A 130,722-nucleotide genomic window follows, 5' to 3' on the forward strand; every position below is an offset into this window, starting at 1 on the left:
AGAAGATCTCATATAATAAGTGATACAGTACATAAGGAGTGGGATTGATAATCATAACAATCAATATTCTTGCGAGTGTCAATGACTTAGCTCGGGTGAAAAATGACACTGAGAGCCTTTCTATTTCTCACTTGGAAAAACAATCACTATAAGCGCTCTTTCACTTGGCCACTCATAATAGCAGACTCCAGACTGCACTCGGCTAAAGCAGCAGGTGAGTGAGTGAGTGCATGAAGAGTGAATTGCCAATATTTATGATTGATTTGACCACATCGACTGCACCCATAATCCATAATAATAGAGAGGATTATAATCAGAAACCTGATAGAGAAAGCGATTCTCCTACTCCTACACGCTCATAAATTTGATACTCAACAGCCAATGTATCAATGCAGATGATAATTCATCTTATTTTATTGAAATTAGTGTCAAGCCACACAACGCGTTTCTCAGACGAGTCGGCAGGGCAGAAAGCTCTCCGATTGGCTGATTATCAGCTGACTTTTTTGGGTTAAATGGAAGAGGGGGCTCTTATTGCCTCAACTTCGCCCAAAACATTTTAAAAAGTGATGAATAAAAACAATAATCTATCTTTATTTAACGACAGAAAATTTTTTGAAGTGAAGAACTACAAGACTTAACCTAATTCGAACTATGTGTAACCCTATAATGTAACCCTAACCCTATGTGTAACCCTACATTTGGGAGAGATATAGCACAAGGTTACCTTATTTTTTCTCTCACTATCATTTTGATGGTGTATTGTATGAATACTGATGAATAAGTTGAATAAAGAATGAATAAATAAAGAATTGAATATGATTCCCGAACGCTAACCCAATCAGCCAATCAGAAAGCTTCCCGCCCTGCCGACTCGTCTGAAAACGCTTCGTGTGTTTTGAACCTTTTTGTTCGTAGTTGGATCAATAGTGGTGTTGATTCTATATATCATATCTTATATCTTCCACATATAATTATTATTAAGAGGTTATTTGCCTGGAATTAATAAAAAAGTCCAAATCAAGAATGCATTTTAGAGCTGGCGATTGGTCTGTTGAATGGGATCAGACCCTTTTTATTGTTTCAGTTTTAATGATTTTTAAATTGCTAACGGAATCAGCAATAAATTCATTTTATTTATTTATTTATTTATTCATTCATATGCAAATACAATTTAGGTAAAAACAACAGGCATTCGCCCAAAACTGCTTCAAACCTTAATTTGGAATACACAGTCTAAAGGTTATGCTACTTACGTAACTTAAATGATAATTCGTACACAATTTTGAATCCAAAAAATGTATCTACTACAATTTTGAATTTATTAGATTGATCAATTTCCAAATACGAATCCAAACAAAACTCTTCCTTCACAATTGCCAAAAAATATTGAAAATTTGTCATGAAAGTCTTGAATCCTATTAAGCCTGAACCTAGAATTTAAAAATGATGGGTGTATCCTACGTCAATCTCCATGTACTATGTGAATTCCATAGATAACTTTTCCCTCACGTAACCTTGATCATAGTACCACAGACCCCTCTCATAAGAGGTCTGTTCATAGCTTGCTCCACTAGACTGAATTCAAACACAGATCCAGAATCATGTCAGTCTTAGTGCCGGTTGCAAATACGTCGGTTAAATTTTAATCGTGATTAATTCCATCTTTTCAAAAAAGCCTTCTCTGATTGGCTTTCGTGAAATGAATCACGCCGGTTAAGATTTAACCGGCTTTTGTGCAACCGGGTCTGAGTGTGGAAAGTGGTATAGTATCCTCCTGGTAAGTGGTATAGATACTATCAATTATTTCAATATGATAGCGGAAAAATATCCTCGATAAGTATCACACTATTTTTATACCTATTTTTACCCTATTATTAACCTATTATTGCCCTATTATTACCCTATTATTAACCCATATAAACCTATTATTAACCTATTATTACCCTATTATTACCCTATTATTACCCTATTATTACCCTATTATTACCCTATTATCATCATCTGCTCACATTGTGAATGAGAACGTTTACAGACTTCAAGGTTGTAAGGAGTAGCTTACAGTCTCATAGTATATCAATTCAAGCAATCTATATTCAATATTTATAGTTTCCATGTTTTTTTCGACTAAAATTGTATAGAAATTATACACGTGAAAAACCAACTTTATCTTGGACATCACCTATAAATTTGGAAGAAAAAAGCACAAGGACTGCCTTATTATTTTATCTACCAATGTTATTACATCAGTGTCATTTGTATCGTGGATAAAATATGAATTAGAAAGACTTGGCAAGAATTGAATCTTGTATGAAACCTTATCTTACTCAGAACTCCTCTGTCAGTTGGATAAATGCAATATTGGAATCTATTTGTTCTTTCTGCAGAGTACTTGATGGAGAATTACGAGCATACCGTGTATGATTCTTAGTGCTGGTTGCACAAAAGCCTGTTAAATTTTAACCGTGATCAATTCCACGAGAACCAATCAGAGAAGCCGTCTTTTCAAAAACGTCTTCTCTGATTGGTTCTCGTAAAGTTGATCCGGGTTAAATTTTAACCGGTTGCACAAAAGCCGGTTAAAATTTAACCGGGATCAACTTTAAGAGAACCAATCAGAGAAGACGTTTTTGAAAAAGACGGCTTCTCTGATTGGTTCTCGTAAAGTTGATCCCGGTTAAATTTTAACCGGCTTTTGTGCAACCGGGTCTTATAGTTCAATAAATATCAAAGGTTGTCCATGCTTTGTTCATAAAATTAAAGGAAGCGTTCGGCAATTAAGTTTCGTGCTCATAAATACATCGTGAGTTTCCGGTAGTTTTATCTGCATCACGACCTCAGCCGGCTCTGAGACCGTCAATCGAATCTTAGATTACAGATATTCCTTGCATAGAGCGGAGAAATTGCACTGAGTGCAGAGCTCATGTGCTGCAGGAAATTCAGCCGATCTTCCGCCATAAACTGAAAGGTTGAAGGGCCCAGCTGCTTGCACTCAGCTGTTTCACCATCACGACAACCAGCTTTCCTTTTCGCAGAACCACGAATCTGAATGCAAAAGCAGCGGACCAAATTTTTGTCATCGCTTGCGAAATTATTATATTGTCTCTTCAGCCAAAGTGAAATCGTGCCGCTATGAAAGTTTTCAGCCTGTCGATTAAATCGTTGTTTAATTATCATCTTTCCAATAATATTTTTAGTGCTATCTCTCAATTTATTTGCAGTTGGTGAAAGTGTCTAATGGATCTAAACTGTGTTTTAGAAGATACGGTATCATTTTCATAGGCTGTTGGAGACAAGCAATAATTTAACTGTTTAATTGAATCATGAATCACTTTTGATTGTTAGACCTGTTAGTAAAAATTCAAATTAATTTATTTTGCCATAGAATGATACAGATTGATAAAATGAATATTCCAACTTACAAAAAGTCACTACCGGCAAAGAACAACTTGTGCGCCGGCAGTGAGTTCAAACAATTACAGAAATCTGAATTGTCTCCTGTTTGAATTAAAATCCATTGAATGAGTTTGGAGTTTGAAAACTGCTTTGCTGATAATATTATTATTGTTTTTAAGATTTCATATCTTGGTAGCGGATGAAATGAACAATACATATACTTGTATATATCGTTTAATCAACAACTTGTATATACATCGTTCAATAGACAATACTATAAATCATTCGAAGATGAAAATGGAGTTACTACCTGAGCTGATTAACTGTAACAGTTATTACATCACCAAAGATCAAATATAGCATGATAACTATAGCTTGATAGCTTATGTTATCTTTTCTCTATGTTATCACATTTAAGCGCAGCTGTAATTGTCCAATTTTCAATAGGCTAAATATTATTTTGTTAATAATTCATTTGCTCTCAAACATTTGTTTATCAAATTATTGCTCAATTATTCTCTTGTTACTGCATACCTGTTATATGCATGTGACGATAATAATTATTACAAGCATTAAGCCGATTTTCCACATATCAGTGACGGTTAACAGTGAAAATATCACTTCCATGATTTCTAATTAATGCAATATCCATATGATTATGTGTGGCTTATTATGGCTGTACATCCTAAACGGTTAGGTTTATCAAAAAAATTAAAAGAGTAAAAATGTCTTTGAATTTTACGTAGAATCCAAAAATGTCATTAAAAAATGGGGGTTGCCATTCAAATAAATAAAGTTGCCCTCCATTTTGGAAGATGGCGGCCAAATTTTCAATTCAAAATGGCATGTCGTAGAATTTCACAAAAAAATAAGGGAAGTTGCCCATTTAAAGTTCTCTGTAAAATGAACAGTTAACAAGATAAGTATTGTTACACCTTATGTGAATCACTCTGTACAGTTAAAATCTTTTGGCTTCTTCAAATATCATTTTTATTCTTTGACCATCTCCCTATTCTGGTAACAATCCTATATTTCATGAAACAATAGAAGCCAGAGTCATTCATCATTATCTTATCCTTTTGGAAATCAGTGATGTCTTTAGAACATTGGATAGGCCCACTGCTAAGACCACACACACAACCAAATGTCAAGCGAAATAATAAGCGGTAGTTCGGAACGAATCCTTATAAGTACTGTATCAGTTATGTAATCTGAATCCTCAAATACATGACCACCATGGAGCACTACCTTCCGTAAACAAAGCCGTAGTGCATTCGTGTGACGTCAGCACAGGTAGGGCTTCTACACCAATAAAAATTCGTTGACTTCAGCTGATCTACATCAGCTAGTGTTTTCATTGACGTAGGAGCCCTACGTGTGCTGACGTCTCACGAATGCACTACGGCTTTGTTTACGGAGGTAGTGCATTGAGTATGTGAACTGAACCCGAATGACTCAAACCAATGTACACCTAAAATGTATTCTAAGTACCTTGACTCAAACGTTTTAGTGCTTCCAGAAGTTTCATTATTTGGATATTCGAGGTATAGCAGATAATAGCAGATGGCTTCGATAATAGCAGATGATCTAAAATCGGTAAAAATGTTCTCCCCAATAAATCCAAGGTTTTCTCAGGACCTCCTATCTATATATATAAAAGCGAAATGGCACTCACTCACTGACTGACTGACTCACTCACTCGGAGAACTAAAAATCTACCGGACCAAAAACGTTCAAATTTGGTAGGTATGTTCAGTTGGCCATTTGGAGGCGCACTAAGAAATCTTTTGGCGATATTTCAACTCTAAGGGTGGTTTTTGAGGGTTTAAAGTTCTTTTAGCATGTATATTCTTCTTATTCCAATATCTTAAAACTATAATATTGAAATGTCCATACCATATGTTAATATAGAACTATAATCTAGAGAGAGTACCTCTTCGAAACAGTTGCTCTGGTAACTAAATTAAAAATTTTGTCAGGTTGGCATTAAGTTGAGTTGACTTTGTTAGGTTGGCACCAAGTTGAAGATTGAAATGCATTTATCCAGGACCTCCTAAATACCAATTTATCCAATTAGCCAAAATGAGCGTTTTCTCAGCTTTTCTGCGTTTCCTCACCTTTTTCAATAATTGATGGAAATATATTAAAAAAATTCTGTACACAGGTTCAGCTGAGGTGGAAGAATTTTGTTCGCCAAAGATACGCCGATATAGTAAAAAATTATAAATTATAGTAAAAAATTATAAAAAATTATAGTAAAAAATTATAAAAAATTATACAGGTGTTTTCGTGATCAAATTGACATAATACATTCAAATTCGGTACAGAGGTTCCGCTGAGGTCTACATGCAGGCGAGCGAAGCGAGTCCGCTGATCTCATTTTTGGACGATCCAGTCGGGGGTCCAGGGGGCGGAGCTCCCTGGCTAGACGGATATGGCGAACGAAGCGAGCCTGACGGCAAGTAATAATATAATACCGGACCTGAGCCTAGAAAAAAATGGCCGCCGTATGTGGTGGTCTTATAGATCTTCCTAATGAGAAAAAAATCACTAATCAGCTGTTAGAAATTGTATCAGTTTTTCGAAATCTCAGTATATGATTATGGTCTATCATATTATAAAGTTTTGATTGTATAATAGGAGTAACTGGAAGAGAGGGACGGCTGCACCTTATTTTGCCATGCAAGGAAAAATAAAATCAGGTAATATCACATAGGTGCTTCGTGATGTTATTCTTCTAGTTAATGGTTAGAGATTTGAATGTGTACGGTACTTTTGACATGAAAAATTTTGAATTGATCTACGTGTTATGTTCATAAATAGTGCATGAAGTTTTCGGTTCAAAATTTTCCAGTTTTATTCGAAATTCAAATTTTGGACAATTGTTTCTAATTCTATGAGATTTAGCTATTGATATCTATTTTGATTGAAGATATGTTAGTCTTTTGAAGTATAAATTGTTATTTCAATAAGTGATAGTAGCTTAACCTAGAATTTAATTTGAACTGAAGTAAAAATTTGAGAAGGGACTGTTTTGGGCATAAGCCTTCTCACATAACTGTAATAATTGTACATGACTGAATAAATAAATAAATTATAAAGTATTGTTTCTTGTTGGATTATTAATATATTACTTATAGAGTAAAGAAGTAATCTGTACTATAATAAAGTAAAGAACTGGCTTTTACACGTATGGGATAGAAAAATTATGTTTGACGCATCATCACGTCTTAACTACTGGACTAATTAACTTGAAAATTAACATATCGATTCTTAATTTACCGAGGATGGTTATAGGCAAGGATAGTGTATATACTATAGTAAGACTGATAGTCTTAAAGTAATAGTCTATATACTATTCTTGGGTTATAGGTATAGGCCCATTTTAATTTCTTCAAGATTCCAGTAGGTCAAGTTTTCAGTTTGTCCAGTTTTCAATTAGACGGATTACCTGCTAGTGAGTGAATAAAAATGAACTCTTAAGTGTTTTTTCAGACATAAACACTTTCACTTTGTCCGCGTGGGTGCATGTGCGTACCTGTGTTTCGAATTTCCAGCGGCGCGCTTTCTTGATTGCAAACTCCTCCCCCCCGCATCGTCACCTCATGGTTAGTAAGCAGCCTTCCATGACTATGGACTGCCATAAACGGTCATAAGCATAGAGCACCAGTATGCATCAACTCCCAACTCAATTACTGCTCATGGTCTCCTGTGGAGAGTTACGACCAACCATCTAATCATGTGCATTTCAAAGTTCATTTCACATGAGGTGGAGTTTATGATTACGGTTTTACTGGTCGACGGATCGACGGCTGCTTTGAACTCACTAGTCATGCTAAATTACTAGCCAACAGTAATCGATTCCATTAGATATTAGAAATAGAGTTTCACATTGTTGTAAGAGTTGAAACTCATGTTATGAATGTGAGGAATAATATTATCATTAGATGAATGATAACCAAATCCTTTCAAAATGTAGGTGTTTGTTTACCAAAAACACATCAGCTGTTCTTAGTGAGAATGTGTGTGTATTTTTGGCTTCAAAATTCATATTTTAATTTTTCTAAATTTAAAATTTGCATCTCATATTTATTTTTGGACGAAAGTTGAGCTTGAACTTCTTACAGAAGAAACATAACCTATTTTTTGGACATGTAATCAAAATTTAGGAATGGAATAGTTTTGGGCCAAGCCTGTTGTTCCTTCCCAATCATATTTATATGATTTGTTATTGTATCCACGTATAAATAAAAAAATAAATGAATAAAAAATGTTGGTAATGTTATTATTAAGACAAGGGTTGTAAAGACCTGTAGAGCAATAAAATGTGAGTTTTTCAGAGCCGACTGTGTTGCCGACCATAGTTCTAAACCTGTGCCTTAATACTTGAAGAGGTCATGATGATAATTACATGTGTCGGAAGAAGAGAAGTTAGAGCTGGATTTCCAATAACCTGGCTTTTCTATAAATCCAAACCTGGCTTCTCCCCATTCAAATATCAATATAAATTATATCATCAGAGCTTGAGTACATATACACTGTACAAATTAACTTCTGACTTGGGAGGGACAAGCTCAGCAGAGAAGGCATATAAAGGTAGGGATATGACGGCTGTGAAGTTGCCGTTCTAACCGGCCAGCATTCCTCTAACTTCTCGTGAGTATTCAAGCGCTCATGCTAAACTTACGGAGTTTCCTGTCTGGAATCCTTCAGTCGACTGACTTTAATCGACAAATTGGCAACTGCGCTTCTACCTATCACACTAATTGGCTGATCTCCCTCCATTTATACGTGCATGTCGCTGGCCCGGCCACATTCGAATTTCAACAAACAATCTATGCCAAGATTTACTACCTTTTTTCTACTATTTTCTACCTCCAATAACCGATTTTCTACCTCAAATATAACAGAGATATTGAATAAACTAAAGTGCCGGGCCAGGGACATGTTAGCCCGGCCATCTCTGAATTCCACCAAACAAACTATGCCAAGATTTACTACCTATTTTCTACTATTTTCTACCTCCAATAACAGATTTTCTACCTCAAGGATAACAGAGATATGAGCAAAAATATAGAAAGGTCAATGACCTCTCAGCCCGGCCATCTTTGAATTTGACCAAACCAAATATGCCAAGATTTACTACCTATTTTCTACTATTTTCTACCTCAAACCAAACTGAAATCTAACCACGCATAACGGAGATATTGGCGAAAATATGTATAGGTCACGTGCATGTCGCTGGCCCGGCCACATTCGAATTTAACCAAACAAACTATACCAAGATTTACTGCCTATTTTCTACTATTTTCTACCTCAAACCAAACTAAAATCGAATCACGCATAATGGAGATATTGGCGAAAATATATGGCTAGAGACATGCACGTTCCATTTATCTACACCGCATATTCCTCCAAGTCTGAAGTTGATTTGTACAGAGTATAGGGGCCGCACGACTACAGAAAGAAAAATTCACTAGGAGTAATAATGAATGGCTATAACACAACATATTTTGGGATTGACTGAAAAATCAGGCTAATAAGATATTCTGATTTTGAAGTTTATTGGACCGAGTAGTTTTTGAGAAACTATTTTTCAACATCACAAATAGGAATAGTTTATTATGTTTTGCACAACTCATGATTTGCAATCAATGTTGGCCAGTGTGAGTAACTCTTGAGTAGAACTCTCAAAAGTTTGAAACATCCGAAAACCTCCTCTTCCTTTCAACTCAAATAGGAATTACTAATTTCACTGTTTTACTCATGAATTTCATCTGCTCAACCACAGAAAACGCCCACCTTCTTTACAGGTTATTTTCTTTCAACTCTCAATTCCCAATAAAATCTTGACCATTAAAAAACAATCGAAAGAAGGAGAAGCGGTTTAGCTCTCCAATAAGCACTGATACGGAATAAACGGCGGTTATGTGTTACGTGTAGAGCGTATTTGATGCGTGAACTCAGTTGCCAGTGAATTTTGAACGTGCAAAGCGTAACATAGTAATTTTAACATTAGCGTGAAACATTATTATTACAAATCGTGATGGACCTATTATGAAGTTTCGATTTGCGTGTCGCTCTGTCAGTTCGAAGGTTGACATGCGTACTTGCTGACTGAATTACAGTGATTAACGATCAGTCCGTTTTAAATGATGAGCTATGGCTGATGATGAAGAATTAAACTGAAACAATAATTATTTATTGCAATCTTAAACAAACATCAAGGCTCAACTCTCTCCAATTTGTATATTTGTATTTCTTCTATTCATAGACCTACTAACTTTTTCAACTCCCACGTTAAATAGTTTAGGACGGAGAGCCTGCCAGGACTACTTCTTTTGAAGGAATAAATTATTGGCCAATTATTAGTGATCATCAATGACTGAACTTCATCCATACAATCCTCAGACTAAAAATAGTGCTACTTGATTAGAATATGATTATGAAGCATGAAAGCTTTTATGGAATGAATCACAAAATATGGGAAAACTTAAATTTCCCACTTAAAAATTGCATAGCATATTTTATGTATCCTGCAATGGCCGGATTTCAATTCATTTCTTTTAAGAGTTTCATAATGAAAATTATCATAACATAACATTTGAGACTGTTCAATGTATTGCAAAGTTCTTATATAATATGCTAAAATAGTAAAGATCAAGACATTTTTATTCTGTTGTTTATATAGTATATTTATAAAGAATTCACCTTCTCAGGAGTGAAATGCCTTAAAAATGAAACGTCATGAATTTATGAATCATCTGAATCATGATATATTCACACTGAAATGAAGTTCGTAGTATTTTATAGGATTTTTTATTGTAGAATATTATTATCTTGTATAATCATGCACGAATGTAAAACTCTATTTACAACTTTTATTCAGCTTACATGTATTTAAAGGTCACATTTACATAGGCCTACCATCCACAATTATCTTGACGATAATAGAACGTGTGAAAAGCATCTTCCCATCTTTCTCTTCCAGCTAATCTGAGGGGATAGTCAAGGTTGTCAAAAAATACTCTTTCACAATGACTCTACCAATAGAAACTGTCAAATCCATACAAAGAATCCAGCTCATGAATAATTTTATACATACATGCATGGCTGTGTCAAAAAACAAGATTTCAACAATAGCTTATTGAAGACAAGGTTTTCTGTTTCAAGGAAAGGAATGATATCATTGTTGTTTCAGGGAAGACCGCATTCGGCATAACAATAGTGGAAATGAGGAGAAATATGTCGTTCACTTTTGAAAATAGTGTCTTGGAATAATAAGATACTCCTATATGTCCTGAAAATTCAATTAATAATAAATTAACATTAGATCTATTTCTAAAGTGCCTGGAAAAGTAAGAGATTTTTCATCATAGTTAAGGTAGGCGCACACAGATCGTCATCGGACGGACGGCACGCATCGGACGGATCGGATGATTAGATTTGATGTATTGTTATCAATTGGACTGCGCATACCTATCCGCATCGTATAAGAATGCGCACTCCAATTGAAAACAATGCATCAAATCAATTCGTCCGATCCGTCCGATGCGTGCCGTTCGTCGGATGACGATCTGTGTGCGCCTATCTTTATGCACCAACATGAGCTGATCAAGCAAATCGGATATGTATTGGTTCATAGTGATCAATATTAGAATAACTCACTATCTGTCTAGAGTAATATCATATCAAGCAGTAAAAAACTATAAATCGCTCGGCTATTGAGTTGAGAGAAATCTGCAGTAAACTGTACTTCAAATTTCAAATGGTAGCAGTTCTCACTGAACTAGAGTGTAAGTAGAAGGAGGGAGTAAGTACAGAGTGAGTCATATGTATGAGAACCCTTCAATAAGTTGAAGACTGTTGTAGATATAATACTGTAACTAACTTCCAGGATAAGTTATTGGTACCTTTTGATGTACAACTGAATTTCAACACCTCATAAAAGGGTGACTTAGGGGGGGTTGTAACTCGAATATTTCAAATGAAAACACCCATTGTGTGGTACATCATTTTAAAGGTCTTTTTGAAACAAGAAATATTACATCAATAGAAAAATTCTATGATGCTTCTATCTAAAATGGCGGCTGATTGAAGTTTTAAGTATCTACAAAATTCTCCAACTTATTGAAGGGTTCCCATACATATGACTCACTCTGTATATGAAATGAATATTGGTTGAAATTAAACTTACTGAAACAGTCTTTTTTCCTGCAGTATTTTCTATAGAGTTTGATCTCTAGGTAGGTTTCGTTAATAATTTTCCGAGGACATTAAACTGTGATGTTTAGGACTACCACTCCATTCAAAATTATTCAACAATATAAAACATGATGCTGGATCTATATGGAAATAACTTACAATTAATAATAATAATATTTGTATGGCTTTTATTGGTGGGGAGTTCCTGACGGAACTTTCACCTCGCCTGAATATATCAATTAAGCCGTCAAGGCTTAGGACTGTCATACTTCAGCCGGGACCACAATTACAAAATAAAACAAACGAAATAGCTTACAATTGGAAATTCAATATTGTTCAACACATGATGGAGCTGAAGAAAAATAACTTCAAATTCGATGTAGGTCTATACAATTCATTTTTTCAAAATTCTACACATAATATGATGATCCCGAAGAGGGAAATAACTTGGAATAACAAATCCCAACAAGGTGATGAAGAAAAAGGAAATGTTTTTCGCGAGTGAGGCCAAGAACAAAGGTAATTGAGAAAGAAAACACACGTTGAGACTGCGGAAGCTCGAGTGGTGGGCGGCAGAGAAAGCTGTATTGTCCATTATGTAATTTGGCCGATTGTGCCAGTGCTCACTGCTCACTGCCTCAACATCGCAAATGTGCCATATCAATGGTCCTCGGCTTCCAACTTTTGTTTCTTATCAGCTGAGAGCTATCTATCTCAGCCGGTTACTGTGGTAGCTGTATCTCTTATCAGAGGTTAGCTCTCTTTCTTCCTCTCACCAGAGAGAAGATTATATCTCTGCTCTCACTCTGGTAGCTTCTTCTCTATATCTCTGTCTCTCAATATCAGTACAAGCAACTGCATTGTCTGCACTTCCTCTGGGCTGTCATGAATCAGCATGTTGCAACAGACCAATCAATCAACGGTGACAGATGAAACCGATTGATACTGGATGATTGTGTGGATCTATGAGAGCCATATGTGCATGCGGTTAAATCGTGTTATGAGCTTCTAGCTTCTGACTGACTTTCGAATCTGGGAGACGCTTGTTGGGAACTGATCAGTAATTGTTATCTAATACGAAGTCGCACATTTTGTTTTAAAGCAAAGTGGGCTAATCGTAAAGGTCCATGTTTTTTTAAAACTAGTAGTTCTGTGAACAGTAGACCTCACGCAGTTATCTCATCCACAAATATCTGGTGTCACCTGTTCACCGGCTTCTCCAGACATCTGTGCATGCAATGAATAATCCACTTGTCAGCTTATTGATTATAAATAATATTCTATAGTCTAATTAATCCTATCTTCAGATTAGATGATAATTATACTATATAGTGATATCGGAGTATGGAAGAAATTCCTTTCCATTCATATTTTCCTTAAAATGAAACATTTCAAAGAACCTTGTGTATACATCGACGCGGAGAAAAAAAGGAATAGTCCTGCCAAATCTCATAGAATTCTAACAACGCGTTTGGCCGTAAATGACATACATACAAACATACAGACACGAAAGAAGATCTGAGTTAAAATATAGACCTCACTGCGTTCGGTCAAATATTTTGTGCCCCATTTCATCAGATTGGGTCAATTTTCCATGAATTAGTCATAACTTATTCTATCTGATAATTAGAGAATCGATTAATAATTGATCCATGATAGATCTCATGGTTGATTATGGATCTCAAAAACTATTCTCATTCAGTTGTAAACCAGTCAGAATAGAATTTTATTGGTCATAAAATATTTATGGACTTCGTCGATTTTTCACTAAAGTAAGTCAAAACAATAAGATCAGTATCAGTAGAATACAATAAAATATGAATCACATAAAACGATTCTAATCTATTATAAAAAAGTCATGTACAAACATTCATCAATTAACAATGCTTACAATATTTTTTTACATTGTGTGCATGTGAGTACTTTCAAGTGGTCAGGTGTGGAGAAATATAATTTTATAGAAGTGCCAGTTTCTTTGTGATTTACTATGGCTGTACAACGGAATTCTAAGTTGTACCTATTTCTTGTATTCAAACTATGAAAGCTATTAGAATCATACTTTTTCAAATTGCCTTGTACATAACATAATATTTTTAAAACATATAACGATGGCAACGTCAAGATACCTAGGTGAATGAAATAAGGTTTACAATCTGCATTATATGGTATCTTGCATATTATTCTTATTGCCTTCTTTTGGAGGACAAAAATTGATTTGGCGTTCACACTGTTTGCCCAAAGCATTATTCCATAAGAAAGGAGACTTTTTTGATTAGTCAACAAATATAAAGTGGGTACTACTTTATAGAGTGGATAAGATACACTGAAAATATTCTCCATATTCTGCACAGGTAGAGAGGAAACAAGTAGTTGATGATGCCGTAAACTAGAATACTTGACAATATTCCATACTCTCATTATTCTCAAGAAATAATATGAATGAAACAAATAATAGTTGATGGTGCCATATATTAGAATACTTTACAATGTACTGTACATTATACTCTCATTATTATACCTTTTGAGGTGAAATTTACTCACTCCTTCGTCCTCTTTCCAGGATAACATTGAAGGTGCATGGAAAATTGCAGTGCCTCTCATTTGTGTTTTGGGAGTTATCCTTTATGTCTTTTAGACCTCTACAGGTGATTTCAGCTGCCTGTCTTGAATTTTGATTCTGACTTATTATTTATACTCATGCGTGAGAACGAGGTAGCGATCGGAAGTTAGTCTCAGAAGTTTTATGGAGTGTATACAACCAAGTAGCTGGTTCCACCTACCAGTAGAGTTGAGAACTACACCAGTAGGCCAGTCTACCAATCAGAAGAGAGTATGGGGAGCTTGGAGGCGTGGCTTGCTGCCATTGGTCCGTTCTGTTATTACCGCTCTCTTCTACACGCTATCACTCTCGATTCCTCACTCACTCTCTCTCTCTCTCTCTCTCTCTCTCTCTCTCTTTCTCTCTGCTGATTCAATTAATTCATACATATCACCATTATTTTTATTTTAAGCATGAATTTTCACAAATATGTTTTATTATGTATTATTATTGTAATTATTTTTCATCACAGAGATGTTATTATTTTGTTTATTATTACTAGTGTTTTCCATACGTCTTGTCAGACCTGGCAATGTAAGAAGTATTAAATAAATATCTCACTCTCTCTCTCTCTCTTGTGTTAATGGGAAATATATTATCTTACATCCTTTTCAGAGAGTTGACAATTATTTCTTGAAACACCGCCGATTGATAAGTATTTACATCACAATATTATATTATCGTTATTCAAATTATTGCATTCAATCCTCAATCTAAATGATGATTTTACATACTTTGTTAATTCTTTGAATGATCAGCAATACTGTCATTTAATGTTAATTAGTGTATAAGCCATTTTATAACATACATGACAAAAAACTTCAATTATATCTAATCTAATCCTCACTCACTCTCTCTCTTTCTCTCTCTCCCTCTCTCTCAATCTCTCTTTTCTCTTATGAGAGACCTGGCAATCGTAAGACCTGGCTTCATTGCCAGACCTGGCAATGTAAGATGTATCAAATAAATATCAAATATTTCTCTTTGAGTAGAGTGTTTATGAGAAGGATATTCTTGAGTTTATCATTTACCAATACGTAGTAACCTATAAAGTTATATTTTTGTTTCACATAATATAATTATTACAAGTAGTGGATTCCAAAATAATTTCGTTAGTTGTTCATAAGCGAGCGAGTTCTCCAGCTCAGGGTCTCACCAGTTATCGCCCCCATTATATTAATAAAGTATCATATTGTATATGATTCAGATTATTAGGGTACATTTATATGGAAACGAGTCAGGGAAGCAGCTTTCTTTCAGAATCGAATCTATAAATAGATAGCTTGGCCTAGGATAATGTAAGATGCAAGAGGAAGGAGGAAACACCTTGAGAAGAGCCATAAATTGAGTCCCATTCGCCTCCTGATCAAGCGCTGGAAACAGCAGTCTGATCTCATGTTTAATGGAGTAAAACTAAAGCTATTGGCATAGGACAACGAGCGTTATTCTATATAAATTTCTCGCGACTTGCTTCAGTAACTAGACATTCAAGATTGCTCTTCCTGTAATCGACCTGAATGCAGATCTAATCGACAACTGGATTGGTTTTGTGGAGCTGTGAGAAATATCTTCTGCTGAAGGTGTGTGACGATTTGTGCTCTTGCTGTATTGTGATTGTAAGGATAATATCCACTCCATCGAGATCTCAGTTGATCAAAAATCAACCCGAGTAGGCAATTTCAGTTCGTCCAGTTTTCACGATGTGTGCTCTTGCTGTATTGTGATACTCTTGTAAAGATAATATCCACTCCATCGAGATCTCAGTTGATCAAAAATCAACCCGAGCAGGCAATCTCAGTACGTCCAGTTTTCAGTTTGTCAAGTTGCTTTCAGGAAGTCCAGTAGATACAGTATCATAGTATGATATTTGAGTTATGTGAGAGAACAAAATTGAAACATGTGGAATATAACACATAAATAAAGTGGAATATAAAGTCACATAGGAGATATTTAACGGGTAACGTCGATATATTAATGCTGGATTTATCGAATACAAGCATATTGCAATTATAAAGCAAAACCCCACCCCCTTACTTTTCCATATCTAATGCTATTCGGAGGAATCAGTTTTTATGCCTCCTGATTAAAATTATTTTTGTCACATAGGAGATATTTAACGGGTTGCGTCGATATATTAATGCTAGATTTAACGAATACTAGCATATTGCAATTTAAAAGCAAAACCCCACCCCCTTACTTTTCCATAATCTAATGCTATTTGGAGGAATCAGTTTTTATGCCTCCTGATTAAAATCATTTTTGTCACATAGGAGATATTTTCGGAAAACGTCGATATATATAGTATTCATCGAATACTAGCACAATGCCATTTAAAATCAAAAACCCACCCCCTTACTTTTCTATAACCTAACCTTCAACCTTTAACTAACTTCTCCCTAACCCATCCTCACTAATCCCCAACTATTGTGCAACGGTGTAACTGATTATGTATCAGTCTGCAATGAAAAACTATTGTAACTTGATGCCGTGAGGTTTGACGAACTAAACCGCTCAACTTCCCACTTGTCTCAGTGTTTGAAGAAGTGGTCAAAATAGGCACTTGATGAGCTGTGATCTGGATGAACTGAGACTCTCCCTCTTGTGCATAGAAGTGGTGCTCATGATCATCGATTTGTCAAAATCAGTCCCTGATGAGACATCTCATATTGAGTTACTCAAAAGAGTTTATTAAACAAAAATCCAAATTAAATGCTGCAAATCACCCCGAAGACTCCTGCAACTGCAAATATTGACAACAGGGTAAACAGCTAGATGGAAATTCGATGAGCGCTACTATTCAAAAATTATTTGTCAGCCCGGGAATCGAACAAGGTACCTCTTAATTGCCGGTCAGGAATGCTTACCCTTACACCAAAATAACAATCTCTGGATAGCAGCGTTCATTTTATACGAAGTCGTAGCGGCCAGCCAGTCTACAGATGGAAATTACTGAGATATTGCATTTATTCAAATGCTAATGAATTAATAATTATTATTTAACGAAAAACCAAATTAAATGCTGCAAATCACCCCGAAGACTTCCGCAACTGCAATTATTGACAACAGGGTAAACAGCTAGATGGAAATTCGATGAGCGCTTCTATTCAAAAATTATATCCATCTGTCCCCAAGGACTTATTTTAATAAATATGGGTGAATAAATATTATTTAATATTTAATAAATATTATTTATAACGTTTCTTATGGACGTTCTCAGCCAAGCTGAATTGATATACTAGTATTCAATGACAGGAAAACATCAGATCCATTCTAATGGCTGATTGGTTCCCATTCAATTCTGATTGGTTCCCATTCAATTCTGATTGGTTCCCATTCAATTCTGATTGGTTCCCAAAGCGTGCTTTACTCTTACATCCTCATTCACGTGTACGCAGTAGTTACGGCGTATTATACAGTAATTTGTAGTATAATAGAAAGTATTAATTCGTTTTTCGATTAGGATTGAGTTTATTTTGGGGTTTGAGATTTCCAAAACATCAGAGACTTTAGAACATCAAGAACACAATTATAGTATTATCCTAATCTCTCAATCTTGTTAATTTCATAATCTAGTCGTTCCCGACTACCTAAAAAGTAGTCGTCATCTCTCAACATAATTCCTCTCACTCATTATCCACGCACAAGCCAAGAGCTTACGTGGGTGGGCATCGCCCTCAGTATCATTATTATTATTATTGTTCTTCATCAGTAGCGTTGCGTGGTCATCTCCCGGTCTTCATCAAGTCACTCAAGGTGATCTGAGTTATTTTAGAGAAAATGTTTAGAATTAAAAAATAGGTGACTCCTCAATGTTATATTTTAGTCTCTAGTGTAGCCTAATCGTATTGTAATAGTAGAGTGATTTCATTTTAATCCGCAGTTTGAATCCCTCTTGTGTTCTAGAAATCCTAGAAAGTTGCAAGGAAATTGGAACAGTCACTGCAATAATAAATTAATAAAAACTTGGAAGTTGGTTGAAATCGGAAACTTGATAGTGAGAGGCTGTGGAAAGTTCGTTCCTGATTGCATGAAAGTAAGAGTGCAATCACCTTTTCATGTGTTCATGCAATCGTTGTCATGTGTAGTGGCTTCGAGTTTATATGATAATTATTATTTGTAACAGTGTATTATAACGATTGACTTCCGTTGCTAATGGATCCGTATGACCAATTGCACAAAGCAACGACAATTATTAGACTTGAAGATGGTAACTATTTTTATTGCGGCAAGACTTTCACAATGCACAATGCACCGCTGATGCATAGAGACTCCAGTTGCATTTGCACACTATTTTCGTTGATGATACTTTATAGAGTCAAATAAATCAGCGGAAGCCGTCTCAATTCTAAATAGGATTTGCTGTGTCATTTGTACAATTATTCACAATATTACCAAATACGACCTCAGTGATGGTCATTAGTTTTGTAAATTTTTTCATATGTAAAGACAAAGTGGATTATATTCATTGTCCAGGCGATATACAGATTATTTACTATAAAAAAATCATCGGATTTTAATAATTAATAAAGTACACATCCAAAATAAATCATTTTTTATATCAATGGGAAGAGAAAATTCCCTAGTTTCCCACAACGAATACCTTACATCAATTGATCACTTTGATTGCACTCATCTAGGACTCAAGGACTCAATTTGTCCCAGTTTCGTGCATTCGTCCTGTATTTAAACTAAAACATTCATTTTGGGATTCAAAAATTGTTATTTTTGGGTGAAACAGAGATGTCCCATAATTTAGGGCCGGTTACAGAGCTCGGGATTCAGCTAAGTTCTAGACTTTAAACAGCTGGAGTCAGAAAATTGGCTTTCCTAAACGGGGCGTAATCGAAGTTTCTATGATAATCTTCATCTTCTCATTTCTATGATTCGAAACGTTTTTCCTTGACGAAATGAAGCATTCCTAAATAAATCAATAGCTGAGACTTTACACTATTTTCTCTCTATTTTATTTTGTGTTCAATTTTCCAGTTTCTTGAAACCTAATATAAACGTGGACTGCGACTATGCCCCGTTTCGGAAAGCCAATTTTCTGACTCCAGCTGTTTAAAAACTGGAACTTAGCTAAATCCCGAGCTCGGAAACCGGCCCTTTAAACTAAAGAGATAGAGTTGACTATTCAATAAAGCTTTTCAAAGTTGAATTCATAGAGAAAAGATTATCTGTTCTTTATAATTAATAATTTATAATTTTTACAAAGAAGCACTGATCGGGAGAGAAAAACTAAGGATACTCCTTGTACTATTTCTCTAGATAACATTTAAACATTTTCTTAACATTTTCTTTAGACAGAACTTTTCTATAGATAGCTATTTGTGCTATCTTTTCTCTATGGTAATAGGCTATCTCATGTAATACCTTGAGGTAGTGGCAAATAAAATTCTGGCTGAATTTTCAAATCATATTTCCATGACCAGTTGGTTTCAATTCCAACAAAGATTGATCACGTTGTAGTCTGATTAGCCAATCTCTTATGGAAACTGCATATCAAGTAACTCTAGTAGCTATAGAACTAAACGTGGTTAATCTTTAATTATACTGTCACATGATAGGTATGAGAATATTAGTTGGAATTCTTGAAATTCTGTACTGTAATTTTTTGGAGGTTGTATTGAATTAAAAACAGTAAATTCCAATCCAGGCAGAATAATAGAATCATCAAGTAATAGTACCTCTGCTAGGTCATGTCAGAGGCCCTTAAATTGATCAGGTGCGACCTGAAAATTCTGACACCAGACCTGATCCGGCCAGGTCACTCATTAGTACCTCTGTATCGAGAGATTTCTAGATTGAATTTGATGTTATTTCTGTTTATATATGAGGCACTTATCAAGAGCAATTCTACAAATGCATGTCCTAAACTATTTATAACAAAAATATTTCAAAGTTTTATATTTACTGTCATTCTTCGAGATCAGATATCTGTTTAATATAAAATGTCCTGCAATACAGAAGAGATACTACAGAAATATAAGGAATATTGTAATGTATTGCTCCTATTGTATTGCTCTTTATATATATCATCTTTATTCAAATATACATAAAAAATGCGTCAATTAAAAACATTCTTAACAATATATTGTATTGCTCCTGCAATTGAAGCAGGAAAATTAACGGAATTATAGAAGGATGAAGGGTTGAACACCTCAATAACATCCAGATTCCTGAATCAGATTTAAAAAAATGATAATTTAATTAATGTTGTTGAGATTCATGCTCTGTAATCCATAAAAGGCAACTAAGGTGCGAGGTTCGATTCGGAGCGATTTTTTCCATGAGCAGAAGAAAAATGCTCACAGTTGATCTTCTGAAATCTTATAATGTTCCAATTTGAAGGCCTTGAAGACAATACGTTGCTATTCCATTCAATGAAAAGTTAAAAAGACTCGAATGCGCCATTGTTTTCATCTCAAGGAAATATTAAACAATGAATATAGTTACATAAATATATTGCACTCCCACGTTGCAGATTTTGAGTGGAATAATGATGAAAGGCAGATTAAATTTTTTAAATCTAGTTATGGACGATGCAGGCGATTGGCGTTGAAGAATGTGAAGAAAAGGAAGACGCGGAAGAAGCAATGGAGCACGAAACTTGCTCGTAGGAGCTTGAAAGATAATGAAAATGAAAAGAAAGGAGACTCATTAGTAACGCAGCGCATGTTCTGATAGTGCGACACTTTAATCGTAATAATCGAAATTATTACGTAGGCGCTGGATTGTGAAGGCTTCTTGTGTGAAAATTAATTACAATTGATGATTTCTCCTGTTTAATATTCTTCTGGTTGGAATAATTGGAGCTGTTAGCTGAGGATGTTCAGCGTTAGAATAGGCAGCGGAATGTTTAACACATCGGCGCCTATTTCATTATGAGATTGTAGTAGAGTCTAAAATCATAGAGTATAAAATGTAACAATCATACAGTCTATTCTATATTCTTTGTTTGAAATGCGAATAACACCCTCGAAAGAACATAATATGTTTTTATATTATGAATTATTCTCTTAGTGGTATCTATGATGCATCTAATAGATTACCTTCGGTAATTTCCGTATCCCTTATCATCGAGCATGTCATCGTTCTTGAAGATTTGGAACGCTTCAACGCTTCAGTATTCAATTGGATCACTATTATGAAATTATGAAGCTAAGAAGCTCAGAATCAGATCATTTCTGATATAGTATATTTCGCACATAGAGCAGAAAATGAGATTTTTCCGGCTCGAAATCGGTTTTCAAAGATTGAGAGCCGGAAAAACACTTTTGCCCGTGGTTCGAACGCTATTTTTCGCCACACACAAAAATAAACAATATATATATATGAGAATAGTTGTTTACTAAGCACTTCCGGAAGCAGAAGTGGAAGGTGATAGCTCTAGCAAATCTGAGGTAATCTGAATGTCAGGAAATTGCCCAAGTATTTTTATTTTTTATTCTGATTTGTCTAAATAACCTAAAAGATGATGTTCAATTATGTGGGAGGTTGAGTTTATACTTTTTTATTCTTTCAAATGACAATAAGATAATATTATTATAATTTTTTTTAATTAAATGTTTTAATAATGAACACAAATAATGAAAAGTTTTTTGATCAGCTGTTTTTTGATCACCTTTCTTAGTTCCATGTTAGCGGCTGGAAAGGGTACTCTTTCCAGCCTAGGCCGGAAAGAAACCTGTTCTGACGTCAGACGAGAGTCGTCTGTAAACAATGTCTTTCAGATCTACGTAGGGACTGGAAAACAGCTGCTTTCTGTGCAGTGTGGCGAAAATATATTTTTCCTCCACCTACTGTCTAAAGTACTTACTTTACTCCCTGAAACATAATACTAAAGTGTCACTTTTTCGCTCTAGGTAGTAAAAAACAGAAAAACTCCCTAGGGAGTAAAAGTGACTCCATTTAAATAACATGGGAAGCATCTCTATTTAAAAAACTTACATGGTAATAGGTTAGAAGGTCTAAGCTCAGATGAGAAAGCGTAATAGAGGTGTCTGTCATTGAGTCAACTGAATTCAATACCACAACCAGAAATTTGATCAACTCATGAAATATATGTTTGCATGATATTATATTCTTAATATTGGTAGACAATAAAAATTTATACAATTTTTAAAATATTTCATTCTATTCAAAATACCAGCCAACAAATATTTTTGATCTGCATTCTGCAATTCAAATCTGAACCGCGTGATCTGGAGTCAGCCATTTTTGGTAGCTCAGCTGATATGATTGTTACAACTTTGGCCGATAGATAGCGCAATCAGCAGTGCCTATCAGACGACCGGTTTTTAGGTTTTAGTTTTTAGGTTATGTTGTTAGGAAACATTGTCACCAATACGTAAGTTATTAGAATGATTTAATTTGCAGTTTCTATAAAAAAATGTAGATGGAGGAAAAATATTGTGTACATCACGAGCGAAAAATACTTTTTCTCCCTCAGGAAAATTGTTGCCCTCGGCTTCGCCTCGGGCTTCAAACTTTTTCCCTCAGGGAGAAAAAGTAGTACTTTTCACTCTAGATATACAAATAACTATTTTTCCACATCCTGCATTCTTAATTCCATAGGAGACAGCTATATTCATGATAAGGCACTTCTGCTACCAATGAAAGTTATTTTGGAGAGAACTATAATATGGATAAAAATAATAAATACAAACTTTTAGTACCCTTTTTTTAAAAAAATTTGAAATATTTTGATAATACATAATATAATAATATTATATTATTTTAATAATATTGAATGTAATATTTTAATGATATTTCAATGTAAAGACCTGACCTAATGTAATTTTAAAACCTGACGTTATTCAACTGTATAAATATTATAAAGTGTACTGTGTTGAATATTATCTTATCTTAAACATTTTAACTTGAAAATGACCTATGGTTGAAACTAGTCATTAAAATATTTTAAAGTTTTTAATAAAAGGGTACTAAAAGTTTGTATATTGTTTTTATTTGAATCAGTAGTCCATATAAGCGAAGTAATTCTATAATATGGATTATTTTTTTAGGCCCTTATGCACCACCTCAGTTCAAAGTAGGCAAAATATCGCATTCCCGAAAATCATACGGAAACGTATAACCAAACTATATAACACAAACATGTTCTGACATGCAAGCTTTCTGATCCTGCTTTACAATTATCAAAGCATTTGAATAATACACGCATTTTGCCATTTAATAGCAAAAACCTAACCCCCTAAGCCCTAACCTACCCTTTCACCTTTTAAACGCTTAAGACTTCTTCATCTTTTAGGTCGTGTTTATACTTTACAGTTTCACTATACTTCAGCTCATGATCTACGGGGATGAGATATTTTGATTTTATCAGTTCAAACCAAGGTACCTAGAATACAAATGTATTGGAGAATACAATGTATTCTAGGTACATTGGTTCAAACTGAGATGAATCAGCTGATCGTTTAAAACCCGGAATGCGATCAAATAGACAAGTACAAGGTCTATAAATACAGGTCATGACACTCGTGTTCCTTATGGAGCGGCCATTATGTGGGGTCTCTATGGCGGTACATTTGAAATTCCAAATCTGCTCATAACAAAATCAAGCATTATGCTTTTAAAAAAGAATATTCTGGTTCAGATAATATGTAAATTCAGGTTTTCGATTTTTTAATAATGAAATTTCAATAATAAATGGTTCAATATCTCATTACTAAAAATTATTGTTCCTATTCTTGTAACTTGATTCATAAGGCATTGGGACAAAAGGCTAACCTCAAAAACATTTTAAAGTTCCCAATCAATTTAATCCAAGAATCAACAATTCAGTTCCTAGTTGGAATCTAAATAATATTATTATTCTGTCGGAAGAATTTAATTTACAATTCAAAGCCAAGCAATATTCCTTGAACAATATAACAAAATAACACATCATGTTGTTCAATCTATAATGATAACAGCTGATAAATTTGAAAATTGGTGAACTAGAACCCCATGAAATGGCGATTTTGCAATGCATCATGGGACTGTGTCATGATTTTATATACCTTGGAAAAGTAATCATGGTTTAGCTTAACGTAGATGGTGCCACAGAGATGAAAGAGAAAAGTCGAAGTAGAAAATTAGAAGTAAAAAGTAGCTAAGTAGAAGTAGAAAGGAAAAGTAGAAGAAAATTCCTTCTACTTTGTGATGATGCATGAATGGCCCTGAGAACGATTCTTCAAACTTTGAGAAGAATATCACCGTATTTCTTTAACAAGGCATTGAATGTCTTGATGAAGGAAGTATTTTGGTTTTGTATATCCTCTTGTAGAAATTGATCCAATGTGTGAAGTGATTCATGAGGATTTGTGAATATAAAATACAACATTCTAATCTGATCCGTGAAGTAATTCATAAAGATTTTTAAATATGAAATGAAGCATTTTGATTTATTATACTCACTACCTACGTAAGGGCCAAAGGGTCAACTCCCTTTCTCAACATTTCAAATCTCTACAATTAGTAAGTCACATTCTTCGAAATATTTTTTTTTTCAAAAGCTTCTGTTCTCCGAGCAAGCCAACGGTACCTTGAAGACATGGTCCAACACTGTTACAGCATGGAAAACAATAATTTCAATGAAGGAAGTCGTTGATAGCTTGAGAGGACGTGGATTGAAGCTTTGTACGGGTGGCAGGTGATTGTCATTCATATAAGGTTCGACTCTTTGTCATTCAACTATTTCTTTTCTGGCTCTATAATGAACATCTCGCGGTGGTTGATGAGGAACACAATAGGCTGTAGCTGTCGAGTGAAAGTGTCATCTCTCCCATCCACCTTCACTTATGCTTCTCTATTTCTTCGTGTCGTTTTCCTCCTAATTTTTTTTACGTTCTCCACATCCTCACACTAACGACTCCTGAGGAATGACTCAGCATTTATAACGAAATGTCAGGCTCCAAAGTGTACTCTACTGACGACGCTCAAAGTATAGCGGCTATAAATAAAGTACAGTTTCTACAGTCACTGTAGCTCAAAGAGAGCATATGACTGCTGTGAAATTGTAGTTTTCTTTTTCCAATAAGGTCGATACCAAGGTACCTAGAATACTAGGTTGGTCGATACTAAAGTTAACGACCTGTTCTGAATCAGATACGTACACTCATGGTTCAACATACAGTAAATTGTGAGTGGTAGATTTAGCACCGTCAGCGTTTTCATTTTTCTCTGAGTGGATTGCTTTTTTTAACTAATTTTTACTTTCCTTGCCCTATTACCATAGGTAAGGAAAGTATTGCTTTCCGAAAAAAATTAAGGTACCCCAATTTCTAAATTTCTATAAGTTTCAAGGTCCCCTGAGTCCAAAAAACTGGTTTGGTATTGGTCTGTATGTGTGTGTGTGTGTGTGTGTGTATATGAGTGTATGTGCGTCTGTGTACACGATATCTCATCTTCCAATTAACGGAATGACTTGAAATTTGGAACTCAAGGTCCTTTCACTATAAGGATCCGACACGAACAATTTCGATCAAATGCAATTCAAGATGGCGGCTAAAATGGCGAGAATGTTGTCAAAAACAGGGTTTTTCGTGATTTTCTCGGAAACGGCTCCAACGATTTTGATCAAATTCTTACCTAAAATAGTCATCGATAAGCTCTATCAACTGCCACAAGTCCCATATCTGTAAAAATTTCAGGAGCTTCGCCTCATCAATGCAGAAAGATTCCCAATTATCATGCTTCAGATACAATTGAAACGAAGAACATCAAGTGGAGTAGATTGAGCATGAAAATCTCTACAATTAATGTTCAGTAACATTTTCACCTAAAATTTAAAATAAGCTTTAAATTCGAGAAAATGTGATTATTCAATTGCAAATTATTGTTGATTCTATTAAATCATTCACTATGAAGATTTATCAGACCTCATGTGTGTCTCCAGCGTTATTGCCCTGTCACCAGCTGGCTCAAATCTTTGAATAGTGGACTTAAGATGCGCGGGAACACTAGCGTCAGGTGATCAATTTTCATAACGGCAAGGAAAGTTGTGTGAGTGCGCCACACCAGATTTTTAAAACACATTATTAGTTCATGGGAGACATGATGATTAGCGATAATTATTCGTAGACGTTCATTTTCAGGTGAGTTTTGAACCAAAAAAGGGATTTTGAAGCTAATAACTGTCAGTTGATGGAGCCGATATCAAGCGGTCACTCTTCCGAGTGAGGTTGTTCACCCTTTCTGCAGAAATAGTGAATGTACGTTAGTTTTTCAATAAGACTGATAGAATAATAAGAATATCAATAAAAATTGGTATAAAATCATAAAAAGTTTCTGAAACTCTCAGGAATGAATTCGCATTTGAAAATGTTTTATTTTTGTCATCTGAGAGGGGAGAGAAAATTTTAGTACGAGTGGATAACTCACTCTGTATTGTAGCTAAAAAAGTTTATTTCGCAAAAAATCTAAAACTACTACATCAATTACAGAAAATATTAGATAGTTCACAATATTACATACATGCGTTAGTTTACAATATCACATACAATATTTGGTTTCAGAAATTTCTTATTATATATGTGTCTTTTAAATGTTAAGTGTTTTCTGTGTGGAAATTGATCCACTCCACTATGGCGTATCATGTTTTAGAGTAGGTTTTGTTTGTTTGTTCTTTTTTTGTCTGCGGATTAATAATTAGTAAGTGTTCAGTAAGTGCTCTAGTAAATGTAGGTCCTAGTATCAGCTTTGTTGAAATATGCATTACATCTGTAAACAATAAATATAATTGTGTGCATGTAATCTTTGATGCAGTAAAGTCTCATAATATTATGGGTTTATGGGTTTAATCCCATAATATTATGGGTTTATGGGTTTAATCCCATAATATTATGGGTTTATGGGTTTAATCCCATAATATTATGGGTTTATGGCACAACACTTTTTCAGGCCAAGCTTTATCCATAGCCCAAATATCAAACAAATCTGAGAGATTTACATTTTTCTGCCACTAAAACGCATGAATAAAACTGAACATCATGAAAATTGGCATAACATGATGAAAAATCAAAATCGCTCAAACTCTCAGGAAAGGTACCGGTAGTCTTTGACGAAGGAACATTGATAAGTCATATAATTTGGTTAACAACACCAGAGTTAATCAGGTGCTGACTATGTAACATGAATTTCACTATAAGCTAACTACTAAAAAAAATATCAAAATTTGGGAATGGAATAGTTTCGGGCCAAGCCTGTTGTTCCTTCCCAATCATATTCATATGATTTGTGATTGTACCCACAATTAGATAAATAGGTAATTGTGATATTTGAGTTAGAGGAGGTTAAGGTTTTTGGCAATTCGCTCCAATTCCAGAGATTGTTTTGAAGCATTTGAAAATGTTTGATTTTTGTGACCTGAGAGAGGAGAGAGAATTTTTGTTCAAGTGAATAACTCACCCTGTATTGTTTATTTCAATCATTAAAGCTTATGCACTTTAGAAATTGCAGAAAGGGGAAGGTGAGAGAACTCTGCAAAGTACCGTAGCATTATGACGAACAGCAATGCATCGACTATTCTTCCTGTAGCATCAATCACATTGATTCAAGTCTAGGTATTCCTGGTGCGATACAGCGTTTCAGCAAGTAGCCTCAACACTTTTCCCGTGAGCCATCAGTCTTGTTGTTTTTAAATTTGAGCTCACGCAGACACCATATCGTGTCTTGTTGAGCACTCTCTAGCGAGCTGAAAATTTAGGAATTACCTGAGGCTATTGCAGCCGATCAAGTCAGGTTTCCATTACGCAACAGAGAGAGAGATAGATAGAGTGTGTGTGTGTGTGTGTGTGAGAAAGAGATAGAGTGAGAGAGTGTGTAAGAGGTCACTGAGTGCAGCGAACAAACTACTGAGTACTCCATGATGGAGTGCATGCTTACTACTACAAAGGATAGTGTCAAGAATATCGTCAGGAAGACTTGAATACTCGTATGACGAGACTCGCATACTAATTTATTTTGGATAAGAAGAGCCGGCCTGAAAAACATGAACTGATTATGGAGAGATGACCAGACTTTTGAGGGTTATTTATTTAGCGTATGGCAGATACACAACAAATATACAGCTCATGAGTCTCAAATGCCTAGATATGCACTTTATATTTCCAAGTTCTTTGAGATGTTGTGTAGTTTTCGGTCAGGAGAACATAAGTCTGTCTGACCGCCATTATTTGCTAGTCCATTTAGCGTTACCCAATGTGCACCATGGAGGCGAACTAGCGTTACACATAATTAAGTTAAAAATTTGTTTGCTCGAACAATTTTGAGGTTGAAGAAGGTACAAAACTCAATTTTCAATTTCCACAGAAAAAAAAAACATTTTCAAAATCATCTTCACCATTACAAATGACCAAAATTGCTTCAAATTGTAATTTATCACATAAAAACAATCCAAATATAGAATCTTTGTGTGGGTAAAATTAAATGTATATTTTTTGACAGTTCCAACAAATAATATTTCTTATCTATCTTATAATTTATGTGAATCTAGCTTGATATGAAATTATTCAAATTAGAAGGAACGAAATGGATGGCCCTGGAGTTTTTTGGAATCACTAACATTATTTGGTAGTAATTGTTGATCGGTAGTGAACTCATAACCGTTAATTCACGAAGCTGTCCTCAAGCGGTCACCCATCTTCTGATGGGTAAACCAAATTAATGTTTTCTTGAGAAATCAGATCCCTTCTCGAAATCCGTGGATCCCAAATAAAACTAGAATAAATTTTGTACACTGGCATCCATTCGCAGACAGTTCGTTCATTGTGAAAGCCCTGAAAAATCAAAACAAATGCACGGTGAATCATTATTTCGAAATTGATTTACAACCATTATTTTCACTTTACAGAAGTAGCAACCAGTTCTATAATAGCTGGCCTGCAAGCGAGTCTAGCATCAGCTATACTCGAAAAACGTCACACATTTTAACATGCAGCTTATACAAACTCATGTCACTTCTCATGCTAAGGTAAGATACAAACTGTTCAAACTGTTTTATATTACTAATTTGATTGTATGGTGAGAGATGTTATGGTATTTCTCCATAATTGAAAGAATATGACGTTGAAGTTGTCAATACCACTATATTTAGGACAATAGTCCTGAGTGGTATTGTGGTGTATATATTCCATTTTGTGGTATAGTCCTAAGTATTGACAACAGCAACATCTTATTCTTCCAATTTCAGTTTACATTAGTGCAGGCAGTTTATAGTGAATCTTTTAAATAAAATCAATTTACTTGTATGGGCTACTGTACTAAAATTAATAAAAAACAATATCAAACATGTAGTACGCTTTTTATATAAAACATTTCAAAACTTTAGAGCTGCGTTTACACCAAAGTTATTAACAAAATGTTAATAGCTTAATCCTTATAGATTCTATTAGATTGAACATAACTTATCACACACATGATGAACATATGTGTTTGCTAAGTTCCGTTTAATCTAAAAGGATTAAGTTATTATCATTTTGTTAATAACTTGATGGTGTAAACGCAGCTCATTTCAACGACTAGTTTCTGCTTTCTTTGGCCATTTTCAAGTTAAAATTCAAAAGTGAACAAGTTGATATCCTGGAGTTAATTTGGGAGAGGAATAGTACAAGGTTACCTTATTCTTCCTCTCCCTATCATTTTGATAATGTACTTATTGTATATATGAATAAATGATACTAAATAATATAATGTTCATATGAAAATAAGCATATGTCAATATGTAGCCTAGTATCAACTTGTTTATTTTTGAATTTTAACTTGAAAATGTTTAAAGTAGGCCGAAACTAGTCGTTGAAATGTTTTAAAGTTTTAAAATGTTCTAAATAAAGAGGGTACTACATGTTTTATATTGTTTTTATTGATTTGAATATTCTTATAAATTACATCAATGCTTTCCATATACAGCCATGCAGGCAGTCTGAAGTGAATCTCAAACCTCAGTGTAGCAGCAAACTGTATACTCTTCAACGGTAGAGGTAATGCAAGCTTGTGATTGGAGTGGGGGGGAGGTGTTGATAAGGAAGGGTGGGGTGAGAGAGAGAGGAGGTAAACATCAAGAGGTAGAGAGACAGTCGAGGCCAGACCAGACTAGACTAGCTCCATTCAGCAGGCCAGTTCAGTGATCATTCCTTCCAGGACAGTCGTCATGGAGAAACAGCAAGAGGCCGCTCAGGATTCCATCTCCAGCATCGGCAAGCCGGAGTATCCTCCGTCGGAGGTCTACGTGCCTGAAGCTCCTCCGGTAAGCACGCCTCCATCTAGAAAAATAGTCAATAAATTGTGCTTCTGCAAAGTGAACGAAAAACTTCGAAAACATCGATCTGTGGATAATGCATTCGTTGCCGTTCGCATCTGCCCGTTCATCAGTCATATCCTTGGCCCACTTCACAACACTGTTTCGCAACCAAATATCCGTGTTTCGCTTTCCAATGAGTACACAAAATATTCCAAAACCCGTGTGATTTTTTATCAATATTCCAAAACCCGTGTGAATTTATAGTGATCATCAATTTCAACAATTCGCACCCTGTTCATTGTGAAAGTAAATTAGAGTAAAATATTGTGGCATCCGCACATCAATTTTATATATTTGGTGTAAAGAACTAGAAACTATCATTCACCAAGTTTCTAATTCTTGTGTATATTGTATTGCGTTATTAATTGGATTGTATAATGATCATCGTGAATCCCGCGAACTCCTACTATTTTCACTATGAGAGTCGATTAAATGAATGCATTAAAGTCCATAAAATGCAGATAAGTGCATTAATTAATTAATGTGGCAAATTCTCCTCCATTCTCACTTTCTATGTTCGTATTTATATTTACAATCGAATCAGAATCTATTTTCTTTTCTGCTTGCAAAATAATCAATATTTGTCGTCAGTTCTTAATATCGTAAATCTCGTGAACTCCTACTATTTTCACTATGAGAGTGGATTTAAATAATGTGGCAAACTCTCCTCCATTCTCGCTTTCTATGTTCGTATTTATATTTACAATCGAATCAGAATCTATTTTCTTCTCTGCTTGCAAAATACTCAATATTTTCATCAGTTCCTCGTCAATTTCATACTGAATAGTGGAAATCAATTTTTTTTTATTAAACCGCAACACAAAGCTAAATATCCATAATCGAACCGCGGTTTCGAATATTTTCATGAGACTGAAAGGTCTCTCTCTCTTACTTAAATCACTGAAGTTCCTATTTCTTATCTCCCTCATCTAGAGGGAGATGAACTCTATGAGTTTATACTATTAGAATCTCTTCCACTTAGAATATTGGATGAACAGTATTATTTAGACTGAAATATGTGTTATTCCTGTTAAGTGCTATTGAAAAAGTTTAATAATTGTAACGGTGGTAGTCTTTATACTGAATTTCTTAAACGTGGATCAAGTTGAGTATCATCATTTTTCACAGTAAACAAATTAATAGCTGGCAGAATTGCTCGGTGAAACGATTAATTCTATAATCATCATCTTTTTATATAAACTGATCACTAAATACGAAAATAGACCAGGCACAGACTTCTTTCAAGTTGTTAACTTGTAACTTCTCAATTCAACTACAGTATACCTCCTTTGGTCTCACTTAATTTTTTTCTTTTCGCCTCCTTTTTCTATTATTTCCATTTTCCTCATTTTTCATACCTTTCTTATCTTCAGTTCCTGCTCCTCCATTAATATTCTAATCCTCCGAATAACTCGTATTCCTCTTAAAAAAGAAACTACTGTTTCTGTTCCAGATGATTTTGCTCAATCGTCTCGTATATTACAATATGAGGTGAAAACAATCAATTTTTTCACCCTCCTTATAAAAAAACACGGCTATAGGAAATACTCTGAAATGAGTATGTTTTTCTAATAAACAAAAATATTTTACTGTCATGAGCTAGGTACTATATTATTAAGTTATGATGTGGATTCTGGATTCAATCAATATTGATAAATAGGTAAGGAAATATAACAATTAATATAGCTCAATCTCCGAAATAATAATTTATTTACACATAATCCTACCGGATTATCATCCATTTCAATCTCGTACATTATATTTAAAGCTGTCTGGAAACTTGTAAGTGATATACTGATATCCGATAGTTTTCGACACAAATCCTATTAAGACTTGTTTTTGTGTCGTGAGAATAAATTAGACTAGATCTAGATCATGTCCACTCCTCTCTCTCCTAACAGGCTCAAGAAATTGAATTAATTTGAAATTGATAGATAGCATCAATCAATTTGGTAGATCCATCCTCAAAATGCGACACGCTTTCATTGGGTTAATCTTTCCATCCAATATCTTCTGCTGTTTCTTGAGTGTTTAGTGAAAGACGCCTAATAACATCACAACCGAGCTCAACTCAGATTAGCTCCTAATCGCAGGCATTATGAATGGATACTAGGATACTAGTTTCTCCAGGAACCTGAAATAAACAGGCTGTAAAAGCTCTTAGCCAAGAAGATTGGGAAAGAATTGGCTACTCGATAGCGGCTATCAAGATGAAAATAAACTAGTGATCAATGATTTTAGTTATAGCATCCATCAGCGCATCACCGCATCACTAGTGTTTTCAATTCCCAATATTTGGGTAATTTCCATCAATTACTAGTTAGTTGGTTATACGTGGAATGAAGATACAAATCTCGCATTTGTTGTTTTGGCTCCATTAGGCTGATATTTTCGTAGACAAAACTTTCAATTTATGAGTTAATTCATTGATCATCTCAACTAAAATGTTTATACATATCTCACTCAATCATCTCTATAGCTTTATTCTGAAAATAGTGTACCATAAATGAGAAATCCCCCATTTACAGGATCTACATCCTTGTCGAATACAATCTATTTCTAGAAACGTTCAAGGTTACACTTTCCATTTCAATCGACAAATAGATTTTGATTCATAGGCATAGTAATAGTAATTTCGATTTCGGAGATTCAGCAGTAGATTACGTAAATAATAAACAATCGTCATGAACTTTTGAGTGATTGTTATTGTACTTCTGTTCATGAATATCATGTTTTCATGTTCTCATTGACCTAACGTGATTGTTGTTTTGACAATGAAACTCGTGACACAATTTGACACAATCATTATAATTTAACTAAAAGAGTCAAATTATATAGTAGTAATTAATAAGTAATTTCACAACTTAAAATTAGGATAAAATTAAGTTGAGGCTTTACTTAACTTAAGTGATACTCAAGTATTAAGTATTATTAATCCTTCTTCTCTAATTTAATAATTACTCACTAGTAATTTTATTTGAACTATACTTTCTTCAAACAGTATTGTCAAATTTTTTTTGACAATGAAACTCGTTACACAGTTTGGCACAATCATTATTTTAATTTTTATTCATTGACAGTTTATAAGAAGGTTTTGTGGATTATTTGTACTCTATTATGTAGTTTCGATATCCATGCAATTTCTGCAATCATTGTCTTGTGTAACTAACATCTTGAAAATTGTTATCCAAAAACATTATTCGTGTCTTGGTATTATGGTTTTCTGATATGGAAACATTCATCAACAAAACTCTATTTTTATAATAATATTGCAGTCCGTTGTAACTCAATTTAATTTTCCAATGTTGACAACGATTTCCTTGAAGTCACAGGGTTTTCCACACCATTTTCTGTAGAGCATTCAGTTTGGTAGATAAGTTTTGTTAGATAGATAAAGAGAATAGACTGAAGTTGGTTACAGAGAGGTAGAGCAGTTGGTAGTTGAGTTGTTCAAAAGCTGTGTATGTAACTATTTTCATCACTTTGCAAAATTTATTGACCTCGAGTCACTTCAAACAAACAATATTTACACATTATAGGCCTACATAAATTCAAATGTAACTGTGAAATTAGAAGGAATACGAGTCTGGAAAGAATACCTACAGGAGAAACATTTCACCAATATTCTACTCAGTGGAGGAATATGGAGATTTTAACAAACCTCAAGATGGAGGTTTAAGAAGATATATAACATTTTACTGTTTGATTAATGACAAATCCTTATACCCCTTTTACAGGTGGTAAGTGGATGTAATAATAATAATAATAGTATTTAATCTTTGAACGTCCTTTGAGAGTTTGAATCGACCGTCCCCAGAGTAGGTCCATACTATGTAACATTCTGTACACTCTGTCCTTAACGTCGCAATTTATTCCCCATCAGGGAATTCAATTTCAGATTATGTGATTGCAAAAGATCCTTCCTACTCGAACATTCGAATTTCTCATCTGTAGCTTGTATTCGTCGTTACGATCATCTTCGAATTTATAGGCTAAAATTATTATCATTATTCGAGCGATGCGTAGCGCATCACGATTTCTGTCGAAATGTGTCCAAAAGAGTCCCGTAAACAATATTTGACCCACCTTTCTTATTCCTAACGGATTTCTATCCAACTGACTATTGCTTTGTTTGATCTCGCCGCAAATTTGTGAGTGTCGAATTGTCCTCCTTTACTGCGTAATAACGGTGATGAGGAAAATTTTGCTTTCTGGTGTGGAAATTACTTTTGTCATAAAAAACAATAATAATAGTGATAAAAAATCTGTCGTATTTTCCACGACTGGAATCTAGAAGACACACTCCTGTTTGACATACTTGCGAACAATGATAGTTTTTGGAGTCAACTATAGCTTTAGCTTGAAATTTGGAATTATTCCTTATGAGAATTGTGTGAGAATTATCAGAGACAACTGAAAGAAGTGAAATACTTGAGCAGTATCTTTACTCTATGGTATTATCATGAAGAAAATATAGCATATAAGTTAGTATGCAATATTCTTTCTCTATGGTAGCCTATTATTAGGTTAGCACAAGCAATACAATGATCGGAAAAGAAAAAACAGGCTATTGCCCAAAACTTCTTCAATTTCCTAATTTAGTTTCAAATTGTCCAAATATTATACATAGGTTATGTCCATTCTAATTTTCTACACCAAATCACAATCTGAGAATATAGATAATATTATTCAATATCGATGGAATCATTCAAGGTTATTCTCATTGTCCTCTTCTGCCGATAACACAGTTCACAATTCCATTAACCTTCTCCGAATTCGAAGTTTCCCTTATCAAATATTCTAAATTTTATAAAGCAATGAGGATTTTCCCAATGCAAAGGAGGCAACTACTGTTGATTGGTAATGAAACATCTCTGCTATCTTCGCCCATATTACTTTTATTTTAAAATGTAAATAAAAGACATTTATCTATTTATCTAATTATATGTTTTCTTCATTCCTTCTCATTTTTGCTATAAATTTTCCAATTTCTTTCAAAAAACGTTATAATTTTTTCTCATGAGACTCTTTCGAAAGTAAGGGAAGGATTCCACAATGGAAAAATAGTTTGCTTTTGAGCGTAGGCCTAAATTATCACTATAATCACTATAAATAATCAAATATTTATAAGATAATCAATAATTATCACTACAAAATAATCACTATAGTAATCTCATAAACATTTAGTATTGTACACGACAATAATTATCACACGATCATATCAAGGGATGTCGGTGATACGTTTTTACCACAAACTTGGAAAATGCATTGTCCAGTTGATAAGCTACTTCCTAGTTTGTTTGAGAGTCCGCAAAAGTGATAAAACAGGTTTCAGATGATAATTTAGAACTCCATACAGGTACAAATTGCACTATAATTCACGTCCACTGGGTTTACTCGAACATGCGATAAATATAATTATTGTCAACCTTTCTATCTTTTTTTTGTTTGATAACAATTTCTAAAAGTTCGATGTCCTGTGTATCATTGACGTTGTTCATTGTCATGGTCTGGACAATGCCATGAAGGTAAATTTGTCACGTACTAATAATAATAATATCGAGTGACCTGGCTGGCTCAGGTCTGGTGTCAGAGTTTTCAGGTCGCAACTGATCAATTTCAGGGCCTCTGACATGACCTAACGACTGCTTTTTAGGCAGCCGGGACCGACGGTAACGTGTCCATCCACCACGTACTAAACCTCCACCACGTTCCTTTTAACTCTACATATCTACAGTGATCTATGTCGGATTTTATTCATGAGAAGCCATGTTTAAGTTACTGGATTGAATTTCAGTTACTGAATTCAGTTAATTTGCTTCGAAGTTATTGGATTGAAGTAGCTCAAAGCCTCATCTATGGTTCAACTCAGAATGTCTGTTTAGAATTTCTCTCTGTCCGGGATAATTCAGCCATATTTACTTATGAGATCACTGAACTATAAGATCGATGTATAGAATATACAATCGATATATAATTCATAGACATAATTTTACGTTCTATATTCATTCATTTATACATTGATAGATACAATAGCATTCTCAACTAATTATGAATAATCGAAGAATATTTGATTGAATGAGATCAGCTCCTATGAGTTGAATTGTATTGTATGTTTGTATTGTTGTATTCTGTAGATGTTTTATTTGTTATGTATTTTATTTTTAATTGTATCTAATCAAAGATATATATTTATGACACTATTCTGTAGTATGTATTTATTCTGTAGTTGTTGTATTCTGTAGATGTTTTATTTGTTATGTATTTTATTTTTAATTGTATCTAATCAAAGATATATATTTATGACACTATTCATTGTATACACTGTACAAATTTATGAATAAAGAAATTATGAAATGAAATGAAATTCAATGATTGGGAAAGGAACAACAGGTTTAAAGTCCAAAACTGTTACTTTCCCAAATTTTGATAGAAATTGTCCAAAAATAGGTTATGTTTATTACTTTAATATTCATTAGGAATGGGAATTAATCTTCAGGGCAATAGCTTTCTACTTTACATTTTGTTTTCAAATAAGTCAATAATTAAAGCATAAATTACTTCAAGTTTTAAAATGTTTCAACATTTTTGAGAGAAACATTTCAAGTTCAAGAAAGTCATTGCCTCGCTACATTGAATACTTCATCCAATATCATTTTCTTAAAATAATCATAGGCCTATATGTAATTGAAGACTTGATGTGTTTCACAAAGAATCAAATCCATAATTTGACTGTATTTTCATCGATCTGTTTCAACTGAATAATTTATGTCAAGACTCCTGTGGCCGACTGCTTTAATCAATCCAGATGATCATACCAATCAATCATAATATATTGAACATTCAAAGACAAAAATGTACCATTTTATTATTATAATAACATCAACAGGAAAACATAAACTGTGGACGTGTTGTGTTCCAAAATATGCATGATTTGACTGTTCTACATTGATATTATGGAATATCAATTCAATATGGCTGACTACTACTGAGCATTCTTGATCTCTGTTATCAGTTTTCTATCATCCATTTCCAACAAAAATTCACAAAGATTTTCCTATCGAGAAGCAAGAAGCATTGACATTACAGTATTGCTGCGGTACTCGAACATCTTTTGGAGCCCAAAGTAGCTTTTCTCACACGCACACATTCGCTCTCTCTTTCTCGTTTACTATCTCTTTTACTTACACCCACTCATTACCCCCACTCACTCACTCTCTCAATCTGTATAATATCTCTGTTTGTGATCAAAAATGGGCTGTGTCTGTTGGTCCTTCTTCAATAATTTCAATCAATTGTGTTTTGTGTATCATTGAATAAATGAATGAAGATATAAATTGAAGGAGTGAATCATTGTTGAACAGTTTGTCACTCGGCACAATGGGAAATGTGCATTGCAGTGCATCCAGCTGTGCTGTACGTTCACTACCCTTCACTAGCTGGAAACGGTCATGTGGAAAGTGCACTGTCATCTCTGCAAGAAATACCGTTGCAATGAACTGATAGATATCTCTGCCATAAAAAGGACAACGGATATCACAATAGGGTGCCACATCGAGATGACAGATTAATAATAAACTGTAGTACTTTATTACTCGCACATTAGAAATCTAGGTCTTGTTCGGGTTCCCCATCAGAATAACGAGACTTTCTATGATGTTGTGAAGGTGGTGTTGCGGTAAATATCTGTATGAATACGACTTCTCATTGTCAAACCACTGGTTCATTGGATCAAAATGAGACACTAGTTTCGGTTGTTAGACCATTATCAATCTCTGAGTCCTAACTCCGCCCAATAAAGATTTTTTAAATTTAATTTCAATATCTAATAAATTGAAGATTATCCGTTATATGAATTTATTATAGATAATGTAGATAATATAAAACTATAAATATGAATAATATATTCTTATATTATAATATATATATATATATATAATATATATATATATATATATATATATATAATATATTATATGAATTTATTATAGATTTATTTATATTGAGATTGACCATTATAGATCTCGGAGTCCTAAATCCGCCTAATAAAGAATTTTCTCATTTCATTTCAATCTCTAACAAACTGGAGATCTCAATCCCCAGTCTATCAATATCTTCTTCTTTAGCGCAATCGTTTGATTGTTTGGCAGCCTTCCATCCAAATCTGTCCATTGCTACTCTCTTCCATTGTTCATAGCTCATAGCACCCAGATCCTTCGTCATTTGTCCCAGTTACTGTAGCCGGGGCTTTCCACGACCCTTTTGTCCATCAACTGTACCTTCCAGAATACTTAACGTGAATGTGTTATCAATATCTATTAAACTCATTATCAATCTCTAGAAAAACTTGTACTAATCGTTTTCAATCGAGAAGATCAAGTCAGTTTTTGACCTCGAGAATAACGATGATATTTATTAAACATCATTATACGATACAGTTTGTAATAGAAGAATAGAAACTCTATTAATATTATACGATATTGCGTTCAATCATTGTACTGTCTTGTATTGCTAGTATATTGAATTGAAAAAAATCTTTATTCATAAAACATGTAAAAATACATATGAGTAGTGTCACAGAATACTAATGAATATAGCCTAAAAATACTTTTATACTGTTTTATATTACTTCTGGAGGGTATTGTAATGGCACATTATATCTCTCTTTAGCTGACTGCATTACTTCAGAAGTGCTTCTGCGGAATTATAACGTTTTATAGAGTAATAAAAAAAACTATAATTATTCTTTACAGTTGTGTTGTGAGTGATGTTGTGGTACTTTTCCATAATGAAAACACAAATTTGAAATAAAAAGTGGTTGACAATTTCAAATTTGTGTTTTCATTAACTATAATTCTTGTGTAACTTACATCAGTGATCATTTATAGTTTCATATTCCAAGCAGCTTACTGTGGGTGGGAAGAGAAAACTCTGAGTGCCGGTCGCACAAAAGCCGGTTAAATTTTAATCGTGATTAATTCCACGAGAAACCAATCAGAGAAGTCGTCTTATAAAAAAGGTCTTCTCTGATTGGTTCTCTTGAAATTGATCACGATTAAAATTTAACCGGCTTTTGTGCAAATGGCCTGATTGTTGAAAATGAGCCTATTCTACTTAACCCCATTCTACTAAATTGAGAAACATCTCCGCACTTGAATCAAACGTAGAGAAAAAATCTCTGTTGTAAACTTGTAGCTCTAACTAACGTGGTTGGGATAATTAATTTCAAGTAAAGTACGAACACTCTTGTTCATGATGAAATGTGAGTGCACGACCTGTTATGCAATAAATTGTTTCTATGAATTATCTTGGAATCAGGATTAAATTGGCATTAAATGCTGTTAGCAAATAATAATAGTTGTAGTTATCTTCAAGATCCGGACAATCGTGATTTGTCTTGTTGAAGCAAGAGTTCTGTGACAGGACGGCTAGAGAGGTGGTAGAAGTGAGAGAATGTCGTTGAGAGAAGGAAGAGAGAGAGAGAGATTCATTTTCAGATAGAGAGAGATAGATTGAGAGAGAGAGAGTAAAGAAGGACAGCAACTAGACCGGTAAAGTTCAGGTACTGTACAGCATGTCGCAACGTTACAACTACTAAGATAAGGTAGCGTTGTCGACAAGAAAGCAAGACAGACTGTACAGAACGGACAAAGAAACAGAAATATCAGTTGAACGGTAACCGTACAGTCACTAGCTTTCATCCAGAGTACAGTTGATGAGGAAGAGGATAGAAAGACAGGAAACACTTTGTCAGCTCCCAAAGACGAGGAGGACAACAAAAAGAAAATAGAAAAAATGAAAGACTCTTGACAAAGAGGTTCTCACTTATCATTACGTATTCTACGTTCAAACGAAACAGCTTATCCAGAAAGGTTAATTGTTGCTCGACGATTTATCGGGCGTAGAACTCTGTTCCCGAAAGTCCCTCGGACCAAAGCTCTCCAGTAAAACAGAAACTATAGTATATCATTGGGGAACCGAGAAAGACAGTTACTGAATAGTAAGTGAAGATATAAATCAATGACAGTAAGTCACTCTAGGACTCTAGACTTAATATAGCCACAGAAAGCCAGTTCATAGGCGCCCAAACAATGAATATACGAGTATATACAACGAATGAATATACGAGTATAAACAACGAATATACTCGTACTACACATTAGGTATGAAAAGACTACTATATCTGTTTTACCTTCATGGTGTGCATTTTTACTTGTACATAAATATTCTATTGAGAATGATTGAGCATGAATTGAATTGTTGAAAAAATTCAATTCTATTCTTCCTATTGGGCCGTTACCGTCGGTTCCGGCTGCCTAAAAAGCAGTCGTTAGATCATGTCAGAGACCCTGAAATTGATCAGTTGCGACTGAAAACTCTGACACCAGACCTGAGCCAGCCAGGTCACTCAATATTATTTTCCATCCGATTGGGCAGCACGAGCTTACAATGATGCATTTTTAATTGGAAAAAATCCCTCATTAGAGATTTTTACTGTTTTAGCATTTTCTGCGCTTTATAGAGAGAAACGTTGACCCCGAACTTCCTTATTTCGTCGTTTCATGATTTCTAACCAAATGATTCATTTCATACATTATGAGTCACACACGAGTTCTCATAACTCTTCTTTTAATGCCAATCAAACCATGCGTTCAGCCAGCCATTCTAATTTTCTCTCCACCAAGCGTGCGAAATTTTCAAATAATCTGTTCCCAGTTCAATGAGAATTTCATAGTCGATTTCACTGGATTAAAGCCTGGCCACTTTCTTCGTTTATAATGAAGCTCATCGATAACAGTCTGCTGCACTAATAGAACCTAGTGAAACCCACATAAAACCTAAAACAAAGCCTCTGGTGAATAAAACGACCACAGTAGCTGGTTAAATGCTTCTTCTTTGTTTATTTTTGTTTCTTCTGGATGTTTGCTTCTTTGTTTACTTTCACCAGTCGAGTGCCGATCCGTGAAACGTGTCTGGTTTCAAGTCATGTTTTAGAATCATTTATGATTTCAAGGTTATTTGACGATTTTAGCACAACTTGAATCCTTTAAACGATATGCCATTGTTCAGGTATTTTTAAGTTACTACTCCAGGTATTCCATAGCTTCTACTTCAGATATTCCACTGTTTTTCATTTATTTATTTATCAATACAATTACAAATCATATAACTATGAAAGACTGGGATGGAGCAACAGGCTTAGCCCAAAACTGCTCTTCTCCCAAATATTTTGAAACCGTAACATTTCCAAAAGATATGGGTTACATTCCACTTCCTACAATTTTTAAGCTCAATCTTCTGTCCAGAAACTTAGAACTGAAAATTCTGAATTTAGACCGATGGAATACTTAATTAGAATTCAATATTGAACTTACCAATCACTGAAAACTTGAGAAAAGAAGAGCTTGTGGAAAACAACTAGTTGGGATGCTGTACTTTCTTTTTATGAAAATGCTTACAAATTTACAGACATTTATTCATTAGAGTTTTTGTAACAAAATCGACAATGTGATTATGGGATAATATTCGCATAAAAAATCACTGCTCCATGCTGAAAAGTCTATATTATAAATATTTTCATATACCTTATGATTTAAATATAAAGAAAATGAAAATCTTAGTACACTTTTTTTTAAATATTTTATCACAACATGTTTCGGTCATTTATGCCATTTTCAAGCTCAAAATGAAAATGACATAAATGACCGAAACATGTTGTGATAAAATATTTTAAAAAAAGGGTACTGGGATTTTTATTTTCTTCATATTTATATTACAAGTAGCCCTATACAGGAAAGAGACCTTATGATTTACCTTGATATATTGATATACCCAAGGAAATTAGAATTTATTCTAGGTACATTTGATATACCTTATGATTTGAAATTAAATGTTAGATCTCACTGTGAAGACAAATTCTTGGGTGAGGTAATAATAATATTCATTTATTGAATAATAGAAACGACGGGATAGTTGCTCTGCATAGCAAGAATGAAACCTTCGAAAAAGTTACACTTCAACAACAGAAAACCCAGAAGTACCTACCAAAGAACTGAGCAACCAATGATCAGCTTTAGGAGAGTTGAACTCAGGCACACTTTACATTCGAACGGACAAGAGAAAGTCTAAATATTTATGATAGAGTTTGCATAAAACCAGTTCATGTTTTTTGCAATAAATTACAATTATCTGATAAGAAATTGAACTTTCTATTGATAAATACAAGTTTTTTATACGATTTATGACGAGAGTCTTGCCATTTTGCGCTCTGATTTCAATTTCTTATTTCTTGAATCAGCTAGAGTCACTGTAGACTGTGAATAAATTCAATGCCCCCCATCCACCAATGCTTTTGAATGAATCTCGGAGTTTCAACTATAGAGAATCAACCAATGCTTTGGAATAGATACCAGAGTTAAATATTATGGAATGATATTGTATGTATCAATGTATAAATAAGTAAAAAGTAAAAGTAAATTTGTAAGGCTTTTGTTGGTGGGAAGTCCCTTGCGGGAAGGTCCCACCGCCTGAATATGTAATTTAAGCCGTTAATGGGCCTTACGACTGTCATACTTCAGCCGGGACCGACAATTTAACGTGCCCATCCGATAACAAAGTTATCTGGTTAAAAAACTTTTGGTAATTTAGTAACCCTCTGGAGAGGGTAAAAATGTATAAATAAATAAATAAACATAGAGTTTGAAGTGGATCTCAGTTTAGGAACGTTTGACTAAATCCACGTCCTCCACCTCCCTCCTTCCCTTTTCTTCCCTCTCCACTTCCTTCTCATACACCTCAGAGGATTGACTGAGAATCCTCAACTCATACAAGATCTCATCTGTAATGAAAAGTCAAATTACACTTTTAACATTTATCTGGATCTTGTTCACTCACAGTTCAAAATGACTTGGAAGTTAGAAACATGTTGTTTGGAAATAAAATTGAATGTGAAATTATTTATGTTTATATAATTATATACATTTTTATATATTTCTATATACATATCAAATTAATATTTATTTTTATATACACTTTAGTAACTCTGAACAAGAAGTGAACACCTTATCCTACTTCTGTCCTTTGTGTATTTAATGTACTACAGTCATGTATATTCAAGACTTCGAAAACAATCTAGTTTGTGAAATTTGTGGTCTCGATTTTGAGTAATTTTCAGTCAATTTTGTTTACAAGCCCTGCTATATTGATAACTCGAGAAAGTTTGTTGAATTTCGAATAATTTACAGAGGTACACCGTAGAAGTAGCTACACAGATGAACCACAGAAGCTAAACCGTACATTCATTCCGAATAAATAATACTTGCCAGTAACCAAAATTGAGAAGTTGTTGACTTTTCAAGTGAAAGCTTCACTGTCAGATTCTTATTTGCGGAGAATCGCTTATGTACAAAGTTTGAAGCCGAAAGTGAAAATTTCTCTTGTTAATTGGCTAAAGTGTCAGTTGAAGCTTTAAAGACGCTCCAAGTGCCTCAAAATTAGCGTTATACTGAGTAATACTGAAATATGTAAACTCAAGATACACGTAATAAACTGCGTAAACTATGAGGGAGCTAAGATAATAATTGTTGTGTATTCAGTTGTGTTTATGGAGGATTATAACAGTGATCATTGTTTTAAAACTTTCTCAAGTAAAAGTTGAGAATGGGATTTCATTCTTGCTAAAGGGGTAAAGTAATTCGCATTACAGCATATGGAAAATTCTAGAACACTTATTTCGACTGAATTTTAGTGGCACCTAGGATAAACATCTTCTTCTCACAAAGGATTTGGCTATAACATTTTCCGACTCACATCTAACCAATTATTCAAATAATCATAAAAAATTTCATTATTGTCACCGCTTGCGTGGTCTGCCAACATCTCTTTTGCCTACTGGCTGATATTAGGAAGGAATTGAATAACTGCAGCATAAATTAAAGAGTTACGGAGAATCGGCATCAATGGAGTGAGCCTGTTCAAAGCATTTCAGCTGAGAGAATACTCTTGAAAGTCGGATAAAGATTGAAAAGAAAATAAATTCCTAGATGAAACCCCATCCCCTTGGATGAACTTATTCCTATTACCAGTTATTTTTATATAGTGGTAATCTAACTTTAAGTGGAGATCTTACTAGGATCAGGAAGGTGAAGTGTAGCCTATCTCTTCATTCCTAGATAAAATTAAGAGTGAAAACAGATCATAGAAACAAATACGGTTTTTTTTGCAAATCTGATAACAGATGCATTGCCAATTTTATACTATATACTAGCCGTCAGGCTCGCTTCGCTCGCCATATCCGTCTAGCCAGGACCCCCGACTGGATCGTCCAAGAATGAGATCAGCGGGCTCGCTTCGCTCGCCTGCATGTAGACCTCAGCGGAACCTCTGGACCGAATATGAACGTATCATGTCAATTTGATCTCGAAAAACACCTGTTACTATATCGGCGTATCTTTGGCGAACAAAATTCTTCCACCTCAGCTAAACCTATGTACTGAATTTTTTTAAACACATTTCCTTCAATTATTGGAAAAGGTGAGGAAACGCAGAAAATCTGAGAAAACGCTAATTTTGGCTAACTGAATAAATTGGTATTTAGGAGGTCCTGGATAAATGCATTTCAATCTTCAACTTGGTGCCAACCTAACAAAGTCAACTCAACTTAATGCCAACCTGACAAAATTTTTAATTTAGTTACCAGAACAACTGTTTCGAAGAGGTACTCTCTCTAGATTATAGTTCTATATTAACATATGGTATGGCCTTTTTTCAATTATAATTAAGACAATAAGAAGAATATACATGCTAAAAGAACTTTAAACCCTTAAAAACCACCCTTAGAGTAAAAATATCGCCAAAAGATTTCTTAGTGCGCCTCTAAAGGGCCAACTAAACATACCTACCAAATTTGAACGTTTTTGGTCCGGTAGATTTTTAGTTCTGCGAGTGAGTGAGTCAGTCAGTGAGTGAGTGCCATTTCGCTTTTATATATATAGATATGCAGGAAGAAAATCTGATACCAATAAATATTCATGCAGGAACCTTTTCCAGCAATGATTGGAGTTCGGAGATATTTTATGACCGAGCAGGTACCCTTGCCTGCAAGATTCACCACAATTTTCAGGTCACTGCACAACAATAAGGCTAAGAAACGGTACAGGAAATTCAGTCATTCTCAACTTCTAACAAAGGAGTTCAATTCTCTTCGAATATTCTCACTCGTAAACTGAAAATAGTTGAATTCATGAATCATTTTACTTTTGAATAAGCAGTTCGCAATGGAAACAAACAATGAAGAGAAATATTTTACAATGACACTCATCATTTAGAAGAATACTACCTGCTCAGAGCCTGTTCAGGAACGTGCTAAGACTTGATTAAGCGTATTTTCATCAATGAATTCTTAAATAGAAAAATTAATTAATAGACGAATAAGTTTCATTGACTACGGTATTTAAATGCCATGAATCAATAATGGATTTCAATATTTTTTATGTTTCAATAACGATCTTATCATTTTCCATAAATTCAAAATAGGCATCGTCTTCCCGAAATTACTGTTGAAATCAATTTGATATCCAAAACTATGATGTTTACTACTTTTTCAGTAAAAGCTCGCATACAGCCCTTGCGGGTTTCAACGGAATATTTGACAAAATTGCCATAATTAGTAATAAGACGAGTCTCCTGAATTCAATTATTTGATTGAATGAAAAAGACTAAGAAATTGTCAAAAAACCACTGATTTATTGATAAATAGAAAGACCGGCTTCGGTTATTACACCATTGTCAATCTCTGATAAACTCTTATTTATCAGAGATTGACAATGGTGTAATAACCGAAACCGGTCTTTCTATTTATCAATAAATCAGTGGTTTTTTTGACAATTTCTTAGTCTTTTTCATTCAATATGAATAATTACCACAATATCAACTTCTCAACTACACAAAAAGTCAATTATTTGAGATATTTATTTCGAATGATGGTTTCGGAAAAGAGAAAATTTCCAAATGCTTCATCATAGATGAACATGATTCAATCTTGATTGGAGGATAATAAAAGTTCCTCAAATAACAGTGAGAACAAATTGCACTTCTAAATGGAGGGCAAATGCAAAATACAATTGGATTTTCGAGCTGTAAACTTCAAGTTAGTGGAGAGTCGAGTCATCATTCAAATTATAATGAGTAGACATTAATTACACGTCATTTGAACAGTTGTTTACAACGCGTTCTCACAAATATTCATTAGTTTCTGCTTGTTGGACGTATTAGCTGGCGGAAAGTGTTGAGTAGAAGAAGATAGCAGATAGTAGATAGTAGAAGTGGCAAAATCCAAAACAGATGAAAATTTCAACTTTTGAAGGTCACATTAATCATAGACATTCCGTGCCTGGTGCATCCTTGTACCAGCTATTATGTCACTGAAAACAAGAAACTCTCCCACTGTACTCTATAATTATTGGAGTTAGTCTATTTGGATTGCATTATATCCTTCTACAAAACTTGTGTAAACACTTAAAACAGTCTTGTTCATAGATTTGGAATTTCAGTTGACTTTTTAAAAGACTGCTCAAAGAGGAAAATCAGATGAAAAATTGTAATGGAAAGCTTTGTAATCAACAAAAAGCCCATCACTTCCAGCTTTCTCCTGTATATAGGAAGCAGTGCAGGTATTGCAAATGTAGTTCACTCACTATATTATGTAGGAAGTATATAGTAGGCAGTGACAAGTATTACTGGATACTGGCACTCACCTCTTATCTCTGTAAAAAATATACTCGTTACACCGGTAGCTTAATGAGTTGAAAAAACTTATGTTATTCAGATCAATTAAATGAGAAAGTACTGCAACTTTATTGAAAAAATAAAAGGTTACCAAGTTGGTATTCAACAGATGAGGAAAAATAGGGTCTAAGAAAGAACTTTTCATCTCTTTTTTGAATTTGCTTTATTCAAAACCATTATTTGATTTCATAACCAATAAAGATTGAATAAGTTGATTTGGTTTGAAACAACACTGATATCTCAAATCGGAGCTTAGATTAAACTCAAAGCCTTTAGAGCCTATTTCACCTAGTTTCTTCCTTTGGCCTTCTTGATCCATTTATTTCAAAATCACTCTTGTTTTATCGATTCTTGTGTTTCTAACATTTAGTAAATCATATAATCTATCATATAATGGAGGAAATAATTGGCTTATACACGTACGGGATAGGAAATCGACGATAACGCATCATCACGTCTGAACTACTGGACTGATTAACTTGGAATTTTGCGTATAGATTCTTAATTTATCGAGGATGGTTACAGGCCTATTTTGAATTTTACACGATTCCATTAGGTCAAGTTTTCAGTTTGTCAAGTTTTTAATAAGATCCTCGCGGAGCACGTGTTACCTGCTAGTAACAAATTCAGTGGAGAGGATAGTAACATAATATTTTTTATTTATATTTTTTACAAAGAAGCACTGATTGGGAGAGAAAAACTAAGGATACTCCTTGTACTATTTCTCTCCCAAATTTGGATAGGTAACATTTTAAAAGTCCAAAATAAGGTTATGATTTCACTTTACTAAAATTTAGTCCATTTTCACTCAAAAACAACCAAAACTAAGATTTTTGAATTTTTTAAATATAGCAGAGCATACTTTACTTTTTATATATTTTTGCGAAATCTGAAAATTCATTACAACCTCAAAACCATTATTTACAGACAAATTCTTCATGTTTGTAGACATCAATAATCTCTCGAATAGTAGTTTCATTCTCCACATTCACATTCTAATAACTTTTTTTGTAACTCTTGAGGAAAGTTTTTTTTATTCTGTAAAGAATAATTACACATCATTCTAAGTTGAAAGAAGGCGTTCCGACTGTTAAAATACAGTCATCGGAGATTGTTTATTTTATTCATTATTTATTGTACAAAACACTATAGAACTGAGTTTTTAGAGTTTAAAGAACAAGAGTTGAAGTGGTGAAGTGGAACTTTACTTGAACAGGTTGATACTAATATACTGTAATACTGAAGTGAAAGAGAATGGCATAACCTCTAATTCAAGGCTATTTCTATCCTTCCATCCAACAATATCTCTTTCCTTTCCACACGATTCAAGCGGAAACAAACTACGGAGATTTATAGATATGAATATTTATCACATTTCAGAATTTGCCATTGTTAGCTCAGCTTCTGGTTCTCATCTTGTCTTAATTGAAAGGAAAGCCCAACCTTGATTATCTCTCAACACGAAGCATCATATTTATTTGATAGCTTCCTTCATTAGTAATTCAGCATCTTATTTTTATTCTATTGTACATTCGAGTGAGTCGAGTCTCGTCGGAACCATCTGAAAATGTACATGATTCCATATTAATGAACAGGTTATGAAGGTAAAATTTTCCATAATCAGGTAAAGAAGGCTAACATGATCATTTTATCTTCCTCACAGCAATAAAGTTACGGGAGTAGTTTCATTTTTAAATAATATTCATGCTGAAACTCAGAAACAGTGGATGACACAAATTTGTTGATATCGATTCTGACATTTGATTAAACTTCGTTCCATCAATAGAAAAAATCCTGTTGAAAAAGTTTAATTCTCCTCATTTATTATACAATATGATTGTGGTCGTATCATAACAATAGAAAGTAACTCTGTCACGAGTCACGACAGATAACATGATTTCAGTGAAATCTATTGCGAATTCAATTATTAAATTTAGTGATCATGCCTACTTCATTATTTGAACTCTTGAGTTCTTCTCCTCATCATCCTCATTGTGTTTAACCTCCCTCTTCGTCAATACCCTCTTCTCCTCCTCCTCCACCTCTTCCTTCTCCACCTGCTCCTCCTCCTACTTCAACACCTCCTCCACCTCTTCTCCCTCCTCCTCTTGCTCTTCTCTCTCTTTTTCAACGTTGGAAAAATGTGAAATTGAAAATTTTATTGAAATATTTTTCCTAGCTCCTTTACTTCTTTACAGTACTTCCGCAGAAATATCAACCTTTAGCGGTATATAATATTAGCATACTTTCAGTTGATTCCCTTAATTCAAAGTTTTTGTTCAAGCACAAAATAATATATTCGGCATCTTCATACCAATGCTTTTCCGAAGAATTTAATTGTTCCTCTTCAAATTTTCAATTTGATTATTTTATGTCTTTGTCTTTGCTACACAACCATCAACCGGTTAACCCTTTGTTATTATTTGTAAAGCTTTTTTCAAATACAGTAGTATAATTTCAAGTCTTCACTGCTGTCATACTAAACGATGAGTCTTCCAAGTTGAATCTTGACTATCACAACACTGTTGTAATGTCAGTTGATTGTCGGTTAGAATTATTAAATTTGTTGTTTGTAGTGACGACGACAGTGTTGTCAATGCAATGAAAGTGAAAGCTTCTCTACATCGATGAATGCGTCTCATCATAACAACATAAACTACATCACATAAGATTTAATTACTCAGCAACACAGCATATCCGAAGAATTTTCAGTTGGGTTTTTTTACTAGATCCTGGTTGAGTAGGCTACCCACTTGAGAATAATATTTGATAGTTTTCAAGTTTTCTCAATTCTAAATTCCTAGTTTATATTATATTATGGACTCAAAATTGGACAAAAATCATGAAGAGTAAACATAACCTATTCTTGGACAATTTCTATCTAAATTTGGGAAAGGAACAGTTTTGGGCTTTAAGCCTGTTGTTCCTTTCCCAATCATTCATAGTTGAGAATTATATTGGATGTAACAATGTATAAATAAATAAATAATAGCCTACAAATCTGAAGGAAAATAGAGGAAAATTAATTCGATTCCTTAATACCTTATTGGAATAATTCCATACCAATGTGAATACAATTCAATGATAAAGAATATGATAATATTAAAACATTGACAAAACATAATCATGCTAATATTAAAACATTGACAAAACTAAAACACATGATTGTGCACTATTTCCGAAACCACTTTGAATTATTCAGTAATATCATAGAGAAACGATAGCATATAAGTAAATATCCCTTGGTATAGGGCGTTTATGTCGCAACTTTTACTGTTATCCCAAGCCGATAGTTCACATAGTTCTTTCCTATGCAGCTGTGTGACGCTGGTAGTCTCTCAAATTGTGCCGTTCATACACTATCACTCCAACAAAACAGTGAAAATTGACAATAATCGACAGTAATCGGCTTGAGATAACAGTAAAAGTTGCGACATTAAATTCCCTATACCATGGGATATCTACTTACGTTATTGTTTCTCTATGGTAATATTTCCTCATGAAACCATCCGCTGGCAGACCTGTGATTGTGGCCAAAAAGGATAATTATTTCGATGGCTGGATACTACAAACTTAATTGTATTTGCAAGCTTTATATCATTACATCCTTCAAGGTTAATCATGGCCTCGCTTTAGGCTCCGACAGCCAAGAAGCAGTTCAAGGTTGATTCTAGAATAATCCCAAAGAAGTGAACTACATTACAACCGAATGCAGCAGAAGATACAATAATAATTATTTGTATCTTATTAATTATTAGTCATTCATCATCCAATAAACTCTACAGCAATACTATAATCTGTAATCAATTACTCCGAAGATGTTTTGTATCTTGTAATTATTATATTATTGTCCATGACAGACTGGTATTGACAGCCTGCATTTAGTTGTTCATTGATAAATGTTGAATTATTGTTTAGAGATAAATGTCAAACTATTAGAATCTCATCACGGATTTGCTCATCTTTTGATTGTTTGTGAATGATTGGCAAATTTATTTATCACCCAATAAACTCTACAGCAATTCTATAATCCGCAATCGATTACGCCGAAGATGTTTTGAAGGCTGATTGTAGAATTTTGTGTTGTAAATTATCTACTCTCAAGGGCAAATTGGATATGCTCATGCTCAGATGGAGAAAAAATCAAAAATGATTTTTGGACATGACACTCAACAATCTTATCCAAATTTTGAAATTCTTAGGGTACGAACAGAGTGGTCAGGTTGATATTATCATAGAGAAACAATAGCGTAAGTAATTAGATATCCCATGGTATAGGGAATTTATGTCGCAGCTTTTACTATTATCTCAAGCCGATTACTGTCGATTATTGTCAATTTTTACTGTTTTGTTGGGGTGAGAGTGTATGAACGGCACAATTTGAGAGACTACAAGCGTCACACAGCTGCATGGGAAAGAACTACGTGAACTATCGGCTTGGGATAACAGTAAAGGTTGCGACATAAACGCCCTATACCATGGGATATCTACTTATGCTATCGTTTCTCTATGATACGATTTCTCGTATTATGAAGATTTGAGCTCGCTAGGGTTCTTCTAGTTCTGTATCAACGACTCCAAATATGTTTTTCCCCCATAATGATTCCATCATTGACCAGCTATTTAGTGGCATATATCTTCACCGCGACTTAGACCCGGTTGCACAAAAGCCGGTTAATTTTTAACCGTGATTAATTTCACGCGAACCAATCAGAGAAGCCGTCTTATCAAAAAGGGCTTCTCTGATTGATTCTCCTTGAATTAATCAGGATTTGAATTTAACAGTATTTGGTGCAACCGGCACTAAGTACCTGATTGAATTATTGCAATAGTTCAACAGCTGAGACACAATTATGTTTCAGTCCCACACTCATTCACTCGCTTACTCACTTCCATTAAAGACAGACGACGAAATGACCAGCTGTTTCTCCAAAGATGAATAATTATTATCCTTTTTTGTACTTCAGCGAGTTTTTCCAGGGATGAGACCTAGTGCAATCGAATTTTAATATCATAAAACTACTATGTTCCAAATTTCGTGACAATCGTTAGAGCCGTTTTCGAGATATGTTGGATATACATGAATACAAAAATAAATAAATAAATACAGAAATTGCTCGCTTAATATAATAGGATGTTCCCGTAACTCCCGTTATGTGCGCATCACCGCCAGTAAAAAAAAAACAATATAATCATTATCTATTTTCTACAGATTTAGCAGTTTGTCTCTCTTCATTTCGTTTTGCTATATACATTCTACCTTGATTTATTGTTGGACGTTGGAACTCGGTTGGAAATGAATTCATACACTTTGTCCTATCCAAGACACCCAAATTCACGTCTCAATCTACCCTTGCTACTTCGAGAAAATGAATCAAGTAGGGAGTAGCGAAATGATGGCATGTCGAAAAGCCATTCAAAGTGAGCCTGTTCACACACTAAACGTGTTCAATTCTTTCTTATTAATAATCCACTTCCCGCTGTATAAGATGCATCTTTGCTTAATCTCCATCTCTATCAGGAGAAAAAGAAAGCTGTAGGTCTAGGTCCAGCTTAATCTTGATTATAAGTCAAGAAACAGTCTCTCATGTGATGATTAATCAGGGGATCTGAGTTAAAGAACAAAAGAGGCTCCTTGAACAATCGGCCTTAATTCTATAGTATTATTGAATCTTGTTGTAATTAAGTTGACGTTTCAATTTCCAGCCAGTATGCATTGTTGTGTAGTTGGCATCACGCATAGACCCAAATCCGTATATCGGTTCAAGGTGAAAACTAGCACTGACAAGGCTAAAACAACACAACATACGAAAGCCCACTCTTGCTGCTAAGTAATTATCAAGCTACTCTGTGCTTGCTGCACTAGGATCGACCTGTTCACCACAACTGATCAAATTGTGATCATTGCTAAGCTTACTCCACTCGTCTCGACCTGTTCCACCATAACGAAAGTCAGTCCACACTCCTTGTCGCTGTTTTAATTATAGCACCACCAATATACACTATAACAACAAAACAATTTTCTTTGTTCCTGAACAAGAAATCAGCTCTGTTCTGATTTTTAGGGAAAAATTTGTTAATAATGTTGAGACTGCTATCATGAAAAGGGATGGGAAATATGTGTCTCAATATAGTTAGGTCCACGTTTGGCAGTGTTTGATATTGCTATCCTTGTCTATCATCCAACAAAGCGGATAGCGCTATCTCTTTCTCGCTTTGATCTGTTGCAATAGTTAACTAACAAAATATTTCATCTTAGTTATGAAGATTCGTAATGAAATTATAACAATATATAAATAGTAAAAACAATTTTCTTTGTTCCTGAACAAGAAATCTCTGTTTTGATTTTTAGGGAAAAATTTGTTCATAATGTTGAGACTGCTATCATGAAAAGGGAAGGGAAATATGTGTCTCAATATAGTGAGGTCCACGTTATAATGGCAGTGTTTGATATTGCTATCTTTGTCTATCATTCAACAAAGCGGATAGCGCTATCTCTTTCTCGCTTTGCTCTGTTGCCAGATGGCCTTTCAACAATGTAGAATTAATAAAATAACAAAATATTTCATCTTAGTTATGAAAATTCGTAATGAAATTATTGAAAAGTATAATTTCTTGCTTAATAAAATATAATTGATTATTTTAAACGATAATGAACCGTTAATATTACATCAATAAACCTGTATCAGCTACCGTATATAGAAGGCAATGACAAGACAGACTATCGGTAACGATTTCTCCTATTTTTCTCCACTGCCTTTATAAAGTGGAGCTCACTATAGTTTCTTTCTTTATCTAAATAGTAAATTGTAGTATTAACCGAATATTTGCTTTCTTTCACAAATATATGATTTCTCAGGAAGATTATCACCATCTAAAGTGTCCTTCCCCCACTCTTCTATTCCCCATTGTTTCCCACTAGCATCCATTCAACTAGAGTAATTACTTTGAATAGTCTTTTAAAAAAGTCAGCTGAATTTCCAAATCTATGTGCCGGTTGCACAAAAGCCAGTTAAATTTTAACCGTAATTAATTCCACGAAAACCAATCAGAGGAGCCATCTTTTCGAAAAGGCCTTCTCCGATTGGTTCTTGTGAAATCAATCACGGTTAAAATTAAACCGGCTTTTGTGCAACCGGGCCTATGAGCAAGAAGACTCTTTTGAATGTTTACACAAGTTTTGGAGAGGGAAATATGCAGTGCAAATGGACCAACTCCAATAATTATAACTTTACATAATTTCCATTTCTATAAGTTCATTGAAAATTAATTTAATTCATTGAAATTAATTGAATATTCTTCCACCGTCTAAATTTTTCTCTTCTCAGTGAGGATTAAGTGTAAGAGAGGGCCGGCTGCGCCCTAACTTCACCCTCCTAGGTTTTAAATAAAGGCAGCTAATCAATCAATCAATCAGTGTGCCATTACAGCTTTGAGGTAGCCTCAGTAATAGTGAAACACAATTTTACTCATTATATTACCTATTTCGGACTATGTGTAACCTTATCCAAATTTGGGAGAGGAATAGCACTCATTTTTCCTCTCCCTATCATTTTGATGATGCACTTATTGTATCAATGAATAGAGAATAAATAATTCAGGACTACTTTCTTGTACATATAAAATAGAATAATTATAGTACCTTTGAGATTAATGAAATAATAGAATGAAAATACAAATGTTATACAAATAAAGCTAGAGACAGGAGAAGATGGGCAAAAATTATTGACAGACTCTGAATTGAAAAGTGAAAAACTTTATAATTTAAATAATTGTGAAATTGTATTTGTTGCCAACCACATATATACCTCATAATAGAGGCTTTTATTCTTTCAAGAATGTGAATAAAGCTATTATTATACAACTAAAAATTAGTATTTTTATTATACTATTTTATTAATTTCAAAGGGTACTATAATTTCTATTTTATGAATAAAGAATAAAGAATATAATATGCACTTGAGTTTATAGGTAACATTGATACAACATTTTGTGACTGCTCTCTCTGATAGTGAACATTGTTGTGTTGACAGGCATACAGGCGAGAGAGAGGCACCGCCGTTCAGGTAGCCAGGATCGCCGGTCTAACTGTGATAGCGGTCAGCGTTATCATCAGCTTCTCGATGTTGGCTTCCGCCTACATAACAGCCACTATGTCCTGCACTCCAGGTCAACAGACGATCATCTCGCAAGAGCACCTGCCATTGGCCCAGGCACAGCGTCAGACGCAAGAGCAGCAGAAACAGGTGAGCGCTTTCCTTATTTGGCATAGTAGTCCACCATAGACAGTGAATAGCATAGAGAGGTGCATAGAGAGGTACATGACTCAACCTGTCATGTTGAGTAAAGAGCATAGAGAACCAAGGATCATAGAGTGTAAACAGCATAGATCTCAGCATAGAGAGTTACTAATCATAGAGAGTAAAGAGGATAGAAAGCTAGCAACCATAGAGTGTAAAAGAGCTTGAAGAGCAAGGAGGATCAGGGGTGCCCATAGCATGTTTTGATGTCACAAGTTGCGACATGAGGCTGAATTTTGGGGGGGATTTTTGGAAAAAACTAGGGAAAATGGGGGGATTTTTCAATATACAGTTTTTAAGTACCTAAATGGATACCAAATTTTGAAAATTTTTTGGGGGGGGGGGAGTTTTGCGACATGAACCTTTGGGGGGATGGGCACCCCTGAGGAGGATATAGATGGTGATAGAGAGCTACCAACCATAGAGAATAAAAATTATAGAAAAACTACCAACTATAGAGAGTAAAGCAAAGACCTTAAAGAGATATACACCCACAATGCCTATGCCTTCTCAATGATAGCTCTTACTTGAAATTGAAGGTCGCCATTGGGGTATTTTAGCACGAGATATTTTATATATATATATATATATATATATATATATATATATATATATTTGTAATATTATAGATTACAAAGGCATTGGTATGTAATAATCTTATAGGTTGCCCCCTCAATGGCCGATTTCAATTCCAAGTACGACACTAGCGCTGCTTGTGAGTCTATGCATCTTTAAGGTCTTTGGAGTAAAGAGGATAGAGAGCTACCAACCATAGAGAGTAGGGAGCATAGAGAGCTACCAACCATAGAGAGTAATGAGGATAGACAGCTAGCAACCATAGAGTGTAAAGAGAATAAAGAGCAAGGAGGATATAGATAATGATAGAGAGCTACCAACCATAGAGAGTAAAAAATTATAGAGAACTACCAACTATAGAGAGTAAAGAGGATAGAGAGCTATCGTGAGATCCACGTTATAATGGCAGTATTTAATTTACATTGGTGTTGTTATCCCTTTCTATCTCTCGACAATGCAGGTAGCACTATCCTTCTCTAGCTCCGCAACTCTGCCAAATCAATGTAGAACTATAATTTAATTAATCAACAGAATATGTAATCTCAATTATGAAAATATTTTAATAATTATAGATAAATATAATTTCTCGACGAATAGAAAGTAATTGTTGATTTTTAATAAGAATGAACAGTTAAAATTACATCACATATACTGGTATCAGTTGCTATTCTCTATGGCAAGGCAAAGAAGTTGGTAATTTTAACAGCAAAGCTGCTCTCCTATCTTTCTCCATTGCGATTATAACGTGGCTCTCACTGTACCAACCATAGATAGTAAAGAGCATAGAGAGCTGACAACCATAGAGAGTAAACAGCATAGAGAGCTATTAACCATAGAGAGTAAAGAGTATAGAGTGCTACCAAAAAACTACAGACCTACTGGGGTCCACTGTGGTGTGCCGTAATGCCCGTTCAAGCCCAATTGGCCCAATCAACCTGGTCTTATCTAACTCGCATTGTCCATTCTGCAACTGCAAAACACTGAGCTGTTTTTTCTCCCATAGTACACAATACTGGCGAATCATAGGCGGTATAGTTCACTCTTGACGAATTACGGTAGTAAAGCGATGGATAAGGCGATTCAATTGAATTGTTTACAAGAAAAAAGTGAAGAATCAGGCCACACCGTATAATTTCATTGACGGAGAATACTGTGCAATCATGATCGATAAATTCCAAATTATTGATAACATGAGTTACCAAATATGAGTTGAAAAAGTGGGTTGTGAATTAATACTATAGTGAGGTCCACGTTATAACGGCAGTGGAGAAAGATAGAAGAACAATGTTGCCGATTCTCTATCTTGTTAATGCCTTCTATAGATGGTAGCTGATACAGGTTTATTGATGTAATATTAACTGTTCATACTCGTTTAAAATAATCAATTATATTTTATTAAGCAAGAGACTATATTTTTCAATAGTTTTGTAAGGAATTTTCATAATTAAGATGAAAAACTTTGTTGATTAATTATCCATTCTTCATTGTTGGAAGACGATCTGGCAACAGAGCAAAGCAAGAATGAGATAGTGCTATCCGCTTTGTTGAATTGTAGACAAGAATAGCAACACCATTGCTAATCAAACCACTGACATTATAACGGAGACCTCACTATAGTCTCAATTGATTGGCTTTTTATCACCAAAGATAAAATTTTATCCACTTACCTAGATAACTGCCATTATAACGTGGACCTCACTACAGAAGCCTAATTTTAAGAAGTTAGAAAACGTAAAATTATACATGTAACGCATTATGAACCCTACCCTACACCATCATAACAGGGTTCTATCATGTACTATCGTCAACCGCACGAAAATAGTATGATGAGAACATACAACGTTGCCAAAAAAAATTGATCATTGTTGTCCACAGCTGATCATAAATGGGAATTCATTTCTATAATACACTAGACGAATTGGCAACGTCTAATGGGTGCAAGGGGGTTGAGGAAGCTCAGCTCTTCCAATTTCTATAGGACTATTTCCGTGCGATTGGTTTTAGTCATGATTGGTGAATTGAAATTTTAGCTATCAGTTCAATTACTAGCGTTTGACAATGTAATCAAATTTTATTAAATCTCAATTCGAAATAAGGAAATCAATGCTGATTATATCGAAAAGTAGCCTATATCACAAAAAAACAATAGCATAAAAGTAGATATCCCATGGTATAGGGCGTTTATGTCGCAACTTTTACTGTTATCTCAGTTTACTGTGTGATACAGGAAGCCTCTCATATTGTGCCGTTCACACACTCTCACCCCAACAAAACAGTAAAATTCGACAACAATCAACAGTAATCGGCTTGAGATAACAGTAAAAGTTGCAACATAAACGCCCTATACCATGGAATATCTACTTATATAGGCTACTTTTCGATAAAATCAGCATTGATTTGCTAAATGTAACAATGTTTCGAAAAATACAGCCGACATGAAAATACTAGTAGGTAGTCTAGTATTCCTACATTAAAGGGAGAAGGAAGAAAAATATCAGTAGAGAAAAATAAAAGAAGAAGGAGATCGGACCAGTGAAGGAGGAATAGTGTTAGGAGATCGTAGGAGGAGAAACGAGAAGTGAAGCTTCTAAATTTGAAAATCTACTATGTGAACATATTAAAGGACTGAAAATTTTGGGAAGTGATAACTACAAGACTCAACCTATTTCGGACCATGTGTAACCATGTGTAACCCTATCTAAATTTGGGAGAGAAATATCACAAGGTTAACTTATTTTTTCTCTCCCTATCATTCTGAAGATGTACTTATTGTATGAATGAATGGAGAATGAAAGAATGAAAGTAGAATAATAAAGAAGTAGAATGGAGGAAGGAAACCGAAGAAAGAAGAAAACCAAGAACAAAAATCCATTTGTGGGGGTGAGGATGATGTTGGCTCATCTTACCACAACATTTATAAGGTGTCCACTATTGAACTCATCTGAAATAACAAACATCTAGTTCTCAGCGTAGTGGTTTATTTACTTTCGATCCAGTGATTTCTCTGATCGTCACGCTTCTAAAAACGATGTTTCCCGATTAACGATTTATTACTGCAAGGAATATCGATGAAGAACAGCTACATCTGAAAGTCTCGTACCGTGAAAGGTGGAAATGGCGTTTTTCTGCGGTCAGACTTCGACCATCTCAGTGTCATCTGGCAGCTCAGGTTGGATGGGAAGCATCGATATCATTCTATAAGGGAATGCTGCCGGTTTTAAGTGATTCTCACTACAGAAAATAAATGTAGTGAACAGTTTGCGTTTCGATTCAGACGCAAAACCGTCGATCACCGGAGCCTGCAATCACCAGACACCTGAATTGATTCACAGCCGAGCTAAGTCACTTGATTGGAACAAATCAAACTCATCCTGCCACTTCCTGAACACAATAATTCGTCTCCTATCGAGTTATGAGATAGAATTGTAAAATTTGTAGCTCATTTCAATTTTCCTTACAAAATTTGGCATCAATTTGGATGTCTCTGAATGACATAGCAATAAAACCATGGGATGGAGAAATCAAATTTAGTGATGTTTAGACATAATATACTCAAGTGAGTTGATGAAAAAATATGAAAGATGAATTCATTACTTCACTTTTATACTTTCTAGATCATGCAATCTTCCAATCTTTAATCTTCCATGCAATCTTCTGATCTTTCTTGGACCATGCAATGTTTTAATCTGATTACTGAATTTATCACTAGTTGCTTCTCATTGAGTGAAAATGTAAATTATGTAAACATGAATATGGATACAGATTGATTTTGATCATTTTTACGAGTCTAAAATGTGCACACACACATCGATTTTTGTTTGTACGATATGTTGCAGTCCTTATGAATTCTATCAGATTGAACGGAACTTGACAAACATATCATCTGTTTGAAATCATCTGTTTAATAGAATTTATAAGGACGGCAAAAAACGTACGAACAAAAATCGATTTGTGTGTTTAAGCCCTTATAATAAGTCTTATATTTATAAGAATTTATAAGGACGGCAAAAAACGTACGGCAAAAATCGATTTGTGTGCTTAAGCCCTTATAATAAGTCTTATATTTATAATAAGTCTTACAAGTGTCAAAGTCAATAAATCCTTTTAATTTTGTACTTGTTTGCAATTTATTATAAGAAAAAACACTCGTAGGTAGAGATATGTAGGCTAGAAAGGGTGAATAATTGGAATGAACAGTATAGCTATGATCTATTCCATAATATTCTAATTCAATCTAGAACCAATTAATCTATTTGCTTGAGAATTTCGTGAAAAAGTCTCATAACTCTTCCAACATAGATAGTTAACTATCTGATTTCATTCCCCAACTAGATTAATGATAATTGCTTTTCTTTTTCATTTTGTGATAAATAGAACACAATAAGATATCCATAAAAAGTCGGCATCTCATGCCACTAAACTTTCAATAGTGAACTCAACAAAGTCCTTGGTCTGTCTATGGTTTGCAGGCAGATAAAATAGAGTTCAGATGCTAGTATGAGAACTCGGCGTTCAGATGCTAGAATTGTATGTGAACTCAGCTGCCTTTCCATTCACGTTCACAAGGACAACCCAGTCAGACTCGCCCATACAGTTTAGCGTTAGAATACCTAATTTGCATTGCATGACAAAGAAATTGGACTTCAATGACTGTTGGGTTTCCTTATTTGTGATTGGTGTTCACGTTCAATTTAGTATACTCACGACGTGTTAGAAACTAGAGAATCGGTTTAATAGCATAACAAACTTCTCCTATAATTAGCATTTGAGAGTATCGCTGTTTTCTAATTGTGTTCTTAGGATGTAACCACAGTACAATGTTAATTTCACTTCAATTTTTTCAGTCATTGCAACAATTAGAAATTAATTGATTTCTTAATCTTTCGAAATGATTAAATTTGATTTTTGGAACCATAACTCCTATTTATAATTAGCATTTGAGAATATTGTAATTCTTTCATTGTGTTCGTAGGTTGTACCCACAATTCTTACTGTTTCAACTTCTTATGTCAACTTCTGATCCTTCTGTCAACTCTTCATCAGTTATTTATAAAGATGAGTTGAAGAAGAAGTATGAAGGAGTTGATTCTTTATTGAATTAAATTTTGAGTTCCATAAACTTTGTTTAGTTTACTTACTTATTAGATACTTTCAAGAAAAACAAAACATTGACGTGAGTAAAAATGTTGGACATTTGAAGAAAATTTTAGAGATAATCTCTCAACATTAAATTACAAAAAATTCACATCTCAATATTCTTTATTTATTTATTTATAAGGTTAGCAAAAAATACAAGAATCGGAAAAGAAAAAACAGGCTATTGCCTAAAACTTCTTCAATTTCCTAATTTAGTTTTAAATTGTCCAAATATTATAGGTTATGTCCATTCAAATTTCTACACCAAATCACAATCTAAAATATAAATTAGAATAAAACAATTTTAAATTAGGATGGATTAATAATAAAAGTTTCTTAAAAACATGAAAGAAACTATAAATTCACAAAATAAAGAATAAAAACACTTAAATTTTGAGCTCGAAAATATCACATTCACCATAGCTATATAACAGCTGTAGTCTCAACATTATTTGTCTAATTTCTGTCAGAAGAAGAATAAAACTATATTTGGCGTTCATTACTTCAAGCTACTTCTCAACGCAAGACTCTTGAAATCAGTAGCTGAATGATCAATCAAATATAGAATAATAAAATACTTTTCGAATTTTCTTTTTCTCTATGATCAAACCCACATTAGGCATTGGATTCTCGAAAATATTGAAGGTACATTTCGAATTCCCAAATCGGCTCTATCCCAACCAGTAGTATCAACATCTGTTTTTCCACTCAGTTCGATTCAAGTGGATGAATGTTTTGACATTTCCATGCATTCATTAATAATGTGAGTTACAGTGTCTGTTAATTAGCTGCTACATCATGTTACTGCTATTATCCTGTGCAGAAAGACAGATACGCTCTGTTTCTATTACAACTGGTTTGGTATGATGTTACACAGTTACACAACAGATATAATTGAGAAAAAACTATGCAGGGCTAGTCTGCATTAATTGGACGCACTTCCGTATTATATGGTCTCGGACCATTGCATTTGCTCAGACCAGTACAGAGGAAAAGTTTACATAATAGACACGGTTTACGGCATAGCCTTCGACTTTTTAGTTTTATGTAGGCCTATATAGAAATGAAGAACAATATATAGAAAATATATAGAACAATATATAGAATATATATTGAGAAAGACTGAAATCATGCCCACAATAATATAAGTCTAAGTTATGCTGTGAAAAATGATGTCTGCATTAGAGGGTGTTGAATGTGAACCTGTCGATAATTATTATTGATAATCATTGATCAATATCAGAACAATATATAGAATATATATTGAGAAAGACTGAAACCATGCCCACAATAATATAAGTCTAAGTTATGATGTGAAAAATGATGTCTGCATTAGAGGGTGTTGAATGTGAACCTGTCGATAATTATTATTGGTAATTATTGATCAATATCATTTAGGCGGGATGCACACCGGAGAAACGAGTTTCGTGAAAAAAGTTTCAGGTTTCAGGTTATTACTTCTCGACATGCTATTCTTCTGCACCTATGTTTTTAATCAATAATTATTGGTATTTCCTTTTTGCAATTAGCATGTAATTTCAATAGATTTATCATTATTTTCATGTAGGAAATGATTATTTGATATCATCATGAAACGAAAGTTGCTCGCAATCGACTGATAAGATTAAGCAGGGAACGTTTATTTTGTATGCATGCGCGAGTGAAACGGATTGCATGAAACAAGTTTCATGAAAGAGGGCTTCACGAAATGCGTTTCTCCGGTGTGCATCCCGCCTAAGTTTTCACATGCTGGTGAAATGTTCTTTAAATACCGTATTAGTATTCACGATCAGCAATGCAATGTTAGTTATACTGTTTATAATGTGAGACAGTGAGTGCTCATTTCACAGTTCATGAACTGAAACTGGAATCTTGAAGATTATGACATAATTTTCTATAGGACATAATGTAATATATCTATATGACAAAATAATATATAGGACACAATTTCCACAGATTGTAATGCATCAAAAGAACCTATTCGAATCAGTTTCATTCTTAGCAGGCAAGATTGTTTATTACTTCTCTACATGCTATTCTTCTGCACCTATGTTTCTAATCAATAATTGCGATTTCCTTTTCGCAGTTAGCATGAAATTTCAATAGATTTATCATTATTGCTTTGTAGGAAATGATTATTTGATATCATTATGATTTGAGAGGGAAAAGGAGGTGATGATGAAATGATGAAGGCTATTAAATTATGATTGTATTGATATTGAATATTTTTTGAAAACGATCCAGAGTGATAATTCATCATGTTTTAAAAGTTTATATAGGCCTGGAAACGTTTGGAAATGTGACATGAATATTGATTGACATAATAATTATATAGAGTGAGCTAACATGAGCATACATGACGCGTTGAATGTATTTTCCCTTCCATTTTAATGAGAACTGGGTAATGTGAGAAGTGAGTAAAAATAATTATTAAAGCAACCACTTTTAATAATGTAGATTGAATTCATTACCCTTTTGATGTTGGTGATTTTTATTTCCAATATGGTAAATGTTCATGTTTATTATTTCATATCATGTTACAGACTATATTTTATGGAAATGAAACAATACATTCGTTTGATTTGATCTCTTCCAAATAAACTCTGAATAATGAAATAAAAACACACATTTATCGTCAAATTCTACAGTTTTATTTGGTACAGGACCATGGTTTCGTGACCTTACAGGTCACATTTTCAAGCTGACTAAAGGGCCCCATACACTAGGGAACTTGGATCGGTCAACTTGGTTCGGGGAACCAAGTTAGTGTATGATTTGTCCACCACACACTGTAGTGGGGAGAGCGAACAACCGTTCGTTACTTCAGTGTCTTTTGAGGTCTAGAGATGAGTGTGTCAAAGTTTGCAGCTGCTGTGGGAAAAGAATAGATAGAATATATCGCCCTGGCGGACGAACCGAACAAATTTTTTAGTCCAGATTGAAGACCAAGTTCGTCACGAATTTTGGTTCGCGGTTCGCTAATTTTCCACATACACTGGGGAACTTGGTCCACAATTTGTTTGCCGATCCAAGTTCCCTAGTTATTGTTATTGTTATTGTTATTTCATCGTATAAAACCGCATATGATGAGCAAAGCTCAAACGGTGTACGACATGTCAAAATATATCAATTATATGGTTTCCCTAGTGTATGAGGCCCTTTATATACATAATATGTGAATTATAAATATATACTTATATACATGTATATGTGTGTGTTTTTATTTCATTATGGAACGGTTCTACATCGACAGTAAAATTCTGAAATACATTGAAATTCTGAATCCTCTAAGATCCCATTACATCCTTGGATAGTGTAAGATAGTGCTTAATTATTGATAAGAAGCAATCCTATCGTTGAAATAAGACCCAGGAGAAAGTGTTCAAGTAGGTTATCTCTGTGGCTGTTCTAGTTGTGAGAAAGTCGTTGCTTGTTTTGTTTCTTCCACATCTGCATAAATACATACACAGCAAACATCAAAGTTAGAATTTCTCCTTATAATCAGTGTTGCTAGTAATATTGGGAATCGGTGCAATACTGGCCAGCAAAATATACAGTTTGCTTTTATGTGTCATTACCTCTGTAACCATGTTTTTCCTTCAACAGTAAGGATAAGAATACTTGTAGGATTGGGATTCAAAGGAGAAATCCTGAAAATGCGATTATTATCAGAACTGTAATCTTGTTTTGTTTAGGTTCCTTAGTTTGTCTATTTGAAACTGCTTCTTTCTCCTCTATTTAAAACTATTTTCCTATTTGAAACTGCATCTTCTTCTTCTTCTTCTTCTTTTTCCTCCTCTTTCTCCTCTTCTTCTATTTGAAACTTTTCTTTTTCGCCAATTTCTCCAATAAAGTATTCCCATCCATGTACAGCTCCCATTCTCATTTTTTTCTGATGAATTGTTAGGCCTATGATGAAGCTTTCTCTATCACCTTTAATAATTTATCAGATTTGTCCTTCTTCAGCCCTAGGCACATTGGCGAATTCTTCCAACATTCTTTCCAATCAGATTATTTCCAATCTGAACAGCTTCCATGCTTAGAAGCAATCAGTTTTTCCATCAGTCATGTTAAAAAAAAATACATTGATGAGCGCTCTAAAATGAGTGAATCTTGAATTTATTAACAAAGGGCACGTTGTTATTAGCTGAAATTTTTGTGATAAGGTAATTGATACTATTTTTTTTATCTATAAATAGTTCGAGTATCAATTTCGTGAAAGTTGAATTCTGTGGTGAATTCATGTATTAAAAATTCATCTAACATAATGGTGTAGCGGCGTAGCATTTGCATTAAGAATTCATCATTTGTCTCAGTGTTTGCACTGATAAGCTATCAATTAGTTAAGTTAAGATTCATGCGCCTTCTACTCCCTTTGGAAGGGTGACCACTTGTAGAGCCGACTCCCCCACTTACAATCCACGAGTCTGAAAATAATCACTCCCCGTTAATTCGGAACCCACCGAAAGCTGAAGGTCTACTCATCTCTCCTTCGGCCTACCAATGCACAAGCCTGGAGCTCATGAAGATCAGATGTTTTGACGTTTAGAATTTTAACATGAGTATATTTTGTGGATTTAAGTGAATTTTTTTGTGATTGTGAAGGAAGATTTTTGTTTGGATTTGTATTTTGAAATTAATTAATCTGATAAATTAAAAATTATTGTAGTACGGTACATACATTTTTTGGACTCAAAATAGTGTGTGAATTATGTTATCATTTACATAACCTCTAGACTGTGTATTCCAAATTAAGGTTTAAAGCAGTTTTGGGCGAATGCCTGTTGTTTTTACCTGCATTGTATTCTATTGTCTATGAATGAATAAATGAAGGCATCACCATCAGCAGAAAAAAACACCCAAGTTATCAAACTGTCATTCAATGTCGGAACAATTTGATTATCTCCAAACAACAATTTAGGGATAAATTGAATTCAGGCTGTGATGACTGTAGTTAACAAGCTCTTTTGTGTTGCAAAAACCGTTTTGCAAGTGGGTGTTCCTTTTGGGTGTTCTTCTCGTTATGTATTCATGCTTCCAAAACTCTCAAGCACACCTTCCATTGTTAGTAAAAGCACAGAATACAAGAGTTTATAGGAGTTTTCTCTGGTAAAAGGTGTTCAATCTCATCACGAAGTACAGTGTAACTATCTTATCCTCTTCCAATGCTATTAACACCTCTTAGAATGGGGCTTAGTTAATGAAAGAGGTTTGAGTTTCGATAATGTTAAGTGTAGAATGCATTGCTTCATTTGTAGTTTAGGGTGCAATGACAAATTAATGGGTCAAAAAACAAACAAACAAATAAACAACGAAATAATTATTCTGTTAGAGAAAATTATATTATTTTATAATTTTTTTAGTGCAGTAGCATATACTTATATTCATTTTTTGTAAACCTTTTTTGTATTTTCTTTTTGGCAAAATAAATTCATTTATTCATTCATTCATTCATTCATTCATTCATTCATTATAGATTATATATTATAACAAAACAGGCTGCTGTCTAGAAAAAATCCGTATTTACACAATCTCAACTTCGTAATCTGTACATATCACGTGTATAGATTGCAGTTCAGCTACATGTGATGTTTCACTTTGAATAAAAATACAGTTTAGTGACCACTGAAAAAGGATATTGTAACGTGAGTATAAGAGCAAAGAAGTATTGTTGAAGTGATGTCTTCAACCATCTTACATATTATTCAAACTTGTTTGTCAAGAATTCGATAGAAATCTTCATCAACTTGGTCAAATTTTTGCTCATCTTTGTGCAACATAACTGTTAATACACTGTTAAATTTCATTTATAAAAATATCTTAAGCCAATCGCTCATTTTAACAGGAAGTATCTATTACTAGCTTGTATCACAATCTTATATGTTTTCGAGAAAGGTACACAGACTCTCTATTTCGTAATATCATGAGATAATTATCCATCTCTATAATTTCGTATGACTAGAATGAACAATTCAAAGTTCAAAAGGATTCTAATCAAACTCTTCAAGCAGGTCTTCCAACAATCATCCTCATTGAAATAATGACAAGATAAATACTTTTCAATCTAGAGTTTATGAAGTGTCAAAGAATTCGACGAAGGTACACAAACTCTCTATTACGTAATATCATGAGATAATTATTAATTTCATCAATCTCGTTTGTCTGCGATTCAAAATCCAAAAGGATTCTGATCGAACTCTTCAAGCAGATCTCCCAACAATCCTCCTCATTGAAATAATGAGAAGATAAGTACTTCTTATTCTAGAGCTTATGAAGTGTCAAAGAAATCGATGGAGATACACAGACTCTCTTACGTAATATCATGAGATAATTATTAATTTCTTCAATCTCGTTTGCCTGCGATTCAAAATCCAAAAGGATTCTGATCAAACTCTTCACAAAAGGTCTTCCAACAATACTCCACATTGAAATAATTACAAGAAACATAATTCTCATTTATTGTTTTCTAGAAGTGGAAAAGAATATCCGATGGTGAGAGTTTCAACCAGTTGAACAATGGGCAAAGAAAACATTATTGTTGTCTTTTTATTTGGGGAACGATATGCTCCATAAACCTGGAATATTCATGAGCGAGTATTTTTAACGCATTCTGAACAGAAACTGTGTGGATTGATGGAAAGTGGGACAATTAAACAATTTGGAGGTGTCTTGTTTAAATATGCGAAGTACTCACTTTCTGGCCCAACACCACTGGTGTGAGATATTCAGATTTAGATAACAATCAGCACACAGTAATAAAGTTATTCTGGAATCTTATTCTTTGATTTAATTGTCTATACTTTCTGTACTGTAGTGTAGGTGTGACAAATTCTTCGTGACCTTATTGTGGAGTTCTAGGGAAACTTTGTGGATATAGAGTGATCACTCCAAAGCGAGTGACTGCCCATTCAATCATTTTCTCTCATCTACTGTATACTAAAATAAAGTAAAGAACTGGCTTATACACGTACGGTATAGGAAAATTATGTTTGACGCATCATCACGTCTGAACTACTGGAACTTGAAATTTTGCATATAGATTCTCAATTAACCGAGGTCAAGTTTTCAGTTTGTCAAGTTTCAGATAGACCCTGGCGGAGCACGGGTTACCTGCTGGTTTAAAATATTTTTCAAAAGGTTTGTTATTTAAATAGTAATATAAGACTGTAGCTCACACAGTAACCACTTCATATTGGCAATATCGGGGAACCGAGCTTCGCTCGTTATTTTTATTTATTGATAAACAGGACACAATTCCCTAAAATGATCGTGTTTCACAGCTGGCTATACGTCATCTTATGAATTTCGGGGATGCGATATTTTGATTTTTCACAAACTCACTCGCCCACTCACTTTTCTACTATCTACAGCTGTTTCAGCCAAGGATGGATTATCCTTTTAATGTCGTTCAGCGAGTTTTCCCAAGTATAAGACCTAGTGCAATCGAATCTTTATATCATAAACCTACTTTGTTCCAAATTTCGTGAAAATCGTTAGAGCCGTTTTCGAGATCCGTTAAACATGAATAACCAGATATAAAAATAACCAGATATATAAATACAGAAATTGATCGCTTAATATAATGGGATAGTACTCGCAGAGAGGGGGTTCATGTTCTCATCTAGTTGCATGAATCAAATCATTTTAATTGCCAAGAAAAATATTCAACTAGAATTTGAATTTCAAATAAGCATTCACAAGAACTTAAGTTGCAAATTCAAGCCGAAAATTAATATCAATGCGGTATCCGCTTTTCAATAAAGCTTTAATGCACCACTTCTGGGCACAAGACCGTCACTACGAACTTGCAACCCTCCTTCATTTATTTTTAGTCCTTGATCCATGGAAATAATGAGGCTGTTTGGACTATTCCAATATTCAATGACCAAGTTCCATCCCTTTATTATTTATTATTTTACAAAGGCGACTTTCTAGAAGTATTTTAAGCCTAGGTGATGTTCGAGTCAATCACTCTTGTCTTCTTGCAAAGCAATAATAATTGACCAATATAATTAGGATGAGTCAAATGGAACAATGTGAAGAAATCAATAATTATAGAGATTGAATAACCTGTTAATGAATAGCACAAATATTTACCGCTGAACAGGGTAGACAGCTGCAAAGAATTATCACATGAACCTTATCAAGAGTATCCCACTCTTCATTCCTACTCGAAGTAATGGAACTCCATTGACCAATCCAATTTACAAATACACAAGCTTCATCGAGTCACGTCATATTGTTTCCTTGTAAATCATTATTATGACGTATAAGATGGGATAATGTGGAAAAATCAATGACCAAAGAGATAAATAGGAAGAATATTTGCAACTGAATTCATTAGAAAGCTGCATGGAATTGGATTTCAAGAATGTACAAAAACTAACTAGACTAATGTATCCATTATCATGTATCAAAATCAATGAACAGATGCAAATCTAACATGTATTGACATTAATATTATACAGACACAAATCGAACAAAACTGACAGGTTTTCTAAAAACTGTTGATCTGGAGAGCTTGCCTCCAACGAGGCCTTCATTAGCATTTTGCACGGCAATAAAAGTCTCTCGTAAAACATAATGAGGAGGGCACATATATGATGATGGATGATGCATGGCGCAGTTGAAAAGCGGGTCATTTAAATGCGAGTGTCTTGTGGGTGTCGGCGGGAGAGGAGAAGGGGTTTGGTCCAGAGAAATCAGGTACGCTGTATTTCTGGTTGCAGTACTTTCTCCTGTGTTGTTGGTACTCGGTTGGCAATTGAAGAACTGAAGTGAGTCTCTGTTGCTCTTGCGGTTTGTAGTCTACGTTCGCAGACGCCACAACGAGCCAACTCAACGTCAATGTTTTCACAGCACTGGCAAAACGTCACGCTATCAATCGATCTCTCTCCTTCCCACGATCTCGCTCGCCAGTCGTGAGAGATTGTTCTGTACAAATAGAATTTCTCTAGGAAAACCTAGTGCACAAGAAGAAAATTTACTGGCTTGTGGTATTTTTCAATATTCCTGCTGAGATAGTAGACTGGTGCTAAGAACTAGGAAGAGGTTTTTATAATTAGGGGAATAAACTACTGTAATAAAGACGCTAGTATTGGCCTAAACCGCGGAATTACTGTTATAACTGATGTTGTTGAATTGCCTAGTAGGTAATAATTCACTTCCAAGCCAAACCTAGTGTTATAAAAGCTTTCAAGTGGAGAAATAAATTAATTAAATTGATGAGATAAGGGCTACAGTATCTGTCACGTATGATATGAAGTTGAAACTCAATGCAGAATTGATAATAGTATGACTCTTTACTTTGAGAATTGTATTGGGAATAGCTTGAATTGTAGAACAGCATGTATAGATGAACATGAAACATTACCTCATCATATTAAACATGTCTGTAAAGACAAGGATAATATAAATTGAAAGTCTATTCAATTCGTGGCAGGCCACGAAAAAGATGGCAATGATCATTATTTATTATAAAATAAAAACAGTAAATTATAGTGATGCTTTTTATTATATTTATGATGTAAGATTAGATTATATTAATGTTATTAATTCATACATTTTCATTTTTTTATCCTTATTACAAGCTGAATGTGAGTCGGAACAGGCAATAACCTAATCCCTGTTTGAAAGAAGAAGATGAAGAAGTCTATTCATTAGCCTGGGGTTGAGGATGAATTTCAATGATGTGTAATGAGTGTAACAAGTATGGGGTTGAGAATGAGAAAATTGATACATATTCATATCAGTTATCCTTCATAGAAGGTAGTGGCAAGGCAGAGAATCGGCAACGATGTTCACCTATTTTTCTCCACTGTCATTGTAACGTGGACCTCACTATATTATCAACACTATAATCTGCGGTGACTCAATATATTGGAATCAATTTACTGATAATAAATGTTTTATTCATTTTATGACCAGTAAGTTTGAGAGAAATTGCATCTCTTTAATTAATCTTCCAGAAACCACTTCAATCATCAGTTCATATCATTCACCTAGATGTTCATTAAAACTCTCCTTAAACTGTTGAGACATTGTAACTCTCCAATTTTCTCATTAGAAACTCAGAAGTGTTTCTAATCACACAATTGATCAAACTTCAATGCTGTGTTATCAGTCATCACATGTGAATCTTCAATGCTAAACGAATATTATCGTTGAATCAGCAGAGGAGCCGAATAAAGGCAGGAATTGCAGTGCATTGTTGCTGTTACCGTTGCATAACCCTGTGTACCTTGGCCTGGTTGCTACATCAGTCGATGTACTTTTCCCGTATCCTCTCTAGAATATGTATGATAGTTCAATGGCCCTTTATGTGTTTGTACATAACGAGGATAACATGTTACAAGTTACGATTATTGCACTTCAACTCTGTCACTAAATTTACCAACTTAATGAAATTTATTTTTCACCATAAATAAAACTGGATGTAATCTGTAATTTTCTTGTTCAAGACGACCATGTACTCAATAGTGAATGCGATATATCGTTAGTCGTAGTCATATTAGTCGCATTCGAAAATGATTTCTTTCAATATTCACAAGAAATACTGGTTGCGAGTTGTTATCTTATTATTCAATAATGATTTCTATTGATATTCACAAGAAATACTGGATATGAGTTGTTATCTTACTATTCAATAATGATTTCTATCAATATTCACACATAATACAAACTACTAGAAGGAAATAATATAACTCTTAAAACACTCTTATCCTAGCTGACCATGTGCTTATTATTATCTTTTTAAATAAGTTAAAAAAAATTATGCTGCTGAATTCGGAATTTCTGCATATTTCACAATGGATATTGAGTTTCGTCATATCAAAATAGTTTAAATATTTATCGTAAATAGTGAAGTTGTGTTTCTTTTCTGGCTCAAAATTTTGCAAAATAACTCAAAAATTTCCAATTTATAGAGATTTGAGTGAAATATGTTTGTTTTTAATCAGTTTTCAAATATCAAAATTCAAAATTTTCAGTTTAGTCATTAGTTTTGAAGTGGAAATCGGACTTTTTGAAGTGAAAGTGAAATCTTAACCTTATTCTTTTTTGAAACTTTTATTTGTAAAAATTTGGGAGAAGACAGTTTTGGGCAATGCCTGTTGGCTTCTCCCAATCATATTTTAATTATGATCTGTAATTGCCAATGAAATAAATGAATGAATGAATGAATCAATAAAAACATAAAGAATGTACTTTTGATGCAAGGTAATTTTGATACAGGCTGGTGATAATGAATTTTGTGGTTATAATTAATAATATGGGGAACCGAGCTTCCCTTGTTATTTATTTATAAACTATTGTTAACAGAACACAATAATTCTTTAAAATGATTGGGGAAGGACTAACAGGCACAGCCCAAAACTGTTTCTTCCCCGAATTTTGATTTATACACAATAAATACTCCAGAAAGTAGGTTATGTTCCATACACTTGAATTCAGGTTCAATTTTCAGTCCAAACATTTGAAAACAAAAAAGTTCTAATTTAGACAATTTACAAACCAAATTCAATAACAAAATAACTTTCACTAATCACTTAAAATTGTCAAATAATGAATAACTTTGAAAATTATTATATATGTACTCTAGTTTTGAATGATTATCACGTCATGTAAATACATCAGATTATTTTGATCAAGTCGATTTAAATTCTCTCCCACACACGCATCTTCTGTTTCGACAGACAACAAAATTATCATCTGTTTTTCCAAGAAATGTAAAAATTCCCCAGAGCACGAAGTAAGATAGTCAACATCTCCCATACAAACGTCAATGAATTAAACAGTATTTCCTTATTTTGTAACTGTACCAACCAGCATCAGCATAGCAAGTACATTCAGAAAGTGATCTGCCAAGTGGAAATTAACTCATCTTCGAAAGCCTCTTACTTTCTGAATCAGTCGGCAATTTCAGCACGTCACGGGAACGTTCCAGATACGGCCGACAATCTCCAGTTATTATCATCTTTACGATTTGAAATCTGCTGCTACGTGGTCATTTGAATTCAGCCGTGCGGACCTGCCACAAGCTTCACGCTTCCACGGACAATGTTGCCTGTCTGTTTTCACCTGTACAAACACAAATAGTAGCGCAATCTTGTTTGTCATGCGAGGTGTCGATTTCTGACTAAGCTCCAGAGAATTCCAGAGGAATGTAAAAATTCCCCTCACAAAGGCCCGGTTGCACAAAAGCCTGTTAAATTTTAATCCTGATTAATTTCACGTGAATCATTTCAAAAATGATGGTTCTACTGGAATTAATCAGGATTAAAAATAACCCGGCTTTTTTGCAATCGGCACTAAGTACCTGATTAAATGATTACAAAAGTTCAACAGCTGAGTCATAATTTTTGAAACAATCCCATACACATGAACTCGCTCACTCACTTCCATCATCAACAGACGACGAAATAATTATTATCAGCTGTTTTTCCAAGGATGAATAATAATTATCATTTTAATGTCGTTCAGCGAGTTTTCCCAAGGATAAGACCTAGTGCAAACGAATTTTTATATTATAAACCAACTATGTTCTGAATTACGTGAGAATCGTTAGAGCCGTTTTCGAGATCCGGTGAAATACAAACATATAAACATATAAACAGAAATTGCTCGTTTAATAGTATAGGACTATAAGAGTATTTTTACTTCTCAACGAACAGTATTCAAGTATGGCGTTACAATGAAAATCACTGCTAAACATTCTCCAGTGTGAGTAAATTATACGAGTGTAAGCTTGGACCATCAATATCGAACTAACACTAGTTTAAACTTGGACGCTTAAACTTCAGTTATTCCATACTACTCTCAAAATACTAAAAAAATTATATCAATAAAAAACCAGTTGATTATTCATACATTAAGGGCATTGACCTATGGGCAATAAAATACATTACGCAAAGAAAACCATTGGTTGTGTTCGTGGATTGAGGCTAAGCCTAACACCGGACTGGATCTAGATGGAGTTGCTAGCATTTTACGCAATACACTGGCCAGGCCAATTCAATATACACTTCATTATACGGTGTATAACTGCAAAACAGTGCAAGTTAGTAGCTGGTTTCGTTATACAGGTGAATGACACGCTCTCTTTCTACATGAATTGGTAAGAGAAATAGAAACAAACGAGAGAGTAAGAGAAAGAAAACGCAGACGTAATGAGGGAAGATAAAGAGAGGAGATACTGATATTGCATTTGGTTGCCTCAGGCCTAATAAAAATTAATAACCAGAAACCAGTGGTCGAATAAATATTAAATCGTTCCTTTATCCAACTGCTACATAGTCTACGTTACAACACCTTCACTTCTTCATTCAATAATCTATGAAGATTCTCTCTATGCTATTGTTATAGTATTAAAACTCTAATTATTTTCAATTTTTATTTATTTCTATTTTTAATTTTACTTTAATTATTTTTAGTACCAACCTCTATTATTTTTAACTAAGCTACAACACCTTTACTTCTTCCAACAAGAATAAATCTATGAAGAACCTCTCTATCCTATTGTTATGGTATTGACCATTTTCAACTTGCTTTATTGTGTTCTTCAATTCATCCCATTGTAATATCTTCAGTTGATTTCCTCCGGAAAAATTATACATTTCTATCCAAGAGGAGTTTAATCAGAAAGTTCAAGAGGAGTTTAATGGAAGAAGGGCATATGTGCAAAAACCATGTTTTGAGAAAAACGCTGTCAAAGATGTTCAGGCTCAAAGCTTATTCACCCTCAAAAGCTTGACACTTCCTTCTTAAAATCGTCGACACATCGTTCAGAAAAAATATAGAGGTATGATAAGTTGTAGACATATAGAGAAAATGACGGCGAATCCATTAAGCACTGTGACGGAAAAAGGGCCTGAAGTTGGTAGTGCCCATTTTCCATCAAACTCCTCCATTATGATCAATTACTAGAACCTTTATTTTATTTTAGCCAGGCCTAGTTTCCGCTTAGTAATCTAGTCGTGTCCGAGATAAAATTAAATAAGGATACTATCCATTTTTGTTATTAATTTTCACTCTTCATTCTTTTCTTCTAAGTCTAGAATACTCGCTGTAATTTGATGTTTGCCGTGGTTCTGGCAAAGATAGTGCAGTGCACTACTGTATGAAAACGTTTAATGGATATTTTCACAATTTTTACTCTTTCTTCTTTTATTCTGAATGTAATAGAATAGTCGCTGTAATTTGATGTGTGTCGTGGTTTTGGCATTGTTAGTGCAGTTTTTGTTATTAATTTTCACTCTTCATTCTTTTCTTCTGAGTCTAATAGAATACTCGCTGTAATTTGATGTTTGCCGTGGTTCTGGCAAAGATAGTGCAGTGCACTACTGTATGAAAACGTTTAATGGATATTTTCACAATTTTTACTCTTTCTTCTTTTATTCTGAATGTAATAGAATAGTCGCTGTAATTTGATGTGTGTCGTGGTTTTGGCATTGTTAGTGCAGTATATGGAAAGGTTTCATGAATATATCTACAATTTTCACTCCTTCTTCTTTCATTCTGAGTATAATACAGTATAATACTTGTTATAATTTGATGTTTGCCGTGGTTCAGCCCTTCTGTCTAGCTCTGGCAGAGTTAGTACAGTAGGCTACTGTAAGAAAACGTTTTATGAATATTTTAACAATCTGGGTATTGTTTTTTTCTATTTTCCAGAGCGAGGATGACGAGCAGTCATCGTATCAAAATCTGGTCGATCCTCTGCAATCAGACGAGAGCTCAGACAACAAGCATGAAACGCTACTGCCACCCCCTCCACCCGCCCCCAACGCAGCTGGAAATGGTGACTCATCTGGCTTCCAATTCAAGATGCCACTCCAGCTGGACTTCGACGAAATCGCTGGGGTAAGGACAGATTCTTTCATCAATTCACCAAAATGAATCCAAAAAAGTTCACAAAAAATGCTTTACACATTTCATTATCTACACAGAAGCCTAGAGACTGTGAGACTAGTCATTTTAATATAATAATACGCATTATGATAAAGTGTGATTAACTACAACATAATAAGTAGTGTGTACATGTTAATTCATTCAAAATTCAACTAATTATTGTGAAATATATTCAACTATAGTGCGGTCCACGTTATAATGGCAGTATTTGATTAACTTTGATGTTGGTATCCTTGTCTATCATTCCACAAAATAGGTGATACTATCCTTTTTTAGCTGCATAAAGATGCCAAATATGTTTTTGACAATATGGATATATAATTAATTAAGGCAGAGAACAGGCAACGCTGCTCTTCTATCTTTATCCACTGCCATTATAACGTGGACCTCACTTGTATTTATTTCATGCAATAAAATGAATTTGAATTTGAATCTCCTAGCTTTGACTATATTGAGGTCCACGCTATACTGGTAGTGGAGAAATATGGGAAAAAAGCGTTGCCAATTCTCTGCTTTGCAACAACCCTCTATAGAAGACTGCTGATTACCGGTATATCTGGTGTAATATTAAGTTTTCATAAAATAAAAGGAATAATAAATTATTCTCTGCTTTGCAACAGCCTTCTATAGAAGACTGCTGATACCGGTATATCTGATGTAATATTAAGTTTTCATAAAATAAAAGGAATAATAATAAAATTTAAAGTATAGTAAAAATATAATAAAATAATAAAGGAATAATTCTCTGCTTTGCAATAGCCTTCTATAGAAGACTGCTGATTACCGGTATATCTGATGTAATATTAAGTTTTCATAAAATAAAAAGTAATAATAAATGATTCTTCTATTGCTTTTACCAACCTATTAAATAAATAAATAATTTTAATATTATTTAAAATAATCAATTATATTTTCTCGTCGAGAAAATATATTTTTCAATAATCAAATGATGAATTTTCATAATTGAGATTGAATATTTTGTTACTGTAATTAATTGTATTTCAACATTATTGGAAACGATCTTGTAACGTTGCGGAGGTAGGAGAGGATAGCGCTATCTGCTTCGTCGAATGATAGACAAGGATAGCAACTAGTTCTTGTTTAGCAGTTCTCACTTTAAAGACTGTGAAACAACACTGAGACGGTGATGTCCTCACTCATCCCTTCGACTAATGAAATGAAAATATTACTGTTGAAAATGTTGCCAGGCAATCGAAAGTACTCCAGTCAGTAAGTAAAAGTTTTTAATATTTACTCAATAATTGACTGCATGTCGTGTTAAAATACATAGAAAAAAGTGTGTTTATACAAAGCAGCTCGGAATGGATCAAGAAATCATCACCTTGAAAATATTACTTATTAGGCGGAGTTAGGACTTTAAAGCCCTCTACCACTCAACCTTGAAACTATTGCATCTTTCTTGGGAGTAAAATTTGAAATTTTTATTAAATTTCCAATTATTAATACAGTATTATACACTTATACAGTGAGTATTCTTATTTAATTTGGTTTTCAGCTTTTCCAAATTCTAAATTCCTAGTTTATATATATTTTGGACTCAAAATTGGACAAAATCATGAAGTGTAAACATAACCTATTTTTGGACAATTTCTATCTAAATTTGGGAAAGGAACAGTTTTGGGCTTTAAGTCTGTTGTTCCTTTCCCAATCATTCATGGTTGAGAATGATTGTCAATGTATAAATAAATAGATATATGAATAAATATATAAATAAATAAAATGCATTGTAGTTGATACAAAAACTGATGTAACAATCTAAACAATTGATCAATTAGCTGCTTCAAATGTGAGTCAAAAAATCGATCCCTTAATATAAATATTATTTCTGATATCCTTCCTTTTTATCCCGGTTTCTTGTCCTGTCTCGCTTCTTTCTGCTTGTTTTGTCATTTCAAAGTCTTATTGAATACTTTTAAGTCAAAAAATCGATCCCTCAATATTCAAATTCAAATAATATGTAGGATTTCATACATCATTTCTCTTTATTCAATCAATAGAGATTGATAAGTGAAAATTGCTTCACATCACTCGTACATTGATTTTCCTTGATAACAATTTTAGTGTACTTAGTATTGCAGATATTTATTGAAGTCTCTTATCTATGAAATAGAATTATAGTACCCTTTGAAATTAATATAATAAGAATACAAATTATCACTATTATAATTATTTGAAATTTATTTTCAAACCTGACGATGGTGTGATCACCGAAACTAGTAGTTATAATTTGTATTCTTATTCTATTATTTTATTAATTTCAAAGGGACTATAATTCTATTTTATAGATACAAAAAAGTAGCCCTGAATTTATACATTTTATGAAGTTTTTCAGTTTATTGCATGATTATTATTATTTCGAAGGGACGGATTCAAGGATCCAAAGATTCAAAGAACGAACCGAAGCTTATTGTGTTCCCAAGTAGTATGTTAGTTAGGTAAATCAATACCTGTGACCTTTGCAAGAACCAGGAGTTTCTCCCTATGCTAACATTCCATTCATCATCTGGTTGCTTGTCGCAATCCAGTGTGATATGCTTGGCAGTCTCTTTATTGCATGATAGTTTGACAACTTGAGAGATCAGACTCCCAAGATATTTCAATATCACAAACGTAAACAGTTGAAATTCAAACGATTCCTGATACTAAGATATATTAATGTTTGTTGAGCACTGGAAGATTTGTGATAATATAATGTTTGCAGTCGCTGATGGAGAAGAACCAGAGATCCCGAATGAACTGTGTGGTGGAGAAGAGGCGCGCCGAGGAGGTGATGGACCACCAACCAAAGACTGTTAGATTACCATTCGGAGTTAACGTTACCACCGACCCACGTTACGAGCACATCACCGGAGAACGTATGGCTATCTTCTGTGAGAGTGGCCATGATCAAAGGTTAGTATACTTAACAAGAAATACTAATATTAAATTACTAATAATACACTTTGAAAGGCTTCATAGCGCTCGTTTACTTATTCCATTGTCTCCTACATCATATTATTCCTACATCTAATACCTTTAGACCTTCAGCTATGACTTTTCTTTTTCATTTTTGACCACATTGGCCTCTTTAAGTCAATCAACTTAAATCTTACTTAGTTCTGAAGCTGTATGGCTTTTCGATCAGCCCAATATTTCTTCATTCTCTCAAATCGTTGTCGTTTTTCTGCATACAATCTCCCTGTGCATTTATGACAATCGAATATGTGCGTTTCAAGTAAGTGGTTTATTTTCATTTTATCAATGGCACCCTCAACTTCCAAGCCTATTTCTTGAAGATCCTTCTTCTTCTAACGTCTCTCTAATATACCGAAGAACTAATGATAGCCTATTGTTCTTTTTGCTATTAGAGAAAACAACTAGCAGTCAATTTTTTACAATAAATGAATCTATTAATTTATTGTAAAAAATTCGACTGCTAGTTGTTTTTTTTTAATTGTTTAAATGAATCTATTTAATGTAAAAAATTTGACTGCTAGTTGCTGTTTCTAATAGCAAAAAGGACAATATCATTAGTTATCACAATAATTATCACTCACAGTGAATGATTAATTCATCTATTGTGAAAAATTTGACTGTCAGTTGTTTTTTCTAATAGCAAAAAGTGATTTAATAATACTGTAAGAAGTTCGTGATGGAAAACAGCATTGAAGATATTGTTCTATTAGGTTTCTCTATTGGATAAAGCTCTGTTTATTATTAGAATATTGAATACAGTAATTATATCATGAACCCAAGTACTCTATTACATGAACATTTAAAAGTCCTGTAATACAGGAAAAACTACTTAAACCCTAGACAAGGCAAGTAATGAATTCATATAAATGTCTTGTGTCTTGTGTATGAATAGCTTCTTCGGGTATTGATTCCAATTTTCCATATAAAAGGTCCGAGAGCCTAAACACATGTGTGCTAGCTACACAAACATCGATTTTTGGTCGTACGATTTTTTGCCGTTCTTATAAACTCCATTAAGGTGCGTACAGATATACGCGCCACCAACACGCTCCAATCATTAACGTTACACAAGATGTTACGCGAGAGGTTCGCAATATGATCGCAGGATGATCGCGTGCTTGTTTAAACTAGATTGAACGGAGCTTGACAAACACCAATTGTTTGATCTAATAGAATTTATAAGGACGGCAAAAAATTGTACCTCCAAAAATCGATGTGTGAGTAACTGGCTAAAAGGTCCAATTCCTATGCGACGACTCTAGGCGCGTAGCGGCTATAGTAGATATAATAATAATAATTATTATAGACTACAATACTATACAGTAATAGTCTACAGCTGTTGATACAGCGATTGGACTTTTCGGAATTGAATTTTTAGAAAGTTTTAAAACATTATGAAGTTAGTAGATTCTTGACCGTAACACACAAAAGAATTTATTACATATCTTATTATATCATCTTCAAGATGAGTCGTTTCACCTATTGGTCACGCGATGCAAAGTAAGAAGGCGAAGGCTGAAATACGAAGCGTAGAGATGCCCTGTCATGCTTCAGGCCAGGAAAGCTAGCGATTGATACAATCGGAGTTATAGTAAATCATTTATACCCTGATAGAATGAATGTTCAGCATCTGATGGTTCCACTATTCTCCTCATAGTCAGAAAAGAACAGATACTCCACTCTCGATTATCAGTTACTGAATTTTGGATCGGATCAATTTCTAAAAAAACTACTTATACTACTATGTATGATACTTGTGTGATACTTGCATGATACTTGTATAATACTTGTATAAAACTACTATTGGCTGACGATCATGATTCGTGAAAATCGGTTAAGTGGACAGTTGGTAAGCTCAATAAGCTCTCAACAAGTATTATTTTGAAATGTAATAATAAGAGTTTGGATCTAGCTTTCATTTTTCCTTCTCTAATTTAACACTGCCCAACATATTTTTCCTCTATCTTAGACTTGCAGGAAACCCGTGCTCCACAAGGGTCTATTTTAAAACATGACAAACTGAAAACTTGACGTAATGATCTCTTGAAGAATGGAAAATAGGCCTATAACACTCTCTACGAGTCATATGCCTTGTGGCTACTGTGTAAAAGCTACAGTATTATATTACTATCTAAATAACACACTTTTTGAAAAATATTTTCAAGTAGCAGGTAACCCGTGCTCCGCAAGGGTCTATTTTAAAACTTGACAAACTGAGAACTTGACCTCGATTAATTAAGAATCTATATACAAAATTTCAAGTTAATCAGTCCAGTAGTTTAGACGTGATGATGCGTCAAACATAATTCTCCTATCCCATATGTGTATAAGCCAGTTATTTACTTTATTATAGTATAGATTATGCAATTTTACAAGGAAAATTCAACAATATTATTTATGAAGAATTGTTCAAAATTCAATCATATTTTTATGAAATAACTGTTGGATTTATTTCAAATTAGAAGTGCAGAATAAAGTAGCTTATTGTCTCAAGAGTTTTCTCACTTCTATCGCACTCTAGCTGCTGATTTTAGAGCAGGAAGATTCGACTGTGTCCATCGAACGGAAATACTGTTGCAAAAGTAGAAACTTCTTTGTTCTTTCCACGGGCAAAAAGCGCGAGCGGATATCTATTGAGTTGCACGGGAACCGAGTCATTCAGAGTGATGGAGATGGAGTGTGCTTGATGGTTTATTCACTCCGTGACCGACTTTTGAGAGTCCCATTTGCACTTCGTGACAATCCTCTCTAGCTTATTGAAAAGATCTGGCGCGATGACAGAGGTGTTGAAAAATTAAGATAAATCATGAATCTCATGAATCCCATTTGACAGGTAACTTGTCAGTACTAATACTAATTCTAATACTATAATACATACAATCAAAATAATAAAATATTTATTCAGGTATCATAATTGTGACGTATTTGAAGTTGGAGACTCCATTGAGAGAAAATGAGAATAAGGATATTTTCAAAAAGCTATTGAGAAAATATTTAGCAAACGGGGTTTACTACAGTATTCAAGAATTTATGGATGGAGAATGAGGCTTTTAGGAGGATTAAATTGCAATGTACATTGTGGAATGTGATGTATATAATATAATGTTTATATGTATTCCTTTATTTTTTTGACAAATAGTCCTTGACAATTTCCTATACTCTTTAAAGAGTCTCCAGGGAGAAAATTTAATCAAATCAAATCATTACTTACAGTTAAGAAACAAATTTATGAATTACAGCTTCAATCGGTACTATAAAAACTTCAAATTCTATTGTATTGTATTTTAAACTTTCATTTTGTATTGTGCTTTTATTAAATACTAAATATAATAAATAATTAAAGACGGCTTCAAGGGAAGGTATCAATAAAAAAGTTTATGAATGTGAATTCTTTTTTGATTGATACAATAGTTACATCATCAAAATGATAGGAAGAAAAAAATAAGGTAACCTTGTGCTACTTCTCTCCCAAATTTGGATAAGTTTACACATAGTCTTGTAGTTACATGGGTTGTATTGTAGTTCACAAAATGTTCAGTGCTTAATTATTTCACCAACGTAGATTTTAAATTTAGATGCTTCAAAACCAAACATAGAAGGAATATTTCATATTGTAATCACTAAAATAGGAAATATTCACATATTAAAGAAATAATTTTGCAGGACCAAACAAAAACATACTTAATATTCTAAAAGCACAGCTTTTATCATAAATCATGAGAGCTTGTACAGACCTATCGCCCATTTAATCTGATAATGTAATGGAGGTATGTTAAACTAATCATAATAAATTTAAAAAAAAAAACAAATTTCTCAGTTCGCTAATATTTAAAATCTATTCACATTTAATCTGATAATGTAATGGCGGTATGTTAAACTAATCATAATAATTTTGAAAAAAAAAACAATTTTCTCAGTTCGCTAATATTTAAAATCTATTCAATGATGATACACAAAACACAATCCATTAAAATGATAGAATGATTAGAAAATATAATGTTAAATATGATTTTTAATTATTCTTGGTCTACACATCCTTGCTTTATCATTTCTATTAATAAAATTATGAGATTCATTGATACATTCTATTGAAGAGGATAAAGCTTAAATCTCAAATTTTATTCAAGCTATTATCGACACATAGTCAGAGCAATTAAATAATTCAGGTTAGAAATTACAACACCTCCATGCTCAAATTATGATTATTCACAATTGTTATGATCTTGTTCGCATTATTTCCAACTCCAGGAAGTGTAATAATAGCTCCAACAATAATTATTATCAACTACCGGAACACAGTATCTCGTCCATTTATTTGCAACAGCCGCTTACCTACATACAATGGCGTTAATTTCTGTTGAGAATATTCCAACCAATGAAATAACATGGCAGGTGTCCGTGAAATCAGTTATGCAATTCACCCATATTATTGTTCTTTGTTTCAATTTCAATAGACTGGTTTTGCTGCAGTGTCCTTTATTTCAAATAGAAATACGGCTTACGGTACTCAACTCAGTTCTACTGCTTTTCTGATATTGAAGTTTTCTATCTATTCCACTTCATCAAATTTCGTTCATCAATAAACAGCAACCATTCAGATACTACAGTACCTAATGAAAAAAATATCAGGATAATATCATAGAGAAAAGATACCGTTATTTGTATTATTTGTCTCTGACAATAGTTTATATAGCAAATATAAATATAGCTAATATAATATAGCAAACCATACTGAAAGGTAGTTGCTACCTTTCAGATACTATAGTAATGAGAAGACATGAAATTTCAAGATGATATCTTGGAGAAAAGATACCGTTACTTGTATTATTTGTCTCTGACAATAGTGTCTATTGTTTTGTTCGCCTCATTTCTAACACCAGGAAGTCTGATAATAGCTCCAACAATAATTATTATCAACTACCGGAACACAGTATCTAGTCCATTTATTTGCAACAGCCGCTTACCAACATACAATGGCGTTAATTTCTGTTGAGAATATTCCAACCAATGAAATAACATGGCAGGTGTCCGTGAAATCAGTTATGCAATTCACCCATATTATTGTTCTTTGTTTCAATTTCAATAGACTGGTTTTGTTGCACTGTCCTTTATTTCAAATAGAAATACGGCTAAACGGTACTCAACTCAGTTCTACGCTTCTACGTACCGCTTTCCTGATTATCACATTTTTTTTCTTTCATCAATTTTTGTTCATCAACATACAGCAACCTTAATATTATTGTCTTTGTACTTGGTTACCAGTTATTCTCTGAGTAACTCAGTAATACAACCGAGTTACTCATACCATAGAGAAAAGATGACATGCTAAAGAAAGGTGGCCTTTACCATGGAATATCTTCTGATGCCATCTTTTCTCTAAGCTCATATACTCAGTAATTTTGGAGACTGCATTGTAATAGGAAAATATAACATTTCAGAGCAATACTTAATTACCTAGTTTGTTCAGGCTTGAACTGTATATCTATATTTCTATACTTTAGGGATTCTTATCATTATTCATTGTGGTAGATGAAGTGATTCTACACTCATTAACAGTCTTTGATAGTGATTGCTACAATGCTACATGATATCTCATTCTAGCCTATCATATTTCAGCCATTTAATAAATTGATTCATTCATCAATTATGATTAATTTACTACAATTGGTTCATTTTAGACACGTGCCAATGGAATCCTAAACAACTTCAGGGGCCCGTTTCCCAAAGGTACAAAGTAGGTTACAAGTCTTGTTGCCAACCATGGTTTTGGAGAACAGCTGATTACTAGCGTTTCACAAAAGCAGAATTGTAAACTTGTAGTTACAATGAATTTCTACAAGTTTACAAGTGATTTGCTTGTTACGAACAAGTGTTTCACAAAGATTTTCATTGTAGCCAACAATTTTTGTCGAAATTACTTGTTCGTAACTATGAAATTTCTACCGAAGTGGAAAGCTATGTAAAGGATTTACAAGTGATCATTGAAATGATTTTAAATATTCAATAAATATTTCTAATAATCAAAGCTACTATATAGTGAGGTCCACGTTATAATGGCAGTATTCCATTAGCAATGGTACTGCTATCCTAGTCTATCATTCAACAAAGCGGATAGCGCTATCTCTTTCTCGCTTTGCTCTGTTGCCAGATCGTCTTTTAAAAATGTAGAATTGATGATTGATTAACAAAATATTTTATCTTAATTATGAAAATTTATTATGAAGTTATTGGAAAATATAATTTCTTGCTTAATAAAATATACGGTAATTGATTATTTTTAACGAGAATGAACAGTTAATATTGAATCAATAAACCTGTATCAGCTACCGTCTATAGAAGGCATTGACAAAACAGGATTGGCACGTTGCTCTCCTACCTTTCTTCACTGCCATTATAACCTTGATCTCACTATAGTGATTGTTACATGATATCTCATTCTAGCCTATCATATTTCAGCCATCTTATAAATTCATTCATTCATCAACGATTAATATTACTATGATTGGCTAATTTCAGACACGTGCCAATGGAATCAATGGGAACACCAGTGGTTGTACCAGTGCCCATGCAGATGCACCAGGGAGGCCCAGTGCCAATGGGCATGCCCATGCCAATGGGTGGTCAGCACCATGGACCCATGCACCAACACATGATGAGCCCACAGCAGCAGCAGCAGCAGCAGATGCCCCCACATGCCCAGCACATGCCCATGCACCAAGGCCCACACCCACAGATGCACATGATGCCATCCCACCTCCACCAGCAGCCCCACATGATGGCCCCACCCCAGCAACAGCAACAGCAGTCCGCCCCACAGCCCATCTCGCTCAACCAGATCCCACTCAACATCCTTACCAGGTGAGCAAATCCTTCTATGGTTCACCTCAAACAATATGAATTTATTACTACTTGGGATGGACATGCGCAGCAGAGAAAGCATACAGCGGGAGGGATACAGAGGCGCGATGTTGCCGTTTTGAAGCGGCCAGCGTTCTCCAACTTCTAGTGACTGTTCATGTGCTCATGCTACACATGCTAAGTTTCTTGTCTAAAAGCAGTCAGACGACTGACAAATAGGCAACCGCGCTTCTACCTATGACTTTATTAATCACTGTAATTGGCTGATCTCCCACCATTTCTCTGCGCTGCATATTCATCCAAGTCTGAAGTGAATTTGTACATACTATAATGAGGGATATTAATGAGACAGATAATTATATTATTTTCACTGAGATAATAATGTTCAGCCAGATTAAACCAATAATGAATCTTGCTCAACCAGATGCCTCTGAACATTCGCACCAGATAAATAAATCCTACCATGCTTCACCTCAAACAACTTGTTACAATAGGACATGCATGATACACATCTTGTCATACATTGTTGTCATCACAGCAAAAGGCTCTCAGCAAATTTTTTTGAGGTTAAGTTATGCAACACCGATTTTTTCTTATTCATATTTTCTCTGCTGCTCTCTTTGAGGTTAAATTATTTTTCTATCATTATAACTTGTGATTTTTCAGTGGTTTATTCATTGCTATTCGTAGTTCAGTTTATGTTAGAAACCTCTTGCTGATGACAAAACATGCATGATTAACATGTGTGTTCATGAACATGCCTATCATACATGTTATACCGTTAGTGGCGAGCCTTGGGGAAAATTGGAGCAATTCAGGAATCTCAAGGAATTTGGAAGGAAGGAAACCTTCAGGAATTTCAAGATTGTAAGTTTATTATAAATAAAAATAGAAATCTAAGTACCATTTTTAAAATGGTTTAGTCACAACATGTTTCGGCTATATGATGCCAAGTTATATTTTTATTTTTATCTATATTCAAGAGTAGCCTAAAAGAAAAAAGACAATTGTATGTTTATTTTATGTTAATTAATTCGCAATAATATGTACATTTTACTATGTAACCAGGATCGCCCAGGAAAGCATGAGCGAATCAGGAAACGAGCCGATCCACATCATCGCTCGCACTGAAGAGCATGTGATTCCGATCGAGGGTCGTGCCATGCACATGAGGGGTGAACACCCCGTGGCCAGCGAAATGCACCTGAGGGGAGACCACCCCGTACCCAGCGACATGGTGCGCCCCCCACCACCGCCCTTCCAGAGGCTGCCCGTTCACGTGATGCAGCAACAAGGTCAAGGTCCCATTGCCCTAGCCGCTGCAGCCAATGAGGTTGAACAGCCAAGACCTCACTGTGAGTACTGCTAATCTAGAAAAAAAATGTTCTTGCACAGAAAAAAGGAGGAACTTTGTTCTTCCTCAGTGCTTCTAGGAAGCTCTAATGTATGAAGGCTTCTTATAATATTATACACTGGAATAACACATTGGAAGCGTGTGATGCACTAGCAAAAGACTTGGATGAACCATAGATTTTCTCAGGATTTCATCACCCAGTTGCTCTTTAAGCAGGCTTAGGGCTGTAATTCATGAACGATTCTTAAAAGCTCTCTCAGCCAACGCGTCAGTTGCATATAGCAGCCAAACAGAACGACTCTACTATAGCTACCGTATTAAAATCTTTGTGATTGGTTAAGGTTGTGCAAAGGCTGAAAATAAACTTTCCACTGGTGATATTTTTCAAAGTTTTTCGATTTTTATATCATCAAGCTATCAAAATGAAAAAGTTTTCTCAGGAAAACATTTTTTTATGATTACTTTTTGAGATATGAGCGCCTAAAGTTTGAATTTTTGGGACAGAATATTCCAAATTCGGTAAGAGATAAGAGGATGAGATTCAGAGGATGCATTCTTCATGGTAATTTTGATTAAATAAAACAAAAATTTCTGAAAATATCGATTTCTGAGAAAGTTATTCAATTTACTAAAAATTACTTTTAGTTATTTTTGTTCATTTTTGGGTAATTGAATAACTTTCTCTAAAATTGATATTTTCAAAAGATTTTTGTTTTATTCAGTCAACGATACCGTGAAGAATTTATCATCTGTATCGCATGGATCAGACTCTTATCGAATTTGAAATGTTCTGTCCCAAAAATTTAAACTTTAGGCGCTCATATCTCAAAAAGTAATGATCGGAAAAAAATGTTTTCCTGAGAAACCTTTTTCATTTTGATAGCTTCATGATATACAAATCAAAAATCTTTGAAAATATCACCAGTAGAAAGTTTATTTTTAGCCTTTGCTCAGCCTTAACGAAGCATGCTTGTCCAAGTATGTTCTCAAGAATCGTCCATAAACACGGCCCTAAATCTCTATATCTATCAATCTAAGGTGGTGATAGTTACAATCTGCGTTTTCTTCATATAGGCTATTTATTCTTTTTATTCAATACTGTAGTAGTTATAGTAATGCTGGTGAAGGAACAATAAGTTTATGAAATTGGTAATGGAGGTGGAGGAAGTTGTAAAGTTTGTAAAAACATGGCAACACACTAGCAGTGCTTTCAAATTAAAACAAAATATTGCCTTCTTGATCAACTCATACTTTTCTTGTAGTAATGTTTTACAAAAATGGTGGAAGAGATAACTTAGGCTTAGCACACATCTATGCTATAATAGGTTTCTTACTGACTGTTATCTAAATATCAACAATATTTCACTTGCAAACAATAATAATTCAACAGACTTAACATATCTCACTGCTTTATAAATGCTACGAGAATGGAAAAATATCAAAAGCATGTAGGAAATTCACTATTCCCTATTGAAAATGATGATTTTTCAAGATTGAAATCTTCTATTTGTTTGAAAATAATATGAAGCATGATCCTTCTCTGTATAACTAATTTATATCAAATTAACATATTTTTCTGTTTTATTTGTCTGCATGTTTTGCCTAACCACTTGTTTGTCTATCTATCCAGCACCTTCTGAAGTCTTCGACGAACTCGACGATCTATTGCAGCCGGTGAAACGAGTGTCAATTGCTCGATTCTTCTTCAACACTCCAGACCAAACATTCATGGAACCAAGTGACCTAACTAGAGGACTCACTTCAATTTTCGACTCTCTACCCGATTTCCCATTCAAATTCAATTTCAAAATTACTGGTCTTCCATTTTTCAACGTAAACAACAATGATGATATGGAGGTTTTCGAAAAAGCTAATCAATTTGTCGACAAAACTGATTCAATGCCATTCAATCTGGAAGATTTCCTTATGAATGGTTTCGATGATATCAACGAGGTCATATTTGAAAATGGATCGGACGCTGACGATTTTGATGACAACTGTCTACAAAAGGGAGGAAAGCATTGTGATGACTAAGGAAAAATATCTAGGTACAGTTACAAGAAAATCATGAACTTGTAAGTCTTTTCTACTGTTTAAATAATTGTGTTTGAACCTTCAACTCCGCAATTATGTTGAGTTGTTGACGGTTTCAACACATAGATCATACTTAATACATGTTTGTAATTTGAAAATGTACCAACATTCAAAGAATGAAGAATAGGCTGTTGCTGGTAGCTACATATGGAACCTACATTGGATGTTTTCATTTAATATCAATATCTCAGTTTGCATCTTGTTAAACAGAACCTTTCATTCATGTATTGTGATCAACTTTTTGACTTTGTCTCTTGGTGATGAGCATAATATTATATAATGATGATTACTATTTCTTGTCAATTAATATTGGAAAACTGCACTTGTACAAACTGGTGACGGTTCTGTATCACGGAGCATGCTTGCATCAATCAACAGTGATTTTTTTTATGTACTTATTGGTGATGGATGATAACATATCCTTATAATAGCCTAATCCTATCCTATATCATATCCTTGAAACATGATTACGAGATGAAACAATCTATTTTCAAGTTACAATCAAACAAAAAAAAGCAAATTGATGTAAAATTGTAGTTTTTTCTAAGTGTGATGCCCATATAACTCGTATGCATATTCTCAAATATAATTTTCTGCCCACATAACTGCTATGCATATTCTTAAAATGTGGACAAATATGTTTCAAAAATCAACTCACATAACTCTTATATGCATATTCTTAAATGTGATGCCAACATAACTCCCATGCATATTCTCAAAATGTACGCAAATTTGTTTTAAAATAATAATAATACATGGTTCACTAATATGCTCCAAAAGATTCAAATTTAAGATAATGAATTCACGTTAGTAACATCAGTATATGTAATCAACATTTGATAGAATAATAGTTATTTGTGCAACTAGTGCGCAAAGTGACAGTTTGCTGCACCGAAAGAAACGTTTACTTGAATGCTTAAAGAATGGCTTCTTGAGTGCAGCAGAGGAACTTTGCGCACGTATTTCACATTAAATTTTTCCTACAGTTACCATTGAATATGAAAAGTGGGTAATTATGGGTAAAATTGCCTGAAATGCATCAAATGTTTTTCTGTGTAATTTTATTATTAATAAAAACCTTAATTTATTGTCAAATTGAATAATGTAGTAGTGTTTGAATGAAGGGGCGGCTGTCACTCATGTCGCTGTCCTCGGTGTCCTTAATATTATTATAACGTGCACCACAGTCACAGTTGCCAACTTCATTTTTATTTTGCTGCACTGGTGCTCCATATAACCTACTAACTATTTTGCGTTGCCATGTTGCAAATCTGGAGTGCAGAAAAAAATTTTCCCGCACTAGAGTGATTCATTGCGTTCTGTAATCAGTGCAGCAATGGCCACTTTTCAACGTAACTGTAGGAAAATTTTATTTTATAAAATCTTTATAGAACGCAAAGAATCACTTTTCCGCTCTAGTGCGGGAAAAATTTTTCTGCACTCCAGATTTGCAACATGGCAACGCAAAATACTTAGTAGGCTATATGGAGCAATAGTGCAGCAAAATCAAAATGAAGTTGGTAACAGTGACTGGGCTGCTATAGTGAGCAGAGGTGCAACGAAGCACAACGCGCTAATTATTAAGTACCTATATATTATAACCAAGGACAACGAGGACTTTAGGATTTTAGGATTAAGGTTTTTATCAATAATAAAATTACACAGAAAAACATTTGATGGATTTCAGGCAATTTTACCCATAATTACCCACTTTTCATATTCAATGGTAACTGTAGGAAAAACTTAATGTGAAATACGTGCGCAAAGTTCCTCTGCTGCACTCAAGAAACCATTCCGCCCTCGCCTTTCTTTCGGTGCAGCAAACTGTCACTTTGCGCACTAGTTGCACATATAACTATTAGAATTTATGGAATGTTAGTTTATTCAATTTTTGCAATATTCTGAAAACATTTGTCTCTTTTTTCAGTTGTTCAACCACGTTCGATCCGAAGTGTGGACAGTGTGTTCCACAAGCGCGAGAAGAGAGTTCGAAGATGTGCCTGTGATTGTTCCTGCTAAAGGAAAAAATGACCACATTAATTTTAATACCCTAAATTTAAGCTTCTTGATACATAAAAGTTATTAAGCATTGCTTTGAAACTTTTAAATGATTGAAAATACTGTTTTTAGATGAAAATGTAAAAGATTAATCTAAATTTGAAGGAAAATGTTCACTTTTTGGAAAAAATATTGTAAACTGTTCTTTATTTAGGACTCTGAAAGATTATTCTAAATTTGAAGAAAAATGTTCACTTTTTGGAAAAAAAATATTGTAAACTGTTCTAGGCTATTTATTCTTCTTTTGTAGCCTTCACAAACTAATTAAGTTCTAGTTTTATCATCTTATAACTTCTGAGTTAACACTTATTCTTGCAACTATTCTCAATCATAATTCTATTTAGGAAAATCTACTTTGGATAATGAAGAATAGTTTCCAGTTTTACTTTGTTGCTTGAAAATACTGTTTTTAGATGAAAATGTAAAAGATTAATCTAAATTTAAAGGAGAATGTTCACGTTACAGAAAAAATATTGTAAACTGTTCTTTATGTAGGACTCTGAAAGATTATTCCAAATTTGAAGAAAAATGTTCACTTTTTGGAAAAAAAATATTGTAAACTGTTCTAGGCTATTTATTCTTATTTTGTAGCCTCCACAAACTTATTAAGTTTTAGTTTTATTATCTTATAACTTCTGAGTTAACACTTATTCTTGCAAATACTCTCAATCATAATTCTATTTAGGAAAATCTACTTTGAATAATGAAGAATAGTTTCCAGTTTTACTTTGCTGCAAACAGATTAGAGATGCAATATACTTATGTTGGTATGTTCCCTGTTATAAGAATCAAACTTTTGTACATTTAGCCTTGTAACAAAAACAGAAAAGATATTTTTGTAGATGTAAATAAAAAATGATTGTGTTAACCGAAAACATTCGGGATTGATGGAATTCAAATAAAATTTTATTGATCCAATGTATTTTTTCTTTAGTAGAATAATAACACCACAAATTTCATGATTACATTTGAATAAAGATTTTACTCTACCTCAATGATTCTCACCTACTCTGATGGGACAAGGGGATTGTATGTTATCAGGGTGGGTGATGATACATCAGTGGGGAGTAGGGATGTCAATCCCGGGACTGATTTCCAATCCCGGTATTTCGGGATTATCCAATATCAATCCCGGGATCCCGGGACTGATCCCGGGATTGGCAAAAATCAGTTTGATGCATTTTTTAACCAATCGTTCCTCCCAATTAGATGTTCAGTAACAGTGTGTGGAGATGAAAAAGGGCCCATTAAAGAGGGAGAGGCTATTATTAAAATGAAAAAAAAAACTGGGGAATAATATTAAAATTGAACATTCTATTTCTATAAATGTTTTCAAGATTAGGAGTAACTGTTTAATTTTATGTCCTACCTTAAAATTGCTGTATCCTAGATGATAGTTAGAACTGAGGAAAGCAAGATAACTCATCAGAGTCTTTTTTATGTAGAACAAAAGCATTTCTATCCTTCATCAGGACGGGATAGAGTTCACACTTTAATTACGTCAAATACTGTAAAGTGAATTAATAACACTTGAATTAATAATAAAATAGAATACTTTTTGTAAACCGTAACGCCATACCGACCAAACAATGCGAAAGCTGAACCACTACACTACTAAATGAAATTTCGTAGAACCAACTATAATATTTACTCCAACTAGATATTCTACTAATGATAGAGAAAGAGGAGAGAAGAGGAATAATTAGACAGAGAGTGAATCGTTAGTGCTTTCTGATTTATGAAGTCTTTTCGAAGTTCGGATTGCATTTCAAGGAAATGCCAGCAGCACTATTGCAAATATTGCGCCGTCTAGACTGGTAATAAATTGTGGTGCTGTGTAGACAGAAACAAGTGTAGAGACATAAAAACCGATCAACAACCATTCTGCCATTTATGCGAACTGATAATGCGAATTCTATAAATCCAGTAAAGAGTATAGTATACAATCGATATTATATATATGCAACTGTAGGCTGTGCCTGTAGAATAAATTAGTCAAATACTTGGAACAATAAATTAGTTATAAAAACTCATATTCATCACCGTAAATGAATTCAATATTGAATTGTTTTTTGGAAAAATATGATTCACAATTTCAGGTTTACAATCCCGAAAATCCCGGGATTGATGCTGAAAAATCCCGGGATTGTTAGGTATCAAAAATGGACAGGGATCGTGAGTGCCATTTCGCTTTTATATATATATACGAGAGATGTTTGGATGTATACGAGAGATGTCGTAGATGTTTGGATGTTTAGAAGTTTATATGTTTGTATTGCACCAGATCTCGAAAACGGCTCTAACGATTCTCAGAACATAGTAGGTTTATAATATAAAGATTCGATTGCACTAGGTCTCATCCCTGGGAAAACTCGCTGAAGGACATTAAAAGGATAACTATTATTCATCCTTGGAAAAACAGCTGATAATAATTATTTTGTCGTCTGTTGGTGATGGAAGTGAGTGAGTGAGTTCATGTGTGTGTGACTGTGTCAAAATTATGACTCAGCTGTTGAACTTTTGTAATCATTCAATCAGGTACTTAGTGCCGGTTGCAAAAAAGCCGGGTTATTTTCAATCCTGATTAATTCCAGTAGATCCATCTTTTTGAAATGGTCTTCTCTGATTTGGTTCACGTGAAGTTAATCAGGTTAAAATTTAACCGGCTTTCGTGCAACTTGGCCTTTGTGAGAGAAATTTTTGCATTCCTCTGGGAATTTATCTCAATTTAGTGTGATTAGATAGAGCATCTCTGTATGAATGTTATAAATGTTTTTATAATTTCTTTTTTTGGAATAAATTTTTTATGATTTTGTATTCCAGAGCGAAGCTCGGTCCCCGATATTAGATTCTTTATTTACTGAGGAAGGTTACAGGCCTATTTTCAAATCTTCAAGATTTCATCACTTTTAGTTTGTAGTTTGTCTTGTTTTTATTCGACCCTTGCGGAGCACGGGTTACATGCCAGTTTAGAATAAGGGCCCATTTCCGAGCTAAAGATTAAGCTAAGCTCTAGCTAATCTTAGCCAACATAGCAAATATCACGATATGATCATTTTAATTACAAGAATTATGATCATTTTTATCGTTTGCAGAATACCAAGTAGACTACTCTAACGTCGTGAATGATTAAACTCGGAGTGAAAAAGTTTTATCGATGAAAGATAAAGATTCATTTCCAGATAATGAATCTGCATTTCTCTTCAAAAATTTAATTTCTTTTCACTTGTTCAAGGCTAGACACGTAGAGGATAGGAAATTTATGAATGACGCATCATCACGTCTCAACTACTCAACTGATTAACTTGAAATTTTGCATACATAAATATTTAGGCCCACGTTATAATGGCAGTGGAGAAAGATAGGAGAAACCCGTTACCGATCCTCTGTTTTGTCAATGCCTTCTATAGACGTACGGGATAGGAAATTCACGAACGACGCATCATCACGTCTCAACTACTCAACTGATTAACTTCACATTTTGCATATATATAGTGAGGTTCACGTTATAATGGCAGTGGAGAAAGATAGGAGAAACCTGTTGCCGATCCTCTGTTTCGTCAACGCTTTCTATAGAAGGTAGCAGATACAGGTCTATTAATGTAATATTAATAACTGTTCTTTCTCATTTAAAACAATCTATTATATTTTATTAAACAATAGTTTCATAATGAATTTTCATAATTAAAATTTTGTTAATTGATAATTATCAACTCTACATTGTTAAAAGACGATCTGGCAACAGAGCAAAGCGAGAAGCACTCTATGCGCTTTGTTAGATGATAGATAAGGATAATCAAACACTGCCATTATAACGTGGACCTCACTACATATCCTATACTATTAAACGAGCAACATCTGTTTATAATGTTTATATGCTTAGATGTTTGGATTTTTAGATGTTTATATGTTTGTATTTCACCGGAATACGCCTCTAAAGGGTCAACTGAACATACCTACCAAATTTGAACGTTTTTGGTCCGGTAGATTTTTAGTTCTGCGAGTGAGTGAGTCAGTCAATCAGTCAGTGAGTGAGTGAGTGCCATTTCGCTTTTATATATATATACGAGAGATGTTTGGATGTATACGAGAGATGTCGTAGATGTTTGGATGTTTAGAAGTTTATATGTTTGTATTGCACCAGATCTCGAAAACGGCTCTAACGATTCTCAGAACATAGTAGGTTTATAATATAAAGATTCGATTGCACTAGGTCTCATCCCTGGGAAAACTCGCTGAAGGACATTAAAAGGATAACTATTATTCATCCTTGGAAAAACAGCTGATAATAATTATTTTGTCGTCTGTTGGTGATGGAAGTGAGTGAGTGAGTTCATGTGTGTGTGACTGTGTCAAAATTATGACTCAGCTGTTGAACTTTTGTAATCATTCAATCAGGTACTTAGTGCCGGTTGCAAAAAAGCCGGGTTATTTTCAATCCTGATTAATTCCAGTAGATCCATCTTTTTGAAATGGTCTTCTCTGATTTGGTTCACGTGAAGTTAATCAGGTTAAAATTTAACCGGCTTTCGTGCAACTTGGCCTTTGTGAGAGAAATTTTTGCATTCCTCTGGGAATTTATCTCAATTTAGTGTGATTAGATAGAGCATCTCTGTATGAATGTTATATTAATAACTGTTCTTTCTCATTTAAAACAATCTATTATATTTTATTAAACAATAGTTTCATAATGAATTTTCATAATTAAAATTTTGTTAATTGATAATTATCAACTCTACATTGTTAAAAGACGATCTGGCAACAGAGCAAAGCGAGAAGCACTCTATGCGCTTTGTTAGATGATAGATAAGGATAATCAAACACTGCCATTATAACGTGGACCTCACTACATAACCTACCCGGGCTGATTCTTGATTAACTGAGATCTTGATGCAGTGAATGTCACTTCTTGTAAATATAACTTTGTAACGTAAATATCACTTTTTAAAGTAAATAATCACCCTATGTAAAAAAAAGTTTCTTGACAAGACAATCTCTATTTAAGGCTGTGCAAAGGCTGAAAATAAACTTTCTACTGGTGATATTTTTCAAGGTTTTTTGATTTGAATATCATGAAGCCATCAAAATAAAAGAGTTTTCTCAGGAAAACATTTTTTTTCTGATTAGTAGGCCTCTTTTTTGAGATATGGGTGCTCAAAGTTTAAGTTTTTGGGACCAAACATTTCAAATTCGGTAAGAGATGAATCCATGAGATTCAGAGCATAAATTCTTCATGGTATTTTTGATTGAGTGAAACAAAAGTTTCCTAAAATATAAATTTTTGAGAAAGTTATTCAATTAACTAAAAATGACTGAAAATAACTTTTTTTTGGTAAATTGAATAACTTACTCAAAAATAGATTTTTTCAAAATTTTTTTGTTTTACTCAATCAAAAATACCATGAATATCATAGATTTATCTCTTACCGAATTAGATATTATGTTCTGTCCCAAAAATTTAAACTTTAGGCGCTCATATCTCAAAAAGTAACGTTCGGGAAAGAATGTTCTTCTGAGAAAATTTTGATGGCTTGATGATATACAAATTGAAAAACATTGAGAAATATCACCAGTAGAAAGTTTTTTTTTAGCCTTTGCACAGCCTCAAAAGCCAAAAAAATCTGCTGCGGCCCACTCACACAACTTTCCTTGTCGTTATGAAAATTGATCACCTGACGCTAGTGTACCTGACGTTAGGTAATAGGGCAAGGAAAGTAAAAAATTTTTTTCAAAACTGACCTGAGCTATCAGTCCTTTTCTCTCTGCCTTCTTTATCTCGCATTTTGCCTCCTCCTCCTTCAACGGAGGTTTTCTCCTCTCCTTCACAGATGTGATCGCCACAGCTGATAGATCGATTTTCCTTTCAATCGAATTCTCCTCTCCTTCGTCACCCTCTTCTTCGTCTCGTATCTCCTCCTGGCTTACGAATGGCTGAGACTGCTCTATCCTGGGAAAAGAGAAATAAAATTAGATAAAAAATTCAATTTTGTCAATATTTTTGTAAGAATATTATATCAAAAAAACGGGAAGAATGTCTCCTTTCTATAGGTTATTTATGGTGAGGTCCACGTTATAATGGCATTGAAGAAAGATAGGAGAACAACGTTGCTGATCCTCTGTCTTGTCAATGACTTCTATAGACGGTAGCTGATGCAGGTTTATTGATGTAATATTAATTGTTCATCCTCGTTTAAAATAATCAAATTTATTTTATTATGAATTATATTATTAAATACAACATAATTAAGATGGAATGTTTTGAAAATTAATTATCAATTTTACATTGTTAAAAGAAGATTTGGCAACCGAGCAAAGTGAGGAAGAGATAGTGCTTTCCGCTTTGTTGAATGATTGACAAGGATGTCGATACCATTGCTAATCAAACACTGCATTTATAACGTGGAACTCATTTTGGAAGAAAATTACAATTTTGTCAATATTTTTGTAAGAATAACCTATCAAAATAATGGGGTGAATTTCATTTTTCTATTGGAGTCTGGATCATTTTTATCCGACCTATAGTTATTTTTTAATTGATGATTATGTTCGTCAATGTCGGGACATTTTGAGCAGGAAACATCACATTTTTGACATGCTGGAAACTATAATTAGATAAAAATTACCATTTTGACAATATTTTTGTATCAAATTAGCAGGGAGAATGTCTACTTTCTATCGGAGTCTGGATCATCTTTATCCGACCTAAAGTTATTTTTTAATTGATCATTATGTTCGTCAATATTGGGATATTTCGAGCAGAAAATATGGAATTTTCGACAATCTGGAAACTTGCAAGAAAGTTTCTCAGAAATAATTGAAATAAATTTCAACTGAGATTAAAATTAATAACTTTAATCTCTTTTAAGATTAATAACTCGATCAATTTGAATTATGTTTCTCAAAAATAATTGAAATTCATTTTGCAATTATTGTCAAACGTACTCGAAAGACCATATTTTGGCCTTTCAGGAGTTTCAAAGTCAAGGATAGCGGCTGAATGGTGTGCCACCATTTGCTATCAATAGCTGGGACCAACAAAACCAAAATACAGAACGCTTGAAAGTTCAGTGACTGCAAGCCAGATGATTATAAATATTGAAAACTAGCACGTAACCCGTGCTCCGCAAGGGTTTGATAGAAACTTGACAAACTGAAAACTTGACCTACTGAAACCTTGAATAATTCAAAATAGGCCTATAATCATCATACCAATATCCTTGGTAAATTAAGAATCTATATGCAAAATTTCAAGTTCTCCTACCTTTTAGGGCCGGTTTCCGAGCTCGGGATTTGGTTAAGTTCTAGACTTTAAACAGCTGGAGTCAGAAAATTGGCTTTCCGAAACAGGGCGTAGTCGCAGTTCACGTTTGAATTAAATTTCGAAAAACTAGAAAATTGGACACAAACTAAAGAGAAAAGAGTGTTAAGTTTCAGTTATTTTGAATTATTTAAGAATGTTTCATTTTACTATTAAAGTTTTACAAAATTTAATAGTAATAATAATAGTGGAAACAAGATGGATAACCAACAACAAATGTTTCATTTCTTCAAGGAAAAACATTTCCAATTATAGAAATGAGAAAATAACGATTATAATAAAAACTACGACCACGGCGCGTTTCAGAGCCAATTTTCTGACTCCAGATGTTTAAAGTTCTGAACTTAGCTTAATCCCGAGCAAAAACCGACACTTAGTATACAATTTAGTATACCATGCAGCCGCTCTACCAACTTTAAAATTCATTGGAGACCAAAATACGATCTTTCGGCGACTTTTGACAATCGGACAGAAAATTTCAATTTTTTCTAAGAAACTTTCTCGTTTCACCACTCACTTATTTCTTGTAAAAGTTACCTTTATGTCGAAAATTTAACGTTTTCTGCTCGACATTGACGAACATAATCTCTATATTTATATAAAAATGTGTGTTAGTTTGTTCGCTTGTTTGTTCCCTATAAACTCGAAAACTACTTGACTGAACGGCATGAAACTTTGGGAATATGTTGTGTAAATATTGGGGATGGTTTCTGACCAGAAATTTTAATAGGGGGGCTAATAATAATCATATATTAATCCATCTTACAGACCATGTTTTCGAAATTGTTGGTCGAGCAGCTAACGTGGAACGGGAAGATCATCATGATTCAAGATCATGTTGTGATAATATGATTTAGCATATGAACTTACCAGCTGTAATAAACACGTCACTCTGTGATAAAATTGTTTACTGGTATTAAAACGGCAGTTTTAAGCACATAGGAGGTCCGTATTGAGATGTAAATAAAAATATTGATTGTCAGATATATTTCATGATACAGCAAATAAAGTCAAGTGTGACATGAGATACATTGACTTTTGGCGATACGAAGTTCGCCGGGTAAGCTTGTCATCAATAGAATTTCTATGGGTTGGATAAAAATGATTCAGATAAGAAATTTTGAGCTACTCACCCAGAATAACCATCAAAAAACACTCCATTTTGAATAAATAAATAAAAGTTTTGTATATCCAGAGAGCTCCATTCTAGTACACTGCTCAACTACGTCTGAGACCAATAAATAAAAAGTTCAATCAGGAGTAAAATTTTATTTAAATTTACGCATAACCACTTTCAACTAGTGATCCATCTTCGAAAAGAACAATAGATGTAACCAAGCACAAAGTGACAGTGAATGAGAGAGAGAGAGAGAGAGAGTGTGAGAGAGAGAGAAAGAGAGAAAGAGAGAGAGGGTGAGTGGGAGAGAGAGAGAGGGAGGACGCTCTGTTTTAGCGCATCTTGAAATAGAACTAGAATATACTAAAAAAAATAAAAATTAAAAGTTAACATTCTAGATGATCTAGACTGAGAATGATTAATTATCTCCAAATTATTGTGCTTGTTTCACTAAATTTATTCATGGATGGATAATTAGCTTTACAAAATATACCAAAGAAAATTAACGTAATTAGGTACTTGTTAATCAACTTTAAAATCTATGTCTCCCATTCTCAGGAAGACAAAACTCTAAAGCTGGATTCGAACAGTGAACAGTGAAACTGGTAGTTCTGTGAACAGTAGACCTCACGCAGTTTTCTCATCCACAAGTATCTGATGTCACCTGTTCTAGTTGATTTCAGTTGAATCATAATTTACTCTTTAAAACTGTTATTTGTTTTCTCCTAGATCAAAAACTCGCCTATGTTAATAAACTCAGTTCACGTTTGAATTTCTATCCCATACGATGATTTATCCAGTTCGTGATAATCTTTCAATCTGATAAAAATATTTCTCAACTATATTAAAATTAATTTTATCCAATCAAGAATATTTTAGATTATCCGGCATTATTCAGTTCATTTAATCATTTTATTTTTATTTTCAATCACATATTAAATTTGTTTTTCAAATGTGAGAATATTGATACTGATGGGCACGCATCATAAAAAATATTGAAACCCCACCTTATAGAAATAGACACGGCCAGACATCTGTTTACTGCATGCAATGAATAATCCACTTGTCAGCTGATTGATTATGAATAATTCTATAGTCTGATTGATCCTATCTTCAAAGTAGATGATATCCTATTATATTAAGCGAGCAATTTCTGTATATCTGTTTATATTTTTATATCTGGTTATCTGAACATTTTTTGACCGAGAGAAGTAAGGTCTAAGATTCAAGTCGACGGTTTGGAATTTCTCTTAATGTTTAAATGTTTATATGTTGTGCATTTACGGCGAAACGCGGTAATAGATTTTCATGAAATTTGATAGGTATGTTCCTTCATAAATTGCGCGTCGACGTATATACAAGGTTTTTTGGAAAATTCGCATTTCAAGGATAATATAAAAGGAAAAAGGAGCCTCCTTCATACGCCAATATTGGAGTAAAAATCAGACTATAGAATTATTCATCAAAAATCAGCTGTCTAGTGGACTATACTACCCGTTCAATAACATCGAACATCTTGAAAATGTATCTTTCAATCAACGTTGTAGATGTAGACAGTTGCAGCCAGACCTGATAACAACGCTCACACTCACATTCCGGGACGACACGTCACGGTACGATAGGACAGAAAGCTCTATGTTTATGTAGGATTTTTTCTAGATATTTTAAATTATCTATTAATTTTTGAGAAAACAAAACAACAGGTCAACGTAACTTACTGAGCGCGAGGTCTACTGTTCACAGAACTACTAGTATATCTGGTTATTTATGTTCAACGGATCTCGAAAACGGCTCTAACGATTTTCACGAAACTTGGAACATAGTATCTTTATGGTATGAATATTGGATTGCACTAGTTCTCATCCTTGGGAAAACTCGTTGAACGACATTAAAAGGATAATTCATCCTTGGCTGAAACAGCTGAGACTTTCGTCGTCTGTGGATAGTAGAAAGTGAGCGAGTGATTCTGTGGAAAATCAAAATATCGCATTCCCGAAATACATAAGCTGACGTATAGGCAGCTGTAAAATATAAACACGATCATTTAAATAATTGTGTTTTGTTTATCAATAAATAAAAATGACGAGCGAAGCTCGGTGCCCCGATATTCAAATCTTATGAGAAAAATCTACTAAGAAACGTTTTTGGTAGTATTTAACACACAAGTAGAATATTGATGAAAATATCACCAACCAATAATGTACTGAGAAAAATATACTAAAAAACTGCTAGAAAAAACACTAGAGAAACGTGGAAACACAAATTTGTATACCCTAAAAACTCTAAACACTAATTACACGTTATAAAAATAACTTTAAATAAATTGGAAGTTGCATTTGTTCTGATGCTAATTAATGAATTATTTTTTTTAAACGGAAATCGCAATTTAATAATGCTGTAAATCACCCCGAAGACTTCTGCTTCTGCAAATATTGACAACAGGGTAAACAGCTAAATGGAAATTTGATGAGTGCTACTATAGTTAGGTCCACGTTATAATGACAGTATTTGATAAACTTTGATGTTGCTATCCTTGTCTATCGTTCGACAAAGCAGGTAGTACTATCCTTTTCCAGCTCCACAAAGAAGCCAAATCTGTTTTTGACGATGTAGAAATATAATTAATTAAGGCAGATAGTATCTTTCTCCACTGCTATTATAACGTGGACCTCACTATATACAAAAACTATTCGTCAGCCCGGGAAAATAATCGAAAAAATCAAATAAATAATCAAATTCTTGGGCTGACAAATAATTTTTGTATAGTAGCACTCATCAAATTTCCATCTAGCTGTTTACCCTGTTGTCAATATGTGCAGTAGCAGAAGTCTTCGGGATGATTTACAGAATTTAATTGGGATTTTCATTTAGTAATAATTAAAATAACTTTAACAGTTATAACTTTCAACAGTACGTTTTAAAAATAACACTGATCAAATCTACTGATGGAAAATATACTAGAAAACCACTAGAGCAAAAATAATAGAACCACAGAAACACAAAATTTTGTGTACCCTAGAATAAAAGCAATAAAACCACTGTGACGGAAAATTTTTAAACCCTAAAAATATTCCCTGAAACCCTGGAACTTTCAACACTAATTTTATCAGTACGGTATAAAAATAACACCATCCAAATCTACCGAGAAAAAGAAGAAGCTAAAGGAAGAAGAAAAGATATATACAGGGTGATTCATAATTATGGTGAAATATTTCAGTACGTGATAGTAGAGGTAAAAATAAGAAAAAAAGTTCATATAAACATATATCCATAAACGCTTCATTAGCGAGCTATACAGGGTGGAAGATTTAGCCCGGAATTCAGCTCCTCTGGTGAAATATACCGATGCTGAATTGTTTGGGGACTAGTTTTTGAAAAACTTATGCTAGATTCATATGGAAAAATATCTGAAAAATTGAATAAAACTAGTCTGGAAGCTGTAGTGTGAGTAGTTTTTGAGAAAAAAGTTGAAATATGCAGAAAATCTAAGTAGAAAAACATAGACTTCTACGTTTGATGCCCAATAACTTTCTTTAATGACCAGTAAACAAATAATTTTTCGCAATAAAAATTGTAGGGAATTCAATTCTGAAAAGAATTATGTAAGCTGTGTAAACTAAATTCAAATAAAAGTTGAATAAAATGTATTCTTATGTAGTACATTACACCACAAAAATTTGCTGTTTTATGAGGAGAGAACTAATAACTCATAGGTTGTAGCTGATTGCAAATAAAACATGGATTTTAATAACAGCTGTTCCAAAACAGCTGATTTATTATGTTTTAAATGAGAAAATATTTAAAAGCAATTATCAGCTGAAAATTATTTTCAGGAATATTTTAGCTCACTGTTGAACAGAAAAAAACAAACTGTAAGTTAGGCCTACTGTAACCGCGCTGTGTTTTTTGTTTAATCTATTAATCAGTTATTAGTAACCATTCCACTTTGCTTTTGTGTTAAGTGTTAACTTTTGAAAAAGGCAGGTAATCTTAGACATTATTCATACTCCGAATTAGCTGACATGCATTAAATGTATGGAATGGGACACAACTGTAATAGTACTGAAGCAAGACGTTTGTATCAAGAGAACTTTCCTAACCAAGTATGTCCAAGTTCAAGGTTTTTTGCCACTATTCATCAACGTCTGTCTGAAACAGATCCTTTAATATCCAAAGAGCACATTTATGCAGGCAGACCCCGATCTACTATGACTGTTGAGTTAGAAGAACAAGTTCTTAATGAAATTTATGAACAACCAGAGAAGAGCACGAGAGAATTGTCAGAGCAGTTTAATGTGAATCAATCCATTATTTGAAGGATACTAAAATAGCAACAATTACATCCATACCACCTCCAGAAAGTTCATACTCTATTGCCACGAGACTGTATTCCCTGTGCTGGTATTTGCCTATTGTTTTTAGTAAAACTTGTTTACCCAAACTTTTTAACAACCGTTTTATTTACTGACGAGGCACACTCTACAAGAACAGCTATCGTTAACGTCCACAACCAACATATTTGGGCAGCTGAGATTCCTCATGCCATCAATCCTAATCTTCCACAACATCAGTTTTCAGTAAACATTTGGGCAGGAATCATAGGAGATCATCTACTTCTGTTTGAGCTTCCTCCCAGGCTTAATGGCATAATCAACTAGTCTTTTGGTATAAGTTTAATGTCATCTAGATATGCTACTTTCATATAAAAAAAACTTTTCATAAAAAACCGAATATTTTATTTGCAATCAGCTACAACTTATGAGTTATCAGTTCTCTCCTCATAAAACAGCAAATTTTTGTGGTGTAATGTACTACATAGGAATACATTTTATTCAACTTTTATTTAAATTTAGTTAACACAGCTTACATAATTCTTTTCAGAATTAAATTCTCTACAATTTTTAGTGCGAAAAATTATTTGTTTACTGGTCATTAAAGAAAGTTATTGAGCATCAAACATAGAAGTCTGTGTTTTTCTACTTAGATTTTTTGCATATTTAAACTTTTTTCTCAAAAACTACTCACACTACAGCTTCCAGACTAGTTTTATTCAATTTTTCTGATATTTTCCCATATGAATCCAGCATAAATTTTTCAAAAACTAGTCCCCAAACAATTCAGCATGGGTGTATTTCACCAGAGGAACTGAATTCCGGGCGAAATCCTTTACCCTGTATAGCTCGCTAATGAAGCGTTTATGGATATATGTTTATATGAACTTTTTTTCTTATTTTTACCTCTACTATCACGTATTAAAATATTTTACCATAATTATGAATCACCCTGTATATAAAAAAAAAACAAAAAACAGCTTGAGTGAGGTCGACGTTATAATGGCAGTGTTTGATTAGCAATGGTATTGCTAGCCTTGTCTATCATCCAACAAAGCGGATAGCGCTATCTCTTTCTCGCTTTGCTCTTTTAACAATGTAGAAATATAATAAATTATCAAAATATTTCATCTTAATCATTAAAATTCATTATGAAATTATTGAAAAATATAATTTCTGGCTTAATAACATATAATTGATAATTTTAAACGAGAATGAACAGTTAATATTACATCAATAAACCTGTATCAGCTACCGTCTATAGAAGGCATAGACAAGACAGAGGATCGGCAACGTTGTTCTCTTATCTTTATCCACTGCCATTATAACGTGGACCTCACTATAGAACGAAAATATTAGAACCACTATAACAAACAATTTTCAAACCCTAAAGATGTTCCCTAAAACATTAAAAACTAATTTTATTAGTACGGTATAAAAATAACAGTTACCAGATCTACTAATGAAAAATACACTAAAAAACTACTAAAACAAAAAATAATGGAACCTCAGAATAACAAAATTTTGACCCCTCAAACTTTTAACATTAATTTCATCGGTACAGTATACAAATATCACTAACCAAATCTGCTAAGAAAAAGGAAAAGCTAGAAGAAGAGAAGATACCAAAAACAGCTAGAATAAAATTGATAGAACCACAGTCATAAAAAACTTACAAACCCTAAAAATTTTTCCCACAACTTTTAATACTAATTTTATCAGTACGGCATAAAAATAACAGTAACCAGATATATTGATGAAAAATACACTAAAAAACTGCTAGAACAAAAAATAATGAACCACAGAACAAAAACATTTTGACCCCTCAAACTTTTAACACTAATTTTATCGGTACAGTATACAAATATCACTAACCAAATCTGCTAAGAAAAAGGAAAAGCTAGAAGAAGAGAAGATACCAAAAAATAGCTAGAATAAAATTGATAGAACCACAACAACAAAAAACTTACAAACCCAAAAAATTTTTCCCACAACTTTTAGTACTAATTTTATCAGTACGGCATAAAAATAACAGTAACCAGATATATTGATGAAAAATACACTAAAAAACTGCTATAGTGAGGTCCACGTTATAATGACAGTATTTGATCAACTTTGGTCTTACTATCCTTGTCTATCATTCAACAAAGCCGGGAGTAATATCCTTCTCTAGGTCCACAAGATGCCAATTATTTTTTTGACGGTTTGGAAATATAATTAATTAATGCAGAGAATCGGCATCGCTATTCTTTTATCTTTATCCACTGCCATTATAACGTGGTCCTCACTATAGAACAAAAAATAACAGAACCGCAGAACAATAAAATTTTGACCTCTCAAACTTTTAACACTAATTTTATCAGTACGGTATAAAAATAACACTAACCAAATCTACTAAGGAAAAGAAGAAGAGGAGATACCAAAAATGCAGCTAAACAAAAATAATAGAAGCACTGTAACAAAAAATGTCAAAACCAAAAAATGTTCAGCACTTTCCTACAAAAAGTTTTCGACCTAAATTTTCGACTAATTTTATCAGTACGGTATAAAAATAACACTAACCAAATCTACTAAGGAAAAGAAGAAGATACCAAAAAAGCAGCTAAACAAAAATAATAGAAGCACTGTAACAAAAAATGTCAAAACCTAAAAATGTTCAGCACTTTTCTACAAAAAGTTTTCGAATCCTAAAAATTTCAGCACTTTTTTAAAGTTTCTCGGTACGTTGTCTACCATTCTAAACACACTCTAACACTAAATAAAACCGATTTGCGTTCGATCTAATACTGCATGTAACAGGTCAAATGCCTTCTTGGCGGTAGCTGATACAGGTTTATTAATGTAATATTAATTGTTCATTCTCATCTAAAATTATCAATTATATCTTATTAAGCAGGGAATTATATTTTTCAATAATTTCATAATGAATTTTCATGTTAAGATGAAATATTTTGAAATAATTATTTTCCTACATTGTTATTGATTCTATTAATTTATTCTACATTGTTGAGAGATGATCTGGCAACAGAGCAGAGCGAGAAAGAGATAGCATTATCCACTTTGTTGAATGATAATCAAGGATAGCAATACCATTGCCAATCAAACACTGCCATTATAATGTGGACCTCACTATAGAACGAAAATATTAGAACTACTATAACAAACAATTTTCAAACCCTAAAAATGTTCCCTAAAACATTCAAAACTAATTTTATCAGTACGGTATAAAAATCACAGTAACCAGATCTACTGATGAAAAATATACTAAAAAAACTGCAAGAACAAAAAGTAATGGAACCTTAGAACAACAAAATGTTGACCCCTCAAACTCTAAACACTAATTTTATCGGTACAGTATACAAATAACACTAACCAAATCTACTGAGGAAAAGAAGAAACAGTATACAAATATCACTAACCAAATCTGCTAAGAAAAAGGAAAAGCTAGAAGAAGAGAAGATACCAAAAACAGCTACAACAAAAACAATAGGACCACAATAACAAAAAAGTTACAAACCCTAAAAATTTTTCCCACAACTTTTAATACTAATTTTATAAGTACGGCATAAAAATAACAGTAACCAGATATATTAATACACTAAAAAACTGCTAGAACAAAAAATAATAGAACCGCAGAACAATAAAATTTTCACCCCTCAAACTTTTAACACTAATTTTATCAGTACGGTATAAAAATAACACTAACCAAATCTACTGAGGAAAAGAAGAAGAGAAGATACCAAAAAAAGCAGCTTAACAAAAATAATGGAAACAAAAAATGTCAGAACGTAAAAATGTTCAGCACTTTTTTACAAAAAGTTTTCGAATCCTAAAAATGTTAGCACTTTTTTAAAGTTTCTCGGTACGGTGTCTACTATTCTAAACACACTCTAACACTGAATAAACCAATTTGCGTTGGATCTAATAATGTAATAGCTCTGGTCTAACAGTTAGAAGTTGGGTTAGAACAAGTAGGACATGACCAAATTTTGACCCTCAAACTTTTAACACTAATTCTATCAGTACAGTATAAAAATACAACTAACCAAATCTACTGAGGAAAAGAAGAAGAGAAGATACCAAAAAAGCAGCTAAACAAAGATAATAGAAACACTGTAACAAAAAATGTCAGAACGTAAAAATGTTCAGCACTTTTTTACAAAAAGTTTTCGAATCCTAAAAATGTTAGCACTTTTTTAAAGTTTCTCGGTACGGTGTCTACTATTCTAAACACACTCTAACACTGAATAAACCAATTTGCGTTGGATCTAATAATGTAATAGCTCTGGTCTAACAGTTAGAAGTTGGGTTAGAACAAGTGGGACATGACCAAATTTTGACCCTCAAACTTTTAACACTAATTCTATCAGTACAGTATAAAAATACAACTAACCAAATCTACTGAGGAAAAGAAGAAGAGAAGATACCAAAAAAGCAGCTAAACAAAGATAATAGAAACACTGTAACAAAAAATGTCAGAACGTAAAAATGTTCAGCACTTTTTTACAAAAAATTCTCGACCCTAAAAATTTCAGCACTTTTTTAAATTTTCTCGGTACGGTGTCTACTATTCTAAACACACTCTAACACTAAATAAACCGTTTTGCGTTGGATCTAATAATGCATGTAACAGGTCTGGTCTAACAGTTAGAACAAGTGGGACATGACCGAATGACTAGCAAAACAGTTGTGATTGGTTTGAGGAAATGTTTTTTAATTTAAGTGACAAGCCGAGTGCTGCCTATTGCTAGTCTACCTCCCACAGTACACAGACCAGCTGATAAGAAAAACGTCCGTGACTGTATTACGTGAATGTACATGACTTTTCTTCATTTTCTTCATTGTGATTTTCTTCCTCTCCTCCTTCTTTGCTCGTCTTCTTCTTCTTCTTCTTCTTTCTTCTATTTTCACATAATCTTTCTTATTTTCCTTTTTCTTTTTGTTTTTCTTGTTGTTCATCTTATTTTTCTTCTACTTTCTTCTTTCTTCTTCTTCTTCTTCTTCTCTCTTCTCCTTCTTCTTCTTCTTTGTTCTTCTTCCACTCACTCCTTCTTCCTCCTTCTTCTCCACCTCTTTTCGTTTCTTCTTATTATTTTTCCTCTCTCCCCTCCTTTTTCTCTTTAATCTTCATCTTATTCTTCTTCACCTCCTTCTCCTAATATTCTTTCCGAAGAATGGACATTGATATGTCCAAAGCTCCGCCAATTTATGTACATGCATAACAATATAATTATCTATAGTTATTATATCACAAATTGCTTTTTCATATCATATACAGTTCAATAATTTGTAATCACAATTTTACTTCACCAAATATGTAAGGGTGGGAAAATGAACAACAAGAAAAGATCGTACAGGTTTTTGATATTTTAAACAAATCAATAAATTATTTATCACAAAAATTATAATTATATTTAGAAATTACGAAATAATAATAACCAGATGAATATTTCAGGTGCTACTCGCTTTGCTGATCTGTGGTCGTTCAGTTTATGATTATAATAACAATAAAAAAACTAAAATTACCATTTAGAATTATGGATCTTACTATACCTTAACAAAATCCTTTGGCCTGTTCTTCAAAGGTCCAGTTAAAACACTCCCGAATTTCAAATAAAAAAAATATAAAAGAAAAACTCTTCCAGTTGACGAATCAAAAACACCAGCTTTCCCTACAAGATTCAAATCCTGAAAAATACAATTATGTAGGTTTAAACTGCCCGAACTGCGACAGCCTATAATTGAATTCTCAAGACCTGCCTTCACGAAACGTGATAAAACACACGTTTCATCTTTGTACATTGGAGATCTTCTCGCTTTATCCATTATATTTAATAATTAAATCCGCGACCAGATTTCCAATTCACAAAATAATATTTAAAAAATTGAATAGGTTCTGATGTCATGTATGACAAATTATTATCTTAGTCTATATTATGTAAATTCATCTATAATGTTGCTGTATTGTAAGCTATTGTATATAAGTGTATAAGCCAGTATATATTGTAATCTACATAAATAAAGTACTCAATCAATCAATCAATCTTTTCGTTTCTTCTTATTATTTTTCTTCTCTTCCCTTCTTATTCTCTTTTATCTTCTTCTTATTCTTATTCTCCTCCTCCTCATTCTTCTTCTTCTTCTTCTTCTTCTTCTTCTTCTTCTTCTTCTTCTTCTTCTTCTTCTTCTTCTTCTTCTCCTTCTTCTTCTTCTTCTTCTTCTCATTCTACTTCTTTTTTTCTTTTCCTTCTCCTCCTTCTCCTTCTTCTTTGTTCTTCTTCCACTCACTCCTTCTCCTCTTTTCGTTTCTTCTCATCATTTTCTCATCATTTGTAATTCTGGTTCAAGCCCTGCTCGGCAAGGGTCCAATTGAAACGTTGAAAAATCTGGTGTGGCGCACTCACACTACTTTCCTTGATCACCTGACGCTAGTGTACTCGCGCATCTCAAGTCTACTATTCAAAGTTATAAGACAGCTGGTGATAGGTCAATAATGCTGGAAACACACGAGGTCTGCTATCTCTTCATAGTGAATGATTTAATAGAACCAACAGTTGCCAACAGTTTGCAATTTAATAATCACATTTTTTCGGATTTCAAGCTTATTTTCAATTCTAGGTGAAAATGTTACAGGACATTAATTGCAGAGATTTCCATGCTCAATCTTTTCCACTTAAATTTTTTCGTTTAAATTGTATATGAAGGCTGATAATTGAGAATCTAAAATCAAACGTTGCATAGATGGGGCAAAGCTCCTGAAATTTTTACAGATATAGGACTTGTTGCAGTTGATAGAGCTTATCAATGACTATTCCAGGTATAAATTTGATCAAAATCGTTGGAGCCATTTTCGAGAAAATCGCAAAAAACCCTGTTTTTGACAACATTTTCGCCATTTTAGCCGCCATCTTGGATTGCATTTGATCGAAATTGTTCGTGTCAGATCCTTATATTGTAATTTTCAAGTCATTCCGTTAACTGGGAGATGAGATATCGTGTACACAGACGCACATACACTACACACACACACACACACACACACACACACACACACACCACCACACACACACACACACACACACACACACACACACACACCACACACACACACACACACACACACACACACACACACACACACACACACACACACACCACACACACACACACACACACACACACACACACACACACACACACACACACACACACATACATACAGACCAATACCCAAAAACCACTTTTTCGGACTCAGGAGACCTTGAAACGTATAGAAATTTAGAAATTGGGGTACCTTAATTTTTTTCGGAAATCAATACTTTCCTTAAGTATGGTAATAAGGCAAGGAAAGTAAAAACTGAAAACTTGACGTGCTAAAATCTTGTAGAATTCGGTGAATTGAGAATCTATATGCAAAATTTCAAGTAAATCAGTTGAGTAGTTGAGACGTGATGATGCGTCATTCGTGAATTTCCCATCCCTACGTCTATAAGCCAGTTCTTTCCTTTATTATATTATAGATTGTATTTATAGATTTAATTATAATCAAAATTATATATTTCCATTGCAGAGAAAGGTGAAAAGGAAGGCGACAATTGAAGAAGGAGGAAGAGAATGAAGTAGAAAAGGAGGTAAAAATAGGACCAAGTAGAGAAGGGGGAGCAGGAAGTGGATAAGAAAGGAGGAGGATGATGAGGAGGGGGAGAAGACAGTAGTGTAGATTTGAGAGTTCTGCACAAGACCAATAGGAGACGAGGGGCGTGGCCTAAACCCCCCCTCCCCCCCTCCACCCCCCAGCCCTAGTGTCGGCCATTTTGGCCACGCCCCCAACCAATAGGAAGCGAGGGGGCGTGTCCAAAATGACAGATTTCCCCCCCACCACCCCCCAGCCCTAGTGTCGGCCATTTTGTCCCCCACCAAAGCCCCTCCCCCAACCAATAGGAAGTTAGGAGGTGTGTCCAAAATGGCAGATTTCCCCCACCATCAGCAAAATGGCGGCCTCCCACCAATAGGAAGGCACCCCCACCTGTTCCCCTTCTTTGTTGACCAGCAGGTGCACACGCCCCACCAATAGGAAGACACACACGGCCATTTTGTTCCCCTTCCTTGTTGACCAGCAGGTGCACCTGTCATGCCCACCACCAATAGGAAGGCTTGTTCCCCTTCTTTGTTGACCAGCAGGTGCACACACCCCACCAATAGGAAGGCACACACGGTCATTTTGTTCCCCTTCTTAGTTGAGCAGGTGCACATGCCCACCACCAATAGGAAGGCTTGTTCCCCTTCTTTGTTGACCAGCAGGTGCACACGCCCCACCAATAGGAAGGCACACACGGCCATTTTGTTCCCCTTCTTAGTTGAGCAGGTGCACATGCCCACCACCAATAGGAAGGCTTGTTCCCCTTCTTTGTTGAGCAGGTGCACACCAATAGGAAGGCAGACAGGTGCACCAATAGGACGACCATTTTGTCCCCCTTCTTTGTTGAGCACAACCTGCTTGGGCCAGCAGCAGCAGGCTTGCCAACCAGATATCTCAGATCTTTAAAATCTTTAAAATCTTTAAAATCTTTAAAATCTCAGATATCTCAGATATCTCAGATTTCAACTGGGCAAAACTCACAACTACTACTACTACTAAAGCTTGCTTTTTTTTCTTTTATTTAAATCACTACTAATACTACTACTAGTCATCTACTTCCCAGTCATATTTCTTTCTTTTTGTATTATTTGCTGCTGCTGGTCTCCTTCCACTGAACATTCTTTTCAGAAACAACTCTTGTACCTGATCAGAATCCAAATTATGCTGTCTAGCTTCACTCATGTCAAAGATGAACCTCTTTTTGACATATTGTGCAATCAAATAGTATGAAAAGTTGAACAACTGTTCATTTAAATAATTCTGAAAATCGTCACCCTTCATAATCATCTGCATAATGTCAACTTTTAATTTGTCACCTAGTGCTAAATGTTTACCATCAAGTTGCTTATGCATGTCTACAAACATGTCATTAATTGCAGTTTGTATTTCGAGTACCTTCTGATTAAACTCTTGCTTCTTAATATAGTTATTTTCAGTTTGTGTGAGTAAACTCTCATTTAAATCTGTCAATTTCCTATCTAGCAAGTCTGTATCAACATGTTTCAAACTATTGTTCTCACTTTGTTGTTCACAAAATGATTTCAATTCATCTGATTTTTGATCAAACAACGACCTACTAACATACTTTAGCTCAATTTCATCACTAATTGATTTTGATAGGGTTTTCAATTGTAAATCAAAATTCTGTTTTTGCTGTGCTATTTCCTTCAATATATCAGACATTGTATGTAATTTACTTTCAAACACTTTCTTTGTAATTAAATCAGCCTGAGTTTTTGGAATATATTAGTTGAAATTGCAAGTAATTTGCTGTCTAGATATTTTCTATTTACTAATGATGATGATGATGAATCAGACTGCAGTTTATTGAATATATTTGTTGAAATTTCCTGCAATTTACTGTCCAAGTATTGTCTGTTAACCAACAATGGATCTGACTGTAATTTAGTAAATAAATTTGATGATATTTCAAGTAGTTTACTGTCTAAATATTCTCTACTTGCTGCCACTAACGATGTTGATTCACAACCACTGTTTACTGCTGCTGCTGCTACTGCTGCTGCTGTATGATTACTATTAAACACATGATGTGTTCGACCAAAGCGATCTATTGTACTACTACTCACAGTACTACTTGCCATCTCTGTCAAGTGTTAAACACATACTAACTTCTACCACCACCACCACCACCTAATATAATACCACTTTCTTTGAGTTCTTCAATAATTGAAGCCATTTCAACAGTATGTGATCTATTTCCTGCCTGTTGTGATGAAATTAGAATATTTAATCTGTCAATCAGTTCATTTGGATCATCCCAATAGACATATTGTCGACTAGTAGATTCATTTCTTATAAAACCCATACCACTAACAGCAGCATCACCAGCAATGTTCTTCCTCAATCTTTTCTTTGTTTTCCTACTTGCTGATGGGAATAAAGATTGAATAATTTGTGATTTGTAGCCTTTATTTCTTTTAACATATCCACGACGATCTAAATGAGCAGATGTTAGCTGTAGTATATTTCGATATTTTATCAAATCACGTTCGGTGTACATTTTCATGTCAGGCTGTTTTTTAAAGAGAAGTTCACACAAACCAACTGTTAAACGATATCTATTATTATTGTCGATAATTAAATTAGCATTGTCAATAATAATTTCCTTTGTACCCATAAAGTATTCATTATCGATACTGTCATAACATATACCATAAGATATACAATTATTTAGTTTTTCCTTATGAAATTCGCGTATATACTCATCAACGAAATCATTTTGTATTGTTGTCTTATTCAAGATATCACCCACATTAGATCTATTCAATCCTTCCCCCTCATCCTCCATTTTACCTTTTTCCTCCTCCTCCTCCTCCTCCTCCTCCTCCTCCTCCTCCTCCTCCTCCTCCTCCTCCTCCTCCTCTGATTCTTCTTTAAGTCTGCTTCTAGTGTCAGCCATCTGCTGCTGATGTTGTTGTACAAGTGTATCTTTCAATTCTTTTAGTGGATTAACAATTGGTTCTAATGATTTTTGTCTAATTGTATCATTTTCCCTAATCATACTAGTTAACGATTTATGCTTATGAATAATTGATTCACGCAAACCTTTTATCCTGTCAATCACTTTACTAGACTGACGATGACGTTGTCGCCGTGCATGGTCTCGTCGTCGTCTATTTTGTTTGTATTTTTTTCTCTTTGATTTAAATTTATGCATATTGCTAGTAGAGTATAGCTCTTTCATCTACACTGTCTCAACAACAAATGATGAGAATTGACACATGTTAGTTGGTACTACTGCTGCTGCTATACAAGCTTGGATCAATATACTTACCAAGACAATTACGATATTTACCAGCATCAGTTTTACACTCAGTAAAAATTGAAATAAAACTATGATTTCCGCTTTGCCATACATCTGAACATAGTTTTCTAAATGCAACGAATGTCATATCAGATCCAACAAAATCTCTAAACACTAATTTTAAATTATGCATATCCATTTTAAATATAATAAGCATATTCGCATTGTCCCTAATATGATGTTTTGAAATTGCACCATAGCTTTGAATCAAATACACACAATCTATGTTTTTGTGTCTGCCCATTGTGAAAAAGTTACGTATTTGCGGCACACATGTAACATTCAAATCGTCGAATATCAACAGTGAATGATTGTCAACATCATTCGGCTGTGGTATACTTTCAATGTTGTCAGATTTATAATATTTCACACACTTGAGTTTTGAAAAAACAATATCCAATAACTTATACTTTTCCTGATACAATGACTTACTGAACAAGTATAAGTTTTTGAATTTTAATCCATTCTTATCAAATATCAAATTCAGCAGTACATTTGTCTTTCCACAATTTGATGCACCGCAAATTAGAATTCTAGCTGAACTTGGTAAAAATTCACCATGCTTTTTTCTATCTAGACAAGCTTTGTCTGCTTGTTTTGAATCTACAATAAGATTATCAAAGTTAACTATTGCAATTGCCGCTTCTTCTGGCGGTAACGCCGCCGCTGCTGACATAATAACTACTATTTTTATCAACTCTTGCTGCTGCTGCGCGCTTGCTGCTTACACATGCGCATCTGCACAACAACTATACTGGATAGGTTACTGCTGCTACGTACTACAAATGGTTTGTGGATGAAGAAAACATATAGACACAATGATCAGATGTACACACATACAGCTTTTATTAACACAAGATAATATCTGTCGCGCACCAACAAATTTCATCTTCTACTTGCAAAAGGATACAAAAAAATATTGACAGTGTTTCAGCTAATAATTATCATTACAACAAATTTAATCTTCTACTTGCAAAAGAATACAAAAAATATTGACAGTGTTTCAGCTAATAATTATTATTACAACAAATTTAATCTTCTACTTGCAAAAGAATACAAATTTTGACAGTATTTCAACTAATAATTATTACAACAAATCATATATGAAACAATATTATTGATGATAACTGCTAGTGTTTGCACGTAGTTTCTGTACAGTTGGAGTAATAATATCTGACTTATCTACCCAGCTTGGCTTATCAAAACCTAACCATTTAACAAGACATTTATTCTTAGATTTTCGTATTATTCGTTCAACCAAATATGTATTTTGTTCAGACGGTGATAATTTCGTTTTCATCAATTGTTCACTATAGAATCGACCTTGTATGATTTCATTGTTAAGATCGCGTATTACATAGGTTGGCGGTTGTGTAGGATAAACAGCATGAATTATAAACAGTTCTGGCGACCAATTTAATCTAAAACTTTTATCAAAAACCTGACGAAACTTACTTATTCGCACTACGTCACCTAATGCAAACTTTGCACGATAAACTAAACGTGATTGCTTTTTATTCTTCTTCTTCAATTGTAACATGATCAACTGTTTTTCATGACGTCGTGTAACACTGGCCGGTGTCATGCCAATTGAGGAATGAATAGTGTTATTATATTGATTTACAATGTCTGGCAAAATGTTCAACCATTTTTGTGTGCCACTAGCAGTTAGTTGTTTATACAAATTTGTTTTCAATGTTCTATTCAATCTTTCTACAAAAGCTGCCTTAATTTCAGAAAATACACTGTAATGATTAATGTGTAATCTATCGAATAGTTGTTTAACATCTTTATTGTAAAATTCACGACCTAAATCGCTTTGCACATTTTTTATACCTTTATTTAACTGTAATATCCGCGCTAATTTTTGTACAACTTCTTTTCCTGTTTTAGTTTTTAATGGTTCAGCATAAGCATAACGTGAAAAACAATTAATAGCAATTAACACATAACGATAACCATTGTTTGCTTTAGCAAATTCTGGCATCTCTATTAAATCAATTTGAATGAGGTCTTTTATTCCTTTTAGTATATAATTACGTCTGTTAAATTTCCTTCTTGCTGGTCGATGTAATTCTTGTGCAATTTTCTGTTGCAAATCCGTCATCATAAATTGGTTTCGTTTCTTCTACTACTGCACGTGTGCGTGCGTGCGTTTTGCTAGAGTTCAGCTCACCTGCCAACAGCAATCCTTCTTCTTCTTCTTCACACAACACTGACCACTTGTGATAACCACTTTCTCTACACACAACAGCAGCTGCTGCTGCTGATCCCATACTCTCTCTCTCACTGCTTTAACTCTAGCCGCTGCCTCCATCTTCTTCTTCTTCTCTTCTTCTCTCTTCTATTGAATAATGACCCCACGCTTTTGTTTCTATTCCATTTGATTCAATATATCTCTTTGTATCAAATGGTGATAATGCAATTTTTGCACATCTTATCTGATAAATATCATGGGAATAACTACGTAATTGTGAAAAGCATTCGCGTTGTATTGATCTATCTGTCAGACATTTCATATACATATCAAACCTCAGTTTATTATCTATAACCGTTCTTGCTACACCCTTAGCTGTATGTTTACTCATTATTTTAGTAGAACTACTTGCTAAATCCTTACTACTACTACTACTACTACTATTTATGCTGCTTAAAATATATTCAAAACTGTAAAGTTTCGCCCGTAAACCCGAAAAAGCAGTTATTTGAAAATTTGAAAGTTCATCTTTAAATGTACCAGGTACACCACGATTTAATTGGCTATAACAACAATGAGTGGTGGGGTAAGCACTTGTATCAAAATGTTGGAGATTTTGTTTGATAACTGCATAGATATCGTCTGATTTGATATGATATAGCAACGAGTCTGTATCGCTCATGCATAATTTCACACAGCTTGGATCGAACATTTTCAAGAAAATGTTGTAGTGGAAATTGAACATTGTAAATTTACTCAAATCAAGAATAGAAAAACCAGCATAAATTGGACGATCTAATTTTATTTCTGTTTTACACATTTGTACACCAACAATGTCTTTGTCAAACACAATCCATCGTTTACAACTTGGTTTTGCAATCAATCTTTCCAATGATTTCTGACTAGTAATTAGCTTAAAATCTATTCGTTTCCTAGAACTTTCAAGCATCTTGCCGTACAGTGAATTACTCAAAAATTTAAAGAGCTGACATTCAAATGAATTTTTAGCCTCCTTCCTGAGTTGTGCATTCAAATCAATAAACGGTTTAAGCCAGTATGACTGTTGAAAAGCGATTACTCTATGTACAGCAGTCAATTTCATGCCTAAGCTTGAATAAAGTTTCAAATTTCTATAGTGAAGAACATAACGATTACGATTATGAAGGGTTGCTAACAATCTTGTTGATGCACTAGCGCGCGTCCGTCACTTGTGAGGATGACGGCGCCACTTCTCTGTGCACAACATTGTCTTCTGTTTGATATGATGAGAACAGGCTGTGTGGCGGCTGATCTTTTAACGGTGCAAGTGGAAAGTCATTATGTAAATCATGTAAATCAACAGGATACAACAGGTCTGCTTCGATTATATAGCCAATGTCTGCTTCATCATCAATAGTTGTAAAATCGCCTAAAACTGTAATTTCATCTTGTGATAAAAATCTAAAATTTGATTGCGGTAGTTTGTATGCAATCATTGAATGAGCGTATAAGCTTGTACAATCAAGATACAACAAAAAACTAGATTCAATAGCTGGATTATAATTACAACCCATAAATTTATTGTTAGCGACTGCGTGACGGTGGGGAATGACTGACAAGCCGCCGCGTAAACCAGTTTCTATGAGCAGGTTCATATCAGCATTGCTGATTAATTCCAAGTGTACTTTTGACAAAAATAACATTGCATTCAACGAAAAATGCGGTAACGAAACAAAGTGGGAAACGTCAAGCTTGTAAATCGAAAAAAATACATTCCTAAAATTTTGAAAAATATCTGCCAGCAATAAACAATCGGTAAGAAGGTACAGATCATGGTAATCGCCTATCGTTTCAATGTCAAAATCGTGCCATACTTTTTGTGCATGGTTGTAATCGCTTACTTGTAATGCTGTATTATTAAGACTACTGTAAAATGCCTCAATCGGCGGTAGTTGCTGTTCATCAAATTTGTCTGCATCTGTTATATATTCATAGGGGTAGACACCCTTGCGTAATAACAATTGTTGTTGGTTTTTTTCGTTGAATATGCTACACATTACTTTGAAATTTGTTTCAATGTTTTCTTTATCACTTGCAAGATTGGCAACAAGTGTCTGTAGACTTGAGCACAAAAATTGATAGCTATCAAGAAATCTTACCCGATCTACTGTAATTGTGAGGAATTTTTCCGATGAGTTTGCAATACAATGAATTTTTTCCTTTCGTCCTGCTAAAGCCTTTACAATGAAATGACTGTCATATCCGCGAAAATTATGAAAAAAACAGTTTAAGAATGACGGTGCTTTTGCATTTAAATTACAAGACTTGTGCGTTGCACCGAGATACAAGCCAGTCGTATGTGAATGATGTCTGCATTGAATATCGTTGTCTTTAAATTCATTGTTGCACAAAAAACAGTTTCCACTATTGTTAAAATCTAATAATTGTTGTTCATTCAGTTCAATCATTGGCACTTCACGTTGCATATCAAAAGAACAGTTTCGACCTATGGCTATGATTTCATCTAGAAATTTTTCAACAATTCTCTCACCAACACTTGTAGCTCTATAGACGCGTGGACCGTAAAATATTTCACCCAATTCATCTAAAATAATAAATGAGTAACCGCAAGCAAAGTGTTTTTGTGTTTTCCTTGTGAAGCTATTTCTTATATCAGTTCCAAGCAAATCATCATCATGCACATCATCCACATCATTATTTGTTGGTACAATAAAACTTTCAAAATCAGCAAATGCAATGTATTTATTTTTCAAAGTGTACGAATAATTGCTAAACTTCAAAATTTCACCCTGTTTAGGCAGTATTGTTTTTTGTATAGCAAATGTTGAGCACAAATCCATGTACTTGTCTAAATTTGCTTTTCCGTCACAATTTGCTTGTCTATTAGTTGTGAATTTATTGAAACAAAATGGGCAAATAAACACTTGTCCGTTATGTGATGACAAGTGGTGGCTCAGTAGTCGTGACAAACCATTATACCCTTGACGTGTGTTTATCAGAACATAGTGCCATTTTTTCGGTGTTGTATCATTTGACAAGAGTAAAAGATTTATTTTGTGTTCGCGTTGTCTATAAATTGAACAACGGTACGGGAAAAACTTATTGTTACTTGAATCATAGGCAATCACTGTGATTGATATGTTCACATTTTGTAATTCAAATTTTTTAATGTCATGCACTGTGCTAGGAAACTTTATACCGGTCAAATTTAGTGTGTTTTCAAATTGTTTAAGATAATCAACAGTCATACTGCTACGTCTAAAATGAAAATAGCTAAGTACGCTCCATAGAAAACATTTGCTATCGTTTCTGTTCTGTACATTTATAATGGCTTTTTTTGCTTTTATAAAAGCAGGTGTTTCAATATATGTGCTATTTCCGCCAGTTAAAGGATTATAACGAATAATATTTAAATCAAGGGAAATAATTCTAACAACATTCCATCCACTACCGTATCTTATAAATTTGTCAAGTGTCGATTCTATTTTATCTACACCTCTAATGAACTGATCTTGCAACTCATCTAATTGTTCATCAACATTTACTAACACAGACGTAAAGCTATAGAATGATGCATTTGTTGTAGTTTCAATAACTTCCTGTTGATCAACATTTACTTTTTTCAATAAAACAGTTGTTACAAAATACCATTTAATATTTCCGTCAAAATGTTCACTTTCTTCAACAATTAGTTCAATTAGTTTAGGTTTCAAAATTTGCAGTAATGTTTGAACAACATCGATAAATATTTTTCTAAATAAAAGACAATATCGTATTGCGCTCGAATTTATGCTGGTTATTCTTTCAATTGTATAATCCATATTAATTACTTGAAATAGCAGTAGTAGTAGTAATAATAAATTCCTCACCGCTTGAAAGTTGTTGATTGTGGATCAGGTGTTTTCTTTATCACTGCTTTCGTTGGCTTCGTCCTTTGCTGCCAAACACGTGTTGTTGCACAAAATTGCAGGTGCATCCAGTCCCTGCTGCTCACTAGACCAACTACTGGTCAATGGTTTCTGCAACTGCAGCCCCTCCTCAGCTGCTGATGTGAAGATTCGTCGTCCTCTTCCGACACCGTGATACCAACGCCTCTGGTCTAATCGTATCGGTGTTGGGCAAAAAAGTTTTGATGGCGGTGAAGTGCAGTCATCTGTCTCGTCGCCTTCATAGTCCATTATCTCCCCAACCTCCTCCTCCTCCCGTCTGGAAACAACAAACAAATAGAATGAAATGTGTGTATGTATGTGTGTGTGTGTGTGTGTGTGTGTGTGTGTGTGTGTGTGTGTGTGTGGTGTGTGTGTGTGTGTGTGTGTGTGTGTGTGTGTGTAAATGTATACATTTGCAATTATTGTACTGAATGAACAGATAAAATTTACTTGCACAAATATTTACAGTTTAGAGCAAGACAATCTTCACAATAGAACTTTAAGCATGTAATTGCTTTATCACCAAGTTTGTTAAAACAATCAATAATTAGATAAAATATTTTTTACTTACGTGAAGGTTGATGCAGCAGCTGCTGTTTCTGACGATTGCAGTGAATCCATTAGCACACACACACACACAATGATTTTTGCAACAAACTTAATCGAGACACAACAAACGAATGCAAGCAAAACGCATGGAAGACAACGCTTTTATATTGCCACTACTCACACACAACATATTGATTGCAATTATAATATGCACAATAACTTTCTCACAGCTGTTACTTTGACAGATGTTGATTCTGTTACAGTTCTTTGCAACGAATTTGCAAGGTGCAAACAACTTAGCCGTTTTTTCCTCAAGCTGATAAAGCATCTGTACTAAAATTTTGCATACAAACTAATCTCTACTGTTTAAACACTGCTGTTAACATTCTTCTTCTTCTTCTTCTTCTTCTTCTTCTTCTTCTTCTTCCTCTTTACTCATTGTTCTTTTTTTTACAAATTCACAATTTGGCGATGATTGTATATGTAGATCAAACAATTGGTATTGATTGATCGATATGTCTGCCCACATACGACATGCACTGCAAATAAGACCAAATCAATTCGAATTTGAAAAATCAATTTATAGTAAAAACCGTCAGTTGCAAGCTGTTTGAAATTTTTCGGCAAACAGTCTATTTTCATAAATGAATTTTCACGTTCGTATTGCACATCATAATCTGGTTTTTTCTGGAAAGTTGTTGTTCTAATATTGCCGACAAGAAAATTATTTATGAAACCGCATTTGGGTGACCATTTCTTGTGCTCAGAAATAGCATAATCAGTGACTTCCCAATTTTCCAAAACTACATTGCAAAAAACACATTTTGTTCTATCGTGCACTTTTAAAAAATAGAAACCTGCTTCTGCTAGATGATTGGGTTTAGGATACTGGTGTGGCCAAATCGTTTTATTACCATCAAAAAATGAGTCAAGCCTATCTATTTCTTTAAAGTAATTTACCGCTTTTTTCTCAACTGTATCATCATCATCCATACAATGAATACAACGCTTTCTTGCTTGCGGCAACATTTGTGTTAGTCAGCAACTGAAAAAGAAAAATAATATTATTATGTGGTTGCACTGAGGATGGCGGAGTTGCACTCAATTACTTTGCCTGTAGTTAAATTGTTACAGCTGTAACAATTTAACTACATTTTAAAATATTTTAAAATTTTTAAAAATTTTGTAAATTTTTGTATATATATATATATATATATATGTTGTTATCTTACCTTGTGTGCGTGTCTGCCAACTTTGTGTGCGTAACAACAACAACTGATGTGCAATCATTGTTGTACTTGTCTATTTATAGTCAAAGTCACGCTCAGTGAATACACGCAGTTTGTCAGTAGCAGTTGCAGCAGCAGCAGCAATGAAGAAAGGTTATGAATTAATTATTGTTATAATATACACAATTAGTATGATATTACTTTTTACACTGTGTATTAGTAGTAGTAGTAGTAGTAGTAACCAAACAGTAAAAGACAGCAGCAGCAGTGCTGTCAATTTAACCGCTTATAGAGCACATATATTATCTTATATAAGACTATGTGTTCAATCAAAAATGAATTATAAAACAACGAAATTATTTGATGATGGACTAGACAAGTGGTATGCCTATATGAATGATCAACGAAAGGTAATATGTGATTTTTTCAACAATTATACATCATTGAACAGTTGTATTAACATAAACCCAGCGTCAGGTGATAGTATATCAAATTTTCTGCTAATAACAACATTTCAACTTTGTAATATATTTGAGGTGGGTGACGGTTAACTGAATTTCCTATTTAGTATTAATTCAACATTGCTATTGAAAGGATGGTAGCAAGAAAATCAATGCATCGTCGTCGTGGCGCTGGTATTTTATCAAAACTTAGTGGATTCGCCTCAACCGCCCTTAATAAAATTGTCGACAACTTACCAATTGAATTGCATATTCCACCAAATTATCGCTTTTGTGGACCGGGCACAAAGTTAGATAAAAGATTAAAGAGGGGGGATAAAGGAATTAATTCATTAGATGAAGCATGTAAAGTGCATGATATAGCGTATGCACAGCACAGTGATAACAAGACACGAGCAGTGGCCGATCGTCATTTGGCTGACACTGCATGGGCTGTTTTCAAAAATCCAAACACTGGTTTATCTGAAAAGGCAGCTGCATATCTAGTTACAAATTTGATTAAAGCAAAAGCTGCATTTGGTGGTGGCGGCGGCCGCAAAGGAAAACGGAAAACATTAGGTTGGAAAAATAATTTATCAGAGCAAAGAAGTGCACGACAAAAAGCAATCAAACAATTAAGTAAACACATAGCTGGTCAAGGTTTTTATTTAAGACCATATACACCACTTTTGAGTGGTGGTGGTGGTAGAATCATCCCAAGTCCAAGCAGACAAAAGATTGAGAGGAGGAGGAGGAGAAAAACTGTAACAAAGAAGAAGAAAACATGAAGATAAAAGGACCGCTGTCAAATTATGATCTACAAGAGTGGGCTGATATTTTAGATATTAAATTACGTGGAATTTATATGATTGATACACTGCCAAAAAGAATTAATTTCAGTGAAAAAGCAATTATAAACTTGGACTCGATTATGAACAGTGGAACACATTGGGTGGCTTATAAAAAACATGCACATAGAGTTTATTATTTTGATCCAATTGGTAATTTACAGCCACCTGTTCAATTAATAGACTATTTCAAACAACAGCCAAATGTGGAAATTTATTTCAATTATGATCAATTACAAAAACTGAATAGTAATGTATGCGGTCATTTTTGTCTTTTATTTCTTGCAGATGTGTTTAGTCAGTTGTAGAAGGTGGTAACACACACACACACAATGGTTGTAATAACATTATCAAACAGTAGTAGCTGTTTAATAGAAGTACTACCCAATGTATTAGAGCTTGATACACGCTATGAATATGAAATTGGTTTGATTAATTTATGGACATACAATAGTGTACCGAATATAATCAAAAATGTCAACTCATCTTTTAAGTATGGTGATAAATTGGTTGATTTGGATACAGGTTCCTATGAAATTGATCGTATAATAAGTGAAATAAAGAGAAAATTAAATGTTGATAGTACAAATCTCATTATACAGGGGAATAATACGACAATGCTATGTGAATTAAAAGCGGATAAAGATGTTGATTTAACAATGAGCACTTCACTAGCTGATATACTTGGTTTTGATAGAGAAATTCTAGTAGCAAATAAATGGCATTATTCTAAACGATTAGTGTGCATCACAAATATAACATCGTTCCAGATTAGTTGTAATCTAGCATGCGGTAGTTATCGAAATGGAGAAGAGGTTCATACAATTTTTGAATTTCTTCCAAAGGTTGCACCTGGTTTTCTAATAAATGAATCACCAAATCCAATTATTTATTTTCCATTGAACACACATAGAATTCAATCTATTGTAATTCAGATAGTTGATCAGAATGGTAAACTAGTTGATTTCCGCGGCGATAGTATAACAATAAGAGTTCACATTAGACGGAAGGAGTGAGAGAGAGAGAGAGGAAAGATGAATGCAAGGTGTGTTAGAACAATGTGCATTAGTTGTGTGCGAACAACGCAAGCGAGAGAATGGGTTTCGTTATTTATAACCTAGCGCCAGGTGCAAGTAGGACTGCTAGTCGTCAGCCGGCGGCGCTTAGTACTTATCAGACTGTGAAACTGATAACACATAATCGAGCAAGGTTTTTAGAAAAGCTTGGTTTTAAAGTAAATTGGAAATATGTCATTAACACACGCAGCCGCAATTAGCGACATACTAAATGTTGAACAAGATATACACTATTATTCAGATATAACAAAATTTGATTATCACACACATGCTCCATATGGTAATTTGAAATTTCATAATAATGACGAAATTCGCATTTCAAAATCATCACACGATCTTATTTCTTTAGTTGCAAAATCTTTTCTTATTGTTGAAGGAAACATTACATGTAAAAAGCCGGGTAAAGAAAAAGAAGACCCGCCCGTTGATGCACAATATACGCTCAACTCAAATGCAGTAGCACATATGTTTGATGAGATACGATTTGAATTGGCAGGTACAGTTGTTGCGAAGAGTCGTCTAGTGGGTATTACTTCAACTATAAAAGCATATTTAGTGAAAAGACAAATCGATAAAAATACATATGAGCTAGCAGGATTCAAAAAGGAAGGATTAACACTTAGTAATAATAGCTTTGCATTTTGTGTGCCATTAAAATTACTTCTACCATTTTTTGAGGATTTTCAACACGTGATTTTGAATATGAGACAAGAGCTTGTACTATTGAGATCGGCAACAGATGTTAATTGTATTAAATCCTCTAATGCTACAACAATGTCATTGGAAATAACAAAACTGCTTTGGAAAGTACCTTATTTACATGTAGATGATCATTTAAGATTGAAATTTCTGAAAATTGTCGATCAGGATAGGCCGTTGAAAATTGCATTCAGAAAATGGGATATTCATGAATACCCGCAATTACCCAGTTCAACTTCAACTGTTTGGACGATAAAGACGGCATCAAAGGCTGACACACCACGATTTGTAATATTAGCATTTCAGACCAACAGGAAAAATGTAATGTCAAAGTCAATGTCCAATTTTGATTTGTGCAAATTGCATGATGTTAAACTTTTCTTAAATAGTGAATATTTACCGTATGATCGACTAAATGGAAACAAACAACTTCTATACAAAATGTTTTTGGATTTTGCACCCAGCTATTTTAATTTAGGAATTCATACCGAGCATGGTACAGATGTAGATTATAAAACTTTTACTGATAACTGTCCAATAGTTGTACTCGATTGTTCACATCAAGCTGATCATTTAACATCGTCAACAGACATTCGATTGGAAATGGAGTTTGCAGAAAATGTACCAAATTTAACGACTGCATATTGTATTTTAATAAGTGACACATTAGTGGAATATAAACCATTAAGCGCATTAGTTCGCGAAGTTCAGTAATTTGACGCAAGAGTGTGTTTTATGAACAGAGGAGGAGGGGGGTATATATAAGTGCGTGTTTGAACAGTAATTACATCAGTTGCGCGATGAGTAGCCAACCACAACCGCCATCACCATCATTATTGCCAAAAGCAGATGCATTTGTACAAAGAATGTGTGCTGGCGATGGGCAACAGAAGATGGATGAAGAAGGCAGCAGCAATTCGACAGAATTTCGAGAAATTGGTATACAATGCGACATGGATAAAGAAGAAGAAGAAGAGGAGGAGGAGGCGGCGAGAATGGAGAAGAATTGCCACAAACAGAAAAGTGATTCTTCTTTTGCTGTAGTCGAGTTACATTTTTTCAAAAGTGATGATAACTTTATCATTATTAAAGAGGTAGGCATAATCGATCACAATCTACGCCATATTGTTCTACACTTTAAATCACCATTTGCAAAAAAATTACTGAGTAGAAAAATGTATCGTGATGTCTGTTGGTTGGAGCATAACTATCATAAAATTAAATGGGATCAAGGTGATTTGACTTATTCTGATGAACTGTTAGCATCATACTTGCAGAATTATTTCACAATCTATACAAAGGGAAGAGAAAAATCACAGTTTTTGAAAAGGTTACACAACAATGTACAAACTATGCCGGAGAACTTTGAAAAACCAGACTATTCAATGTTTACAGATTCTTGGTGTTTTAGTGTATGCAAAATTCATAACAAAACGAACAATGCACGTTGTGCGCTGTTTAGTGCATATCATTATTTGACAATCTTGTTGAGTAAGAAGCAAACAGAGAGAAAGGAGAATAGTGCAGCAGCAGCAGCAATCAATTTGCAAAATTCCGATTATACATGTGAAAATAATAGAATGGAAAGTATGAAGCATTGTAATCTATACACAAAACAGCGAAGACGCAACTATGCACGACAAGGATTCTATTTTGATGGAAAAAACATTCAATGTGTTTATTGTGGATTTGATTTGAATTCGCATAGAGCAAGAGTATGCAGTCTAGCATGTAGCGAAGGTGGAGGGGGACGGCAGAAACAAATAAATTTCACTGTTCTTGTACCGCTCATTTAGATGTGAAGCAGCAATGAATCCACAAACTTGGTCTTATGCACCAGTATGCTTGGAAATAAAACTACAAGAGTATATTGAATGGTATGAAATGTGTGAAAAAGCAATACATTCTGCTGAAGAAGGAAATAGTAAAAGTATTGCTAGACAATTGAAATCAATATTTTTAAATTCGGTGAATGTTAGTGATATCAGTGATTATTTAGCTTATTATAGACCATTTAGATTGAGTGTAGACAAACTGATAAAAATTGAAGAAGAAGTATTGTTATCGTTACGTGGAAGTGTGGAAGAAGAAGAAGGGGAGCTAGTAGAAAGTGAGAGCGTAGAGGAAGGAATGTGTAAATGAGTAGCAGGTGGTGCGGTGAACATGGAAGGGGTGAGCAACAGGCGAAGCGGCAGCTGTTCAGCTCAGTCTTGAACCGACAACAGCTTAGTTCAGTCACGCGCGCGCGCCGCAACGAGAATCATGGATTATCAACAACAGCGAAGTAACAGTGGAAATGATCGACATTTCAGTATGAAATCTTTCAATTATATTTCAAAAACGGAATATCCGACGGTCTCACTCAAAGAACTTGTGCACGATTCATGGTACCGTGTTGTACACGCTAGATTGGTGAGAACACAACAAGGACAACGTATCATCATGAGGTTATACGATCTTGACAGCAATGGTGACTATTATTGTGAAGTTTACTTACCTGAGAAATTTCTAAGTGTTTTGAATGTGCAAACACTTGATGATTTCAACAAACAAAAACTCTATCTGAAGTGTATACAGCGAGAAGGTAAATCGCCTCTTGTTCTTTTAGAAGAAGAAAGGAATATTTGAAAAAAAAAAAAAAAATAAAAAAAAAATAAAAAAAAACCTATCCCAATTTGTGCAATAGGCCTAATGTTGATTAACACATTGTAAAGAATAACTATAGTAGTATGTAGAATAGATTATCACTATATACAACCTATTATAGAAATTCAATTTATGTTTTTCAATATGGGGATAGCACATTAAAAAAAGCGCCACCATTCCTTTTACAGCATAGTGTGAGGAAAATAACATCTTATATTTCGACATAAATATGAAATGTAATTTTTTTCATTCTTCCTGTGGTGGAGGAAAAAAAGGATTGTCTAACTGTAGAAATTCGTACAAAGTTATAATGGAAAAGCAAGCTAGTAGTTGCGAGTTTTGCGCACCAGTAGTAGTAGTTGCGGCTTCTGCGCACCAGTAGTAGTAGTTGCGGCTTCTGCGCACCAGTAGTAGTAGTTGCGGCTTCTGCGCACCAGTAGTAGTAGTTGCGGCTTCTGCGCACCAGTAGTTGTGAGTTTTGCCCAGTTGAAATCTGAGATATCTGAGATATCTGAGATATCTGAGATTTTAAAGATTTTAAAGATTTTAAAGATTTTAAAGATTTTAAAGATCTGAGATATCTGGTTGGCAAGCCTGCTGCTGCTGGCCCAAGCAGGTTGTGCTCAACAAAGAAGGGGGACAAAATGGTCGTCCTATTGGTGCACCTGTCTGCCTTCCTATTGGTGTGCACCTGCTGGTCAACAAAGAAGGGGAACAAGCCTTCCTATTGGTGGTGGGCATGTGCACCTGCTCAACAAAGAAGGGGAACAAAATGGCCGTGTGTGCCTTCCTATTGGTGGGGCGTGTGCACCTGCTGGTCAACAAAGAAGGGGAACAAGCCTTCCTATTGGTGGTGGGCATGTGCACCTGCTCAACTAAGAAGGGGAACAAAATGGCCGTGTGTGCCTTCCTATTGGTGGGGCGTGTGCACCTGCTGGTCAACAAAGAAGGGGAACAAGCCTTCCTATTGGTGGTGGGCATGACAGGTGCACCTGCTGGTCAACAAGGAAGGGGAACAAAATGGCCGTGTGTGTCTTCCTATTGGTGGGGCATGTGCACCTGCTGGTCAACAAGGAAGGGGAACAAAATGGCCGTGTGTGCCTTCCTATTGGTGGGAGGCCGCCATTTTGCTGATGGTGGGGGAAATCCGCCATTTTGGACACGCCTCCTCGCTTCCTATTGGTTGGGGGAGGGGCTTTGGTGGGGGACAAAATGGCCGACACTAGGGCTGGGGGGTGGAGGGGGGAAATCCGCCATTTTGGACACGCCCCCTCGCTTCCTATTGGTTGGGGGCGTGGCCAAAATGGCCGACACTAGGGCTGGGGGGTGGAGGGGGGAAATCCGCCATTTTGGACACGCCCCCTCGCTTCCTATTGGTTGGGGGAGGGGCTTTGGTGGGGGACAAAATGGCCGACACTAGGGCTGGGGGGTGGAGGGGGGAAATCCGCCATTTTGGACACGCCTCCTCGCTTCCTATTGGTTGGGGGAGGGGCTTTGGTGGGGGACAAAATGGCCGACACTAGGGCTGGGGGGTGGAGGGGGGAAATCCGCCATTTTGGACACGCCCCCTCGCTTCCTATTGGTTGGGGGAGGGGCTTTGGTGGGGGACAAAATGGCCGACACTAGGGCTGGGGGGTGGAGGGGGGAAATCCGCCATTTTGGACACGCCTCCTCGCTTCCTATTGGTTGGGGGAGGGGCTTTGGTGGGGGACAAAATGGCCGACACTAGGGCTGGGGGGTGGAGGGGGGAAATCCGCCATTTTGGACACGCCTCCTCGCTTCCTATTGGTTGGGGGAGGGGCTTTGGTGGGGGACAAAATGGCCGACACTAGGGC

At 34.2% G+C, this 130,722-nt stretch overlaps 2 protein-coding genes across 6 annotated transcripts; one reads left to right on the top strand and one right to left on the bottom strand.

The window, feature by feature from the left end:
• The first annotated feature begins 30,247 nt into the window (after window positions 1–30,247).
• On the top strand, window positions 30,248–92,462 carry LOC111046273 (SWI/SNF chromatin-remodeling complex subunit SNF5). 2 transcript variants are annotated; one of them, XM_022331783.2, is made up of 8 exons: window positions 30,251–30,446; window positions 55,319–55,531; window positions 75,968–76,156; window positions 78,927–79,117; window positions 85,697–86,038; window positions 87,107–87,393; window positions 89,023–89,440; window positions 91,414–92,454. In XM_022331783.2, the coding sequence occupies exons 1-7, from the start codon at window positions 30,351–30,353 to the stop codon at window positions 89,424–89,426; spliced, it is 1,722 nt and encodes a 573-aa protein (XP_022187475.2). In that variant the 5' UTR covers window positions 30,251–30,350; the 3' UTR covers window positions 89,427–89,440; window positions 91,414–92,454. The 2 variants fall into 2 exon arrangements, with proteins under 2 accessions (XP_022187476.2, XP_022187475.2); XM_022331784.2 differs by lacking the exon at window positions 89,023–89,440 and having other exon boundaries at window positions 30,248–30,446; window positions 91,414–92,462.
• Window positions 92,463–92,589: 127 nt separating this feature from the next.
• LOC111048994 lies at window positions 92,590–121,618 on the bottom strand. 4 transcript variants are annotated; one of them, XR_005571424.1, is made up of 3 exons: window positions 108,704–109,122; window positions 97,284–97,491; window positions 92,590–93,052 (listed from the first exon to the last, which is right to left on the bottom strand). XR_005571424.1 is itself a non-coding variant. In XM_039429045.1 (3 exons), the coding sequence occupies exons 1-3, from the start codon at window positions 121,445–121,447 to the stop codon at window positions 93,041–93,043; spliced, it is 327 nt and encodes a 108-aa protein (XP_039284979.1). In that variant the 5' UTR covers window positions 121,448–121,618; the 3' UTR covers window positions 92,590–93,040. The 4 variants fall into 4 exon arrangements, 1 of the variants encoding a protein (XP_039284979.1); XM_039429045.1 differs by lacking the exon at window positions 108,704–109,122 and adding an exon at window positions 121,341–121,618; XR_005571423.1 differs by lacking the exon at window positions 92,590–93,052 and having other exon boundaries at window positions 108,357–109,184.
• Window positions 121,619–130,722: the final 9,104 nt, after the last annotated feature.

This window comes from Nilaparvata lugens, chromosome 5 (genome assembly GCF_014356525.2).
Source record: "Nilaparvata lugens isolate BPH chromosome 5, ASM1435652v1, whole genome shotgun sequence".
Taxonomy (NCBI): Eukaryota; Metazoa; Arthropoda; class Insecta; order Hemiptera; family Delphacidae; genus Nilaparvata; species Nilaparvata lugens.

Coding starts and splice junctions, on each gene's coding strand:
- LOC111046273 (XM_022331783.2), top strand. CDS start 30,351: ATGGAGAAACAGCAAGAGGCCGCTCAGGATTCCATCTCCAGCATCGGC. Junction 55,532..75,967: donor CGCAAGAGCAGCAGAAACAG/GTGAGCGCTTTC, acceptor TCTATTTTCCAG/AGCGAGGATGACGAGCAGTC. Junction 79,118..85,696: donor GAGAGTGGCCATGATCAAAG/GTTAGTATACTT, acceptor GGCTAATTTCAG/ACACGTGCCAATGGAATCAA.
- LOC111048994 (XM_039429045.1), bottom strand. CDS start 121,447: ATGCACCTGCAATTTTGTGCAACAACACGTGTTTGGCAGCAAAGGACG. Junction 97,492..121,340: donor CAATCAACAACTTTCAAGCG/GTGAGGAATTTA, acceptor CTCTTTTCCCAG/GATAGAGCAGTCTCAGCCAT.